This window comes from Heterodontus francisci, chromosome 14 (genome assembly GCF_036365525.1).
Source record: "Heterodontus francisci isolate sHetFra1 chromosome 14, sHetFra1.hap1, whole genome shotgun sequence".
Lineage (NCBI taxonomy): Eukaryota > Metazoa > Chordata > Chondrichthyes > Heterodontiformes > Heterodontidae > Heterodontus > Heterodontus francisci.
In genome coordinates, this window is record NC_090384.1 from 71,320,359 (window position 1) to 71,464,537 (window position 144,179).

Below are 144,179 nucleotides of genomic sequence, written 5' to 3' on the forward strand. Positions count from 1 at the left end.
ATCACGTCTTTTCAGTTTCGTGATTCCATTGCCTTCATGCATAGTTGCAAAGCCTCAACTTGTTTTGTTGCTGCTTTGATGCCAGCTAGTTTTAGTAACTTTGGCACTGCGTTTATGCTTATGTAGTTAAGATATTGTTCAGCAACCTTTTCCTCACGACTAGTAGGACTGACTGTCAGCAACAGATGTTGCGAAAGGTAGTTTGCAGGGTTGAGCTTGCCTGTCTGATACTCAACATAGAGTCATAGAGTTATACAACACAGAAACAGGCTATTCGACCCATCATGTCTGTGCCGGCCATCAAGCACCTATCTATTCTAATCCCAGCACTTGGCCTGTAGCCCTGCTGGGAGTATGGTTCCTATACCTTCCAGCAATGGGACTCAAACTCTTGTAATTTGAGCATCCAACGTTCTATTCGAGTGGATGGTTTGCTATCTGGATTGTTGAGCAAGCTCGCTAGTGGTCTATGATCGGTTATTACTTTAAATTTGCTTCCATGTGAGTAGAGATGAAAGTGTAAGATAACCCATGTGATTGAGAGCGCTTCTCTCACCGTTTGCGAATTACTTTGCTCTGCAGACGTTAATGATCTGCTTGCCATCGCAACGATTGGTGGGTTACCTGTCTTGTCTTTCTGTACAAGAACTGCATCTAAGCCAGTTGGGCTTGCATCCATGACTAGCTGGGTGGTTTTCTCAGGGTTGAAATAGACAATTGTGCAACATGCTGATAAATGTCATTTGATCTGGTGTACTGCTTGTTTGTGTGATTTAGTCCATTCCTACTTGGTGGTTTCTTTTGTCAGGGGGGCAGATAGCGTAGAGAGGTCAGGAATGAAGCGACTACAGTACATGATGAGTCCAAGCAGACTCCGGACATCTTGCACATTGTAGATAATTGAGAGTAGACTGCTGTGGCGGTAATTGGCTGGGTTGGATTTGTCCTGCTTTTTGTGTAAGGACATACCTGGGCAATTTTCAACATTGTTGGGTAGATGCCAGTATTGTAGCTGTACTGGAGCAGCTTGACTAGGGGCGCAGCTAATTCTGGAGCACAGGTCTTCAGTACTATTGCCGGAATGTTGTCAGGGCCCATAGCCTTTGCAGTATCCAGTGCCTTCAGCTGTTTCTTGATATCACTTGGAGTGAATCGGATTGGCTGAAGACTGGCATCTGTGATGCTGGGGACCTCAGGAGGAGGCCGAGATGGATCATCCATTCGGCACTTCTGGCTGAAGATGGATGCAAATGCTTCAGCCTTATCTTTTGCACTGATGTGCTGGTCTCCCCCATCATTGAGGATGGGATATTTGTGGAGCCTCCTCGTCCTGTCAGTTGTATAATTGTCCACCACCATTCACGACTGGATGTGGCAGGACTGCAGAGGTTGGATTTGATCCGTTGGTTGTGGGAATGCTTAGCTCTGTCTATCGCATGCTGCCTGCGCTGTTTGGCAAGCAAGTAGTCCTGGGTGGTAGCCCCATTAGGTTGACATCTCATTCTGAGGTTTGCCTGGTATTGCTCCTGGCATGCCCTCCTGCACTCTTCATTGAACGAGGGTTGATTCCCCTGGCTTGATGGTAATGGTAGAGTGGGGGATAAGTCGGGCCATGAGGTCACAGATTGTATTTTTTTTTTAAACAAAGAACAGTACAGCACAGGAACAGGCCATTCGGCCCTCCAAGCCTGCGCCGATCTTGATGCCTGTCTAAACTAAAACCTTCTGCACTTCCGGGGACCGTATCCCTCTATTTCCATCCTATTCATGTATTTGTCAAGATGCCTCTTAAAGGTCATTATCGTACCTGCTTCCACCATCTCCCCCAGCAGCAAGTTCCAGGCACTCACCACCCTCTGTGTAAAGAGCTTGCCTCGCACATCCCCTCTAAACTTTGCCCCTCTCACCTTAAACCTATGTCCCCCAGTAACTGACTCTTCCACCCTGGGAAAAAGCTTCTGACTATCCACTCTGTCCATGCTGCTCATAACTTTGTAAACCTCTATCATGTCGCCCCTCCACCTCCGTCGTTCCAGTGAAAACAATCCGAGTTTATCCAACCTCTCCTCATAGCTAATGCCCTCCAGACCAGGCAACATCCTGGTAAACCTCTTCTGTACCCTCTCCAAAGCCTCCATGTCCTTCTGGTAGTGTGGCGACCAGAATTGCACGCAATATTCTAAGTGTGGCCTAACGAAAGTTCTGTGCAGCTGCAGCATGACTTGCCAATGTTTATACTCTATGCCCCAACCGATGAAGGCAAGCATACCGTATGCCTTCTTGACTACCTTATCCACCTGCGTTGCCACATTCAGTGACCTGTGGACCTGTACGCCCAGATCTCTCTGCCTGTCAATACTCCTAAGGGTTCTGCCATTTACTGTAGACTTCCCAACTGCATTAGATCTTCCAAAATGCATTACCTCACATTTGTCCGGATTAAACTCCAGCTGCCATTTCTCCGCCCAAGTCTCCAACCGACCTATATCCTGCTGTATCCTCTGACAATCCTCATCACTATCCGCAACTCCACCAACCTTTGTATCGTCCGCAAACCTACTAATCAGACCAGCTACATTTTCCTCCAAATCATTTATATATACCACAAAGAGCAAAGGTCCCAGCACTGATCCCTGCGGAACACCACTAGTCACATCCCTCCATTCAGAAAAGCACCCTTCCACTGTTACCCTCTGTCTTCTATGACTGAGCCAGTTCTGTATCCATCTTGTCAGCTCACCTCTGATCCCGTGTGACTTCACCTTTTGTACCAGTCTGCCATGAGGGACCTTGTCAAAGGCTTTACTGAAGTCCATATAGATAACATCCACTGCCCTTCCTTCATCAGTCATCTTTGTCACTTCCTCAAAAAACTCAATCAAATTAGTGAGACATGACCTCCCCTTCACAAAACCATGCTGTCTCTCACTAATAAGTTTGTTTGTTTCCAAATGGGAGTAAATCCTGTCCCGAAGAACCCTCTCTAATAGTTTCCCTACCACTGATGTAAGGCTCGCCAGCCTATAATTTCCTGGATTATCCTTGCCACCCTTCTTAAACAAAGGAACAACATTGGCTATTCTCCAGTCCTCTGGGACCTCACCTGTAGCCAATGAGGATGCAAAGATTTCTGTCAAGGCCCCAGCAATTTCTTCCCTTGTCTCCCTTAATATTCTGGGGTAGATCCCATCAGGCCCTGGGGACTTATCTACCTTAATGCTTTGCAAGACACCCAACACCTCCTCCTTTTTGATAATGAGATGACTGAGACTATCTACACTCCCTTCCCTAGGCTCATCATCCACCAAATCCTTCTCTTTGGTGAATAGTGATGCAAAGTACTCATTTAGTACCTCACCCATTTCCTCTAGCTCCACACATAGATTCCCTTCTCTGTCCTTGAGCGGGCCAACCCTTTCCCTAGTTACTCTTTTGCTCTTTATATATGTATAAAAAGCCTTGGGATTATCCTTAATCCTGTTTGCCAATGACTTTTCATGACCCCTTTTAGCCCTCCTGACTCCTTGCTTAACTTCCTTTCCACTGTCTTTATATTCCTCAAGGGATTCGTCTGTTCCTAGCCTTCCAGCCCTTACGAATGCTTCCTTTTTCTTTTTGACTAGGCTCACAATATCCCGCATTATCCAAGGTTCCTGAAACTTGCCAAACGTCCTTCTTCCTCACAGGAACATGCTGGTCCTGGATTCTAATCAACTGACATTTGAAAGACTCCCACATGTCAGATGTTGATTTACCCTCAAACAGCCGCCCCCAATCTAAATTCTTTAGTTCCTGCCTAATATTGTTATAATTAGCCTTCCCCCAATTTAGCACCTTCACCCGAGGACTGCTCTTATCCTTATCCACAAGTACCTTAAAACTTATGGAATTATGGTCACTGTTCCCGAAATGCTCCCCTACTGAAACTTCGACCACCTGGCCGGGCTCATTCCCCAATACCAGGTCCAGTACGGCCCCATCCCTAGTTGGACTATCTACATATTGTTTCAAGAAGCCCTCCTGGATGCTCCTTACAAATTCTGCCCCATCCAAGCCCCTAGCACTAAATGAGTCCCAGTCAATATAAGGGAAGTTAAAATCACCCACCACTACAACCCTGTTACCTTTACATCTTTCCAAAATCTGTCTACATATCTGCTCCTCTACTTCCCGCTGGCTGTTGGGAGGCCTGTAGTAAACCCCCAACATCGTGACTGCACCCTTCCTATTCCTGAGCTCCACCTATATTGCCTCGCTGCACGACCCCTCCGAGGTGTCCTCCCACAGTACAGCTGTGATATTCTCCTTAACAAGTAATGCAACTCCCCCACCCCTTTTACATCCCCCTCTATCCCGCCTGAAGCTTCTAAATCCTGGAACATTTAGCTGCCAATCCTGTCCTTCCCTCAACCAAGTCTCTGTAATAGCAACAACATCATAGTTCCAAGTGCTAATCCAAGCTCTAAGCTCATCTGCCTTACCTGTTATACTTCTCGCATTGAAACAAATGCACTTCAGACCACCAGTCCCGCTGTGCTCCGCAACATCTCCCTGCCTGCTCTTCCTCTTCGTCTTACTGGCCTTATTTACTAGTTCCTCCTCATTTATTTCACTTGCTGTCCTACTGCTCTGGTTCCCACCCCCCTACCACACTAGTTTAAACCCTCCCGAGTGACACTAGCAAACCTCGCAGCCAGGATATTTGTGCCCCTCCAGTTTCGATGCAAGCCGTCCTTCTTGCACAGGTCCCATTTGTCCCTGAAGAGATCCCAATGGTCCAGATATCTGAAACCCTCCCTTCTACACCAGCTGTTCAGCCACGTGTTTAGCTGCACTATCTTCCTATTTCTAGCCTCACTGGCACGTGGCACAGGGAGTAATCCCGAGATTACAACCCTAGAGGTCCTGTCTTTTAACGTTCTACCTAACTCCCTAAACTCCCCCTGCAGGACCTCGTCACTCTTCCTGCCTATGTCATTGGTACCGATGTGTACCACAACATCTGGCTGTTCACCCTCCCCCTTCAGAATGCCCCCTGTCCATTCAGAGACATCCTTGACCCTGGCACCAGGGAGGCAACATACCATCCTGGAGTCTCTTTCACGTCCACAGAAGCGCCTATCTGTGCCCCTGACTATAGAGTCCCCTATAACTATTGCTCTTCTGCGCTTTGTCCCTCCCTGCTGAACAACAGTGCCAGCCGTGGTGCCACTGCTCTGGCTGCTGCTGTTTTCCCCTGATAGGCCATCCCCCACCAACAGTATCCAAAACAGTATACTTGTTAGAGAGGGGGATAGCCACTGGGGATTCCTGCACTGACTGCCTGCCCCTTCTAGCGGTCACCCATCTATCTGCCTGCACCTTGGGTGTATCCACTTCTCTAAAACTCCTGTCTATGACGCTCTCTGCCATCTGCATGCTCCTAAGTGCATCCAGTTGCCGCTCCAACTGATCCATGCGGTCTGTGAGGAGCTGCAACTGGGTACACTTCCTGCAGATGTAGTCGTCCGGAACGCTGGAAGCGTCACGGACCTCCCACATCTCACAGGTGAAGCACTTCACCCCTCTAACTGACATTTCTAGCACTAATTAATAAATTAATTTAAAATAAATAAATACCTTTTAAATCTTTACTAAATTGTTATAACTATACGGTCCCTAGTGCTAGATTCCTACTATAAATATTAAATGCTAACTAAATACAGTAATCTCCTCCCTCTGGTTTAGTAACTCTACTTATTAATTAGTTAATTAGGGTTTTAATCAATTTTTATCAATGTTTTATTTTCAAATTCAGTAAAAAAAAATCCCTACCAGCCAATCAGGTCACAGCTTTCCTGTGACGTCACTTTCAGTTTTTTTTACCAAAGGTAGGTTTTTTATACTTACCGGTCCGGAACTCTGCCCTCCGAGTCTTCTCCCAGTCAGCTGTGCTCTTTGGAAGCTCTGGGCTCCCCTCACTCTGAGGACAGGTTGGAAATGAAAGGAGCTCCTTGCTCCCTCCTTACCGAACTTCCTCACCTCCCAAACTTCCACTGTAGCACTCTATTGCAAACAAAGTCAGCACTGTAAGATGGCTCACTTTTATACTGACTCACTCTAGCCCCGTGAACACTGGTTTAAACCAATTCTCTAATTAACAAGGTGCAGCTGCAAGCAGAGCCTGAGTGAACCCTGTTTAAAGCTGGTCTAAAACTCACCTTCCTCAATTGAATACAATTCTGCTGCTGCTCATGGTCCATAGCACCTCATGGATGCCCAGTTTTGCATTGCTAGATCTGTTCTAAATCTATGCCATTTAGCATGGTGGTAGTGCCACACAACACAATGGAGGGCATCCTCAATGTGAAGACGGGACTTTGTCTCCACAAGGACTGTGCGGTAAAGGCCTGCTCAGGTTGGAAAAAGAACCCGAACCGAACCGAACCTGACCGATCCACAGCACACCCAAGTGCAACCCGGCCCGACTCCCTCCAATTTTGCCACGAGCCTGACTCGACCCGGGCCTGGCCCCGACCCGACCATCCCTTTACTTGCCTTCCGACTCGGAACCTCCAGGAAGCTGCAGTGCATGCGTGATGACATCATAATGACGTCACTCACTCACTGCGCACACTCAGTCTCATCCCGGACTCCCAGCTCAGGTAAGTTTTTTAATTTCAATACTTAACTGCAGAGCACTTAGCGTGCGTGTCCGTCCCGACCCGAGCCCGAAAGCTGGACCCGGATGAGGGCCCGACCCGACCCGAACCCACCACATGTTGTCGGGTCCCGTCAGGTTTGGGTTGGGTAGTGGGCCTTTACAGTGTGGTGGTCACTCCTACCAATACTATCATGGACAGATGCATCAGCGGCAGGCAGATTGGTGAGGACGAGTTCAAGTATGTTTTTCCCTCGTGTTGGTTCTCTCACCACCTGCCGCATACCCAGTCTAGCAGCTATGTCCTTTAGGACTCAGCCAGCTCGGTCAGTAGTGGTGCTACTGAGCCACTCTTGGTGATGAACATTGAAGTCCCGCACCCAGAGTACATCCTGCACCCTTCCCATCCTCGGTGTTTCTTCCAGGTTTGTGTGCAACATGGAGAAGCACTGATTCATCAGCTGAGGGGAGGCGGTAGGTGGTAATCAGCAGGAGGTTTCCTTGCCCATGTTTGACCTGATGCCATGAGACTTCATGAGGTCTGGAATTGATGTTGAGGACTCCCAGGGCAACTCCCTCCTGACTGTATTCTATTGTGCCGCCACCTCTGCTGGGTCTGTCCTGCCGGTGGGACAGTACATACCTGGAGATGGTGATGGTGGTGTCTGGGACATTGTCTGTAAGATATGATCCCGTGAGTATGACTACGTCAGGCTGTTGCTTGACTAGTCTGTGGGACAGTTCTCCCAACTTTGGCACAAGCCCCCAGATGTTAGTAAGGAGGATTTTGCAGGGTCGACAGGGCTGCGTTGTCATTTCCAGTGCCTAGGTCAATGCCGGGTGATCTGTCCGGTTTCATTCCTAATTTACTTTGTAGCGGTTTGATACAACTGAGTGGTTTGCTAGGCCATTTCAGAGGGTATTAAGAGTCAACCACATTTCTGTGGGTCTGGAGTCACATGTAGGCCATACTCGGGAAGTACGGCAGATTTCCTTCTTTAAAGGACATTAGTGAACCAGATGGGTTTTTACGACAATCGACAATGGTTTCATGGCTATCATTAGACTTGCTATTAATTCCAGATTTATTAATTGAATTGACTTCAAATTCCACCTTCTGCCGTGGTGGGATTTGAACCCATGCCCCCAGAGCAGTACCCTGTATCTCTGGATTACTAGACCAGTGACAAAACCACTACTCCACCATCTCCCCCTCTGTGGGGTGTGTCTTCCTCCTCCTCCTCTTCTACCTCCTATTCCACATCCTGATCCTCCTCTTCCCCTGATGAACTGTGCCCATCCAGGTCTTCACCATCTTCAAGGTGCACACCTCTCTGAAGGGACACGTTATGGAGAGTGCAGTAGACCACCACAATGAGTGTACTGCAGGATGCCACCCAGCTGGTCCAGGCACTGGAACTACATCTTCAGATGCCCGATGACCTGCTCAATTGGTGTTGTAGTGAGCAGCTGGCCTTGGTTGTAGCACCTCTGTGCCTTTGTCGCGGTCTTATGTAATGGGATGAGCAGCCATGTCTTCAAGTGGTTGCCCTTTTCCCAGAATCCATCCAGGTAGTTTGGGGAGTGGAATGAAGAGCTACAGATGAAGGAGTCATGACAGTTGCCAGGAAAGTGAGTGCACAATACAGGAAGCTCTTGTTGTGGTTGCAGACCATTGGAATGTTGAGGGATTGGGAGCCTTTCCTGTTGATGAATCTCACTGGCCTTGCTAGCCACATTGTTACAATCAATGATGTCTGCACCTGGGGGAATCCAGCAATTGAGGCAAATCCCACTTGTCTTTTTGCCTTTGAGACTGTCTGTCTGGAATTGTATGCACTGTCCAGCTTTCTCAAAGAGGGCATCAGTAACCTGCAAGGTGTGGTGTGCAGCCGCTTGTGAGATGCCAAAGTCCATAGCTAATCCTTGGAAGGAGTCAGAGGCAAAGAAGTTCAAGGTCACAGTGACTTTTATGGCTACTGACAGCGCATGGCGAGCAGTGCTGTGAAGTGTGACGTCTTCTGCGATGAGGGCACGAGAGTGCATTCTCCTCTGGCACTGGTTTTTGGTCATCTCAAGGTAGCTCTGTCTTCAGTGGTAGATCCGAAGCTGAGGGTATGACCTCGTTTCCTTCAGGCCCTTCATCCTTATTCTCTGCCCTCTTGATGCTTGGAGCTCTGCCCCTCCTGTGGAGGATGCTGTTCCTCATCACCACTGGACCCAACATTTGAGAGTTGTGCCTTCCTTATGCTCAGGTGGAATCCCAGTTGTTTCTGGAAGGCTTGCCCCCTTCTCTTATGTCCCCGTGATGCCAGGAAGGAGATGACCCTCTGAGCTGCACCTAATTTATTGGGGCAGCCAGGATTGGTTTCTCACTGTGTTGCCGCCTGCATGCACCTGGTCTGCCCCAAACACCTCGTGCAGCCCATGCGTCCCTGCCAAAATCTGAACATGTCCCTCAATGAGCTCACAATGAGCTCTTTAAGTACTTTAATTGATATCATTACCAGATTGGGTGGGCTCTTGGGGCCGCTCTCCCCCGCCCTAGTGAAAGTCACTGGTGATGGGAAACTGGCACGCCAGCCGGTGCCTGTATTTTCATCCCCGACCTGCCACCGTTCCTGCCCCTGCCGGGACCTCAAAATTCAGCCCATGTGTAAGGAGCGGGTTCTCAACTATAACAACTTGCATTTATATAGCACCTTTAATCTAATTAAAGGTCTAACGTGCTTCCTAGGAGCACTTTCAAATAAAATTTGACACCAAGCCACATAAACAGAACTCAAGACAGGCAATTAAAAGTCCAGCAGAGTAGTTCAGGGAAAGAATTCCTGTGAACAGGGCCTAGGCAACTGAAAGCACGGTTGCCAATAGTGGAGTTATTAAAATCAGGAATGCGCAAAAGGCCAGAACTGGAGGAGCACAGAGATCTTGGGATTGTAGGGCTGGAGAGGGTTACAGAAATAGGGAAGTGCAAGGTGCTGGAGGGATTTAAAAACAACGATGATAAATTTAAGATTGAGGCATTGCTGGACTGGGAGTCAATATAGATCAGCAAGCACATGGGTGATGGGCGAACAGGATTTGGTGCAAGTTAGCATGTGAGCAGCAGGGATTGTTACAATGCCTGTGTGACTTGAGATTGTAGGGATATGAAGTCTCCTTGCAGCTGTGACTAGCAATGCTGAACAGAGATTATCTCATGCAAAAAACCCCAGAAAAATGTAAACAACAATTGTATATGGAAATTTATTAAATAATCTACTTTTTAGGGTGTATTTTCAGAATGTATCAAGCACTAAGTGGAGCATGGGCATGGATCCAACTTTTGGGATTGGTCACTTAGGCTCAATTTCTACAGCCCACTGCTTCTTTGAGCGTTATGTTACATGATAGTCCCCATAGAATTGTGTGTATCAGAGTTTGTGTTGATAGTTATTGCACTGGACCCTAAGAAAACCTTCAAGATTGAAATTATTATTTTTATTTCTTTACAAAATTAGCACCACAGGAGTAAAATTAATGATGGTTGTTTTAACAAGCATAGCACCAAAAGTAAATTTGCAATTAGATTCTTTAAAACGTGTTTGTGCATCAAATGTTACGTTTAAGGCAAAATTACAAAATTGCAAAAGATCAAGCAACAAACATCCTATGTTTCTGCACAGCATTGTTTAAATATTGGTTCTGGTTTACACACTACTGTTTACTGCATTTTAAATGTGTCCTACTCCGGCCGAATGTATGCTGAGAATCTTGTGCAATTTGTAACATAGTTAAAATGAAAACAGAATACTGAAAAAAACCTGGCAGGTCAGGCAGCTTCTTTGGAGAGAGAAACTGAGTTAACGTTCCAGGGCAATGACCTATTGTCAGAACACTTAGTTCCTATTTCTCTGAACTTTTGTTCTGACGAAGGATCACCGAGCTGAAATATTAACTCTTTTTCTCTCTCTACAGATGCTGCCTGACCTACTGAGCTTTTCCAGCTTTATTTCAGATTTCCAGCATCCGCAGCACTTTGATTTTGTACAGTATAGTAATATCATTGGATCACATGGCAATTCTACAACAATTTTTGTTAAATAAGAAAATGTACATCGTTTCACTTAACAAGAAAGATTTCACACCTTGGTACACGTAGACTATACAATGCTAATGCAGAGTTAGCTTTTGGCTCACTATTTGTTGCATGCTGCATATAGAGTTCATACAATTATGTCTGATATTTTTGTACTGTAGTAAGTCAGATGTCAGAGTTCACAAATATTGCTATGACCCCAAATGCTAAATTCTAAATTATTGCATTGTCGATCATTTCCAAGTCTAGAATTACACTACTAAAAGTCTTGTAGTTTCAATCGAACAGTCTCTTCAGAAAGCTCTTTTTCATTGGTGTCCTTTTCAGTGTTGCTGGTGATTTCTTACGTGGGGATTTTATTGGCGTTCGCTTTATCTGTTTTTTCTTCTGTGGTGTTTGAATTCCTCTGTCAATATGATGCTCATTGCAAAAATACTTTGTGTTTTCCTGAGAAAACTGAATCAGCTGTGATTCTGCGAGATCCATGCATTGGGCATGTACCCAGTGCCCATCATCTCCTCCACTGGAGCAGAAGATCATAGCAGGTTTATTGAGTTCTGTGGAGTAATAAGGCACCCAGATGTTGGTATTCACATTACAGGTGGCACTGCATTTAATCCAGTAACCTTCCTCATCGCCATTATCCCAGTTCTCTGCATCATCAGAGCCATCAGCTTCCACTTCAAAGTTAAATTCTTCTGAATCTTCAAGTGTGCTGCATTCCTCTGGATCAGTAAAGGATTCCTGGCTGGCAGAAATTTGGCTTTCTTCCTCTAACTGTCCAAAATTTGCAATATAGAAGTAGTTTGCCTCAGTATCTTGTTTGGTTTCTCCAGGAATGCCAATTAACACTGCACTACTCCCCATATTGCTACCAAACCAGGTTTTGCTGGCTTTAATATCATTCGTCCATGCTGGGGGCTCCTTTTCCAAAATCTGAATGTTGTCATTCTCCAAAATGATGGTGTTACAAATCATTCGCTTCTGGCTCTCAGATTCATAGCCACCAACAATTATGAATTCATCTTTGCCAGCCTGGGTCACTATTGCACTTGATACAGAGATACCACCATGCAGTATTGTACACTTTACACTTGGATAGATCCCTAACTGATCAACTTTTAAACTAAACAATCTTGCAGGACGATGATTGGTTTCAATGGAATGACCACCTAATATGTAGACAGTGTCAATTTTTGCAATAGAGACATGGAATGAAAACCCATCTTCTATTTCTGGAAGCATGTGGGATGTGCAATGGCCAGTATTTAAATCAATCAGAAAAACCTGTGGCAAACAATCGACTACACTGTTCCAGTTTTCTGTGGTTCTTTGCCCTGGAGGCCGGTAACATCTACCCCCAAACAAGACACACATGGTTTGTCCCTTGCTCTGAATCACATTGATGGTGTGACCATATCTTCCGAGGGGGACATCTCCTTTCAGATTTTTTTCAATGCAACGAAGAGATGTTCTCTTGTTACCAGTATTGCTGTAAACCATCATGAAGTAAAGCAAATTCGGCAGTTCATTATTTGGATCTCTTCCACCATGAATGACATATAAAGGGTTCTTTGATTCTGAGGGATCTGAGTAATGAGTTATTGCAGGACAACGCAGTGGGGGAAGATAGCATGAGTCAGGCGAAAATGAAACAGCTTTCAGTTTGAGAATCTGGCCTTTGAGATGAAGAAGAAAAACACCTGTGCTGCAGGATCTTTTTGGCCACCCTTTCTGGCCAAAAAGAAAGACTTCGCCATGAAAATTCAATAAGGAGAATCCTGGATATATAAGAGAAGTATTACTGCTATCTAAGACCATTTGCAGGGACATTGCTGCGGTGGAAAGCAGACAGTACCTTTGAAAGAAAAAAAAATATTGGAAATGAAAGATTTACCATGAAATTGATTATCACAGATTGTGATGATGCAGAACTAACCACTCTACAGCTTTTTATAGGTGCACAAATGCTAGTTTTTAGCTATAATTTGTCTGATAAATCAACAATTAAAAATGACCTTCATTTTATATTTCAAAATTAAATTACTTCATGTTGCTAAACGATGAAAACATTGCACTACATTGATTTTTAAAAAATCAATATTTGTAAAGCACAAGCTATAATTGCTTCCAACATTGCTAAAGCAGTTCAGTTTCAATAAATCTTCATTCAGCCCACTTTGCTTCTTTTCAATATCAACTCAGGATATGCTTCTGATTTAGAGTATTGTTCTATCTTTGGAACATTAGTGAGAGGGGGGTAGGGAGGTTATGGGGGGTGTGGGCAGTCGTGTTCAATGGAATTCTCAAATAGTAGAGTCAAGTTATGAAAAATCCTGAACAGGTTGATTGTACAGCAGCTGGAAATGGGTTTGTGGCAGCATGTCAGTGGGAAATGGGTGCAAGAAAAAATCCCTGCAGGTAGATAAGGCTGGGGAGCTGCAGATCCCTGCTGGGCATCCCCAGGCTTGTCGACAAAGAGGAACTAAATTTCAGGCTGATGCATTGTAGTGAGTGGCCCTCAGGTAGGTCCTCGGAGAGGGGTCAATAGGGAGTGATCAGGAGAGGGGGCAATGGATGGGGAGGTGAGGCTGGTGATCGGGAGAGGAGAGAAATGTTTTGGGGTGGCTGGAGGTGTCAACAGGAAAAGGGGGATGCAGTGATTGGGAAAGGGAAAGAGTTAATCAGGAGAAGGGGCCCAGAGGCAGCCTGTGGTTCTGATGTGGAGCTGGGAGGAGCCTATTATATGAGGTTTAGTTGCCCATTTTGAGCTTGAAAAGCACATGGAATCATTGAATTTCTAGGCCTCTTTGCGAACTGCTAATTTGATTTGTCTAAAAGCAGTAGTCCTAGAAAACTTGTAGATTTCGATTGATTTTGCTGTAAAGATATGCAGCGACAACGGTCCCATCTCCAATCTCCATTTCCTCTCCAAAATCTTTGAATGGGTTGTTGCCTCCCCAATGTATACACGTATTTCCTGCAACTTTATTTTTATATCTCTCCAATCAGGTTTCTGCCTTGATACAGCTACATGACATCTTGTGTGACTGTGACCATGGAACACATGCTCCTCATCTTTCTCAACCTCTCTGTAGCCTCTGACACGGTTGACTACATTATCCTCCTCCAACATCTTTCCTTCATTTCGCAACTGACTGGAATTATCTACCTTGGTTTCACTCTTAACTAGAATACTAGAATCACAGAATGGCTACAGCACAGAAGGAAGGCATTAGGACCTTCATATCCGTGCTGGCTCTCTGCAAGAGAAACTCCCCTAGTCCCAGTCCCCCCACCCTCATTTCCCCCTAGCCCTGAAAATCTTTTCTCTTCAGATAATTATTGAAATTGCTTTTGAAAGCCATGATTGAATCTGCCTCCATCACATTCTTAGGTAGTGCATTCCAGATCTTAGCCACAGGCTGCGTGAAACAACATTTTTCCTCTTGTCACCTTTCGTTCTTTTGCCATTCACCTTAAATCGGTGACCTCTGGTTTTCGACCACACTGTCAATGGGAACAGTTTCTCTGTATTTACCCTGTCCAGACCCCTGTTGATTCTGAACACCTCTATCAAATCTCCACTTAATCTTCTCTAAGGAGAACAGTCCCAGCTTCTCCAAACTATTTACGTAATTGAAGTTCCTCATCACTGAAAGCATTCTCATAAACTTTTCTGCACCCAATTCCCTAGCTGAGGCCGAAGCAGTGTTTTATAAAGGTTCACTATAATTTTCTTGCTTTTGTACACTATGCCTTTATTTATAAAGCCCAGGATCTTGTACGCCTGATTAACCCCTTCCTGAACCAGGCCTGTCACCTTCAAAGATTTGTGCACACATACCCCCAGGTCCTTCTACTCCTGCGCCTCTTTGAAAATTGTATCCCTTATTTTATATTGCCTCTCTTCATTCTTGTATCACTTCACATTCCTATGTATTAAATTTCATCTGTCATGTGTCCGCCTATTCCACCGGCCTGTTTATGTCCTCTCGAAGTTTATCACTACCCTCCGCGCAGTTCGCAATACTTCCAAGGTTTGTGTCATCTGCAAATTTTGAAATTGTGTCCTGCACATCCAGGTCTAAGTCATTAATATAGATCAACAAATGCTCGGTCCTAGTATCGACTCCTGGGGAACCCCACTGTACACCTTCCTCCAGTCGGAAAACAACTAATTCTCTGTTTCCTGTCACTCAGCCAACTTCGTATCCATGCTGCCATGGTCCCTTTTATTCCATGTGCTTTAACTTTGCTGACAAGCATGCCATATGGCACTTTATCAACTGCCTTTTGGAAGTCCATGTACACCATATCAACTGCATTACCTTCAGCAACCCTGTCTGTTACCTCATCGAAAAACTCAAAGTTAGTTAAACACAATTTGCCTTTAACAAATCCATGCTGGCTTTCCTTAATGAATCTATACTTGTCCAAGTGACAGTTAATTTTGTCCTGGATTATTGGTTCTAAAAGCTTTCTCACCACTGAGGTTAAACTGACTGGCCTGTAGTTGTTGGGTTTATCCCTATCCAATCTCCTGCAATTCACTTTCTGCTCTCACACCATTGCCTCTGAAGTCCCCCAAGCATTTGGCCCCCTCCTCTTCCTGATCGGCGCACTGCCCCTTAGTAGCATCGTCCGAGGAGATAGCATCAGGTTCCACATTTTTGCTGACAATATCCAGCTCTATATCTCCACTACCTGTTTCAAGCCCTGCTCTGCCTCTGTGTTGTCAGCCTTCTTGTCTGACATTCAGTCCTGGATGAGCTGTAATCTTCTCTAGTTAAACATTCGGAATAAGAAAGCCATTATCGTCAGCCCTCTGCTATAGAGTTCATTCCCTAGCCTCTGATTCCAGCCCCCTCCCTAGCTACTGCCTTTGATAGAATCAGACTGATTGCAACCTCACCATTCTATTTGACGATGTGCTGAACTTCTGGTCCCATATTCTCTCTCTCACCAAGACCACCTACTTCCACCTCTTTAATATCACCTGTATCTGTTCTAGCCTCAGCCCATCACCTTCTGAAACTCTCATCCATGCTTTGTTATCTCCAGATTCAACTATGCTCTCCTGGCCAGTCTTCAATCTTCTACTGTCTATAAACTTGAGCTCGTGCAAAACTCTACTGTTGATATCCTAACTCGCACCAAGTCCATTTAACCCATTACCCTGTGATCGCTGACCTGTATTGGCTTCTAGTCCAACAACTCCTGAAATTTATAATCCTCATTCATGTGCTCAAATCCCATCATGAACTAGTTTCTCCCTATCTCTGTAACCTTCTCCAGACCTACAACTCTCTGAAATCAATGCATCTCTCCAATTCTGGCCTCTTGTGCAGTACCAATTGCCTTCATCCCACTATTGGCAGCTGTGCCTTCATCAGTTCAGGCTTTAAGTTCTGGAATTCCCCCCTAAACTTCTCTGCAGCTCTATCTTTCTCTCCTCTCTTAAGAAAGAAAGACTTGCATTTCTGTATTGCTTCTCATGATTCAGGACATCCTGGAGTGCTTCATGTGGGAGATGGTGGCATAGTGGCAATGTCATTAGACTAGTAACACAGAGCCCCAGACTAATGCTCTGGGGAAAGGTGTTCGAATCCCACCAGATGGTGGAATCTGAATTCGATTAGTAAATCTGTAATTAAATAGATAGTCTAGTGGTGATGATGAAAGCACTGTCGATTGTTGTAAACACCCATCTGGTTCACAAATGTCCTTGAGGGAAGGAAATCTGCTGTCCTTACCTGATCTGGCCTACATCTGACTCCAGACCCACAGCACTATGGTTCTTAAATGCCCTCTGAAATGGCCTAGAAAGTCACTCAGTTGTATCAAACCATTACAAAGTCTAAGAAAAGGAATGAAACCAGACAGGCCACCCAACATTGGCCCAGGCACCAGAAACGCCATTGGAAAACCCAACCCTGTTGACCCTGCAAAGTCCTCCTTACTAACATCTGGGGACTTGTGCCAAAATTAGGAGACCTGTCCCACAGACTCGTCAAGCAACAGCCTGAAAAAGTCATACTCACAAAATCATACCTTAAAGACAATGGTCCTGACATCACCATTCCCAGGTATGTCCTGTCCTGAAGCAGGACAGACCCACCAGAGGCGGCAGCACAGTGTGTACAGTGAGGAGGCAGTTTCCCTGAGAGTCCTCAACATTGACTCTGGACCCCATGAAGTCTCATGGCATCAGGTCAAACGTGGGCAAGGAAACCATCCAGCTGATTATCACCTACAGCACCCACTTGGCTGCTGAATCAGTGCTTTACCATGTTGAACACCAATTGGAGGAAGCACTGAGGGCAGCAACGGTACAAAACATACTCTGCGTGGGGGACTTCAATGCTCATCATCAAGAGTGGCTTAGTAACACCACTACTGACTGAGCTGGCTGAGTCCTAAAGGACAGAGCAGGTGGCGATGGAACCAACAATAAGGAAAAACCTACTTGACCTCGTCTTCACGAATCTACCTGTCACAGATGCATCTGCCCATGACAGTTTTGGTAGGAGTGACCACCGCACTGTGGAAATGAAGTCCCATCTTCACACTGAGGGTACCCACCATCGTGTTGTGTGGCACTACCAGCGTGCTAAATGGGATAGATTTCAAGCAGATCTATCAACTTAAAAATGGGCATCCATGAGGCACTGTGGGCCATCAGCAGCAGCAGAATTGTATTCAACCACAATCTGTAACCTCATGGCCCGGCATATCCCCCACTCTACCATTACCATCAAGCCAGGGCACCAAGCCTGGTTCAATGAAGTGTGCAGGAGGGCATGCCGGGAGCAGCACCAAGCATACCTCAAAATGAGATGTCAGCCTAGTGAAGCTACAACACAGGACTACTTGCATGCCAAACAGTGGAAGCAGCATGCAATAGACAGGGCTAAGTGATGCTACAACCAACGGATCAGGTCTAAGCTCTGCAGCCCTGCCACATCCAGTCGTGAATGGTGGTGGACAATTACACAACTGATAGGAAGAGGAGGGTTCACAAACATCCCAATCATGAATGATGGGGGAGCCCAGCACATCAGTGTAAAAGACAAGGCTGAAGCATTTGCAACCATCTTCAGCCAGAAGTGCCGAGTAGATGATCCATCACGGCCTCCTCCTGAGGTCCCCAGCATCACAGATGCCAAACTTCAGCCAATCCGATTCACTCCACGTGATATCAAGAAATGGCTGTAGGCACTGGATACTGTAAAGGCTACGGGCTCTAACAACATTCCGGCAATAGTACTGAAAACTTGTGCTCCAGAACAAGCCGCGCCTCTATTCTAGTACAGCTACAACACTGGCATCTACCCAGCAATGTGGAAAATTGCCCAGGTATGTTCCATCCACAAAAAGCAGGACAAATCCGACCCGGCCAATTACCGCCTTATTAGTCTTCTCTCAATCATCAGCAAAATGATGGAAGAGGTCATCGACAGTGCTATCAAGCGGCACTTGCTCAGCAATAACTTTCTCACTGACACTCAGTTTGGGTTGTTCCAGGGCCACTCACCTCCTGACTTCATTACAGCCTTGGTCCAAACATGGACAAAAGAGCTGAACTCCAGAGGTGAGGTGGCAGTGGCTGCCCTTGACATCAAGGCAGCATTTGACTGAGTATGACATCAAGGAGCCCGAGCAAAACTGGAGTCAATGGGAATCAGGGGGAAAACTCTCCACTGGTTGAAATCATAACTGGCACAAAGGAAGATGATTGTGGTTGTAACAGCGTCACTCATCTCAGTCCCAGGACATTACTGCAGGGGTTCCTCAGTGTCCTAGGCCCAACCATCTTCAGCTACTTCATCAATGACCTTCCTTCAATCATAAGGTCAGAAGCGGGGTATGTTCACTGATGATTGCATAATGTTCAGCAACATTCGCGACAACTCAGATACTGAAGCAGTCCATGAAGAAATGCAGCAAGACCTGGACAATATCCAAGCTTGGGCTGATAAGTGGCAAGTAACATTCGCACCACAAAAGTGGCAGGCAATGACCATCTCAAACGAGAGAGAATCTAACCATCTCCCCTTGACGTCCAATGGCATTACCATTGCTGAATCCTCCACTATCAACATCCTGGGGGGGTCACCATTGACCAGAAACTGAACTGGACCAGCCACATAAATGCTGTGTTTACAAGAGGAGGTCAGAGGCTGGGAATTCTGCGGTGAATAACTCACCTTCTAACTCTCCAATGCCTGTCCACCATCTATGAGGCACAAGTCAGGAGTGTGATGTAATACTTTCCACTTGCCTGGATGGATGCAGCTCCAACAACACTCAAGAAGCTCAACACCATCCAGGACAAAGCAGCCCCACTTGATTGGCACCTCATCCATAATCTTCCAACATTCACTCCCTTCACCACTGATGCACAGTGGCAGCAGTGTGTACCATCTACAAGATTCCCTGCAGTAACTCACCAATGCTCCTTTGACAGCACCTTCCAAACCCACGACCTCTACCACCAAGAAGGTCAAGGGCAGCAGATGCATGGGTACATCTGCAAGTTCTCCTCCAAGCCACACAGCATCCTGACTTGGAACTATATCGTCGTGGCTTCACTGTTGCTGGGTCAAAAACCTGGAACTCTCTTCCTAACAGCACTATTTGTGTACCTAGACCCCAAGGATTGCAGTGGTTCAAAAAGGCAGCTCAACACCACCTTCTCAAGGGCATTAGGGAAGGGCAATAAATGCTGACATAGCCAGCAACATGCACATCCCCTGAACGAATTAAAAAAATAACCAATCAAGTACAGTAATTCCTTCAAATCTACTTCTTACCTGGAAGAGCGGAGCGGAGTGGACCTGGGAGGAATCGGCATCAGAGAGGGAGAGGATAAATCCAGCCTGAAGCTCGAGGCCTGCAATTTCCTGGATGAGCGCAGCGGAGCAGACCTGGGAGGAATCGGCATCGGACAGGGGGAGGATAAATCCAGCCTGAGGCTCGAGGCCCGCACTTACCTGGAAGAGCGGAGTGGACCTGGGAGGAATTGGCATCGGAGAGGGGGAGGATAAATCCAGCCTGAAGCTCGAGGCCCGCACCTATCTGGAAGAGCGGAGCGGAGCGGACCTGGGAGGAATTGGCATCGGAGAGTGAGAGGATAAATCCAGCCTGAGGCTTGAGGCCCGCACTTAGCTGGAAGAGCAGAGCGGAGTGGAGTGGAGCGGAGCTGACCTGGGAGGAATCGGCATCGGAGAGGGAGAGAATAAATTCAGCCTGAGGCTCGAGGCCTGCAATTACTTGGAAGAGCGGAGCGGAGCTGACCTGGGAGGAATCGGCATCGGAGAGGGGGAGGATAAATCCAGCCTGAGGCTCGAGGCCCGCACTTACCTGGAAGAGCGGAGTGGACCTGGGAGGAATTGGCATCGGAGAGGGGGAGGATAAATCCAGCCTGAAGCTCGAGGCCCACACCTATCTGGAAGAGCGGAGCGGACCTGGGAGGAATTGGCATCGGAGAGTGAGAGGATAAATCCAGCCTGAGGCTTGAGGCCCGCACTTAGCTGGAAGAGCAGAGTGGAGCTGACCTGGGAGGAATCGGCATCGGAGAGGGAGAGAATAAATTCAGCCTGAGGCTCGAGGCCCGCAATTACTTGGAAGAGCGGTGCGGAGCTGACCTGGGAGGAATCGGCATTGGAGAGGGAGAGGATAATTCCAGCCTTAGGCTCGAGGCCCGCACTTAGCTGGAAGAGCAGAGCGGAGCTGGGAGGATAAATACAGACACAGTCCGGAGTGTTTGAAAAAAACATTAACAGTGACGTCACAGGAAAGCTGCAAGGTGTTTGGTTGGTGAGTAACTGCTGTTAGGGAATAGCTCTAAATAGCAGGCTTAGTAACTAAGGTAAGAAAGGTCTAAGGTTTATTTTCATACATAGTAAATACTGTTTTTTAGGGAGTTCTGTACTAACGAGCACCAGGGAAGAAGGGCCCTAGAGTAATTGATATTATTTGATATTCAGCATCTTCCAAAAGGTTTAATTTAAAGGGTTGCGTCATGGCAGGAGAGCTCAAAGCCGTGGCGTGCTCCTTGTGCTCTACGTGGGAAGTCGGGAACAATTCCAGTGCCCGGGACCAGTACGTGTGCAGGAAGTGTTTCCAGCTCGAGCTCGTGGAAGCCCATGTTTTACAGTTGGAGCGGCAGCTGGGGACACTGTGGAGCATCCGCGAGGCAGATAACATTGTGAATAGCACTTACAGTGAGGTGGTCACACCGCAGGCTCAGACTCCACAGGCAGGAAGGGAATGGGTGACCACCAGGCAGAGTAAGAGGACTAGGCAAGCAGTGCAGGAATCTCCAGTGGCTATTCCCCTGCAAAACAGATATACTGCTTTGGATACTGTTGGGGGGAATGGCCTCTCAGGGGTAAGCAGCAAAAGCCCAATTCATTGCACCACAGTTGGCTCTGCTGCACAGGGGAGGAGTAACAAGTGTGGGAATGCAATAGTTATAGGGGATTCAATTGTAAGGGGAATAGATAGGCGTTTCTGTGGCCACAAACGAGACTCCAGGATGGTATGTTGCCTCCCTGGTGCCAGGGTCAAGGATGTCTCAGAGTGGTTATAGGATATTCTGAAGGGGGAGGGTGAACAGCCAGTAGTCGTGGTACACATTGGTACAAACAACGTTGGTCAAAAAAAAAGGATGAGGTCCTAAAAGCAGAATATAGGGAGTTAGGAAGTAAGTTGAAAAGTAGGACCTCAAAAATAGTGATCTCAGGATTACTACCAGTGCCACATGCTAGTCAGAGTAGAAATAGCAAGATATGTCAGATGAATACGTGGCAGAAGAGATGGTGTGAGGGGGAGGGTCTTAGATTCCTGGGACATTAGGACCGGTTCTGGAGGAGGTGGGATGAGTTCAAACTGGACGGGTTACACCAGGGCAGGACTGGGACTAGAGTGGTTGGGGAAGGTTTAAACTAAAATGGCAGGGGGATGGGTACCTTTGCAAGGAGTCAGAGGAGGGGGGATCAAAGACAAGAACAAAAGACAGTAAGGGGAATAAGAAAAGTGATAGGCATAGAAATCAAGGGCCAGAATCAAACAGGGCCACAGTGAAAAATAGTGGGAAGGGGACGAGTAATGTTAAAAAGACAAGCCTTAAGGCTTTGTGCCTTAACGCACGGAGCATTCGCAATAAAGTGGATGAATTAATCACGCAAATAGATGTAAACGGGTATGATATAGTCGGGATTACAGAGACATGGCTGCAGGATGACCAGGGATGGGAAATGAACATCCAGGGGTATTCAGTATTTAGGAAGGACAGACAAAAAGTAAAAGGCAGTGGAGTGGCATTGCTGGTTAAAGAGGAAATTAACACAATAGTGAGGAAGGATATTAGCTCTGACGATGTGGAATCTGTATGGGTTTAGCTGAGAAACACTAAAGGGCAAAAAACGTTAGTGGGGGTTGTATATAGACCCCCAAACTGTAGTGGTGATGTTGGGAATGGCATTAAACAGGAAATTAGAGATGCATGCGATAAAGGAACATCTGTAATTATAGGTGACCGTAATCTGCATATAGATTGGGCAAATCAAATTAGTCACAATACCGTAGAGGAGGAATTCACGGAGGGTATATCGGATGGTTTTCTGGACCAATATGTTGAGGAACCAACTAGAGAACAGGCCATCCTAGACTGGGTATTGTGTAATGAGAGAGGAATAATTGAAAATCTAGTGGTGTGAGACCCCTTGGGGATGAGCGACCATAATATGATAGAATTCTTCATCAAGCTGGAGAGTGATGTAGTTGATTCTGAGACGAGGGTTCTGTATCTTAATAAAGGAAACTACGAAGATATGAGGTGCGGGTTGGCTATGATGGATTGGAAAACGTTACTTAAAGGATTGGGAGCAGTTTAGAATTTAGCAAAGGAGCACCAAGGGATTGATTAAGGGGAAAATAGAGTATGAGAGTAAGCTTGCGGGAAACATAAAAACTGACTGCAAAAGTTTCTATAGGTATGCGAAGAGAAAAAGATTGGTGAAGACAAATGTAGGTCCCTTACAGTCAGAAACAGGGGAATTTATTATGCGGAACAAAGAAATGGCTGACCAACTAAATGCATACTTTGGTTCTGTCTTCACGAAGGAGGATACAAATATCATACCAGAAATGTTGGGGAACACGGGGTTTAGCGAGAGGGAGGAACTGAAGGAAATCAGTATTAGTAGAGAAATGGTGTTGGGGAAATTGATGGGATGGAAGGCTGATAAATCCCCAGGGCCAGATAATCTACATCCCAGAGTGGCCCTAGAAATAGTGGATACATTGGTGGTCATCTTCCAAGATTCTATAGACTCTGGAACAGTTCCTACGGATTGAAGGGTAGCTAATGTAACCCCACTATTTAAAAAGGAGGTCGAGAGAAAACAGGGAATTATAGACCAGTCAACCGGTAGTGGGGAAAATTCCAGAGTCCATTATAAAAGATTTTATAGCAGAGCACTTGGAGAACAGTGGTAGAATTGGACAGAGTCAGCATGGATTTACAAAAGGGAAATCATGCTTGACAAATCTACTAGAATTCTTCGAGGATGTACCGAGTAGAGTTGATAAGGGGGAGCCAGTGGATGTGGTTTATTTGGACTTTCAGAAGGCTTTCAACAAAGTCCCACATAAGAGATTAGCGTATAAAATGAAAGTGCATGGGATTGGGGGTAGTGTATTGCGATGGATATAAAATTAGTTGGCAGACGGGAAACAAAGAGTAGGTATAAACGGGTCTTTTTCCAAATGGCAGGCAGTGACTATTGGGGTACCGCAGGGATCGGTGCTAGGACCCCAGCTATTCACAATATATATTAATGATTTACATGAGGGAACTAAATGTAATGGCTCCAAACTTGCAGATGACACAAAACTGGGGTGGGAGGGTGAGTTGTGAGGAGGATGCAGAGAGGCTTCTGGGTGATTTGGACAAGTTAAGTGAGTGGGCTAATGCATGACAGATGCAGTATAATGTGGATAAATGTGAGGTTATCCACTTTGGTAGCAAAAACAGGAAGGCAGATTATTATCTGAACGGCTATAAACTGAGCGAGGGGAATATGCAATGAGACCTGGGTGTTCTCGTACACCAGTCGCTGAAGGTAAGCATGCAAGTCCAACAGGCGGTAAAAAAGGCAAATGGTGTGTTGGCCTTCATAGCAAGAGGATTCGAGTACAGGAGCAGGGATGTCTTGCTGCAATTATACAGGGCCTTGGTGAGGCCACACCTGGAATATTGTGTGCAGTTTTGGTCTCCTTATCTGAGGAAGGATGTTCTTGCTATAGAGAGAGTGCAGCGAAGGTTTACCAGACTGATTCCTGGGATGGCGGGACTGACCTATGAGGAGAGATTGAGTCGGTTAGGATTATATTTGCTGGAGTTCAGAAGAGTGAGGGGGGGATCTCATAGAAACCTATAAAATTCTAACAGCACTTGACAGGGTAGATGCAGGAAGGATGTTCCCGATGGTGGGGGAATCCAGAACCAGGGGTCATAGTCTAAGGATACGGGGTAAATCTTTCAGGACTGAGGTGAGGAGAAATTACTTCACCCAGAAAGTGGTGAGCCTGTGGAATTCGCTACCACAGAAAGCAGTTGAGGCCAAAGGATTGTATGTTTTCAAGAAGGAGTTAGATATAGCTCTTGGGGTGAAAGGGATCAAAGGATATGGGGAGAAAGCGGGAACAGGTTACTGAGTTGGATGATCAGCCATGATCATAATGAATGGCAGAGCAGGCTCAAAGGGCCGAATGGCCTACGCCTGCTTCTATTTTCTATGTTTCTAAGTTTCTTCTATCAAGCTTGTTGTCACCTGTTCTCTAATAACATTCCTTTGAAGAACTTTTGGATGTTCTACTACATTAAATAAAGACTTGCATGTATATAGCACCTTTTATGACCACTGGATGTCTAAAAGTGCTTTACAGCCAATTAAGTACTTTTGCATTGTAATTACTGTTGTAAAAAACATGACAGCCAATTTGCACTCAACAAGTTCCCACAAACAGCAATGTGATACTGACCAGATAATCTTTTTTTATTGTGCTGTTGATCAAGGGATAAATATTGGTCAGGACACTGGTGATAATTTCTCTCTTCTTCTTCAAAGTAATACCATTGGATCTTTTATGTCCATCTGACATGGCAGACAGGGCCTCGGTTTAACATCTCAGCCAAAATACAGCAGCTCCAACAGTGCATCACTCGCTCAGTCCGCACTGGAGTATCAGCCTTAATAACAGTGCTAAAGTTGTGGAGTGGGATCTCTCAACCTTCTGACTCAGAGGCAAGAGTGCTTCTGACTGAGCCACAACTGACACATATTTTCTACCATGCCTACCCACTGTTCGTTTTTAAAAATTTTTTTTAAATTGTGTGCTTGGAGTGCTTTGTGCTTTAGTCAAATCACACCCTCTCTGTACTAACACTTTCAGCATACCATTAACATACCGTTTGCCTTTGTTCCATGACCTTCTGGTCAGTTATTCTTTTAGTTTAGTTTAGAGATACAGCACTGAAACAGGCCCTTCGGCCCACTGAGTCTGTGCCGACCATCAACCACCCATTTATACTAATCCTACATTCCTACCACATCCCCACCTTCCCTATATTTCCCTACCACCTACCTATACTAGGGGCAATTTATAATGGCCAATTAACCTATCAACCAGCAAGTCTTTGTCATGTGGGAGGAAACTGGTTCTCCTTTATTAGACCATCCTTGTCCAAAGTGGCTGTTAATTTTCTCATGGGTTTTGTTTCTAAAAGCTTCCCTACCACCGACATTAAACTGACCGGCCTATAGTTGCTAGGCTTATCCTCCTCCCCTTTTTTGAAGAAAAGTATAATACTTACAATCCTCCTGTCTTTTAACACCACCCTTGTATTTAAGGAGGATTGGAAGATTATGGTCAGTACCTCTGCAATTTCTACCCTTACTTCCCTCAGCAACTTAGAATTGGGTGGCTTATCCACTTTAAGTACCTCCTCCATTTTTATCTCATCCAGTATCCCAGCAACCTCTTTGTGTGTACATGTTTAGTTTAGTTCAGAGATACAGCACTGAAACAGGCCTTTCGGCCCACCGAGTCTGTGCCGACCATCAACCACCCATTTTATACTAATCCCATATTCCTACCACATCCCCAATTCTCCCTATATTTCCCTACCATCTACCTATACTAGGGGCAATTTATAATGGCCAATTTACCTACCAACCTGCAAGTCTTTTGGCTGTGGGAGGAAACCAGAGCACCCAGAGAAAACCCACGCAGACACAGGGAGAACTTGCAAACTTCACACAGGCAGTACCCAGAATCGAACCCGGGTTGCTGGAGCTGTGAGACTGCAGTGCTAGCCACTGTGCCGCCCCATGTCTACAAAGAACAGGGTCCTGTGTATTAATGTATGTAACATATATATATATACACATTGCACCTTTTTCAACTGAACAAAATAACTGACAGCCATTCGCTGGTTCATTCCTCAGGGCAATGCCTTGACCAGAGTCAAGCTGCCTGGTTTCAATTTCAAACAAAGCTTGGCAGTTAACTGTCGGGTCACCATAAACTGGTGCATTCTCCATGACAACGCCTCTTCTATCAGAGTTCACTTGCCAACCAATCAGCACTCTCTTCTCATGCAAAATAAGTTGTTGTTTTCCCTTAAGTTGGTTATTCTTGCATATTATCCTGATGAGTGCAAGATGAAAAGCTTCGACAACATATCTCTATTTTCAGCAATTCTCAAACTTGGAAATATTACATTTGGTCCTCACATCCAAATCATTGATATATAGATTGTGAATAGCTGGGGCCCAAGCACTGATCCTTGCAGTACCCCGCTAGTGACAATCTGCCAGCTGAGAATGACCCATTTTTTCCTACTCTGTTTTCTGTCCATTAACAAATTCTCAATCTATGCCAGTATATTACCCTCAATCCCACATGCTCAACTTTGCTTACTCACCTCCTGTGCGGACTTTATCGAAAGCCTTCTGAAAATCCAAATACACCACATCCACTGGCTCCCCCTTATCTATTCTGCTGGTTACATCCTCAAAAAACTCCAACAGGTTTGTCAAACATGATTTCCCTTTCATAAATCCACTTTGACTCTGCCCAAACAAACCATTAAATTAAGTGTCCAGTTATCAAATCCTTTATAATAGATTCTAGCATATTCACTACTACTGATGTCAAGCTAACAAGTCTACAGTTACTCATTTTCTCTCTCCCTGCTTTCTTAAATAATGGAGTTACATTTGCTACCTTCCAATCTGCAGGAACCGTTCCAGAATCTAGAATTTTGGAAAATGACCATCAACGCATCCAGTATCTCTACATCTCATCAGAAAAGTCTGCTGCCCCCAATTGCTCCCTCAAGGTTCTGGAACCAAGAGTAATAGGGTATTCTTCCTCCGGCCCCCAATTCCAGTGGGAGGAAAGTGCCGCCTGGCCTTGTGGGAGTTGTAGTTCCGGAGCCCCGTCTGGAGGTGTGAGGCAGCGGACGACAGCTCCCACCCTGCACCGCGCCGGACGCACGGCGTTGCTAGGGGCCAGGAGGAGGAAGATGATTGTAGAGTCAGTCCAGTAAGTACAACCTGTTCAACGTACCAGCGCTGAAATGATTTTAAATTCTAGCAACGGGTCATTAACAACACGCTGCAACTTAGTTCCATCCATTTCTTGTCTAGGAATACTTGCTTTTAAACTCCCCGCCTGTAATAATACTTGCAGGAATATAGCCACCTATGGATGTCGGTGGTCGGTATGATCAGACTGCCCCAGGATCTCCTCCACATTTCAAACACAGCCCCAATCTCTTCCCCGACATTCAGAAAGGCACCTGGTGATCGTAAAACCAAACCCTAATTAGGAGTCGTTGCCTACAGTAAAGTGGATGGTTAAAGGATATGATGCAGCTGAGATCCCGTTATTATTTTTTCAAAAAAATTCCCATGGGTTCTAGTGAGTTCCAAGTGCCACTTTACTGTACAGAAGGAGGCCATATGCATTCTGAAAGAGTTATTCACTCAGTTTTAGTCTTCTGCTCGTCCCTGTATCTTCTTCAAATATTGATTTACTTCCGTTTTACCATTTAATATATATTCTTCCTTTACTCTTCCTACCAATGTGTGTCACCCTATATCTCTATTAAATTTCATCTGAAATCGAACCATTTGGTTTATTAATCTTTGTCATCCTGAAGTCATTCAGATCATTCTATTTTAATGTCTGTAAATTGATATTATGGCTCTATATAATGTATATGTGCCTGAATGCAGTATATGTAATACAGACCAATCCACACCACTGTTACATCCTCATACATTAACATGACTTTGATTTCTGCCCCAAGCTGCCACATTCCCTTTAATACCATGTGCCTTAATCTTATCCTGAAGTCTCTTATGTAATAGGTTATCAAATTCCTTTTGGGAGTCCCCATCTCTTATTTCCTCTAATGTACTCCATGATTTCCTCTATCCAGGTTAGTATTAATTCTGTCTTTTTTTAAGGCTGTTGGAAGCCTACCCCATCTGATGTTAGACTGGGTTATCGTTTAATGTGTATTACATTAGGAATACTCCTGTCCTTTGGCAGAACCAAACATCCTTGGATGTTTGAAAGACTATTCAGAGCCTCTGCTGTTTCCTCTCTGACTTCTTTACACATTCAAGGATGCTTGCCATCAGCACCCAACCAGTTTTCCACTTTTGAATCACAGTTTAGAATCACAGAATTGTTACAGTGCTGAAGGAGGCCATTCGGCCCATCGTGTCCGCACCGGCTCTCCAAAAGTGTAATTCACTCAGTTCTATTCCCCTGTCTTCTCCCTGTAAAACTGCACATTCTTCCTTTTCATACAACAGTCTAATTCTTTTTGAATGCTCCAATTGAACCTGCTTCCACCACACTCTCAGGCAATGCATTCCAGACCTTAACCACACACTGCGTGAAAAAGTATTTCCTCATGTCACTTTTACTTCTCTTACCAAATACTTTACGTCTGAGCCCTCTTCTTCTCAATCCTTTCACAAGTGGGAACAGTTTCTCTTTATCTGTTCTGTTCAGACCCCTCATGTTTTTGAATATCTCGATCAAATCACCTCTCATCCTTCCCTTCTCCAAGCAAAACAGTCTTAACTTCTCCAATCTATCTTCATAACATATGTTCTTCATCCCTGGAACAATTCTCGTGAATCTTTTCTGTACTCTCTCCGATGCCCTCGCGTCTTTCCTAAAGTGCGGCACCTGGAACTGGATGAAGTACTCCAGCTGAGACCGAACTAGTGTCGAATACAAGTTCAACATAACTTCCCTACTCTTATACTCTATGCCCCTATTGATAAAGCCCAGGATACTGTATGCTTTATTAACTGCTTTGTCAACCTGTCCTGCAACCATTAATGACTTATGCACACATATACCCAGGTCCCTCTGCTCCTGCATCCCCTTTAGAATTATACCCTTTATTTTATATTGTCTTTCCATATTCTTCCGATCAAAATGAATCACTTCACATTTCTCTGCATTGAACATCATCTGCCATCTATCTGCCCATTCCACCAACTTGTCTATGTCCTTTTGGAGTTCTACACCGGCCTCACAGTTCACAATTCTTTCAAGTTTCGTATCATTTTAATTATCCAAACATAGACCTGTAAAGGGCAATGAGGGGCAAGAGTTCCTAGAATGTGTTAAGGAAAATTTCAAACAGCAGTATGTGGCTAGTCCAATGAGAAAGAAGGCACTGCTTGACCTGGTTCTTGGGAATGAGGTGGGCCAAGTGGATCAAGTATCAGTCGGAGAACATTTAGGGGATAGTGATCATTGTACCATAAGGTTTAGGCTGACTATGGAAAAGGACAAAGAACAATCCAGAGTAAGAATAATTAACTGGGGGAAAGCCAAGTTCAATTGGGTAAAAATGGAGGTGCTGGGGTGAATAAATTGGAGTTGGCAGGAAAACCGGTAGCTGAATAATGGGCTACCTTCAAAGAGATAGTTCGGGCACAGTCAAGGTATGTTCTCTCAAAGGGGAAACAAATCCAGAGCTCCCTGGATGACAAAAGAGGTAGAGATTAAGATAAAGAAGAAAAAGTCTGCTTATGACATATACCAGGTAGAAAATACTATTGAGAACCAGGCTGAATATAGAAGGTCCAGAGGGGAAGTAGAAAAGCAAAGAGAGAGCATGAAAAGAGACTGGCAGCTAGCATTAAAGGAAATCCCAAAGTTTTCGGTAGAGATATAAATAGTAAGAAGCTGGCTAAAGGAGGAATAGGGCCGATTAAGGACCATAAAGGGGATCTACACATGGATGCAGAGGGCATAGCTGAGGTACTAAATGAATACTTTGCATCTGTCTTTACCAAAGAAGAAGATGCAACCCAGGCAATGGTGAACGAGAAGGTAATTCAGACACTAGAGGGGATTAAAATTGATAATGAAGACGTATTAGATAGGCTGTCTGTACTTAAAGTGGCTAAGGCATCAGGACCAGATGAGATGCATCCAAGGATACTGTGGGAAGTGACGGTGGAAATCGTGGAGGCAGTGGCCATAATTTTCCAGTCTTCCTTAGACTCGGGGGTAGTGCCAGAGGACTGGAGAATGGGAAACGTTACACTCTTGTTCAAAAAAGGGTGTAAAGATAAGCCCAACAACTACAGGCCAGTCAGTTTAACTTCGGTGGTGGGGAAACTCAGAATTATTTGGGACAAAATTAATAGTCACATGGAAAATGTGGGTTAATTAAAGAAAACCAGCATGGATTTCTTGAATTATGCTACTTTTTCAACACTACTTCCTTTTCTATCTTCTTGTACCTTTTCATCTCTACTGCCACATTCCTCTGTGAAAACAGAGCAAAGTATTCATTAAGTTTCTCTGCCATAAGATTTTCCTTTCTAATTGCCCTAGCCTACTGTGCTAATGTAATTTGTACATTTCAGCATTTTGCAAATACATTTTTGATATGGGCATTTCATTTTCCCTTCTGTATTCTAATATTGATGCATTTGCCCTTAGACTTGGTGTGTGTGCAGGCCTTAGAAAGTAGTATTTTGCAAAAACAAGTTTCTTGAGAAGTGAGTTTAAGTGTTCTCCTATAATACAGTTCATTGAAACATGGCCCTAGAGGTACTTGTTGCACAAAGAAATGATGTTAACCACAGGGCCACCTGTACTGTTGAGTAATTCAGTTTTCAGGTTTTGGTTGTAAGAATCCTGTTTGCTTTAAGAACCATTATTGCAGCACCTGTTCTTATAGTTAGTTCAGTAAAATTGACGAGGCCATGTCTCTATCATTTCTAGAATTGTACATTCCTGTTTCTAGAATTTATTTTTAACATGGAATTTAGAAGGAAATTCTCCAATTTTAAAGCAAATATTCCACATGAACATAGTCAGCCTATTAAATAATGGGCATTTGGTCCTCCACAATAACCACTGAATAGGAGAAATTGAGACCATGCTAAATCCTTAATGTTCTGAAGGTGTTTATGAAAATGCAAATTCCTCTTTTAGATGAGTAATGTATAATGAGAGGATTTTGGCTGCTTTTTAAAGTAATTAGCCTTATTCCAGGAGCACAGTGCTTTAACCATCTTTTTAGTTCTATCTGCAAGGTTTAAAACAACAATAGTATAGTTCCAAAACCTGAAATGCTGACGATTTTAATTGAGCATCTGTTCTTTAACATTTGTGTGCAAAAACAAATGATGAGGAAACCTACAGGATTTATTTAATGACATTGGTGAATTGGGTAGTTTGGCATTTATTTCAATGTGTAATTTCTTTATTAGGCCTAACTGAGCCTTGGCTCAGTTGTAGCACTCTAACCAGAGCCTTTTGGATGAGATTTTAAACCAAAGCTCCTCTCAACTGGATATAAAAGATCAACGGTACTATTCGCAGAGGAGTAGGAGTGTTCTTCTGGTGTCCTGGCCTAAAGACCTGCTACCCAACCCGAACCCGATGGGACCCGACGACGTGTCGGGTTCGGGTCAGGTCGCTCTTCCAGGTTGGGTCGGGCGGGGTCCGGGTCAGGCCGGGTCTGGGTCGGACACACACACAGTAAGTATTGGATTTTGATCTGCTGGTAAGTCGCAAAAGTTGAAAAGCCTACCTGAGCTGGGAGTCCGGATCGTCAAGGAGGGAAACTCTGAGTCTGCACAGTGCGCGAGTGAGCATCTCTATGATGTCATCATGCTAATGCTGCAGCTTCCTGCAGATTCAGTGTGGGAAGGTAGGTAAAGTGAACATTCTGGTGGCCGGGTCGGGCTCGGGAAAAAATGGAGGGACTCGGGCTGGGTTGGGTTCGGGTCCAATGTGGTTCTGTCGGGTTCGGGTGGGTTTTTTTTTCCGTGCCCTTAGCAGGCCTTTATCTTGGCCAGCATTTATTCCCCCCAACCAATTCCTCCAAGGGCTATAGGATGATACTTTCCCTGCTCAGTGCTGCTGTTGCAATTTTAATATTTGGATTTGTAGCATCCAGCTGTCCAAATAATCAGTTATGCTTTAAGTTTTGACTTTTATTAACCTCCAACTCAATTTTGATATTAGCTGTTTACCATTATTAAATCCTTCAGTAGTTTAAAGTGGGGACAGCAAACAGTTGATCTTAATGTTTTTCTTTTTGTAATTATATACAGTAAATCATGTAGTCTCCCATTCCTTCTGTCAGTCTATGTTTACTGGTTTAGGAGAAAAAGCACTCAGTGTTGCTCCTTGTTATTGGCACTTCATCAACATGATACAAGATAGTAGTAATCTCTGTAGCAGACGTAAATACTTCAATGTTGTTCAGACACTATTGCATTGTGATGTGTAAGCATGCTTTTAATACTCAAGTAGACCTTTTGCTGTCAGATAACGTTATGGTGAGTTACAGTGGGCTTGGCAATATAATCCATTTATGTTGGCTTTAAGTGAAGATGACAGTAATTGTATGAATGACACCTGATACTAATGTTATTCCAAAGCTGAATCAACAAGAAGAGGAAGTACTGCAGTTGATTTGATCTAAGATTTCTTTTTAAATTTCAGTACTTGATGTTCTGTCCAGTGGTTTAGCTGGGGCTTTTAGTGCTAATTACATCCATTGTCAGTTTTGAATGCCCATGACTGTAGAGATTTGAACATAGAGACTGTGTGCCGAGAAATATAGATTTGTTTTTTGTTTTCATGGTTAAAGATAATCAAGGTAGATTTGGCAATTAAAAATATTTCCCTTTAGCCTAAGTATTAGCTAAAATTTAATATTTAAGCAATATTTATGCTTACAGCAGTCTTTTCCCAAATTTATGACTGGTTTGGCTTTTGCATGTGGAGAGTTTGGAACCTTTGGTTACTTTATGCATGGAAACCTTTCAGATTTTTGCTATTTTAAAAAAAAGAAAACTGGCATATCTAGTTTGTTAACTGTATTAATATAAACAGAAGTTAGTTTGTGGGCTCTTCCTCCCAGATTCTCCTCCAGTTTTCTTCTTTGTTTTCCCCCCTCCTCAGAGATTCAGATTGGAGTACAGTTCCACGTTGGCCAGCTGCCTCCTGGTACTTTACCTACATGACCATTCTTCATGTATGAGCTCAGGCTTGACTATGGATAGGCATCATATATATCCTCTAATAGGCTAACATGTCCTGGTGAAAACAACTACAGCTATCATTTTAATGGGATTTGGATTGAATTCTGAGATAGCCACAATAGGAAACTAATTGATCTATTTTGAGAGTTTAAGTTCAAAATATTAGTTCCCTGACTGTGACCTAAGCAGGTTATAGGGCAACGAGATGACAGTATCTTATTGCATGGTTTTAAAAACTGGACAGTATAGATCAACTTGTACCAGAGGATATAACATAATCAAATTTAAATAAAAAAATCAAACTCATGTTCTCACAATCTAGGTTAAAAAAATGGTTGGTTGCCACTGTACATGGTTCATATTAAATCTATTTCAGTTCATCTTTTCTCTCTACCCTCTGCACTAAATGTATTTCAAGTTACCTTCGCTTTCCTCCAATAAAATGACAGCTGTGAAATATTATAGGTTTTTAATCAATATCTTTTCTGATTCCAGTTTTCCTTCGAATAAAACTTGAGTAGATTAGCTACCAGGTTATAGTATCTCTGATCCATTTTGCTGATTGCCTTATCATGCTTTGAACACAGAATTTGCACTTGATTGGTATTATGAATAAGACATTTGTATATTAGTAGAGCGTGGAGATCTTCACAGTATTTTTAGATGTAGAGATATAGGAAATATATCACTAATATGATCATTAGCTGTGATCACCTGTATAATATGATATTTCTGCCCCAGTCAATTTTCTGGACTGTGCCTATGTTTAAAATATGGTGATACTTTAGTGTTCTGACTTTCTTGTTCCTTCTCAATGCATAACATGATGTCATTAACAAAGTTTATTTTCTGTTTAACCAAAATATTACTGGATAAAATTTTATCAATCAAAGCATATTTAATTTTTTAGACTGTAGTAAATTATCTATGCAGAGGCTGGCTCTGATTATAATAACCCCTCGACCCACTCAGCAACTTTTCAATACTTCAAAAGTCTGTGATAAATCAGTCGACGATAAGAACCTTATTTAAAAACAGTAAATACTATAAATATCTACCCACATAATTGCTATTAGCTGGATTAATCACTGCATCCTTACCTACAATATGAATGTAGTTCTCAATTCTAATCAGTTTCTTAAAACTTTATTACCTGCACAGTACAACGCACTTCAGGAGACTGAACTTGCTTGTAGAATTAGAAGGTGCCAAACATTTGGTAAATATGTAGCATTCAGGCAACGTAGGAGATTTTTGAGAGTTTACAGCTGGGTGCAGATGGTACCAAGCACCACCCTGAAATGTGTAACTGCTGGTGCACAACAGATGCAACGATGACGTGGTATGTTTTAAATGTGCAAGATAATACATCTATGCATACACTGTTATATCTCTGCAATGTCTAATCTTAAATCCTTTATAAATATTCACATCCTCCCAAAATGTTATAAAATCCTCCAAAGTAAATTCTCTTGGTTAGTTTTCTTACTGTTAATTTCATTTTAAATTAAAACTGGGGCTTAAATATTAGGGTTAGAGTTTCTGTTCGTTTACGGTAGTAATATCAGGGCAATCCAGGCAAAATTGGACAAAATACTTGGGGAATTTTAAACGTGAGTTACACCCGAAACCACTTATGTTTTTGTTATCTGCGATCCTTTACTCTGGTTCGATATTCAATTTGTCTGGATCAGGCCCCACCCACAAAACTGGCCATGCCACAAGCTCAAACTTGCGAGATTCAACTGATTGTGCTGTTTGGGAATGCCCTTCAAATTGTGCTCATTTTCTTAGATGCACAGTCACTCGTAGTCACATTTTAAGTTTTTCATATCAAGAAACTGATGTGCACATCAATTAAACTAGTAAATGGTTCAGTATAGTCTTTTAGAGTCACTTTTAGTGATTTAAAATCAGGTTACTTACAGGTGAAGTACTGGACACCCTTATTGCAAGTGCTTATTTTGATGATAAACTCATTTTTAGTTCTATTATTAATACTGCAACAGGTTACCACTCTTAAATATATCAATGAATACTTTTTAATGGAAAGAAAAGAAACAATTACATTCTATTTTGCTGCCAGATTGTGTTAGTTCATTGATGTTTTTACATTTGTGATTAGGCAAATTCATTTTAGCAGAAACCTGAACTATAACCTAACCAGAGCAATTCAGAGTGCATTGTGGCCACAATTTCCTGATTACGCCCAAAGTGGAAATTCTACTCCAATTTAATATGATTTCTAGTAAAACATTTTTAAAAAGAAAATTACCCAATATTGCTGTATGCTGTGGGAGTTGTTTGTATTATAATGCAAGTTCATATTAATGTTTATTCAGTAACCAGACATAAACAGATGTTCAATTGATAACTCAGCATAGAGGTAAATAGATAATACATGGGGCTCAGGATTAGTCCTGAAAAGCATTGTGCTCTTATATAATCATAGAATAGTTACAGTGCAGAAGGAGGCTATTCAGCCCATTGTGTCTGTGCTGGCCCTCTGAAGGAGCAATTCACCTAGTTCCACTCCCCATCTTCTCCTGGTAGCCCTGCACATTCTGCCTTTTCAGATAATAATCCAATTCCCTCTTGAATGCCTTGATTGAACCTGCCTCCATGACACTCTCAGGCAGTGCATTTCAGATCTTAACCATTTGCTGCGTGAAAATTTTTTTCCTCATGTCACCATTACTTCTTTTGCCAATTACCTCAAATCCATGCCCTCTGATTCTTGATCCTTCCACCAATGGGAACTGTTTCTCCCTATCTACTTTGTTCAGACCCATCATTTTTTTGAATACCTCTATCAAATCTCCTCTCGACCTTCTCTTCTCTAAGGAAAACAATCTCAACTTCTCCAATCTATCTACATAACTGAAGTTCCTCATCCCTGGAACCATTCTCGTGAATCTTTTCTGCATCCTTTCTAACGCCTTCACATCCTTCTTAAAGTGTGGTGTCCAGAACAGGATGCAGTACTCCAGCTGAGGCTTAACTCGTGTTTTATTTAAGTTTAACATAACTTCCTTGCTTTTGTATTCTCTGCTCCTATTGGTAAAGCCTAGGATGCTCTATGTTTATTAACCATGCTCTCAACTTGTCATGACACCTTCAATGATTATGCACATATACACCCAGGTTCCTCTGCTCCTGCACCCCCTTTATAATTGTACCCTTTATTTTATATTGTCTCTTTGCATTCTTTCTACCAAAATGAATCACTTCACACTTCTCTGCATTAAATTTCATCTGCCACTTGTCCGTCCATTCCACCAACCTGTCTATGTCTTTTTGGAGTTCCACACTATCCTCCTCACATTTCACAATACTTTCAAGTTTAGTATCATCTGCAAGTTTTGAAATTGTTCCCTGTACACCAAGGTCTAGGTCATTAATATATATTGAGAAGAGTAGGGGTCCTAACACTGACCGCTGGGGAACTCCTATATAAACCTTCCTCCAGTCCAAAAAACAACTATTAACCACTAACTTACTGATGAAAGGTCACAGACCTGAAACGTTAACTTTTCTTCTCTGTCCACAGATGCTGCCAGACCTGCTGAGAATTTCCAGCACTTTTTGTTTTTATTTCAGATTTCCAGCATCTGCAGTATTTTGCTTTTATTATATTAACGACTACTCTCTGTTTCCTGTCACTCAGCCAATTTTGTATCCATGTTGCTACTGTCCCTTTTATTCCATGGGCTCTAACTTTGCTGACAAGCCTATTATGTGGCATTTTATTAAATGCCTTTTGGAAGTCCATGTATACCACATCAACAGCATTACTCTCATCAACCCTCTCAGTTATCTCATCTTGATTATTAATTGTATAGAATTCATAGAATGACTGTAAATATAATTTGGGGCTTCTGATGGCAACATTCTTGATTTGTTTTCCACAGAAATAGTCACAATGTTTTATTAGACAAATTTGCTAATACTTAACCATTCAATAATTGGGCGGCACGGTGGTTAGCACCACAGCCTCACAGCTCCAGTGACCTGGGTTCGGTTCTGGGTGCTGCCTGTGCGGAGTTTGCAAGTTCTCCCTGTGACCGCGTGGGTTTCCGCCGGGTGCTCTGGTTTCCTCCCACAGCCAAAGACTTGCAGATTGATAGGTAAATTGGCCATTGTAAATTGCCCCTAGTGTCGTGTAGGTAGGTAGGTGGTAGGAGAATGTTGGGATGTGGTAAGGAATATGGGATTAATGTAGGATTAGTATAAATGGGTGGTTGTTGGTTGGCACAGACTCGGTGGGCCAAAGGGCCTGTTTCAGTGCTGTATCTCTCCATGATCTATGATCTAATAATTGCAAATTGGCTAGTTGAGTGAAAATAGGCTGTATTTAGTGGCATCAGTATTCCTGACCAGAATGGAGATTGACAGGGAAATTACCCTTCATCACGTGTGGAGACCACACTCCTGGAAGTGACTGGGATTGATTTTTATGCAAATAATTTATATTATATAACTATTCTATTTTCCTATTTCTTATGTTCTTGGCAGATTTTTGGGTATTAAGGGAAATGGGGATAATGCAGGAAGGTGGAGCCATGAACATGTTGAATTGCGGAGCAGGTTTGATGGCCAAATGGCCTTCTGCTCCTATATTTTAAGTTCCTATGTATTCACCGCCCACAGCATTTTGCTGGAGAAATCACTTTTCTTTTATCTGGAGAAGTTGCTGTAGTTTCAGACTGTTCCAGAGTTCTGTTTCCTGCAGTTTGCAGAGACTCTTTTTAAATAGACTCTGTAAATGGACTTTGTTTGCATTGCTGTTTGTTGAATAAATATAATTTGTTTGCTGTAAAATATATTTGCGTTGAGTCCTGCCATAAGTCTGGCCCTGCCTCCAACTCATTGGCTGATATAGTGGTGTCAGTAGACATGCTGGTGCAAAAGTCTATAAAACTCAAATAAGGGAATAAAGGCACACTTAAGCTTATTTAATTATTTCAAAAGTGACAATAACAACGGTTGGAATTTTACGGGTGTTCCCCGCCCGCTCGTTTGGGGCCCGTAAAATTCGCTGCAATTTTACGTGGGGCAGTGGCAAGAAAGGGCCAGCCAAATCAAGGCCCATAAGTGGGATTAACTGGCCTTTAAGGGCCTCCTCCCTGTACCCTCGGTGGCCGGATGGCAAAGGCCTCAAGAATTCCTCCTGGTAAAACCAGGCGGCCTTCTTGCGGGCTGGGTAGGTTGGGGGGGAGGGGGTGGGGCGCCCTCCTGATCGGGTACCCTGTGCCCGACGGTGGGCCAACCCTGAAGCCCAAACCACCCCCAATGTACAACACTTCCACCCCCAACCAATACCCCCCCTTGCCTCGCCTGGGCCTGGCCGATTATCCCTGGCAAGGTTCTAAAAACGTACCTTTTTTCCAGGGCAGTCCTTCCTATTGCCTCCGATGGCTGGGTGTAGTCCCAGCAGTGGCCACCATTCCCTATGGTGCTGCTGGGACGAAGAGCTGCCAGCCACTGATTGGCTGGCAGCTCCAATAGGTGTGACCTCCTGCCTCAAGGAGGTGGAAGTCCCACCCAAGACCAATTGAGGGCCTGGGAGATGCAAAACCCTGGCCTGGCTCGCCACCGACTTTTCGGCTGGTGGGCGGGGCCTCCTGCCAAAAGTCTTTCACCACTGTTTAATGCAACAAGTGTTCAAGAGTGCTGTGACAGGAGCAGAGCTCTGTCGTCCCTCAAATGTAACATTGCTGTATGATATCTTCATACAAAGTTATAGATAAGCCAAAATGTTTTGAATTTAAAATGTATTTCTTATAGCTGTACTGTAAAGAGTTCCTTTGTTGTTGTGGAGAAGAGACAGTGGCCAAATTCAGTCTAGGAACATCTGCCTTTCTATGGGAAACTGTCTGATCTAATCTATGGAAAAGGACAACTATGTCAGCCTGACTTGGAACTATATTGCTGTTCCTTCACTGTCAGTGGGTCAAACTTTGTAACTCTGTTCCTAACAGCACTGTGGGTGTACCTACACCACCTGGACTGCAGCAGTTCAGGAAGGCGTCCCATCACCACCTTCTCAAGGACAATTAGGGATGGGCCATGAATGCTGACCTTCCCAGTGATGCTCATCCCATGAACGAATAAAGAAAAAAGCCTGATCTAGTGAAGGGAAACTTGCTCATCACAAACCCAGAGCTGGTCAGGGGGCGGCACAGTGGTTAGCACTGCAACCTCACAGCTCCAGGGACCCAGGTTCGGTTCTGGGTACTGCCTGTGTGGAGTTTGCAAGTTCTCCCTGTGTCTGCGTGGGTTTTCTCCGGGTGCTCCGGTTTCCTCCCACAAGCCAAAAGACTTGCAGGTTGGTAGGTAAATTGGCCATTATAAAATTGTCACTAGTATAGGTAGGTGGTAGGGAAATATAGGGACAGGTGGGGATGTTTGGTAGGAATATGGGATTAGTGTAGGATTAGTATAAATGTGTGGTTGATGGTCGGCACAGACTCGGTGGGCCGAAGGGCCTGTTTCAGTGCTGTATGTCTAATCTAATCTAATGGGCTAACCAAGAAAATTACTACGGTGATTATGAATTTTAAAATTATTTTTCTTCTTGTGGTTTAGTTGTATCAATGTGAGATTTGATTATATTTGTTGCTCTGAATGTTCATTTGTATATATATATATAAAACAAAGCAGCTTAATGATTCATATCTGGCCTTGTTTTACCAAATTATTTTAGTTTACCTTTTGTAAGAATTGGAGAAGCGCACATGGGAGCATGTGCCAAAGATACAATATCTAGTTCTTATGGGGATTCCATTGTTTCATCCCCTTGGTAGAGATTTTTAAAATTATGAAGGACTTTGATAAAGTGAAAAGGGAAAGATTATGAGGTGGCACTTCCTGTTTACCTGGGAATTCATCATTCTCCAGTTACAGTAAAGTGACAAAAGAGGGTAGAAAACTGTTGTCAGGTCTCCACTCCCTCCTTCCATACCTTATATTTCGCCAGGATTTTCCAAGTGTCCTGAAAGAATGTCAGTAGATCTGCACTTGGAGTAGGTGCAGGCCCAGTGATGCCATGTTAATGAGGTGGGAGGGAACATTTTGGCTTCTGTTTCTTCTGCCTACGATCATTAGTCACACCAGCGGAGAGGTGAAGCCTGGCACAAGGGCCTGTTTCAAAACTCCTCTGGACTGGAAGGTTTATGAGGTTCATGGGTGTCTTGAGAACAATCCTAAGATGTTGCAAGCAGAAAAGAAATATCCTTCAAGCCTTCTCCACCAGACATCTCAGGTCTGCAGCTTCACTCCTGTTTAGTGCTCAGTTTTCAGGCACAGGGTTCAACCATGGTTTGGGCTTGTGCTGAGAATACATCTAGGGCAGGAAAATTGCATCCTTTTTTATAATGACATGTGTTGAGCCTGTTGTGCTACCGGTGGGCTCTCCTAGAGAAAGTTAGCCCCTATTTCCTCTGATTGGAGAGTCAGTGATGAAGAGTCATCAGTTTGAAACTGTTAAAGTGAGGAGAGAGGTTAGAAGAATTTGTTTTATGCATAAAGTTGTTGGAGCATGGAATGCTTTGCCACAGGGAGCAGTTGTGACATATGCTTTAAAGTAAGAGTTGATAAATGTTTGACGCAGAGGAAGAGACAGAGCTGTGGAGAGAGAGCAGGGCAATGGTTTTCTGCAGCAAAGAGCTGGTCCAAACTATCTCACCCAATACTTCAGAGGTAAAATAAGAAACAAAGATAAAGATTCTTTAAATTGCTTACCTGTTTTCCTTTCTTGAGGATGTCTTATTGTAATTCAGAACAGGCGATGTTCAAATTTTGAAATGAAAGTTGTATCTTTGATTCACTTAGAATGAACATGCCTTAATTCTTGCCCAAAATTGGCATGATCTGATGGCTGTAATCCAGTCCTTAATGGGTGTTGTTTCTAGTCCAGTCTGGTTTTATACAAAGTATGTTCAGAGTTCCATACTGCTGTAGTGCAAATGTATGACTTGGCACTTTGGTGAGCTTGCTCCAATGAATTATCACAAACAAACTTAATGTAAAGAAATGCACTGTTTGTAATCTGGTTTTTAAAATGTACAGTATTTAGTGAACTGATCACTTTTAAAAATTAGTTTGAGGAAAAGAATTCTCATTATTCTGTAATGTTACGGCTATAAAGGTTGCACACTGCCTCTGCCTGGTGGGTTCACATTCTTTATATTGTACTTTGCCAAATATTACATTTCTTTTGTGGTTGTTATTGTATGAACAGCTCTTCCAAGAAAGGGAGCTGACAGATGCCTACATTTCATCAGTTCAAACCACAGAAAGAAAAGAAGCTCTCTGTCCTGTTTAATTCATCACAATTGAACTCTTCTCCAGAGATTTAGATTAGTATGTTTACAGCTTGTCTTTGTTTTTATTAAATATTTGGATGCCGTTCTCATTATGGGACAGAAAATTGAGTCCTGATATAGCAATGCTCGGATCATTCAGGTGAGGAGTAATGTGAGCTTAGCTCATTATAAGAAATATTGGGTCCTCTTAGTGTTCAATGGGATTATCACTGTATAAGAGACAGTTTGTCTATGACAGTCTTAAGGGACTGATGGTCACTTTAAAGCTGCCCTGCCACTGAGGGTAAAAATGGAAGTAGGTAAGGTTGAGAACTGCCCTATTCAATGATATAGTATTGGAGGTCTTGCAGAGAAGGGTGGCTTATTTTTGCAGGTGAGAACCTTCCTGCAATAAACAGCAATGTCAAAATAGCATGGATGAAGGTGATAGAGTATGTTAATGTTGTCTCACCTGAGGCCAAAACCTAGGATCACGTGAGGAAGAAATTTGCTGGGCTATGCAATGCTGCTTAGATAAGTGTACTAATATGTGGCTTCATTTTACAATGTTGGCTTCCAACGCATCTTAGTTCTTTGTTGAAGGCAAGTTGTGTTTAACGAACTTAATCACATTTGTGAAGAGATAACTGTATTGGTAAAGGAAATGTAGTATATGCGAGTTCAATAAGGTGTCTAAAAACGTTTGTCACAAAAATTCAGGTGTATGGTATAAGAAAATGTAACAATGAATATTAAGTTGGCTGACAGACAGGAAAGAAAGGGTTAGCATTAGTAGTTGCTGAGATTGAAGAAGGGCTGGAAGTGGTATACCTCAGTGGTCAAGGCTGGGTTCTCTTTATATTATCTGTACCTGAGCATGTGGAGCATGATATTGAAATTTGCTGATGACACAAAAGTAGGGACTTTGACAAACAACACGGAAAATTTAAAGAATTTCAGAAGACAGAGACATGGCAGGTGCAATTTGATATGGAGAAGTGTGAGGTAATTTATTTTGAAAGAAAAATTAGGAATTAAAGTATAAACACTAGAAAGATGCTGAAGTGAGCAAAAGAGCAGAGAGACAATGGGGTGCTAGTTTAAGTAGATAAAGCCACAAAGGCATTTTGGGTCATGGAATACAAAAACAAAGAACTGATGACAAATGTCTACAAGGCAATGTGTAGCACTGGGCATCCTATTAGAGAAAAAAGTCAAAGCCATAAAATATTGTCATGCGTACAAGAAGTGCAACGATGAAAAAATACAGACTAAAACTGAAGCGTTATAAAAATTGACTTTACCTTTATATAAAAAAGGACAGTGCTGCTAAAAATGGCTGCTGCAGGTAAATGGCCTGGCCTTTGTATATTCAATCTGTCTGACAGGGACAAAGGAATACCTTTTGAGCTGGGAGGGGTCAATTTCACCCATCCTGAAATATTCCTGAATTGAATGGATTCTTCTGAAACAAAGAAGGTATAAAATGGAAACATCATAATCAGATTATTCTCATCCTGATCTCATCAAGAGACACTTTTGAATTGAATGGGTTCTTCTGAAGCACAGAAGATGTGAAATAGCCACATCCTAGGCCATTGTTGGTCACCACAGGGAGGGAGATCCACATCTGCCAACAAAGTGTGAAACCATTTTTGAGCTTAAAGGTAGCTCCCTGAGGAGAGACAGAGAGCAAGACACCCAGAAAGTAGCATCATTAAGAAGTTTGTTTCCAGAAGGCCAGTGAGTCTAACATCAGTGGTAGGGAAACCATTGGAAAAGATTCTGAGGGACAGGATTAATCTCCACTTGGAGAGGCCCAGGGATTAATCAGGGATAGTCAGCATGGCTTTGTCAGGGGGAGATTGTGTCTAACTTGAATTTTTCAAGGAGGTGACTAAATGTGTTGATAAGGGTAAGACAGTTGATGTAGTCTACGTGGCTTTCAATAAGGTCCCACATGGGAGATTGGTGAAGAAGGTAAGAGCCCATGGGATCCAGGGCAATTTGGTAAATTGGATTCAAAATTGGCTTAGTGGTAGGAGGCAGAGGTGATGGTTGAGGGTTGTTTTTGCAAGTGGAAGTCTGTGACCAGTGGTGTACCACAGGGATCTGTGTTGGGACCCTTTCTGTTTGTAGTGTACATTAATGATTTAGACGTGAATATAGGAGGTATGATCAGTAAGTTCGCAGATGACACGAAAATTGGTGGTGTCGTAAATAGAGGAGGAAAGCCTTAGATTACAGGAAGATATAGATGGGCTGGTAAGATGGGCGGAGCAGTGGCAAATGGAATTTAAACCTGAGAGGTGTGAGGTGATGCATTTTGAGAGAACTGACAAGGCAAGGGAATATACAATGGATGGCAGGACTCTAGGAAGTACAGAGAGTCAGAGGGACCTGGGTGTACTTGTCCATAGATCACTGAAGGCAGCAGCACAGGTAGATAAGGTGGTTAGGCAGGCATATGGGATACTTGCCTTTATTAGCCGAGGCACAGAATATAAGAGCAGGGAGGTTATGATGGAGCTGTATAAAATGCTAGTTAGGCCACAGCTGGAGTACTGTGTACAGTTCTGGTCACTGCACTATAGGAAGGATGTGATGGCACTGGAGAGGGTGCAGAGGAGATTCACCAGGATGTTGCCTGGGCTGGAGCATTTCAGCTGTGAAGAGAGACTGGATAGGCTAGGGTTGTTTTCCTTAGAGCAGAGAAGGCTGAGGGGGACCTGATTGAGGTATACAAAATTATGAGGGGCATTGATAGGATAGATAGGAAGAAACTTTTTCCCTTAGTGGAGGTGTCAATAACCGGGGGCACAGATTTAGGGTAAGGGGCAGGAGGTTTAGAGGGGATTTGAGGAAAAGTTTTTTCACCCAGAAGATGGTTGGAATCTGGAACACACTACCTGAAGAAGTGGTAGAGGCAGGAACCCTCACAACATTTAAGATGTGTTTCGATGTGCACTTGAAACCCCATAGCATACAAGGCAATGGGCCAAGTGCTGGAAAATGGGATGAGAAAAGATAGGCGCTTGATGGCCTGCACAGACACGATGGGCCTGTTTCTGTGCTGTATAACGCTGTGACTCTAAGGGGCTGGGAGAAATTCAGGAAGCCAGAAGGGAAGTGCCCTGGTGTAGAATTCTACATCTTTACTGATGCAGCAGTGAATTAGAAGTGGTCCACTGTCTTCAACCGAGAGAGAAAACTGCAAACACCTTGGGCCTGCAACCAATGACTTCAGAGAGAATTCACCAGGTTTATTGTGACTCCCGAAACCTATCACACTTAAAACCACTTACCCCTTTTCTTGTCTGTCTGTCGTGTGTGTGTGTGTGTGCACACATGCGCCTGAATGCGTTGAGTGGATGCAGTTGCTGCAATTTTGGGATAAGGCATATTGCTCAATAAATAATTAATCTTCTGTTTTAAACCTACAAGAAAACCTGTTGCTGTCTATTTATTTGACAAATAAAATACAAGGGGTTAAACCCTGATAACAAAAAACACTTGCTGCAATCAGGTGGGAGTTGAACAGTCGGAACCACCCACACCTGTCACCATGTGGTTGTAACAAAATGCACAACATCGGCTCACTGGATAATACCAGGGATGCAAAACTCGAAATATGAGATTTGAGGTACTGTTACTATTAAACCATAGAACAATTACGGCACAGAAGGAGGTCATTCAGCCCATTTTGTCTGCGCCAACTGAAAAAACTAGCCACCCAGTCTAATCCCACCTTCCAGCACCTGGTCTGTAGCCTTGCAGGTTACAGCACTTCAGGTGCATGTCCAGGTACCTTTTGAAAGAGTTGAGCGTTTCTGCCTCCACCACCGATCCGAGCACTGAATTACAGACACCCACTACCCTCTGGGTGAAAAAGTTTTTCCTCATGTCCCCTGTAATCCTTCTACCGATCACCCTAAATCTGTGCCCCCTAATAATTGACCTCTCTGCTAGGTCCTTCCTGTCTACTCTATCTAGGCCCCTCATAATTTTGTACACCTCAATTAAGTCACCCCTCAGCCTCCTCTATTCTAAGGAAAACAACCTTAGCCGATCCAATCTTTCCTCATAGCTGCAACTTTCAAGCCCTGGCAACATTCTTGTAAATCTCCTCTGTACTCTCTCCAGAACAATTATGTCCTTCCTGTAATGTGACCAGAACTGTACGCCTTCACTTGTGGCCTAACCAGTATTTTATACAGTTCCAGCATTACATCCCTGCTTTTGTATTCTATTCCTTGGCCAATAAAGGGAAGCATCCCATATGCCTTCTTCACTACTCTATCCACCTGTCTGGCACCCTCAGGGACCTGTGGACATGCACTCCAGGGTCTCTCACTTCTTCTGCTCCTCTCAATATCCTCCCATTTATTGTGCTTTCTCTTGCTTTGTTTGCCCTCCCCATATGCATTACTTCACACTTCTCTGGATTGAATTCCATTTGCCACTTTTCTGTTCACTCAACCAAACCATTGATATCATTCTGGAGAATACAGCTAACCTCTTCACTATAAAGTATGTGGCCAATTTTTGTGTCATCTGCAAATTTCCCAATCATGCCTCCCACATTTAAGTCCAAATCATTAATATATACCACAAACAGCAAGGGACCCAACACTGAGTCCTGTGGAACGCCACTGGAAACCACTTTCCATTCGCAAAAACATCCGTCGACCACTACCCTTTGTTTCCTGTCATTGAGCCAATTTTAGATCCAACTTGCCATATTCTCCTGTATCCAATGGGTTTTCCTATGGACTTTCATTTTTCTGACCAGTCTGCCATGTGGGATCTTGTCAGATGCCTTACTAAAATCCATGTAGACCACAACCACTGCACTACCCTCATCAATCCTCCTTGTTACTTCCTCAGAAAATTCAATCAAGTTAGGAAGACACGAGCTTCCCTTAACAAATCCATGCTGACTATCTTTGATTAATCCATGCCTTTCTAAGTGACAGTTTATCCTGTCTCTCAGAATTGATTCTAATAATTTACCCACCACGAGGTCAGACTGACTGGCCTATAATTATTTGGCCTATCCCTCGGACTCTTTTTAAAGAATGGTACAATGTTCGCAGAATACCAGTCCTCTGGTACCTCACCTGAATCTGGTGAGGATTTGAAGATGATCCTCAGTGCATCTACTATTTCCTCCCTGGCTTCCTTTAACAACCTGGGATACAATCTATCCGCCCTTGGTGATTTATCCACTTTGCATGATGTCAGACCTTCTAGTACTTCCCCTCTCATTATGCTTATCATATCTAATATTTCACACTCCTTTTACTACAATGTCTGCATCATCCCGCTCCTTTTTGAAGACAGAGGAAAAAAAAACTAATTAAGAACCCAGCCCAAATCTTCTGCATCCACGCATATGTTCCCTTGTACATCTCTGATCGGCCCCACCCTTTCCTTAGTTATCCTCTTGCTCTTAATGTACTGATAAAACATCTTTGGGTTTTCCTTGATGTCCTGATAAAACATCTTTGGGTTTTCCTTGATTTTACCTGCCAGTAATTTTTCATGTCCCCTCTTTGCTTTCCTAATTTCCTTTTTTATTTCACCCCTGCACTTTCTGTACTCCTCTAGGCTTTCTAAAGTATTACGTTATTTGTGACTTCTTTTTCTGCTTTATCTTGCCCAGTATGCTTCAAGACAACCAGGGGGCTCTAGATTTGGCCATACCACCCTTTATCTTTGTGGGGACATGTACACTGTGCTTGTAGAATCTTGCTTTTGAATGCCTCCCACTGGTTTCCCATTGATTTTCCTTCAAGCAGCTATATCTAGTTCACTTTCGCCAGATCACCTCTTAACTTCATAAAATTTGCCTTCCCCCAATTTATAACTTTTACTCCTGTTTTATCTTTGTCCTTTTCCATGATTATGCTAAAACTAACTGTATTATGGGTCACTATCTCCAAAATGGTCACCCACTGCTACTTCATCCACTTGCCCAGCTTCATTACCGAATACTAAATCTAGAATTGTGCCCTCTCTCATTGGGCTTGTTATGTGCTAGCTAAAAAAGTTCTCTTGAATGCAGTTCAAGAATTTTGTGCCCTCTTTACCCTTCACACTGTTCGTATCCCAGTTGATATTAGGGTAGTTGAAATCCCCAACTATTGTTACCCTATAATTTTTGCACTCAGAAATATGCCTACATATTTGTTCTTATATCTCCCTCTCACCATTTGGGGGTCTATTGTACACTTCTTGTAGTGTGACTGCTTTTTTTAAATTTCTGAACTCAACCCAAATGGCCTCATTTGATGATTCCTTTAGCATATTGTCCCTCCTCACAGCTGTTATCGATTCCTTAACTACACCTTTTTTATCCCCCTCTCTATCCTGCCTGAAAACTCCATATCCAGGGATGTTGAGCTGCCATTCTTGCCCCTCTTTAAGCCATGTTACCGTTATAAGAATGATATTGTGTTGCCATGTGTCTATCTGTGCCCTCAGCTCATCGGATTTATTTGCTATACTCCTTGCATTTAAATAAATACCTTTTAACACTACCGAATTCCTGTACTGCACACTTTTTAACCTTTTTCTGTCTTTTAGAGTCACTCGCTAATTTTCTACGTCCCGTTCCCTGCCCTGAAATTGTCCTGTCTGAAACTGCCCTCAGGTTCCCATCCCCCTGCCAAACTAGTTTAAACCATCCCCAAAAGCATTAGCAAACCTTCCTGTAAGAATATTCATCTCAGTCCTGTTCTGGTGTATGTCTGTCCAGGTCCCACCTTCCCCAGAGCTGGTCCTAATGTCCCAGAAATCTGAAGCCCTCTCTCCTGCACCATCTTTCCAGCCACACATTCATCTGGTGTATTCTCCTATTCCTATACTCACTAGCATGTGGCCTTGGGAATAATCCAGAGATTACTGCCTTTGAGGTCCTTGCTAATCTCTTTCCTAACTCCCAAAACTCAGCCTGCAGGACCTCATTCCTCTTTCATTCTATATCGTTGGTACCAATGTGGACCATGACCTCTGGCTGGGCACCCTCGCCCTCCAGGATCCATTACTCTTGCACCAGGGAGGCAACATACCATCCTGGAATCACATCTGCGACCCCAGAAACGCTTGTCTGTTCCCTTAACTATAGAATCCCCTGCCACTATTGCTCTCCTGACTTTTCTTCCTCCCAGCACAGCTGAGCCACCCATGGTGCTCAGGTCATGACTCTCACTGCACTTTCCAGAGGAACCCTCTCTCCCATCAGTACTCCGAACTGAATACCAGTTAGAAAGTGGGATGTTCTCTGGGGACTCCTGCACTACCTGCCTTGACCACCTTGTCTGTCTGGGAACCACCCAGTCTCTCTCTGCCTGTGCTCTCTTAAGCTCCGGGGTGACTATCTCCTGAAACGTGCTATCCACGTAGTTCTCTGCCTCGTGGATGCGCCACAGTGAATCCAGCCGCTGCTCGAGTTTTGAAACCCGGAGCTCAAGCTTCTGCAGCCGGTGACACTTCCTGCAGATGTGTTTGTCAAGGATACATGCTGTGTCCACAACTTACCACATACCACAGGAGGCACATTCCACTTGGCCGAGCTGCCCTGCATACCTTAGCTTTGCAAACTAATTATTGCTAGTGTAGTAAGTAGAATAACTTGCCAGAGACTCGCCAAAGAGCTTCTTCCCCTATACCGTGGAGGCGGAAAAGGCAGAAAAGAAAAGAATAAGACCAAAGAGCACCACTTTCCCTTTGTCAGTGAAGTCCCTCACACACCAATTCACAGTCTCACAATCTGTCCAAACAGCACTTTCTAATTAGTAATTACTAATAAATTACACCAACTAAAACCTTAGTAGTACTAACCTTACCACTTCTAAGGTTGCTATTTGAAGGTTTTAAAAAAATAACTTTGATTTTTCAACTATTTACAGGCACCAACTAACAGTTGTTACTCACCAACCAGTCAACTTACGGATTTCCTGTGATGTCACTGTTAGGTTTTCTTACACTTTTCAAAACCAGCGCACGCCGACTTCCAGCCGCTGACACAGGTCTGCTGACTGCTTGTCCGGTCTCCCAAGTGAGTAAAGGCCTCGAGCCCTGTTCTTTATTTACAGCTCCTGCTCAGGTTCCGCCTCCTCCCAGGTCCGCCGATTGCCTCTCCTGTCTCCCAGGTGAGAGAAGGCCAAGCTGAGATTTGAGTTTTTAAAAAAAAATCTTTGGAAGATTTTGATAGGATGTATGAGGAAATTGTCACTGAGAATAAGGAGAGAGACTAGGAAAAAGTACTTTACCCAGAGGGAATGAACATTTCAAGTAGGGAAGATACAAGACCATGGGAGGAGAGTGGGTCGGATAGTTTGAGATTCATCGGGCCTGAATTTGCTGAGAAAAATAACAGTGTGCAAACAGCGCACGGTGTTATTAATGTGCAAATCTGCCGGCAACTTGTGGCAAGGAAGAGATGACCCATGAATTGTGAATCGCCACAAGTTGTTGGACGATGTGCACTGCTCCACCATTGGCTTTGTGAGAATGATACCTCACTCTTAACCTCCCCGTGTGTTTCATGAGTAGCTGCATTTGCACATTAATTGCCTGTTAAACTTGCCACAGATAGTAAGGTCTCATAATTAATTGTAGAAGTACCCTTTAACAACATGATAATGGTTAATGACTGCCAATCAACCACTGGACCAGAAAGTGAACAGTTGAAAGCGTGGAGTTTCATTCCTTCAGATCGTGAATTATTATTGGAGAGTTGAAAAATGTTACATTTAAAATTTTCTTTTCCTTTTGTGTTTCTTTCTCTCTCTCATAATCTAATCCTCCTTTCTTTTACTATACCATGTAATACTTAGAAGTGCCGCATTGTTGAAGGTGATGCTTGGTTGAGATGTTTTACCAAGGACCCATTTGCCAGTGAACCTAAAAGATCACATGCCACTATTTGATGAAGAGCAGAGTTCTCCCGGTGTCCTGCCTAATATTTGTCCCTCAACCAACATCATTAGAGCAGATTATCTGTTGCTGTTTGTGGAACCTAGCTGTGCACAATTTGGTTGCCACCTTTTCATAAATTACGATAGTAACTGCTAATTCAAGAGTACTTAATTGGCTGTGATGCACTTCGGAATATCCTGAGGTTGTGAGAGGTACTATATAAATGCAAGTTCTTTTAAATACACACACACTAGCGCTCATGTTGTTCTATGCCATGTAATGGAGACCACATGGCCCATTAAATATGACAATCAAGAAGCACCAAGTATACTGTCAGAAAAGGGACCCTCAAATCTCATGTTCACAAGGTGACTGGTGGCATAGGTAATAGGATGCACACATCTGTTTTCCCCTCTTTCTGACATATCTCCCTTTTATATTTGATGATGTGACAACTCTACAGAATTGTAAAAGAGAGAAGGAATAAAAAAAGTGGATACCAACCATGTGAGCTTGGGAGTGACCGTCTACCTGCCCTATCCCAGTGTCTCTTTGCCACCAACCCCAGAATCTCCATGGCTTTCTCCTCATAAAGACTCAAGGGTCACACAGCTTTGGTGATTTTTTCCCCTTCCCCATCTGCATTTTCTGCCTTTAGTTGTATTTTATCTCTGAATGAAGGTGAATATGTCCACTTATGAGAGCCTGGCCCTGTGTTTAAGGGTTGCAGATAAAGGCAAGGAGCATGGTGGGACGTGTAGTCGGCTGCAGGGCCTTGATGCGGAAAGAGTATTAACACTTTCTTAACTTAGTTTTCATGATCTATGACTCCTGATGTTGGGAACTAAGGGGAGTTAAGTGTCAGCTAAAGTCCTGTTTGCTTGCTCAGGTGGACTAAAGATCACATGGCTTTTTTTTTTAAGAAAAGCAGCAAGTTCTCCTAGTGTCCAGCATTCGTTCCTTAACTGATAGCACCAAAATAGATTAACTCGACATGCATCTCAATTGTTGTTCTGGATTCTATAATTGTTGGCTGTGGCACAACTTGGAACATCATGAGAATGTGAAAGGCATGATATAATTGCAAGTTCTTCATTCTTTTTATAGGAAAATTGCTCTGGTACTTGCACAAAAATAAACAGCACAACGAGATACCACCAAACAGCATAAATTAGTTCAATTTGCATTCTTGCAGAATTATTTGCACAACACAAGAAAAGTTGTCTGATCACTTACTTGATAACACTTGTGTGCTCCAGGATATCATTTGCCAATCCAGGGTGTCAGTTGTCAAATATATAAATTATGTAATTGATTAAAGGTATTAAAACTGCTTTTTAAGCTAAGTTAAAAAAAATTCTGCAGCAGTTTGTGTGTATTCTAACTCAGTTGTCAGTGGTAGAAGTCAAAACAATAGATAACAAGAATGTTTCCTGGTACAAAACCACTGAGTTTTGCATAAACCATTCAGACTGCCTTGTGTAAACATTTTGTGCTGGTTCATTAGAGATTCCCCAGAGAACAGATTTGCAGAAGTTGGGGTTTTGCTCTGTTACAAATTTTAACTGTTATGTTTTAAAATGCTAGACAGCATGTTTTGTGATGCATCATCCTGGTTTCATTGTTAAAAAGCATTTTAAATTTCAGAAATGTGTCAGTTATAGTATTGTACTTTCCATTCATATTCACATTTGTGTTTTGCTTTGGAAGTTTTTCAGTTAAAATGCTAGAAATTTGTTTTTTTGAGCAATTTGATTTTATCAATGATAAAACACAATTACATCAGTAGACAACAAACAATGGCAAATCTTTTGTTCTCAATAACAATCCTATAGGAATCAATTTCAACAAGGTCAGTGTTTCTGTCCTTGGGATTCAACTTAGCTTTATTAGCTACATTGATGCAACAGTTTTTACTGTGGTATTTTTTAAAAAGTCATAGATCTCCTTGCTTTGCATAAAATTGCAAACCAAAGAAAATGGCCAAGAAATTTGATAGCATCGTGCCTGTATTTCAGACGCAAGTGAGGTGCCTCAGCATCCAATATGGCTTATAGGGAGTGGCACTCATTATGTGTTGACATAGTGGGTTAGTTAGACAGCCCTGTCCTGGGTACCTGCCAGAACTACTTAAGAAAATGAATAAAATATTCAAAATAGGGTCCTACACTTGTTGTTTTAGCACCAGTTTTGTTAGGTGTTTAAAAAATCTGCTTGTCATGGTATGCAGTGTTTAGGATATGGGGTATGGGGAAGTGAGGGTTGCAATAGTGGTGTGTATGTGTGAATATGAGGAGAAGGAAGTGGAGTGAAATTTGTGCAGTGAATGTAGAAGAGTGAAGGGAATCTGGGTTGGGGAGTATTGTGAGTAGTGAGGCTGGAGGTGTGAGCAGAGAATTAGATAGCAGTATTCTTACCTTGACAAGCCTGCTAATGTCATTGAATTTTTCCAGCATTACAGTTAGGGCTCTATCAAATTCACAGTCAAATTTTACAAATTTCACGGTCACGGCATTTTAAGAAATGTGAATTTCATGATTTCGCATGTTTAAATCGTATCTTTCACAATGTTGCAAAAAGTCATGAAAAGTATCTATTTAAAACAAAAAAAGACAAAGCAGATTTCTGGTTTCAAATGGTATTTATTGTATATACAAAAGCTATTGTAAAAAGCTGACTATAAACAGGTCACATTCTTGACTCACTGAAGTCAGTAGTTGAATGTGAGTACGGAGCAACTTGAAACTGTCTCATTCTTCATTCACTGTCTCTGCACTGTGAACACCTGTCTGTATTTATACACAGCTCTCTCTTTGTCCACAGAGTTTGTTGGAACGTTCCTCACCATGGGTAGCAAAAACCTTCAGTAGGTAGTCCTGTTGTAGTTTATTTACACTTGGCAAGCAACCAGCATTTTGCACAATATGTTGAATGAATACAGAGAGCTTTGGGTGATTAAGTTTTTCCAATTGTATGTTGACACTTGCAAAAGCATCCAGAAGTTCCATTGTAACCAACTGATGATTTTCTGAGCTTTCTGTTAACCTCCCAAAAAGAGTTAAAATTGTTGCACTTTTTTTTAATGTTTGTTTTCCATTAGCGTAATGTCGGATGCTCTCTTTTTGCTGCAACGACTTTCGTACTGTTAAGTGGCGCTGAGCCATTGCCCACCATGTGTGATCCAACAAAATTTTATTAAATGCCTTTTGGGAGTCCATGTATACGACATCAACAGCATTACTCTCATCAACCCTCTCAGTTATCTCATCTTGATTATGAATTGTATAGAATTCATAGAATGATTGTAAATATAATTTGGGGCTTCTGATGGCAACATTCTTGACTTGTTTTCCACAGAAATAGTCACAATGTTTTATTAGACAAATTTGCTAATACTTAACCATTCAATAATTGGGCGGCACAGTGGTTAGCACCACAGCCTCACAGCTCCAGTGACCTGGGTTCGGTTCTGGGTGCTGCCTGTGCGGAGTTTGCAAGTTCTCCCTGTGACCGCGTGGGTTTCCGCCGGGTGCTCCGGTTTCCTCCCACAGCCAAAGACTTGCAGGTTGATAGGTAAACTGGCCATTGTAAGTTGCCCCTAGTGTAGGTAGGTGGTAGGAGAATGGTGGGTTTGTGGTAAGGAATATGGGATTAATGTAGGATTAGTATAAATGGGTGGTTGTTGGTTGGCACAGACGCGGTGGGCCAAAGGGCCTGTTTCAGTGCTGTATCTCTATGAAAACATTGCTGCTTCAACAAAACAGTATTCCACCATCGGCAAGTAGAATTTGGCATCCAAATTTTTTCACTCGATGTGCCGCAGTAATGGTTGTGGCTGTTTTTGGTTTGCTCATTCTGGCATCCTCACTTATCTGATAACACTTGTGACGGCTAATCTCAAAACTTCACTGGAAGCCCTCCCTTATCTACCAATCAGTGAGTTGAGACTACTGTCAGTCAGTAAAACATGCAAATTTCACAACATGCCCAGCAATCAGCGAGTTCAGCCTTGTGTCAATTGCTAAAACACACGAAGGTTGCAAAATGACCAACTTCATGGAGGACCTGAGATTTCACGGAGGACCCAAGACTTCATGGTCTGTGATGTATTTTTCATGGCCATGAATTTGGTAGGGTGCGAATTATAGTCGTGTCCTGAAAGTTAAGCTCCTGGCATTGGCCTCATCAGTGTCCTGTTTCTACTGCTGGTGGAGGTGTTGTCTGGAGGGCTTCCTGCCCCAAGTGGGGAACAGGATCTCCTTTGTTCTGTCCACTGTCTGCACCAGGGTCTCCAATGTGGCAGCAGAGAACTTGGGTGCCCTGTCTGGACCTCTTGCAGCCATTTTAGTCATTTGAGAATGATTGTTCCTGTCTGCAGCCGAAGTGCACCTATCCTTTGATAGATGCTGGCTCCCTTTAAGTAGAGTTGGAAATGCCCCATTTCCTGACCTCCCCCCAAATAAATGAATAAATGAATGCCAGAATCATTTTACTGAGGTCCAGCATGAATTTACCATGCTGCCTGGGACTACAGTTGTGTGCCACACGCAACCTTTTTCTTTATTCATTCATGGGATGTGGGAGTCGCTGGCTATTTCAGCATTTATTGCCCATCCCTAATTGCCTGCTCCCTGTGTGTCTGCTTTTGAATGAAATCGAATTTGTAGGCCAATTTCAGTCAGAAGGTAGATTTTTTTTCGATAATGGTGCAGTTTCTTAGCTTGGTTAGAAACGGGTGCCAAGCTCACCTGAATGTGCTGTCTGCAGGCAGTTTTCTGCAGTCAGGTCATTTATCAGTTATACATATACCCAGATGCAGACTTGGACATGTGCAGGGATCATTCTTGGAGTGTACAATTACGGTGTAGTTGAAATCTAAAGGGATGTAAGCTATTAAAGGGAAGCATCAGAATATGGCGACAAAAACCCATATCAGCCTTCTAAAAGGCCAAAGGTATTTCATGCCTTTGACGAGATGAAGGGGGAAAAAACTGATTGGGTTTCATTTCACTACAGTTTTGTCAATATATAGGCAAGAGCCTGCGAGCAAGCAACAGGATTGCTCAGCACCCTACCCCTTGATTACTGACTGCTGAAGTGGAGGTGGCTAAATCTCTGTGGGCAGCTTTCTTCAAATTTAGCAGTGAGCATTGACACTTCACCACAGACGGCAAAATCTGGGTCCCTATGTTGTATCCTTCAAGTAACTAGTCCAATGCCTCTTTTTTGTATTCTAGAATTAATATCTACTATTAGATATGCCGGTTGTGTTGGGATCACAAACTATGGAGGAAGGAGGAATAACCTTTGATGCTTTGGAAAGATTTTGCAGCAGTCATGAGCAAACATATGCTGAATTCCTAGAATCGTTTATGTACCTTAGAAAAGGTAAGCAGCTTTGTCAGATGATGATTGTTACGTAGTGGATGAAGACTGCGAAAGCATGGGTGGGGTGGAGTTTCCACTTTGGGTACAATTGGTGATTCCAGTGCAAATTGCATCCAAAATTACACCCATTTTGAAAAGTGCTTCCCTCCCCGTGTTTCTGCTCAAATCATTTGCATATCGCCCATGTAAACTGCAACGAACTAGCATAATTAAACAGTACATTAAAATATAACTTTAAAAATTAATCCTGAATATATTATAAGAGTGGTAATTTGATAAAGTTTGATACAGCTGAAAATGGGCTTATAATAAAAAAATTAAGAATTTTAAATCATCGTGTCAATTCACCACCTGACACTAACCTGATTTGAAATGACTAAAATTACTTTTAAAATATATGCAAAACTATTTTCTACTTAGATTGGGATACACTAGTCAGTTCCTTTGCAAATTAGGAAAAAAAATCATTCAAAACCTTTCAGAGTGTACCTATTAGTGTCCTTGCACCCAAAACATCCAGCTTACTTTTTGGAGCTCTCTTGAAGGCCCACAAACGAGCACTATTAGCAGTAAATCCCAATGGTGATTAATTCACCCTGGGGGCATGGAATGTTTTGTGGGTGGGGCTCTCCTCTAGAATGATGTATAAAAACTAGTGCAAAAGAAAGCAGAAGCACTTAAAATGACACAATCTTTTGCGCTGGTGACGCCGAAGAACCAGCACAATGGAGCGGAAACTCCAGGAGTATGCCTCTCTGCAGGTGAGGAAAATCTCAATTTATGGGTGAAAAGCTCATCAGTATCTAAAGAAAACTGGTAATTCCATCCTCAAGAAGCATAAAGAATTTTTTTCAAAACACTAGCCAACTTTCTGTTGTGATACACACGTGGAGTCTTGCCATCGTCTTCAGGTGGAGTGTAGTTAGAGTGCAGGGGATAATTGGACTAGAATTGGAATAAATAAAAATAGAAAATGCTGGAAATACTCAGCAGGTTTGGCATCATCAGTGAAGAGAGAAACAGAGTTAATGTTTCAGGTCAATGATCTTTCATCAGAATGGTGTTTTTATTTCAGATTTCCAGCATTTGCAGTATTTTGCTCTTGTAATTGGACTAGAGTTTGTAGACATAATTCCGTTCCTATTTTTAAAGTCATAAGATCGGTCCCTATTTTTATTTATTTATTTAATTTATTTAGAGATACAGCACTGAAACAGGCCCTTCGGCCCACCGAGTCTGTGCCGACCAACAACCTCCCATTTATACTAATCCTACTTTAATCCCATGTTCCCTACCACATCCCCACCATTCTCCTACCTACACTAGGGGCAGTTTACAATGGCCAATTTACCTATTAACCTGCAAGTCTTTGGCTGTGGGAGGAAACCGGAGCACCCAGCGGAAACCCACGCGGTCACTGGGAGAACTTGCAAACTCCGCACAGGCAGTACCCAGAACTGAACCTGGGTCGCTGGAGCTGTGAGGTTGCGGTGCTAACCACTGCACCACTGTGCTGCCCTTAATAAGATATTGATGAAATGATGATGATGGCAGATGAAGGCTTGTCTCTGATAGTTGGCATGATCGTTAGTGAGTAAAGAGGCCAATTCTTGATCTGCAGGCTGTTGAGCAGTTGGGGCACTGGAACTCTTGGTTTGGAGGGGGCTCTGGTATAAGCATTGTCTGTTCTTCAGCAGCCTTGCGTCTGTTTGTTTCAAACATGTAGGCTGCTTTGTGCGCCAGCTGTCTCTGTCAGCAGCCTCCTGCTCCTGCACCCGTTGGACAATGTCAGCCAGAGCGAGCGTCTTTTTCAGCTGGTCTTTAAACCGTTCGTGAGGTACACCTCGCTCTTGCTTACCGGAGCATAGTTCACCATAAAGCACTGCTTTTGGAATTCTGGAATCCTGCATGGCTGACAATTGTCCTACCCTGCACAATTGGCATTCAATCCTGGGCATATTGGCTCTGTTGAGGACTTCATTGTTTGCAATGTAGACCTGCCATCTGATGTTCATGATGGATCAAAGACAGCTTTGATGAAAGTGTTCCAGCAGTTGCGTTTATTTTCTGTACAGAACCCACGATTCCAACCCATTCAAGAGAGTGGAGATGACAACTGCTCTGTATACTTGAATTTTGGTAGAGATGCGTAGTGAATGGTTTCACCAGACATGCTTCGAGAGGCGGCCAGAGGAGCTGCTGGCCTTGGGCAGTCGATTATCTATGTCCTTGTTGACAGGGGCATCATTTGAGATAACTTTTCTCAGAAGACCTGAAGGAACAGTATTTGAGATAATACTACCTAAACTGTTCTACTGCATTGAAGTTGCTACTGTCAATGCTAATCTGTGGTGCATTGTACTTTCCTTGGGGCTGTGTTGGTACAGCACTTCTAATTTCTTTAGGCTAATAGTACGGCCAACGGCATTTGCTGCATCAGAAAAACTGTTCACAATGAGCTGAATTGCCTCCTCTGTGTGTGCCAGAAGGGCATAGTCGTCAGCAAACAGAAGCTTCATGATAAGTTACTCTGTGATTTTGATATGTGCCAGTAGTTGTCGCAGATTGAAGAGACTGCCGGAAGTCTGTTCGGAAGTGGATGTATATGTCCTCTGTCAAGCCTGCCTTTGCCTCTTGAAGGAGCATACTGAAAAAAATAGAGAAAAGTGTCGGTGCCAGAACATGCCCTTGCTTAACACCATTCGAGGTAGGGAAGCAGTCTGAGAGGGCTCCATTCTGCTTGACCTGACCTTTCTGGCCTTTGTGCAATTGACGGCGAATGAGGAAGAACATTGGAGGGCGCCCAATCTAGATAGTATTTTCCAAAGTCCATCCGACTGACTGTATCGAATGCCTTGATGAGATCTACATAAGGTAACATACAGGCCCAAACTTAGTTCTCTACACTTCTCCTGGATCTGTTTCAGCACAAAAATCATGTCTATAGTTCCCCATTGGATCTGAATCAGCATTGACTTTCAAGGAGGCTTTCTTCATGTATTGTCGGAACAAATCTATTTAGAAGCACTCTGGCAAGATTTTGCGTGCATTGGAAAGTAAGGCAATGACTCTGTAGTTTGAACAGCCAGACTTCTCTCCCTTGTTTTTTTAAGAGGGAGATGGTCACTGCATCTTAAAGGTTCTGAGGCACTCCCTTTCTCCCAATACACCATAAACAGATCTGTAAGCCTATCAAGGATCACATCTCCTCCCTGTTTATAGACCTCAGCTGGAATCCCATCTGTTCTGGGGCTGTGTGTGATTTTAATTGTGCTATAATGGTCTTGATCTCTTTATGGATTGGTGGCTCATTCAGTCAGACTTCATTTCCCTTTGGGAGATCTTTATGGTGAATGTATTCAAATATTATTCATAGTAAAAGCAAGACTGACTGTAACTTGGGAAGCAGTTGGTTGGAACATAGGAATCTTTCTGCAGCACAAAGTTGAGGAACTGGAAAGCTCAAAACTGAAGCTCTAAAGTGTAATTATAGCATGACACATTTATATAGGCAGTTTCCATTATAAATGGGATTTATAGTGGAATCCGTTGACACAAATGTGTGCCAAAAATGATACAACAGGAAGGAAGGTTCTGTGGAGAGGAAATGAACATAGATGTAAGATTTTTAAATTATAGATTACATTGATAGTGATGAGCTTCAGTGTGAAAATTGTTAGTTGAACTCCTTTATTATTTGGATCACACCAAAGACCACACAGTCATATATTCTTAGAAAGTTTGCATTTTGAGAGCCTGTTATAAAGCAGAAGTTCTGGAAGTGGTTATTTGTGTGCACTTTGTGCTGCTGTGACTAGCAAGTAGACAGCCTTTGGCAAAAATCAAAGGACATGCTATTTGTAGTTACCTCTTGGGTCTACTTCAAAAAGGTTACAGTACTTGAGACATATTACATGATGAATGGTGAAAGTACTAATGCATTTTCTAAAAGTTACTCTTTGAATTTGAAAGCAAAAGTGTGTCCTTCATATTGGATCAGATTGCTAATTTGGAAGTATGCCCATTTTTTCTTCAAATGCGTTATTCAGTATAAGATACTTTCCATGCTTCTTAGTGCAAAATAGTACCCAGCTTTGTGGAGTTAACTTGTATCAAGAGTAATATTAAAGTTTTCCTATGTAAACTTAGTGAGCTTTCACATTTTTCAGAAGACCTGAAGGAACAAAAGGCATCGGTTCCTAAAGTTGGCAGCATAGCAGAAGATAATGAATACACTCTAGCCCAGAGTGAAGTGTCGGTAAATTCTGTACAGAAAGGAGGGGAGCTGCTGAAGGATGACGAGCAGGCAAGTTTTGAATTGGAAGCACATGGGATTTATAAGTTAGCAATCAATATAATTTCAATGTGATTTTTAACGCAGAGAGGCAATTCTTTGGCATACACGAGGAATGCATGAGGAGGCTCTTTCAAGGGTATTTTCCATTCTATATTAAAATTTATAGTTGAATTATGTTTACCAAAAAGTTGTGCAGTTTCTGGTTATTCAAGATACTTTGAAATACGAAAGACTATCATCATGTCAAGAAATTTGAAAGATTTACGAAGTGCCACCATTTTGTGTTATTCACATTTTGTTCTTCTGTCAAGCAAAGTTGCACAAGGTCATTTGGAAATTACGGAGAGCGAGTTAAAAATGTTTGAATAGGACCATGCTATTAGTATTGGTTAAACATTCAGTGCTGATGAGCTCATTTAAAGACTGATTTCGGAGGATTACATACAACCTAATAGCAGAATTAACTTGCACATTTAAAATGGAATTATTTTGAAGTTACATGGTTTAATGACTGCATCTCGACTGACAATTCAACTTCGTCATATTATCTGCATCTGTAATTACTTAAAAATAGCATACATGATGTGTTTAAATATAACTCAAAGAAACAACAGCAAAAGGCAAGGAAAAAATGTTAAAGTTAATCATAATTAATTAACAATAAATATATTTTATTAAAAAGAGGCTGATAGTGAGCCACCCTTTGAAATTGTGCTTGTATTTTTTTTATGAACAGTTTGTACAGCAATGCCGACATAGTTTTCTTTACTGAGCAGTTGAGTCGAAAGCTCCATCTTGTAGCATAGTTTAAGATGATAACCCTTCCAAGATTAAAATTCATATCACTACATGTATGTGCCACCAAGTATCAGCATCTTCCACTGATTTATTTTCATTGTAGTTTGTTTTTGCTGAAGAATTTACTGTTGACAGATGTTAGAAATGGGGCTTGATGATGGCTGGAAGAGCTGAAGTAACCATTCCAAATGTAATTATTTACTTTTTTGTGTTCGGCAGTTTAATAGTTCAATGCAAAAGGAAGGATCCCGATTGGTTATTCCTATAATATCTAGACATTGATACCAGGAGACGCATGCTAACCAAGAGACTGCAACTATATTCTGTCCTGTTTTGGTCTAGCATGTATTTATTTAAATTTGGTGAGAAAAGCCACTTATCTACTTCTGTTTTTAGCGAAGGATCTCAAGATTATAGGCAGCTAGTATGCCTGCTTCAAAAATGTTTCACTAAAATGGCCTTTGACGTATGTTTGAGATATGAATTGTATGTTTCTGTTAAAAGCTTGTAGCAAATTGGAAAGAAGTCCATTCTAAAAGAGAGCTTAAGGCTAGCCTTAAGCTTGAAATACTGTTTCAGCACAGTTATAACTTTGTCTCCTACCCTACTAGAAAATTGCCCATGTCCTCTCCACAAAAGCAGGACAAATCCAGTCTGACCAATTACCACCCATCAGCCTACTCTCAATCATCAGCAAAGTGATGGAAGATGTTGTCGACAGTGCTATCAAGGGTACTTACTCACCAGTATGCTGCTCACTGATGCTCATTTTGGGCTCCACCAGGACCACATGGCTCCAGACCTCATTACAGCCTTGGTCCAAACATGGACAAAAGAGTTGAATTCCAGAGGTGAGGTTAGAGTGACTCCACTTGACATCATGGCAGCATTTGACTGAGTGTGGCATCAGCAAGCCCTAGTAAAATTGAAATCAATAGGAATTATGGGGAAAAACTCGTCACTGGCTGGAGTCACACCTAGCACAAAAATGGTTGTGGTTGTTGGAGGCCTATCATCTCAGCCTCAGGGCATCACTGCAGGAGTTCCTCAGGGCAGTATCCTAGGCCTAGCCATCTTCAGCTGCTTCATCAATGACCTTCCCTCCATAAGGTCAGAAGTGGGGATGTTTGCTGATTGCACAGTGTTCAGTATCATTCACAACTCCTGAAGCATTCCATGCCTGCATGCAGTAAGATCAGTATTCAGGGCTGGGCTAGTAAGTGGCATGTGTCATGCAGACTCCCACCTGCCAAGATTGAGACACATATTTTGCTACAGGAACATTAAACCTTAACATTGTTGCTTGGAGGAAAAGAGGGCCGATCACAAGGAATTGCCAGGCCCCTTGCCAGAAAGACCTTTTTTGCATACTAGCAGACAGTGTTGGAACAAAGGAACCAGTCCCTGCTCCCCCAATACACAGATGACTTGGTCAGAACAGTTTAGTCACATGACATGGCTTTTGGAGATTTTTGAATTTGAACTTGCCACCGTGTTTTATAACGCAGAAAGCTATTTGCTCCTGGACTGGAAAAGACCTCTCTCCTGTCTGCTCATCTCTTTCTCACCAGCTTTGGAATCCATTGAAGACACAGGAATCCCAAGAGAGAAATGTCTCCTACAGTGAACAAGGTTTAAGAAGAATACTGGGCCCCAACGAAAAGCAAGAACTACCTACAAAAGGTCTACAGTGAGCTTGAAGCACGGTAACAAGAAACTCTCCTGATATTGCCTCAAACCTCTCTATTTTTTCTTCTCTTTTCTGTCTCTATTTGCATAAGCATATCGCGTATGCATGCTGGCATGCAGGGCGGCGTGTATCAGTAGGCGTTAACCAAATTAGAGTTTAAGTTTTAATAAATTCCACTTTTCTTCTTTAAACCTAAGAAGGCCTGTTTGTGCTCATTTCTTTGCCTTATAATTGGAAAGCAGTGAACAAGGATTCACCATGGGGGAGCTCAAAACGCAGTGTGTTTAAAATTAAATCCTGTTACAATAAAACCAGGTGAAGGCTGACAGAGACCCCTAGACACCTTTCTCACCTGGTCGTAACACATGTAACATTCATGCCACACATGTGCCAGGCAATGACCATCAAGAGAGAATCTAACCACCTCCCCTTGACATTCAACAGCATTACAATCATTAAATCCCCCACCATCAACATACTTTAAAAAAAATTATTTCACGGATGTGGGCATCATTTGCTAGGCCAGCATTTCTTGCCCATTCCTAATTGCCCTTGAGAAGGTGAGCTGCCTTCTTGAACCGCTGCAGTCCATGTGCGGTAGGTACACCCACAATGCTGTTAGGAAGGGAGTTCCAGGATTTTGACCCAGCGTCAGTGAAGGAACGGCGATATAGTTCCAAAACAGGATAGTGTGTGACTTGGAGGGGAACCTGGTGGCGGTGTTCTCATGCATCTGCTGCCCTTGTCCTTCTAGATGGTAGAGGTCGCGGGTTTGGAAGGTGCTGTCGAAGGAGCTTTGGTGAGTTGCTGCTGTGCATTTTGTATATGGTACACACTGCTGCTACTGTTGGTGATGGAGGGAGTGATTGTTGAAGGTGGTGGATGGGGTGCCAGTCAAGCGGGCTGCTTTGCTCTGGATGGTCTCAAGCTTATTGAGTGTTGTTGGAGCTGCATTCATCCAGGCAAGTGGAGAGTATTCCATCACACTCCTGACTTGTGCCTTGTAGATGGTGGACAGGCTTTGGGGAGTCAGGAGAAGAATTCCCAGCCTCTGATCTGCTTATGTAGCCACAGTATTTGTATGGCTGGTCCAGTTCAGTTTCTGGTCAATGGTAACCCCCAGGATGTTGATAGTGGGGGATTCAGCGATGGTAATGCCATTGAATGTCATGGGGAAATGGTTAGACTCTCTCTTGTTGGAAGTGGTCCTTGCCTGGCATTTGTGTGGCACGAATGTAGCTTGTGACTTATTAGCCCAAGCCTGAATACTATCCAGGTCTTGCTGCATATGGACATGGACTGCTTCAGTATTTGAGGAGTTGCGAATGGTGTTAAACATTGTACAATCATCAACGGATATCCCCACCTCTGACCATCATTGTTCAGAGTCATCATTGATCAGAAACTTAACTGGAACAGCTGCATAAATTCTGTAGCTACAAAGCAGGTCAGAGTTTCCCTCCTCCCCAAAACCTTTCCACCATCTACAATGCATGAGTCAGGAGTGTGATGAAATACCTTCCACTTGCTTAGATGCATGCAGCTCCACTCAAGGAGCTCAACACCATCCAGGACAAAGCAACCCGCTTGACTCGCATCCCATCCACCATGATAAGCCTTTGCTTCCTCCACTACTGTTGCACTGTGGTTCCATCTACAAAACTGCAGCAACTCACCAGTGCTTCTTTGGCAGCACCTCCCAAACCTGGGGACCCTTACCACCTAAAAGGACAAGGGCAGCAGGCACATGGGAACACCTTCTAGTTACACACCATCCTGACTTGGAAATATATTGCCGTTACTTCATCATCGCTTGGTCAAAATCCTGGAACGCCCTCCTTAACAGTACTGTGGGACTCTAGGTATACCTACACCATATGGGCTGCAGTGGTTTAAGAAGGCAGCTCACCGCCACCTTCCCGAGGGCAATTAGTGATGGGCCTTGCAAGAGATGACAACATCCTGTGAATGAATTAAAAAAAGGTAACCCTTTGTTGACCAGTTCATATGAGTTGCTGATATTTTTGCAACATTGTCGAATGGTATGCTACCAGCTACTTATTGAATAATAGTAATAGGTTGACCAGAACTATTTTTTCCCTCTTTCTTCTCCCTCTGTCCCCAACAACAAAGAAAACGAAAGTCAGACTTACATTTATGTAGTTCCTTTCATGACCTCATGATGTTTCAAAGTGCTTTACAGCCTATGAACAGCAAGGTCCCACAAACATCAGTGTGATAATTACAGTATACACACATCCAAGTGGCTCTTCAGCCGATATATATATTAAAAAATTGCCTAAGCAGGGATTTGTTGCTCTATGACAGAATGGTAACTCATGTTTTTTTAAGTCATGCTGCACCCTGTCAAGGTTGATGTTTTGAAAGTGATTAACTAAACTACATGTAGTTACATGCTCGTTTTTATCTGATGCCTCAGCAACATTTGGTACAGCTGCAGTCCTATTAACATTCCCTGGCATATGCTTATTCTCTGACCTGAGGATCAGATACAGGAGATGCGACCAAACATTTATAAAAAGAGCATATTGGTTTAAAAAAATGTGGATGAACACATTCAACAAAAAAGCCCCATAAGATTTTGAGAGACTTGAGACATTGGCACCAGTTCCACTGATGCAGAGAAGGCTAAGTGGAGACATAATAGAGATTTTAAAAATTATGAAAGGATTTGATAGTGTGAATGATAAATATTATTTTCTGTAGCTGGGGAGTCAATAAGAGAGTAATATTTTAAAATGGACGATCACTATTGGAGAGAGGGTAAAATAAATATTTATGCAGAGAGTTGTTAGAAGTTGGAATGCTTTGCTATAGGGGATTAATTGTAGCAGAGACCTTTGCATGTCTTCAGGGAAGAGGAGGCATACATTTGATCAGAGGAATATTCAGGGCATTTTGATTAGTTTTGGACTGCTCAAGCATGGAACTGGCGTAGATGTGATGGCCAAATGGCTTCCTCCTTTGCTGTAAACTTCTGTGGTTCTACAAAAGATGGCATTCCTTTAATTGTGGCACTTTTTAAAGGTTTCGTAATAATTACTGATATTTTTGAGATTTACTGCCCCTCCTATATTTTGAGCTATTAATACATTAAAGACATTGTTGGTTTTACACAAACTGGATTTCAAAATGGTAAAATGCATGAATTTTTTTCAGACTATAGTTAAAGGCTAAGAAATAGTATTTGCAGTAGACATCTACTATGCAGCCCAGTTGCTATGGAGTGAAACTCAAGTTTTAACAGAAAATTCAAGTATACTGTAATGAGTAACCTCAGAAATGTCAGATTTCAAATGTTGATCTTCCTGTTATTTTGTTAACAACTTCTTAGATCTAGGTAAAAACAGGCATGCTGTTATTTTCACTGCCTAGAAACGACAGTAACAAGATTGTTTATCCATCATTTTTAACATTCTGCTAAAATATTTTTCAAGTGCCTAATAGTTGCGATATGAAAATAAAGGACTAAAGTATATTATAATGTGTTGAGCAATTGTTACGGACAGGTGGGAAGTGGTGTGGGTGACTTCCACTTTTCACCTCTCAACTGACCACAGATAGTGTTTTAAAAAGTATTTTAGTTCCTGAGTGTTTTAAGGGTCAAATAAATAAACAAATGACACCTTTTCTCATAGGTTAAAAAAGATAAATATTTATTTTTACACAATGACCGAAAAATGTTTGTAACTTCACCCACTCATGCATTCACACAAATGCACACACATACAAGAAAATATAGAGTAGAGTAGTAGCGTGCAATTAGAGTCCAATTGTTGTGAAAGAATTCGTAGTTTTAAAAAACCTTTAGAAGTTTTCCAGAAGGAAATCTTTCAACCGTGCAGGCCTTAATATTTGTTTTCTTGAAAAGGATGAAGTGTCGCAGGCTCCTTGTGGTTAAGCCTCAATCTAAAGTCGATGGTGGACATCCAGGTTCACTTTCGCAGATGGGGAGTTCCAAAGTCACTTTGCAGTTTCTCTGCTGCAGTAGTTAAAAGATGTTATCAGCAAGGCTCTTGCTTAGCTGGAACTGTCTCACAGCTGTTCTGACTGTAGAAGGCTTTTTCTTGCTGTTTTGCCTTTCTGTCTCTCCAGAGAGATACCTTTTAAGGTAGAAACTTGTCAGGTTGAGGTGTCGGTCAGGTGACTAAGGGCTCTCCTGACCTCTACTCCATCTTGCCTGTAACACACATGTACCCTTTTTTTGTAGTTTAGTTCAAGCATTGACTTTTATTCATAATTCATCCAGTTCATTTCATATTTCTTCGCTGTTCCCTCCATGAGCGTGACACAATGCTGAAGCATTATCAATATATACACTCTATGCATTGATTTTCTTTAAATACAGCCTGGACATTGTAGAGAACAAAACTGGCCTGGCTATTTAAGTTGGCTGTAATATGTGTTGTGTAGAGTCTTTAAATGAAGTTAAGCTTTGTAAGTGACTGAAATGTAAACTAATGTGCCTTTTAAAAAAAAAAATGACATTTTAGTAATTGATTGCATCCCTAACTAATTTACTTCGGGAACATGGATATTTTCACTTCTGTATTGAGGCTCTCCTTTCGTGACACTTTGATTTCTGTTGCATACTAGATTGTGTTACTTGTAACAAATGTTTCCTGTTTGTGCTAACCATATGGAGCAGTTGTGACCATGTTTATGGTAGAGTGAACAGAATGTATTTGTTTTGTCTTTTTCACACAATATATTCCTTATTATAGTTTATCATAGTCTTCAGACTGTATTGTAGTTATAAAATGAAATAACATTTTGAATACTTTATGGAGACTCAAGAAAAAAGTGCTTTTCTATATTTGCCTTTATGATTGTTTTTTGTCTTATAATATAATAATTAACATTGTAAACCTGAACCAATCAAATACATTGCTGTAAAGTGCTAACGTTTTGCTACTGCAAGTTGCAAAGGATGCTGAATGCTAGCATTCAACCTTTTTGCCAAATGGGCTATTTCATTAGTTTTTTGTCTATTTCAGTTTTTCTACTGCTTTACCCCAGGACAAATTGGCCTCTAAGGCAGCTTGTTCAGGTTTAGTGATGAAAATTTGCCTATAGCTTTGCTAATGCAGGCATGCCTCCTACAGGCAGATCTGTTACCTGCCAACTGTCTGTATATCACAGAGTAGACTGTTCTGGTAAATTTAGCGGTACAGTGTAATTCCTTCACCCTGAGCTTTAAAAAGACTAGTTTTGAGTGAGCAAATCTTCTAGCAGCAAGATGTTAGTTAGCTTCCCTGTAATGTATTAGATTGCTTCAAGATTACAATATGAGTAATAGTCTCAAAGAAAACAATCACAGAAAATTGGACAGAAAATCACATTTTAGTATTCATGTTAATTCTCATTAAATATTTTATAAATATTTTATACCAGGATGAAGACATTTTAAGAAAAAGTTAGCATAGTGGTTATGTTACTGGACCAGTAATCCAGAAGACTGGATTAATGATCTGGAGACATGAGTTCAAATCCCACCACAGCAGCTGGGGAATTTAAATTCAGTTCATTAAACAAACCTGTAATAAAAAGTACCAGTAATGGTGACCATGAAAATGATCAGATTGTCGTAAAAACTCATCAGGTTCACTAATGTCCTTTAGGGAAGGAAATCTGCTGTCCTTACCCAGTCTGGCCAGTATGTGACTCTCGGCACTCAGCAGTGTAGTTGACTCTTAATAGCCCTATGAAATGGCCTAGCAAGCCATTCAGTTATATCAAACTTCTACAGAAAACTATGAAAAGAATAAAATGCGACAGACCACCCGGCATCCACCTAAGCACCAGACATGATAAAAGCAAACCCAGCCCTGTCAACCCTGCAAAGTCCTCCTTACTAACATCTGGGGGCTTGTGCCAAAATTGGGGGAGCTGTCCCACAGACTAGTCAAACAACAGCTTGACATAGACATGCTCACTGAATCATACCTTACAGCCAATGTCCCAGACTCCTCCATCACCATCTACCAGAAGTGACTGCACAGTTATATACATTTGGAAGGGAGTGGTCGTGGAAGTCCTCAACATTGACCCCGGACCCCATGAAGGCTCATGGTATCAGGTCAAACGTGGGCAAGAAAACCTGCTGCCGATTAACACTTACTACCGTCCCTCAGCTGATGAATCAGTATTCCTCCATGTAAGAACACCACTTGGAAGAAGCACTCAAGGTAGGAAGAATGTAGTCTGAGTGGGGGACTTCAATGCCCGTTAAGAATGGCTCCGTAGCACCACTACTGACCAAGCTGGCTGAGTCTTGAAGGACATAACTGCCTGCAGCAGGTAGTGAGAGAACCAATATGAGGGAAAAACTGACTTGATCAGATCCTCGCCAATCTACCTGTCACAGATGCATCTATCCAGGTAGAAGAGACCATCACACAGTCCTTTTTTTAATTTGTTCTTGAAAAGTGAGCATTGCTGGCAAGACCAGCATTTATTGCCCATCCTGAAATGCCGTTGAGAAGATGATGGTGAGTCGCCTTCCCGAACCACTGCAGTCCATGTGATGTAGGTACACCTACAGTGCTGTTAGGAAGGAAGTTCCAAGATTTTGACCCAGAGATAGTGAAAGAATGATGATATATTTCCAAGACAGGATGGTGTCTGACTGCAGAATTCCCAACCTCTGATCTGCTCTTTTAGCCACAATATTTTTATGGATGGTCCAGTTAAGTTTCTGGTCAATGATAACCCTCCAGGATGTTGATAGTGGGGGAATTCAACGATGGTAATGCTGTTGAACGTCAAGGGAAGATGGTTAGATTTTGTCTTGCTGGAGATGACCATTGCCTAGCACTCTGTGGCTCAAATATTACTTGCTACTTATCAGCCCAAGCCTGAATTTAGTCTAGATTTTGCTGCATGCAGGCACAGACTGCTTCTGTATCTGAGGAGTTGCAAATGGTATTGGACACTGCAATCTGTCCTTCAGACCTTATGATGGAGGGAAGGTAATTGATGAAGCAGCTGAAGACGGTTGGACCTAGGTCACTACCCCGAGGACCTCCTGCAGCAATGTCCTGGAGCTGAGATTATTGGCCTCTAACAATCAAAGCCATCTTCCTTTGTGCTAGGTATGACTCCAACCAGTGGCGAGTTTTCCCCTTGATTCCCATTGACTTCAATTTTACTAGGTGGTCTTGATACCACACTCGGTCAAATTATGTATTGATGCCAAGGGCAGTCACTCTCACCTTATCTCTGAAATTCAGCGCTTTTGTCGATGTTTGGACCAAGGCTGTAATGAGGTGTGGTGCTGAGTAGCCCTGACAGAATCCAAACTGAGATTATTGCTGGGAAAGTGCTGCTTAATAGCACTGTCAACTACACCTTTAATTACTTTGCTGATGAATATGAGTGGACTGATGGAGTGGTAATTGACTGGGTTGGATTTGTCTTGCTTTTTTTGGAGAGGACATACCTGGGAAAATTTCCACATTTTCGGGTAGATGCCAGTGTTGTAGTTGTACTGGAACAGCTTGGCTAGGGACGTGGCTAGTTCTGGAGCACAAGACTTTAGTACTACAGCTGGGATGTTGTTAAGGCCCATAGCCTTTGCAGTATCCAGGGCCTTCAGCCCTTTCTTGAGGAGGAGGCTGTAATGGATTATCCACTCAGCACTTCTGGCTGAAGATGGTTGCAAACGTTGGGTATTCTGCAACGAGTAACTCACTTCCCGATTCCCTAAAGCCTCTCCGCCATCTACAAGGCACAAGTTAGGAGTGTGAAAGAATTCTCTCTACTTGCTTAGATGAATGCAGTTCTAACAACACTCAAGAAGCTCAACACTATGCAGGACAAAGCAGCTGGCTTGATTGGTGCCCCATCCACCAGATTAAACATTCACTCCTTCCACCGCCGGTGCACCATGTCTGTAGTATGTACCATCTACAAGATGCACTGCAGCAATTTGCCAAGGCTTTTTTGACAGGGCCTTCCAAACCCATGACCTCTACTACTTCGAAGATCAGACGCAACAGAGGTTCATGGGACCAGCACCACCTGCAAGTTCCCCTCCGTCACACACCGTCCTGACTTGGAAATACGTCGCCATTCATTCATTGCTGTGAGGTCAAAATCCTGGAACTCCCTACTTAACAACACTGTGAGTGTACCGACAGCATACGTACTGCAGTGGTTTAAGAAGGCATCTCACTACCATCTTCTCAAAGGCAAATAGGGTTGGGCAATGAAGGATGGCCTTGCCAGTGAAGCCCACATCCAATGGACGAATAAAAATTAAGTTGTCTTTGTAACAGTAACTAGATATTTGTTTCTGGTGCAGTTTGTTAGTTCAAACAGTTTCTACCAGAAGTGACTTTTTCCTATTCCACCACTCATTTTTTGTGTATTGGTGGACCCAAAACAGCAATATTGAAGTGGAATTTGACCGGTCTGCACTCAGAACCTTGTGTGACATTAATACTGTAATAATTATGAATGTGGTGCAAAATGCTGAATGTAACAGTAAAGTGAGGTGAAACAGCTCAAAGCTGATTTCTTTAGAAATGTTTGCATGTGAGTCAGCGGATTCATTTCTAATCCAGAACAGGTGCTTTACAGCAGTATGAGAATGATAAGCCTGCTCTTAATAGTAGTTGTGACCGCTTTAGAAATCATCTCCTTTATGTGTAGACTTTGGGGTTGAGCCCAAGACTGACTGATAAGATGCATTGTTTACACGTGGACTGAACAAGTTTATATTACATCCCTGTGCACTATTTAATGCTTGCATAATGGTGTGCATACAAGCATGCTAAACGTTAATATGCGATCATTTGTTTATATGTTATCAATTAGGAGGTTCTTTGCTCTCATTTCTATTTTGTTGAGAGATCTATGTGTTCATGTTTAGTTGACACAGAGGGGAATTTATTTTAACATTTCCCCCACACGACGGATGGACAGGTGTTAAATTGGTCAAAATGTGGAACCTGACCTTAACCCGTTGCAAATGCACCAACTTCCAATTTAACCACGACACATTGGAGGCGTCCAATAACCTGCTCTGGAGACGCAGGCCAGTGATTAGAATATTTAAATGAGGCTCTGTTCCACGTTTTAAGAACCATTTAAATTTAACAGCTGCAGGCTGAGTTTCCCAGTGTCTGGGAACCCAGAAACTGAAGGGAGGTGAATTCGAACATTTGTGGTATTTCCTGGTTTTCTGGACACAGACATGCATCTCCGCTTTCTCACCACCTCCCAGTAAGTATCGTGGCCAGAGTTTCAGTGAATAATTCCATTTTGACATTGTTTAAAAGGCTCTGTTTAAACCTTCAATTACGTGAGCAATTAGAAATGATTTTTTTTCCTTTGCTCCTATTCTTCCCTGAGAATAAATGTACCATGGAACATTGTAGTGAAACTGCCAGTTCCAGCAGATAAATGCGAAGTGCTTTTCCAGCACTACATGTAGGCCAGGAGGAGCAGGAATGCTTCTCATTGGCCCCTCAAACAAACCTTCAGCCATAATGTCTCCCTCCCCACCATCAGCAGACTCCCCTGTGATGTCTCCCTCCCTCCTCGCTTTTACGCTCAGAGCTCCACAATACTAACCTTAGATCTTCTCCGATTGCCAGAGACCATTCACAGGGGCCCTGGCAGCATTCTTCCATGGAGACTATCTAGCAGGACAGCCGGCAGCATGTCAATCTGGATGGCTGCTGAGAGGGAAATGGAGTAAAAAAAAATTAATGTGGTCCTGCTGTTAAATTCTGCGGGACCTCCACTTTCCCTGTGTTTCTGGCTGCAGACATGAGTCTCCACTCTCTCCACTTCCCTGTAAATAGCAGGGCCAGAGTTTCAGTAAATGATCCCATTTTGACATTGTTTAAAAGGCTCTGTTTAAATCTTAAGTTACAGGAGAAATTGGAAAGAGTGATTTTTTTTTTTTCTTTGCATCTCACCTTTTGCTCCTATTTTTCCCTAAGAATATATGTACTGTGGGACATTGTAGTGTAAGCAGTGGTTACTTTATTAGATAATAATGTCTCCTTGTCGGACTTGCTCTCAGCTTTTCAAGCTTTCCTCTCTATAGGTCTAATATATGGTACTAGGCACCCAGAACAGATATCTATAGAAAACAAATTTAACAAGTTTACTGTTTGGTTTTGAAGATGTTAATCATTGAATAATTTTTATTAACACTTTGCTTGTCTTTTAACTTATTTAAGGTAGACAATTGCGTTGATATTGAGGACATGGAAAGTGAGAAAGAAACTAAACAACAAAACGACACTGGTAGGTATTCAGTATTTTATATAGCTGTTTATGCTATGCTGCAGTCATTTAAACTGAATAAGCGGATTTATCAAGTTCTGTCATCACTTGTCCAGAAACTTTTCATTTCAAGAATGAAGATGTTTCTGTCAAAAGAAGTTGGTATTTCTATTTTACTTGATTCTCGGTGTATTCCCATGTCAAGAAAAGTGCTTAGCATATCTTTCCAGGTGATATCTCAGACTCACATTCGCTAAAATAGTTTCTAATCACTATGGAACAATTTGTCTAGGATAAACCACTCAGTTTCAAATCCAGTCAAAATTAGGCACTCTCCAGTAATTTCAATCTTTACATTTCAATTATGTTATAAACTATTGTAAGCTATCACTCATTAATGAGAATTTAACTAACGAGAACACTCTGTTAACATGAACTCAATTCACTAGTTAAAATCATAGAATCATAAAATGATACAGCACAGCCATTTGGCCCAGAGTGCCTGTACCGACTCTTTGGTAGAGCTATCCAACTAATCTCACTCCACTTCTCTTTCTCCATAGTCCGGTATTTTTCTTTCCCTTCAAGCATTTAGCCAATACTCTTTTGAATGTTAATTTGAAGGAGGTGCATTCAGATGACAACTTGCTGTGTCAAAAAAAAAGTTTCCTCTTGTTGCCTCAGATTCTTTTGCCATTCACCATAAATCCATGTCCTCTAATTACTGACTGTTCTGCCACTGGAAACAGTTTCTCCTTACTTACTTTATCAAAACACTTTACGATTTTGGACACTGCTATCAAAACTCCTCTTAACCTTCTCTGTTCTAAGGAGAACAACCACAGCTTTTCTAGTCTCTCCACATAACAAGTTCCTCATCCCTGGTACCATTCTAGTAAATCTCTTCAACACCTCCTCCAAGGCCTTGACAGTTTTCCTAAAGTGTGGTGCCCAGATAGGAACACAATTCCATCTGAGGCCTAACCTCTGTAAAGCTTTCGCATTATCTCCTTGCTTTTCTACTCTATTCCTCTATTAATAAAGCCAAGGATCCCATAAACCTTTTTAGTAGCCTTCTGGGCTTGTCCAACCAGCTTTAAAGATTTATGTACATACACCACCAGGTCTCTCTCTTCCTGCATCTCTTTAAAATTAGTTCATATTGCTTCTTCTCATTCTTCCTACCACAATGTATAACCACACTTATCTGTTAAATTTCATCTGCCATGTGCCTGCCCATTTTATCAGTCTATGTCCTTCTAGAGTCTTACTATCCTTATTATTTACTACATTTCAGGTATCATCTGTAAGCTTTGAAATTATACCCTGTATACCCAAGTCCAGGTCAATATATATCAAAAAGAGCAGTGGTCCTAATACTGACCCCTGGGGGAACACCACTGCATACTTCCCTCCTGACTGGGAAAAAAAGCGTTCACAGCTACTCTCTGCTTTCTGTCTCTTGGCCAATTTTGTATCTATGCTACAACTGTCCCTTTAATCTCATGAGCTTTAAACCTGACAATAAGTCTGTTATGTGGTACTTGTCAAACACCTTTTTCAAGACCATATAAACAAATATCAACCACACTACCCTCAACAATCCTCTCCATCACTTCAAAGAACTTGATCAGGTTAGTCAAACACAATTGTCTTTAACAAACCTGTGCTGATTTTCATTTATTAGCCTATACTTTTCTAATGTGCCAATTAATTCTGTCTTGGATAAATGTCTCTGAAATCTTCCCCAATGCCAACATTAGGCTGACTGGCCTGTGTTGCCGGGTTTATCTGAAGGTTATGTTGAATTTATATAAGACACTAGTTTGGAGTATTGCGTCCAGTTCTGGGTGCCGCACTTTAGGAATGATGTGAAGGTATTGGAGAGAGTGCAGCAAGAATTCACGACAGTGGTTCCAGGGATGAGGAACTTCAGTTATGAAGATTGGAGAATTTAGGATGGTTTTCCTCGGAGAAAAGAAGGCTGAGAGGAGATTTGATAGAGGTAGTCACAATCATCAGGGGTATGGACAGAGTAGATGGGGAGAAACTGTTCCCACTTGTGAAAGGTTTGAGAACGAGAGGACACAGATTTTTTAAAGTAATTGGTTAAAGAAGCGTAAGCGACATAAGGAAAAACTTTTTCATGCAGCGAGTGGTTAAGGATTAAGTGGTTAATGCACTACCTGAAAGCGTGGGGGAGGCAGGTTCAACTGAAGCATTCAAAAGGGAATTGGACTGTTTTCTGAAAAGGAAGAATGTGCAGGGTTACGGGGAGAAGGTGGGAGAATGGCATTAGGTGAATTGCTCATTCAGAGAGCTGGTGCAGACTTGATGGGCCGAATGGCCTCCACTGCATTGTAACAATTCTGTGATCCCTCTCGTCTTTTTTAAACAGGGGTGAAATGTTTGCAATCTTACAGTCTTCTGTTTTGACAAGAATACCCAATATATTATTAAATGATTTTGGTTTAACTTTGAATTATGGCTAGTATGATTAGTAAGAGCATTCTGGAACCAGTTCAAAATAATTTGGTTACTGATTATTTTATGAACCTGCATGCAAGTTCTTCCCCTTTAATTGCATCACGTTGGTAGGAGGCTTCTCAGTTGCAATTATGAATATTCAGACCATGAATGCATTGATTTTAATTGTTGTCTACAAACTCTATATATTTACTGAGCTGAATATGGTTTTGTTTTTTTTAAAAGTTGAATTGCTGAAAGTATTTAGCGCCCTCTATATTTAAATGCATGTTATTAGTGATGAAACCAATTATGATTAAAGCAACTGCTGCCCAGGGGCTGTCCCTGCTGTGCCACAGTTACCTCCGTCTGGGTTGTTCTGCACCGTTGCAGCTCATCAAAACACAGCTGGGCGGATGAGCAACAAAACAGCAGCCATCACTAATGAATTCACTTATTGGTTAAGGAATTGAGCCAATGCTGTAGTTGGGACATGATAAAACCATTGTTTGACGTACTGATGCTGTATTTTCTCAAATAGAAGCAGGAAACAAAAACTGTTACCTTGCATTGGATTTGTTGAGACATCTGTAGTTTTGCTGGTCAGTCCTTGCATACCTGCAGCCTATTCCTATTAATACAAAGGCAATTAGGTAATTTATTGGATGCATTTAGATTTAAAAAAGTTCTTAAGACATGGGCATCGAAGACAAGGCCAGCATTTATTGCATTTCCAAGTTGCCTGTAGAAGGTGGTGATGGACCTTCATCTTGAACTGCGACAGTCCGTCGGGCGAAGGTGCTCCTACAACACTGTTAGGTGGGTAGTTCCAGGATTTTGACACAGCGATGATGAAGGGAATGATGATATATCTCCGTGTCAGGATGATGTGTGACTTGGAGGGGAAACTTGGAAATGATAGTATTCCCATGCTGCTGCTGTCCTTGACCACCTAGTTGGTGGATGGCATGGATTTGAGAGGTGCTGCCAAAGAAGCCTGGGCAAATTGTTGCAGAGCATTCTATAGATAGTACCCACTGCTGCCCAGATAAGCTGGTGCTGGAGAGGGTGGCTGTTCAGGTTAGTGCATAAAGTGCCAGTCATGTGAACTGCTTTGTCCTGGAAGGTAATGAGATTCTTGACTGTAGTATTCCATCACACTCCAGATTTGAGCCTTGTATGTGGTGGAGTGGCTCTGAGGAGTCAAACTGTGAGTCACTCACCACAGAATACCCATGACCTGATCTGGTAGCCATGTCATTTATGTGGCTGGTCCAGTTGAATTACTATATCCCCGGGATGTTGATGATGGCGGGCTCAGCAATAGTGTGTCAAGGGGAGCTGGTAAGGATCTCCCTTATCAGTTGGCCATTGCTTGGTACTTGTGAGACGTAAGTGTTACTTGCCACTTATCAGCACAAGTCTGGCTGATGTCCAGATCTTGTTGCACGTGGGCAAGGACTGCTTCATTATCTGAAAAATTGCGAATGGAGCTGAACACTGTGCAGCCGGCAGCAAACAGCTTCACTTCTGACCTCATGATAGAAGGAAGGTCATTGAAGAAGCAACTGAAGATAGTTGGGCTTTGGAAGCTGCCCTAAGGAACTCCTGCAGCAATGTCCTTGGGCTGAGATGATTGGCTTCCAACATGTACCATCTTCTTTTGTGCAAGGTATGACTCCACCTCACCCCTAAAGTTTAAGCTCTTGTATCCATGTTTGAACAAAGGCTGTAATGAGGTCTGTAATGAGGCCCTGGCAGAACCCAAACTGAGAATTGTTCAGATTATGGTAAGTGATACTTAATAGCACTGCTGGCAACTCCTTCCATCACTTTACTGATGAGTAAGTATAGGGTGAAAGAGCGCTAATTGGCTGGGTTGGATATGTTCCCCCCCACCCCCCAAAAAAAAATTGTAGTGTAACGATATACTGTAAGTGTAATCATAGAATTATATAAGCCTCGATTTTAATTTAGGATGGGGAATGAAGTGGATGGTGATTTGTGCATTAACTTTCCCAGAACATGAGGCACGGAAGATTTTAACTCACTGGCTTCATTTGAGTGTCCCTGCCCTGACTCCTGTCTGCAGCCTGTGAGGGTGATATCACTGGTGGTGGGTGGGAGTCCAAATTCATGGGGTTAGGCCACTAACGGGGGAACTAATGGAAATGGTTCCTGTAAGGTTTGTGAGGAACGGAAGGGGTTTCGGTAAGATTTGCGATGGAGGGAGTTGGGCGGGGGGAGAAACCCTTAACACTCAGGAGGTGGGTCACTCATTTAAATATTTTAATGAGGCTGCGTGTCCAGGATTTTGATCCCAATATTTATTGGGCAGGATTTCCAAGCCGGGAGTGAGGGGTGGAATTCTGATTGGGAACGCTGTGGTGGGGAATCCAACCTGATTGGCAAGTTTTCTGCTACTCAGGGTAGAGGTTGTGAAGGGTGGTTGGGTGGCTACAACATGCTATGGTAGGTCGGGTAGATCAGAGGCAAGGATGGGTGGGTGGGTGGGCAGAGATGGAGTGGTTGTGGGAGCTAGGGCTCGGTGATCGTGGGGGACTAATTGCATGCAGTGCAAAGTGGGTTTGCTTGGGGGACTGGGTTCAGCACTTCATGACTGCGATGTATTTATTCCCCCTGTAGCTAACCAGTGTGCGACCCGAAAGCTGATTATAGGCAGGCTTATGTTCGAGCCCTATTCTATCCTAAGCTGACATCTATACTTAAGTACTTCTAGCACAGGTTGCTGTTTAGGGATCAGGAATAGGAATCCTGGACAATTTTTTCCTCCTTCAGAATTGTTTCCCTGAATAACGTTAGCTAACTCAGCACAGCCTGGGATCCTATAAAGCTGGCCAATTATAGTTATAATAACTGAGGACCTGTACAACTAGCAATAGTTGATTTAACTTAATGAACTTAAAACATACTAAGGAAAAACTAGCGAGGAAAAGAGGCTGAGGGAAGATTTGATGAAGGTGTATAAGATTACGACAGGTTTAAATAAGGTAGACAAAGAAAATCTGTTCCCATTAACTGATGGTACAAGGACTGGGGGACATAGATTTAAGGTTTTGGGCAAGAGATACAGGGGGGATGTGAGAAATAACTTTTGTACGCAGCGAGTGGTAATGAGTTGGAATTCGCTGCTTATGAGCATGGTGGAAGCAGAGATGATGAATGATTTCATAAGGAATTGAATGGGTACTTGAGGAAAATAAACTTGCAGGGCCATGGGGATAGAGCGGAGGAATGGAACTGTGAATTACTCTACAGATAGCTAGCATGGACTCGGGATGAATGGCCTCATGCGCCATAATGACTCTATGATTCTTTGGGCTGGATTTTACCAGTCATCTGGGGACTGGCTGGGAGGCAGGGGTCCTGTAAAATGGCGGGGGTGGGGTAGCGTGCCTGTTGTCTTCCCACTGCCATGCATTCTTGCCAGTGGCAGGAAAGGTGGCAGATGGCCCTTCCCCACCAAATGGCCAATTTAGCCAACACTCCCAGTGGCATGCTAAGCTGCAGGCTCTCTGATTGGACAGCAGCTCTGGGGGATGGGTGACTGTCTTTAATCGGGAATGGCTGCCCGGGTGGCAGCCAATTAATTGCTATGTGGCCCTGGGTGCCCCGACCGCTGAAGCGGGGTGTTCCCCTCTCCCCGCTTTCGGGCCTGTTGGCTGGACCCCCTCCACCAAAAGTAAATTCAGCTCTGTAAAGAATCAAAATGTTGTTGTTGTTTCCCCGAATTCAGAAAAGCAACCATAAAACATATTTGAGAGAATCAGCCTCAGGCCATCTTTTAAAAACCTGGTACAAAGAGTAATCAAATTTTCCCATTCTGTTGCTTTTTAAGATACATTTACATGGGTTAGCAATGTCCTTTCTATATATTTGACTTAATTAGGGGTCTTGATTAGAAAGGTTACTGAGACTAATGACACAACAGGGCAGACTCGATGTGAATGGTTTCTGCCAACTCATTACTAGGGTTTTGACGAATGTTAATGCAGCTCTGTCACAGCTATTAATAATTTCTTCAAGCTAGTACTCCTAAGATGTTATCAGCACTGATTGTTTATAGAAATCAAGTTTAAAAAAAAAACAGACAAGTCAGAAGAAAACAAATAACTTTTTGTAGTTTTTGTTAAAAGGGGTCCTGAACTTTTCTGTTTGACCTTTAAGTTTGAACTTTAATTGAACCAGTAACTATTTTGTATATTACAAATGCCATTCAGCCTATTTTGTAATGCTGTACTATCTTCTTTGTGATCCGTAAGTGCTATATGCCAGTTCCAGCACTCCCCTGATTTCAACACTGAGCTGTGTGACAAAATATTTTGACAGTACTGTATTGCCCTCTCCATGCACTGTCCTTTTATACTTGTCTCAGAGTAATGATTGACTATCCCGATCAGCCAAGGTACAAAAGGAATTGAAGTGTCTAATAGAATGTTGCTCTTTATCTCAAGAGGTCGGAATACAAAAGTGAGGAAGAGATGCAAAAGCAAAATACTGTGGATTCTGGAAATCTGAAACAAAACAGAAAATGCTGGAAATACTCAGCAGGTCAGGCAGCATTTGTGGAGAGAAAAGCAGAGTTAACGTTTCAGGTCGTGATCTTTCATCAGAACAGCGGAAGCGATGACTCGGTTGCAAATGCCTTGGCCAGACCCCATCTGGAGTATTACGTTCAATTTTGGGTACTTTTCTCAGGAAGGATATGTTGGCTTGAATGGGGTGGGGTACAACACAGATGCACCAGAATCATATCAAAGCTTAAAGGGTTAAATTATGAGGACAGGTTGCATAAATCTCACTTGTATTCCCATGAATTTAGAAGGATGAGGGGTGATCTGATTGATACCTTTAAAATAATAGATTCAAAGGGTAGTTATAGAAAAACTAGTTCCACTGGTAGGGGAATCCAGAACATGAGGGCATTGTCTTAAAATTAGTGTTAGACCATTTGGAAATGAAATTGAGAAGTGCATTTCCATACAAAGTGTTGTAGAAATCTGGAACTCCTTCCCAAAATAATGTAGATGCTGGGTCAAATGAAATTTTCAAGACTGAAATCAATAAATTTTGTCATTGAAGAGTATCAAGGCATATGAAACAAGATGGATAAATGGATTTGAGGTACAGATTAGCCACCGTCTAAATAAATGGTGGAACTGGCTTGACGGGCTCAATAGTCTACTTTTTACATTTTTTACAATCTTTTTTTGCATTTATTTCATTTCATTTCATCTTAGTTTGTTCAGTTTGCTTACCCACTGTTTTTTTCAGGTTGTTTTTCTTCAGGTTTGCACTTGCTGCTGTACAATATTCAGTATATTCACACCTAATCTGTACTAATGCTTTGTCTTTCAACACACCATTAACATATTGTTTGCCTTTGCTCCGTGACCTTTTGGTCAGCTATGTGGCCTGGTCCAATCTGCACCTTCTCCTTTGTTATCTCTTGCCCAACCCCCACCTCACTTGTTTATAATCTGTGACTTTTCTAATATTTGTCAGTTCCGAAGAAGGGTCACTGACCCGAAACATTAACTCTGGTTCTCTTTCCACAGATGCTGCCAGACCTGCTGAGTGATTCCAGCATTTCTTGTTTTTGTTTCAATAATCTACTCCTGTTCCTACCATCTTATGCCCCTATGTTACTATGGTGGAAGAAATATAAGCTTTTTTGACACTGAGATTTAGAGAGAATGTTATGTTAATTGGAATTTAAATCTGTAGCAGTAAGAGTAATGGAAAATTACCAAGATTAATTTTTAACAGCAGTGTGCCTGTTAGTCATTTGTATTTGTGGATGATCCTTATTAATAATGTGATGCTGCCTATAACCAAGGCAATCTTGTGGATAATTAAGAAGGAACAGCATTATTCAAGCATTTATCAACTAGCATGATAGCTAATTCTTTCTTTTCCAGTTAATGGATTTTTACAGCCGAGATTGGAGGAGTGCACTGTCTCCCTCTAATCCCACTACTCCACTGGTCACAACATGTATATAAAATATTTTTTAACCAGTTATGGATATGGCCAATTATATACTTTTATCTATCTGTTTCAGAATACACATCCACCAACCAGGTTTCTTTCATAAACAAAATTATTAATTTATTATAAAATAAGACTTATTCAATAAAGATGCCAAGCTTATTAACACGCAGGTTGAAATATGGAAGTATAAATATATTCCCTTCTAAATAACCCAACATACGCACGCACGCACACACACAACAGTTAAAGAAAAAATAAAGAAGCTTTCAGTGCAGCGATCAACTTTACAAAAACAAAAATACTTTGGCTAAATAATTGTTAATTCTTGAAGAAAAAAAGGATATAATATGAAATGTTCCAGACGACTTACAGTTTGGTGTCCTGGTACACGTAGACGGGTGTGACTAGACACATGCGGTTGTCACTGGAATCTGTTCAGAAGCAGTTCATTCAGGAGATGTCGAGGAGTAGTCTTGCAGACTTTTTCGGAGAATTACTGCATCAGTGGGTTTAGCTATCAGATTGGATTCTCAGAAGATTTTTCAATACAGGTGGCAAAGGAAGAGTTGGGTGGCTTCTCTCTTAGGATACACACCAAATGATCCATAAACCCAGACATGTGACTTCTCTAAGTCTAAACTGTTCCATTGTCCATAAGGCTCTGGCTGTTTACTTAGCTTAAGACATGTGACATCCAATAAGTGTTTGTTTTTAAACAAAGTCCCAAATGTCCTTCCAGTGATCCTTTAAAAAAAAAAGTCCAGCATCTCCTCAGGTATTTTCCAGTCTTTTAAACAAGCCCTCAAAAATATTAATAATGGAAGCACCTTCATGACAGGAAACAGAGATCAATATTGTTATGGATAAATAATTGGAAGTTGCAGAAAACAGAATTTACATTGTGATCCTGCTTAATCATTTTATCTAATAGTATCTGGTCCTAAATACAGTAAGTAGGACAGGCCATTCTCCTATTTGTACCGACTCATTTTAATAATAAAAAGTTTAACACTTGCAGTCAGAATGATTGTGTAGAAGTAGGAGATCATCTATCTTGTCCATATGCAGCTGTACTCGATTGACGATATAAAAGCCAAGACATTATCAGTAAAATAAACCATAAGAACTTAGAAGTCTATAATAATGCAACATTTTAATTTTAGGTTTGTATCCGCTCATTCCTTTTGTTTTTTTATTCCCATTCTTTCTTCCTTCTATTCTCTCTCTCTAATATTTTACTTCATGCATTTGCACTAATGAACATTACACCTGTGTTGATATTTGATTTCCACCACATTTGAACTTCTTGTTCCTTTTCTCTGCTCTTATGTATAGAATAGACTTTTACTTTGTATGAAACCATGCTAAACCTGACATGGAATCACAGAATCATTACAGCACAGAAAGAGGCCACTCTGCCCATTGTGTCTGCACTGGCTGTCCGAATGAGCAGTTCACCTAATGCCATTCCCCTGCCTTCTTCCCATAACCCTGCATATTCTTTGTTTATAGATAACAGTATAATTCCCTTCTGGATGCCTCGATTGAACCTGTCTCCACCACGCTCTCAAGCAGTGCATTCCAGATCCTAACCACTTGCTGCATGAAGAAGTTTTTCCACAAGTTGCTTTTGCTTCTTTTGCCAATCACTTTAAATTTGTGCCCTCTCGTTCTCAATCCTTTCACAAATGGGAACAGTTTTTCGAGATCCACTCTGCCCAGACCCCTCATGATTTTGAATACTACTATCAAATCTCCTCTCAGCCTTCTTTTCTCCAAGGAAAACAGTCCCAACTTCTCCAATGTGTTTTCATACCTGAAGTTCCTCATCCCTGGAACTATTCTTGTGAATCTTTTCTGTACTCCAATGCCTTCACATCTTTCCTAAAGTGCCTGATGCAAGTGGAAAAAGTTCTTCCCCAACATTAACATTCCTCAACTCGATGTCCACAAAATTCACAAAAATAAAGGAATGCTGAGAACCACGTGAATTCATCTGTTTTACCAGTTCAATAATTAGAAATGGTTTTATAAGTTGTCAGACAAACATTATAAATGCCATCCTTCTGCTAGACAGTGTTCTTTTTGTAAATGTGATTATGGTGGAAACAATTTCAGTAGCTTCTCTGATGGTTCGCTGGCAACTGCATTGCTCAGTGTAGAAGTGGACTATCCTACAGGAAGTTCCAAAGTTGATTGTTGGCTTCTGCTTAATTTATCTCAACTGCGATGGTAGTAGGGCTTATACAATTGACCTCAACAACTCTCGGCTAGAGAGGGGAAACGATCAGTTACAGCTCCTGATCTTTGATTGCATGTTCAATGTATTTGCATGAATGTTGGGTGAGTACAGAATTGGACTTGGTTGAGATGCCATGAAGTTTAAATAGTTTGCTACCACTCATTTCCCCAGCTCACACCTGAAGAATGTCAACTTGGGATAATGTACCAGAATATGTCCATCAACCTTGGAACTGTACACCTATCATTTATCATTGCCTTAAGCTTCACTCAGTTTATAGCACTGAGACCTCTTGGTTCGAATGAAGTGACTTCAAGACCCACTGCAGCACTTGAGCTCATAATCTTAGTGAGCCTTGGCTGATACCTTCATGAATGGTGTTGAAGGGCACGGCTGTATCTCTAAATAAACAAATAAATAAATAAATAGCTAAAGAAGAGGTTGAAAGAAATCTAGGAGTCTGAGTAGACTAAATGCTCTATATGTCCAACCAATGCAAAGCAGCAATCAGAATAAAATGTTGAACTGCATAGCCAAAATGGTAGAATACAAGTGAGAGGAAGTAGTGATCAAAGAATACAGTGCTCCAGTGAGACTACACCTTGAGTACAAGGTCCCATTTTAATTGCAGAGAAACAAGGGAGATATATTAGCAGTGGAGGCAGTACAGAGAAGAGCCACGAGACTGCTTGGAAAGGAAGCAGCTGAATAGTGATCTTATAGAGATAAATGAAATAGTAAATGATATGGAAAATCTGGAATACTGCTTTAAAGTAAACTGAGATTAGGAAAAGGGGAATAAAACAGAGAATGCTAGAAATGACCCTTCATCAGAATCCTGTTCAGTTCTTCAGTTGTGATGAAGTGTCATCAACCTGGCATATTAACTCTGTCTCCCTCCACAGATGCTGCCAGACCTGCAGAATACTTCCAGCATTTTCTGTTTTTATTTCAGATTTCTAACATTTGCTGTATTTTGCATTTGCATTAAGAAAAGGGAAAACAGGTTCAAATGAGTAAAGTTTAACTTTATCAGAAGGGGCTTCTTCACACAGAGATTGATCAATATTTGGAGTGGGTGTCTAGGCATAGTGGAGACAAAAGCCCTGGAATCATTTAAGAAACAATAGGTGGATTGAGAATGGCCTTCCTCACCTAAAACAACTCAGAACAGTTTTGAAACTTTCATTAACTAAATTAGTGCGAAGATCACTGATCTGTTATTTGTGTGGAAATTGTCAACGTGTGTTGTGTCATGACTGGGTTAGAAAAAGCACTACATCACCAGAGATTTGATAACCTAGTCAGCTGTGTGACCTGTGTTTTTTATTGACGTGTGGAGGCCAGCATCCTGTGGATGAAAGCACAGACCGATGAAAAGGGCACTGGAGGAGATTAAGGGCAGCCATGTCAGATGCAGGGGAATTTACTTCCAATACTGTCAGCTTTTTCAAAGCAGTTTTTGTGCTTTGTTTTAACTGAAACAGAAATACGAATCAGAAATAAAGTACAAATCTCACTAACAATCAGATATGTCACCCATCATGTCACACCTTAGCATAAAATATGATGAAGACTAAATATACTTTTTGCTTGGTTGGTTTGCAACTTTATATATGAATGGTGCTGTTGTCATGTGGTTGGTAACTGCTGTGCCATGCTGGATTGGCTTGTGGGTCGTGTGTGAAAAGGAATCATGGCTCATAGGCAGACTTGTTCTCTGTGTGGTTGTGCATAGGCACTGACTTAGGGGTCTGAAGAATCATAAAATTATAAAATGATACAGCACAAAAGGAGGCAATTCTGTCCATCGTCCCTGTGCTAGCTCTTTGACAGAGCTATCCAATTAGTCCCACTGCTTTGCCTTTGCCCATAGCCCTGAAAACTTTTCACCTACAAGTATTTATCCAATTCCCCATTATTATTGTTGAAAGTTGGTATTGAATACCATTTCAGGCTGTACATTCCAACTTAGAAAAACTGTTTACTGGCTCAAGGCCTTTTCAAAGAACTGGCATAGGGGTGATGGGAAGAATTGCCTCCTGTATTGGCAGGCCTCTTGTCATGTGAAGAGATTTGCACGCCTCACAGGAGGAGTTTTTATGCATTTGTATAGCAGTCACATGATGGAGAAATGCGACTAAGGAAGGTGCATGAGGAGACAGTTGCAGGGCAGGGATCCTCACCTCTGTAGTGGAGTAATAGCATTAACTCCGGCTTGCTGCTGATGTGGAAAATTTGAGAGATATTAATTGCCAGGGCAGTGGGTCTGATACTGTACATACACAGCTCCTTTGTACTGTTCTCCCACTGTTGCATACAAATTGACACCTATGGTTAACAAAAATTACACCTTTACTGTACAATCAAGAAGCCATTTCAGCAAATCACACTGTAGAAAAGTCTTATCGCAGCTGAAGTGTTCTGTGAGGGCATGTTTTCATTGCTGTTTTTTTAAAATAATATTTATTTGAACTACTCCTTACCCAGTATATTCAACTGCATTTTGTGAATAATGATCTTTGATCAAAATGCCCTGCTGCTTTGCCATGCTTTCTGACACTATCTCTTAAGTGCTGCTCAGTAAGAAAATCTATCACTTTGTGTGCAATATATAAAATGTAGAGAACCCATATACCATAAGATTTTCCAACTTTTCTGCACTAATTGACACTTGCATGAAAGATTTGATTTTTTGTCATGATATAGCTTTTGCGATGAGGCCAATTTATTGTTTCCCAAAGCTTTGTTGTTCAATTATGATTAAGTATCTCATTACAGAAATCCGATGTACACCATAAAGCCAACATCAGACATAGATTTATCGGCCACTGAAAATTTTCCAAATAAGTTTATTTTCTTCAGTAAGAGTAATCAATTATATAAATTTGAGCCTGGAGTTCTTGTCTGCTATGTGAAGAAATAAGGTTAAACCTAACCCCACACTATAACTAAGATCAAAATGTATAGGAGAGTGTTGTACACAGGGATGAAAAATATGTACTATGTCTATATGTATTTTCTAAGGAATTAATTTTCAGAATGTTTTGTTGCAAAAAACTTTAAGGAATTTTTCTGTTGGCTTCATGGATAAATGCATCACCAGGGTGACTCCAGATATAATCCCCACATTATACTGATTTTCCTGATCTCAACTGGGCAAGCAACTGAGGCACTAGTGTTGGCCTCCGAATCAATAGGAAGACTAGGCAGGGATGAGAGGGGTGGAAAGGAGAGAATCAACCAGTGTTGCACCTGATTATTATTCAGTAACCTTTTCTGGAAAATGCATTGCTATGGTCAAGTGAGGAGGGGTTGAAGAGCTTCCCTCTTTTCCCTCTCCTTGTTAGACCACAACAGGTTTAATTCCTTCATATAGTGGATGTACTGGCCAATTCATTAGGTACTTGATTACTTACTTGCTATGATCATAACAAGAACCAATTGGACAGGTTTTCTTGAGTTAAAAAAGAAAGAGGTTAACTTTATTGTACCTAAACCGAACTAATAAAATAATAAACAATGTGTCAACTTTCACACTCACACACACACGAGAGGTTTACATACACACAAATAGGTTACAGATCGGGGAAAAGTCGATTGGTTGAGTTAGAACCCATAAAAAAAGGTATGCTGTCTGTGGAGTTTGGTGATTTGGCTTGGTTCTAGCTGAATTCAATGGTCCTGAGGATTTTAGTTTGAAGAAGTAGATGACTGGTTCAGTGAGTCTCTTGGAGATACTGTTGCGAATGATTTCCTTCAGCGGAGTTTCTGATTGTAGCCGGAATATGCAAAGGTGGTCAATCAACAGGCAGGATTTGAAAACTTTCAAACTGGAAGAGAGAGAGGGACCCCACTTAGGGTCTGCTCATGTCAGAATCCTGTTGCTTCTCCTTTGCTGCAGAGAATAACACCAGCTTAAAACCACAGATGGGGTGGGGCTTGTCATATGACAGTAAGGGATTCAAACATAGCAGTTTGCAGTATTTCTTCTTCTTGCTGAAAGAACAGGTAGTTCCTTTAAAGGTCCTGGCCTTCGTTCTTGCTGGGGACTTAGCAGACATTTTGTCTCGCTCCTCACAAGCATTGCAGTGTAGGATACAGTGTTGCAAATTAGATGATCATCTTAACCTGAAAAAGTGGTGGTGGGCCTTCTCCTTGAACCCCTGCAGTTCTTTGGTAAAGGTGCTCCCACGATGGAGTTGGGTGCAAATTCATAGGGTTTTTAAAATAGGTAATCATTTATGTTGGTAGTAATTGTCTTTTATAAGAGAAGGTAATGTTCAAAATATGAAGAAAATTTAACTGCTATAGTGTACTGATTTCCTAATTGGATTTGTTTAGATGTTCTCATTTCTATGTTACATATTAGCCAAATTTTGACCCTGCTTAAACATTTATAAACATTTCTAGTTTGGGTTATTATCTGCCACTGTCCTTTGAATCTAGAACTAGAGGTACTTCCGGGTGAAATAGAAGAGGAGACTGCTGCAGATTATTCTCGTTTTGAATGTAAGCACACATCACTTGACTTCAAAGTGAATTCGGATGTTGAAGAGCTTAATAGTAAAACACATGAACGGGTATGTCAATTACTTAAGACCTTTTGAAAAATATTTTAGAGGCTTTATACTGCTCTAGAGTAGCTTGTCACTTTGCTGCATTGCTGTTGCCCACAGATCGTATTTTCTGTGACCTATTGATATACTCTGACTGAATGCTAAATTTGCTATTGCTCAAATCCAAACTGCATTTGTTTCTGCCTGCTTGCCTGAACACTTCAAATCCAAAATACTTTATAGATGAACTGTTTATCCTGCGCTCTGAACAGATGTGATAGTTATCATCTTTTGAATTAAGCTACATTTGAAGTATCATATTTCCTGCTTTCTAGCCAACAGTTTTCAAAAGGAATATAATGAGAGTGGGGAAAAAAGTGTGAGAATAATGCGGGTTTTGTCAATGGAAGTTTTTGTTTGCATTCTTATATTCTAATATAAATATAAAAGTTCTTGAGAGGCAAAAATATATTCTCTAGACATTAGCTCGGATTTTGCGATGGTAATAACTGCGTAACTGTCAGCATCCAGTCATTACTCGACTGAAACTGACAGCAACTTTGAGAGTTCATATATTCATAGTATAACTTGGAAATCCAGAAGTTACTGTCAGTGATTCAACGCTTCTCCAGAGGGTGTGGTGTTCAGATCCCCCCAGACTGCAATCTCTAAGCAATCAGGGAATTAATGATAGCTTCCACTTTTACGCTGTTAGTTTCCCTGTAAAATCCCTTGAAAAAGTTGCATTGTTGAATGAGGTATAACTGGGTTTTTTAACAGCTTACTAAGTTCATAATTACCTCTAAACAAGCTCACTGCACTTGAGAAGCTAATTTTATATTTGTGGAATGTCAGATTTACTTCATTATGATAAAGAAAACCACATTTTTAAAAATAGATTTTTAAGTTTATATTTTAGCTTCTATCTTAATCCATCATAATTATTTATCTCACTGTCTAAAAATCCAAATGGAAAGTGGTGATAATCAGTGCTTTTAACTACCTGGTTTTCTGTCTGTGGGAATGCTTCATTGTATTTGGCTGCTTACCCTGCATGCTGACATCATTGCTGCTGGATGCCTGGAGATCTCCTTGACTTGCCAGTAGGTTTTAAATGCCATCAGGAAAAGGGAAATACACACCACACAGATCACTAAATCTTTGTGGGCAGGTTTCTTCAAGGTCAGAGGCAAGTGATGTTGCTTCACTGCTGATTGCAAAATCCATCTTATTAGTTTTATTCCTACCAAGTTTGTGATCAGTGTAAACATGGGAGTGCACAGAGGTTTTTTTAACAGCTTGCAGTTTTAAAAAATGTAAATTTTGTTCCCTGTAAGCAGTCAGCACTATTTTATGTTTATTCAGGGCAGAGCAGGTATTAGTTCTGACATCCATATTTTGACATCTTGTCATATAACACAAAATCCTGTGACATGTGGCATTAAACGGTCATGTTCCCCATCATAAGCTGCCAGCAATGAAATGTGTTTCTCCTTACTTTTCATTAGGTATTGATAGATGAAGTCCAGCCTTTCACATTGGATGAAGATTTTGACTATGACTGCGTCCATCTCAAGCCCAAATATACTGAGGCTGAACTTAAAACTATCTCTGCCTTGACAAAACAACAGAGAGAAAATAGAGAATTCAATGCAGAAAAGCTAACAATTCTGCCGTTTCCTGGTGCTGTCAACCAGACTGCATGATGTTTTGTTGAAAAGCAATGTTATACTTGAAGCAGAATCTGGAAGTGAGACATTTTCAACCCCAAGAAGAACTGTTGTGGGTTGAAATCATCTATGCAATATTAACAAATTTCATGATTTATTAATGGCATTAATTCTTAAAAACATTAAAATAGACGGAAGGCTTTCATATGAACATGTGATGCATTTGTTATTAGTATCTGTACTATAAAGCATAAATTCATCCTATTATATATGCATTGGTATTTACAACAAAAAGTGTCTATACGTTTCTTTCCTTCCCACTTCTACTCAGAAACTGATTCTGTTTTATGAAAAAGCATAGGAATAAATTGCATAGAAGAGAAATAGCACGACTTTCTGATGGGTAAATCAGATCAGCTTTTTGAGATGCATATAAATTAAATGGAAACATTCATTTAATCTTTCAGTGTAACAAGTGAAGCTCAATGGCATGTACCTAGCTGGTCTACAAAGACAAAAAGCTGACACTGCTGTTCTCAATTATATATAGGGTAAAATCATTTGTATGTGGATTTCTATTTCTGTTACTTTTTGTAGTAATATCAACTTACTATGAATATGCTAGATGTTTTCTGTTACTCCAGTTTTCTTGATACCACACTGATGTTGACTAAAGAATATTAATACCTTGTGATCTCATTATACAATCTCATGGAGAAATAATAATCTAATTATCTGCCTAGTATATCCAACACAGGGAGTGAAATTCCTCCGGTCAGTAATTTTAATAAAACGCAACTGTATATTTTTTGAAAAGGAACTTCCCATGGCAGTTAATTGACGCCCAAGAAGTATTCTCATTTAGAAATTCAGACAATGATACAACCTCAAACAGTTTATAATTGTTCTTTGAGCCCTGAGTCAAAATTGTAACTTTCAAATCACCCTCATGCATCTGAGATTATTTGAAGTACCATACAGTGGAGGCTAATGAGGTAACTTTATTTCTTTCTCTTGGCTTTGTGTTTTGTTACTGATAGATGATACCATGCTAGTCACAGCTAATGTGCTTTATCATCAGTGAAATGTGATGATGTCTTCGCATTAGTACTAATGACTATGATGTAGTTAACCCCATGAATTGATAAGCCACATTTGGTTTCTTGGAATTCGTGCATATATATTTTAAACGGAGTTAGAAAATTTATGGAACTTTGCCTGGAATGTATTAATATGATTTATTTTACATTATATATTTCAGAATGTTACTTCCTTATTTGGTCTTCAGCAAATGGCTTATGTGCTGCATGAAGATTAGCCTGTTTTTGTTGTTCACCATTACTTTTGTATATTCCTAATCTCTGCCAAGTTTCATTGCAATTACTCCAATGTGCTAATCCGCATTACCCAACCTTAAGAGGAAATAATCTGCTCTGCTCACCTTTACTCGCCAGTGGCAGTTTGGTAAATAGAGGACTAGAACAGAGAAAATAAGGCTTTATTTTCTATCATATATTTGTATTTCAGCACAAAAAAGCATTCAAGAATAACAACATTTACAACTATTTTAAAACGTGACATAGAAACTCTGCTTATGAAATCCATACAGTATTTGGCAATGTTCAACTCAGAACAAACAAAATGTTGTTTGGATGCTGGATGAGAATTTATTTCAGCAGTTCCTGACTAAATTGAAGATGCAGGATTTGTATCCTAGAGCTTTAGACAAGCCCAATAACATAACCTACGTCTTAAATCGTATTTATTTGCTTAAGGTAGGACAGCAAAGAAAGGCATCATCATGTCGATACAGATGTTGGTTTTTACCATTACTTGCCAAGCACTGAAGAAATGTCTGGTAGCTCATAGTATTTGCTTACAAAGGTGTAAATGGAACAGATCACAAATAATAGGAAGGTTTAAGCTTACCATCAATATGTAGCCTATTTGTGCCACCCCCCCCCCCCCCCCCCACCCCCACTGGCTCAACAATTTGTAAAACAGAGAAGTCATGTCTATACTCAGCTTTCTGATTTTTTTTGATCTTTTTGAAAGAATATTACAGATCATTTTACCATATACAGTTACAGGAACCAACAAATGGATTCCGGCATGATTGGTTCAGTAAAGAAAATTGATAGCGTTATTTGGGGAAATGCTGTTCGTTTCAGGAAAGATGGACAGTTAACTAATGTAGAAGCAGACCTGACTCATCAGTCCCATTTTGCAAAATTCCTGGAATTGCTTTGTGAAGCCTTTTGACAGATTTTCAGGTTTTAAGTACTGCTGCCTGTCATTAACTCTCCCATTGATCCATTCCAGACTGGCTCAGATCTCATGAGTTACATCCTTATCAAAGGGCTAAGGTTTTGGAGGTGGAAATCAGTGAAGGTGCTGAGAATGTAGAAGTGAATAATATTTGAAATTATGTGATTCATTGGTTTCCAAAAATAAATAGTTTTGTGCAAGCAAATTTTTTTGTGCTTCCCTCTGTGAGATTGTTTTCAGTGATGAAAGTAGTAAATGAGGTTCAGTAGCATAGTGATTATGTTACTGGACTAGTAATCCAGAGGCTTGGACTAATGATTTGGAGATATGAGCTCAAATCCCACCATGGCAGCTGGGGAAATTAAATACAATTAAATACAATTGATGAAATAAATCTGAAATTAAAAGCTAGTATCAGTAATGGTGACCATGAAACTACCGTATTGTCATAAAAACCCATCTGGTTCACTTAATGGTCTTTCAGGAAGTAAATCTGCCATCCTTATCCAGTCTGGCCAATATGTGACTCCAGACTCTCAACAATGTGGTTTACTCTTAACATCCCTCTGAATTGGCCTAGCAAACTACACTTAGTTGCATTCAAGAAGGCAGCTCAGCAACACCTTCTCAAGGACAATCAGAGATAGGCAAGAAATGCTAGCCTCGCTTCAAATGCCAAGGGTTCCACTATCCATTACAATGGCTGTTTACTATTCATGGGCTGCGATTGTTGAAGTTCTGATCTTGCTTTTGTCATCAATTTTATAATTTTCACATAGGTAACCTGAGAAGTTCTAGATATTAAACATTTCAGTTCCATTTATATAAAACTGCAAGAGCCTTTTGCGAATTTGTTGGAATTGTTTTAGAACTTGCAACATTTGTCCAATCTCTCAAGGTACTGCATATAGAATTGACAATTTGGGAACATTTGCAGGCAGTAGAATTTCTCATTAATTAATTGTAAATCATGAATGAATTTGATGTATGAGGGAGCAGTGCTAATCCTGCTGTATTGCTGTCATCTTGTGAATGGTACTGAATAGCCTGACAGCTTGCATTTATACTGACAGCCAAAACTGACACAAAAATGGACCACAAACAGGGGGAAGGCTGCAACAGTAATTACGCTTGCATGTGCAGGGATGTTTATGAAACAGAAAATTGAAGAGTTACAAGGAGACCTTGATCAAATATGCTAGGAAAGGGGTAATTCAGTTACAAATTGTATAACTAAATTCAATTTTCTCAGTAATTTGTGACAAACATCAGTATATGTATTATACTGGAGTTTAAGCTTTGGTAGCCAGATTTAAAATGTGAAATATTTTTCTGTTATCTTTATTTTATCTTGCTACAACCCACTTTTATGAACAACTGCTACATTGCATAACTGACGTCATATACTTTAATTGCAAAGCAATATTTTACATTGCAAGCCAGTACCAGATAGAAATGAATTTACAGCTAAATTTAATCATTTGTATCAGTAAAGTTTGTTGTATTTCTTTAAACCAATGCACAATGAGTAATGTAATTGCAGATGGTTCAAGCTTGCATTTGAAACGAAGAAGCCTCAAGCCAAAGAGAAGACCACATGATTTTCAGTTATGCACACCACAAAGATGTGTGTGTGAGATTATGGGCTTTCCCAGTGCATGCAGTTTAGATGTGGGTTCAAATGACAGTTGCCACAGGTGGGCGAGGGTATAGCACATGTGGTAAGAATTACCTCAAGTTGAGGGAACTCTAATGTGATTGGATCTTTTCTAGGCCATTAGAAGAAACTGCATCGAACAATCTGTCAGGTGCTTAATGCTTCAAGGGTTTAAGTGCAGTATTGTTATTTTTTCATAATGGTATTTGTTGAGTCAAACAAAGCTATCCAAAATATTATCGCAGTCCCATGTCATCAGTAAAATTTGAGTATCCGTGGATCTAACACTGTGATAGAACTTTGTTACCAGCTGAACTGACCATACAAGGTGATATGCAGCTGAAATATCTGTTTTAGTATAAGGTACAATACTGTAACTGGTTTCATTTTAACTGGTCCAGAAGTAATCAAATAACATTCAGTTATACGTGTAAAATTCTATTTGCCGATTAGGACTCAAGAAATATTCTTATATCCAAATGAAAATAGTGTGTTGATGATGTTGCATATTAAAGAAAATATTACTTGATTCCATAACTTCATTAAAGGAACATGGTTTATATTGTCCTTCACCTGTGGACCCCAACGCAGAAGTAGTTCAGGTTTGTAGATTTGTGAAGAAGCAGGGATTTATTGCCTTTGCAAATTTATAACTTCAGGCCTTTTGTAGCCCCACAATGGAACGCACTTGTTCTCAGCAGCTAGATAGAAGAGAGGTACAACAGGTGTAATTTCTGGGGTATCATGGAACATGTCTAGACATGCTCCCAATCGATTTTTAAAATTCGTTCATGGGATGTGGGCATCGCTGGCTAGGCAAGCATTTACTGCCCATTCCTAATTGCCCTTGAGAAGGTGGTGGTGAGCTGCCTTCTTGAACCGCTGCAGTCCATGTGAGGTAGGTACACCCACAGTGCTGTTAGGAAGGAAGTTCCAGGATTTTGACCCAGCGACAGTGAAAGAACGGCGATATAGTTCCAAGTCAGGATGGTGTGTGACTTGGAGGGAAACTTGCAGGTGGTGGTGTTCCCATGTATTTACTGCCCTTGTCCTTCTAGTTGCTAGAGGTCATGGGTTTGCAAGGTGCTGTCTAAGGAGCCTTGGTGCATTGCTGCAGTGCATCTTGTAGATGGTACACACTGCTGCCACTGCATCGGTGGTGGAGAGAGTGAATGTTTGCGTATGGGGTGCCAATCAAGTGGGCTGCTTTGTCCTGGATGGTGTCGATCTTCTTGAGTGTTGTTGGAGCTGTACCTATCCAGGTAAGTGGGGAGTGTTCCCTCACATTCCTGACTTGTGCCTTGTAGATGGTGGACAGGCCTGACCTCCGAGTGCATGGTACATGGTGCAAAAATTGTTAAATATTGTCAGGTGTCCAGAGTTCGTTCGCTGGTTCCACAAGTATGAAGCTGGATCAGTTGTGATCCATGGGTAAATGCTGGGAGCAGGTAGCAATCGCAAAGGGCACAATAGGGAAGGGCATGATCAGGCAGGAGAGTCGAGTGGAGTGATTGGAGGGGACTGAGCGGGGGCCAGCAATGGTCTTAGGGACTGCTGTTTGCTCTGTAGCTGTCCTGAATCTTTGCACCCTTCCCAAGACCAGTATATCCTTCCTGATGTTTGATACCCAAAACTGAATGCCAGCATTCCAGATGGGGTCTGAGCAAGACGAATGCAGAAGCTAGTGGGATGATAGGTGAGGATGGGGTGAAGACAGGGATCAGTCTGTATTTGGTAGCAACAGGACAGTCTCCCAAAAGATTTAAACATTAAATAATGACTTTTTTGAATTTACTAGTTTCTAACCTTTAGATAATACGGTATAAAGTTTAGATAATATATAAAATTAAATGGAGCAAGATTACATTAGACACTTTTAAAAATACATTTGTGCTATGTGGGCATTGCTAGTTAGGCCAGCATTTATTGCCCATCCCTAATAGCCCTTGGGAAGGTGGTGGTGAGCTGCCTTCTTGAACTGCTGCAGTCCTCGGGGTGTAGGTACACCAACAGTGCTGTAAGGAAGGGAGTTCCAGGATTTTGACCCAGTGACAGTGAAGGAATGGCGATATAGTTCCAAGTCAGGATGGTGTGTGGTTTGGAGGGGAACTTGCAGGGGGTGGTGTTCTCATGCATCTGCAGCCCTTGTCCTTCAAGGTGGTAGAGGTTGTGGGTTTGGAAGGTGCCGTCGAAGGAGCCTTGGTGAGTTGCTGCAGTGTATCTTGCAGATGGTACACACTGCTATTACTGTGAAATTTGCGATCTTTGTCAAAGAATATCCAACCTTATAATGAGAGGTATCATAATTGTCAACATTCCTCATGGCTAATTTTTCAAAAAGTCAAAGATAGTATCACCAGTCTATTATATTCAGCAGTTAGATGTCAGCTGAATGCATTATGGGCATCTGCAATTATGTCTTCTTTGCCAGATGGTACTATTTTGGTCGTCATTAGGCATTTGGCAATTTCCTTTTAAGTGTGCATGTTTTCATCTGTCATTAAAATTACTGATGTTTTTAACAAGCTACATTTTATTTTACTTGGTCGAGCCAAGTTTTGCAAAAACTGATGCAAATCTGTTTTGAAAGGACCCTAAGTGGTTTATGATTAAGGATTGCTGTATTGCTTTTCCAATTTTTTTTTATATGAATTTCAATTTAGTTTCAGAAATTCAAATTAAACTTGACAATGATTTTTGTGTCACTAAGGTTGCTTCTACATGACACTGGGCTGCCTGTATTGATTATTGTGATAGCATTTCTTAAAATTGAAAAAAGGTTTTGCAATTATTTAGCTTCAACAAAAGTGAATAATCATCTTTTGTTACATGTATATTTTCAGATGAGTTTTGTTCCCTGCACCCCCAAAAAATCCAATGTTTCTCTCAATACAGGCTGCTTACTAATGATTGCCAGCAGGAACCGCAAATTGAGTATGATAAACTAAACTCTCAGTTTCCAATCAGATGTGCTCCATCCAGTGGCTTAGATGAGAACTGACGAAACTTGCAAGTATCAATGGGAAATGCTGAAAATATTCAGTAGGTCCGGCAGCATCTGTGCAACGAGAAACAGAGTTAATGGTGGAATTTTACGTCAGGACAGAGGTCCTGCTCACTGGCCAAAAAGTTGGGGGTGAGCCTGCTTCTGCTAGGCCTGGAAGCCACATCATAATTTTACGTGGCCCAGGCCCTTAATGGGCCTCGGGCGGGACTTCCACCCCTCTGAGGCAGGAGGTCCTGCCTCTAAGAGCTGCCGGCCAATCAGCAGGCTGGCAGCTCTCAGTCCCAGCAGCGTCACTGAGAGCGGTGGCCACTGCTGGGACAACACCCAGTGAGACGAACAGCAATGGAGGAGGCCCCAGAATTAAGAAAAGTGTATGGGGCCTCGTCGGGTACAATTGCATGGGCCCCGGCGGGGGGGTGGGGGTCGGTTGAGGGGGGGAGAATATGCTGCAGTGGGGACAGCTTGCGCAATTGGGGGGCACTCTGTGGGGTACAGGATGCCTGATCAGGAGGGCCCCCACCCCCAGCCTGCAAGGAGGTGTCAGGTTTTACTGGGCGGCCTCCTGAGGTGCTGAGCTGCCTGTCTGCTGCTGATAATATCCCAGCGGCGGAAGGAGGAGGCTCTTAAGAGCCTTAATTGGCCTGGGGCGGGCAGGCTGTTTGTCCCTCCCCTGCCACTTGTAAAATTGCAGCCTGGGCAAGAAGACAATGGGAACAGCACACCCTGCCTCCCACTCAATTTTATGCCCCCTTTGCCTCCAGCCCACTCCCACAAGGCGTGCAAAATTCCGACAAATGTTTCAGGTTCATGCTCTTTCATCAGAACTGGGCAAAGTTAAAGCAAGTGAAAAGGGGGAGGGTGAGCAAGAGAACAAAAGGGATGGTCTGTGATCGGGTGGAAGGCAGGAGAAATCAAATGGCCAAAGGGTGTTCATGGTACAAGGCCAATGGAAGTGGTAATGGTACAAGTAAAGAAACAAGAGATGTGGGGCTGAATTTTACACCACCCTAGCGGGTCGGATGGTGGTGGCGTAAAATTGAGTGAGTGGCTCCAGGAGGCCTTCCCACCCTGCTCCTGCCAACTTTATGGCGGTCGGGGGTGGGGGGAACGGCCTTCCCGCCCAAGGCCAATCAAGGCCCTTAAGTGGCCACTTAAGAGCCCTCGCCCACCTCCACAGGTATTTTACCCATGGCAAGCGGGTGTGCTGGGGACGTGAAAGGCCACCCAGCGACAGCTACCGGCCTTTCTGTGCATTGGGGGTGGGGGGGTGGTGTCATGTCAGTCCGGCACAGGGCGCCCGATTGAGGTCCGCCCCCGCCTCCCAACCCACCCCTGGGACCCAAGACGGCCCCCTCCCCTCAAACGACCACCCTAGTTCACCAGGGCACGACCAATCCTCCTGATGAGGCATGCCCAACTTATCTTCGCTCCTGGCTCCATGTTTTTGGCTGGGCTGCAGTCCCAGCAGTAGCCACCGCTCCCGGTGGCGCTGCTGGAACTAAGAGCTGCCGGCCCGCTGATTGGCCGGCTGCTCACTGAGGCGGGGCTTCCTCCCTCAAGCGGGTGAAAGTCCCACCTCAGGACAATTAAAGCCTGGAGACCCGTAAAATACGTGATGGAGGCGAATTCCCGTCCGCCTAAGGTAAAAATCTAGGCTGTGTACTTTACAGCCTTCCAGATGCAACGTTGAGTTCAACAATTTCAGATTGTAACCTCTGCCCCCATATTTCCTTTTTCTCAGCTGGCTTTGTTTTTTCTCTCTTGCTTTCTCCCTTTTTTTGGTTCTTGGGGGTAGTTATTCATGATTCTGTCATTCACACCAGTAATGGACACACCTTTTTGTTTCTTTGTGCATTTTATCATGTCAACCTAACTCTGTTTAACCCTTTTATGTTCTGTCCATTTCTGCTGCTTAATACAAAGTGCTTTGAGATATCTTCCTGTCCGCATGGAACACTGTAGAAATGCAAGCTGTAAGCTCCTGACTGGAATGTATGGCAGCATTGCTTCTCTTCTCAATCCTGCACCATTATTTCTGGTGACCCTCAAGGATCTATCCTTGACCCTTTTTTGTCATCTTCATGCTGCCTCTCAATGTCATCATCCAAAATCATGGCGTCAGTTTCTACATGTAAGCTGATGATACCCAGTTCTACCTCTCTTCCACCTCACTTCACCCTTCCTCTGTCTCTAAATTGTCTGACTCCTTGTTCGATGTCCAGTAGCAGATGAGCAGAAATTTCTTCCAATTAAATTAGGAACAGAGAAACTACTGTCTCAAGTCATCCTCACAAATTCTGTTCCCTTGCCATTGGTTCCATCCCTCTTCCTGGCAACTGTTTGAGGCTCAACCAGACTGTTTTCAACCTTGATGTTATTATCTAACCCTGAGATAAGCTCCCTAAGACACATTCTCACCATCAATAAGACCACCTACTTCCTTGTCCGTGACAGTGCCCAACTCTGCCCTTGCCTCAGCTTATCTGCTGCTGAAACCCTCATCCATGTTGTTAAGATGAAGTGAGGAAAGGTCAAATGGTTCCCTTTTTTTCCCGTTCCTTGTTTGACTGCAACAGATTTGCCCCTTTTTTGAAAAGGATATACTTGCCAATTCAATGAATGGTTAACCGTTTACTCCTGTCATCAAAAGAACCAAATCAGACAGGTTTAGCAAAGCAAGAGTTAGCTTTGTTTTACTTAAAGTGATCTAAGTAAAACAATAAAATACACCAACTTCACACACACTCGAAGTTCACACACACACACATAGACAAATAGGGTACAGAGTGGGGAAGGATGGATTGATCTGATTAGAGTCCAGGGAAATAAAAGGGGTATACAATCTGCGGAGCTTGGTGACTCGGCTGGCTTCAGGCTGAATTCGGTGGTTGTACGACTTTCCCTTGGTGGTCCCGATGCTTCCAGTTTGAAGATGTAAATGGCTGATTTGGCTGTTCTCCTGGATACAACAGTGCAGGGTTGATTTCCTTCAAGGAGTCTCCGCCTGCAGCAGCGGTGTCCCTGGGTGGTCATGGTCAGCAAACGGTTCGAAGCTAGCACATGGGGTGGAGAGAGCAGGGGAAGGAAGGACTCCACTCGGGTCTTCTCTCATCAGCGTCTACTTGCTTGTCTCCTTACTGCAGAGAAACTGGAAGCTTAAGCACATGGAGGGGGGCCTGTTACATGCCATCCTGCCTTGAAGACATTCTGCATGTGATCTGCCACCATTCCTGTGTACAGTATCTGAGCTCGGACTACTGCACTGCCTTGCCCAATGTCCTCACACGCCACAAGCTTTGCACTGGTCCTGGTATGCTGGACAAGTGTCAATTGGGTGAGTCAGACCACATTTGCCATTTGATTTAGCAGACTTCTGAGCCTTGATTACCATGCCAATCGTCGGAGCTGCCCCAAACACATGTAACTTTTGGCACCTAGCCACGATGGCTTTAAATTTCCTTCCATCATTAAGTATGACACTTGTGGTGTGTCCTTTTCTAGCAGGCCTCTTTGAAAGGCCTAGAGTGGGGTAGATGCAATTACTAGCTCTATAACTCATTCCGACAATTTGACATCTGCAAAATCACATTTTTGTCTTGGCACCTTGTAACAAACTGGTCAATTGACTCATCTTGCCATTGCTGGTAGGTCATAAGCTAAAGTCTATGTACTTAGAAATTTACCTTCACCTTGAGATGCTGCTCCAAGAACGTCCATAGCTTGCTAGGATCCTTCTGATCCTCAGCTAACAATCTTGATGTATTGATCTGTTGCAGGCCCTCGTTTCCCAGTACCATCTTAATCTTGATAGCTTGTTTCTCTGGTTCGCATACATCTTGATCCAGGAAACACAATTCCATTCGCTGTCAAAACAGTTTAAGTTCAGACTCTGTGTCAAACGCCTTCCAATCTATAATTGGATATCTGAAAGCCATTGTCTTGATGATCCTGCTTTATTTATAAATATGATTTTTTTCTTTCTTTTTACAGGCTTTTATTTGCACAGGCACACTTTGTTTTTGCATCGACAGATTAGTTTTCTGCAGGCCTGCCCCTTTAAGAGTGAGACATCACAGCTGCTTTCTCTTTACACAGCTTGTTTATTTTAACTGTGAGACAGCATTGTTTACACAGGTTGGCTCTTTTTTTTCTAACTGTGAGCTCGTGTCTTTACATTGAGAGAGTTTTTTTTCTACAGCCAGCTGCAACTTGCAGTACTGGCATCTGCCACATCCAGGCTTTCTCACTGTGCTGTGGACTTCCAGTGGTGCTGTTCGTTCTTCCCTTTCTTTTTGGCTTAGGCCCTGCCCATAAAGCAAAAATAAAACTGGGAAAACTAAAACAGTAATGGCATCAGCTACTGCTTTTCAAAATTTTCGATCCACTGCCAGATTAGTTGAAAGCTCTGATCCCCTGGCAAATTGCCTGCTGTGCTCAAGAGTTTCAACATCTCCCAGGGTCCTGTCTGTGGTCCTAGGTCACTACACTGTTGTGGGGTCTCCTGCCAGCTGCTCTTCAGGATCTTCAGCCACTCTAGGTAAGCAACCTGCTCTTCCTTGTTCTCCTTTAGCATGTTCTTCAGAAATAATCAAACGTTGCCACAATGTATTATTTCGTGGTCTTCAGAAAAAATAGTTCCCAAATGTTGCCATAATGTAATATTACTTGTTCCTTTGATAAGTGAACTAGCATAAGACTCACAGGACTGCAAGTAATATCCAAACGAGCCACATCTAAACACATCTCACTCTTTCGGGCTACACCCACAACTCCCTGATCATATGTAGGGTGACATCACTTCCTCCGGTGACCTTAACTTACAGCATCTTAAGGTGGTTCACTCTTAAGGTCATTCCACAAGAAGTAGTCATTATTTCATTGTAAATCCCCAGCTGGGATCAGAAGGCATTATCAGTAAATGACTGACTTTCTATTTTTCATACTTGTATTTTTGAGTATGATACAGAAACCTACATATATGACACCTAGATTGTGGCATATACAACTCAAAACATTATATATACCAGCAGATTTGCCATGCTATTGCTCATGCTGATTGACAAGTTATGCTGTTCTGAGAGGACAACATTGGTTGTCAGAGTGGAAGATGGGGAAAGTTGCATACCCTGACTGTGTAAGAGGACTCCCCAGAAATAGTAAAGTAAATATTTTATGATTATTCCTGGAAAATATTATTTTCCTTACCAAATGCCAGTAAATAAATAATTTTGTTTCCCTTACATGCCATATTTCTACAAAAACAAATTCCCTGCACATAGTGCAGCTGTTTATTACATTTTACTGTCTCTCTCTTTAGGGCGAGTTGTTATAGCAGAGGCTAAGAAATATATAAAACTTAGATTAAATTTTCCTTCTGTGACACATTTAGCAACATGTTATACTTAAATATGTTTAAATTCTGCACTTTTACTCAGAATCTCCCTCTTAGTTTGAATAATACAATTCTTCCAAAGCTTGCCACTGTTAATTTTGCTTTCATGGATTGTTTAGAGTCTTGAGATTTACAACAACAACTTATATTTCTATAACACCTTTAATGTAATAAAACATCCCAAGGCGCTTCACAGGAGCATGATATAACAAAATACGAGACCAAATCATATAAGGAGATATTAGGGCAGATGACCAAAAGATTGGTCAAAGAGGTTGTTTTTAAGGAGTGTCTTAAAGGAGGAAAGTGAGGTAGAGGTGTGTAGGGAGGTAATTCCAGATTTTAGAGTCTAGGCAACTGAATGCACAGCCACCAATGGTGGAAGGATTAAAATTAGGGATGCTCAAGATTCCAGAATTAGATATCTCGAAGCGTTGTGGGACTGGAGGAAATTAAAGAGATAGGGAGGGGTGAGGCCATAGAGGGATTTGAAAACAAGGTTGAGAATTTTAAAATCGATGTGTTGCTTAAATGGGGGCCAATATTGGTCAGCAAGCACAGGGGTGATGTGTGAATGGGACTTGGTGCGAGTCAAGACATGGGTAGCAGAATTTTGGATGAGCTTATGTTTATGGAGGCTGGAAGAAGGGAGGCTGGCCAGGAGAGCATTGGAATAGTCAAGTTTAGAGGTAACAAAGGCATGGATAAGGATTTCAGCAGCAGATGAGCTGAGACAGGGGCAGAATCTGACAATGTTACAGTGCTGGAAATAGGCGATCTGAGTGATGGTGCGAATATGTGGTTGGTAGCTCGTCTCAGTATCAGCTAGGACAACAAGATTATGAACAATCTAATTCTGCTTTGGATTGCTGCCAGGGAGAGGGATGGAGTCGGTGGCTAGGGAACAATAATTTGTGGTGGCGTTAGTTGGAGGAAATATTTGCTCATCCAGTACTGGATGTCAGACTAGCTGTCTGATAAGAGAGACAGTGGAATAGTCGCGAGAAGTGGTGGTGATGTGTAGAGTTGGGTTTAACCTCCACCAGTGATTGAGTAAGACTGGGGAAGAAATATACATCTGATCTTTGGTGACCTCATGGCAACAGATATTTATTCTAAAGTATCCTGTGTGTTGTGTGGTCTCAGTTTTGAGATTTAGGTCTCAACAAACTCAAACAGCCATGCCATAGTGCTGGCACTTGCCAATGTGGTCTATGTTTATGGCATGTACTTTGTCACAATGATAATATGAAAAGCAAATGGTTGTCTAACAAAAAGTGTGAGGGATTTGAGTGATAGCCAGGCACAAACATCACTCATATAACTGCTTAGGAATGTCAGAGTTACACATCCTAATATCAAATTATAGTGCAGACATCCCATTAAAAAACCCTTAGAAACAAAAGCCTTCCTTCCCTTCCTGAAAAACTAATTCCTTCATTGGTGTATCATCTAATCTACACTTCTCTGGCTTCACTACTGGCAGAATTGCATCAAACAATTACAGCCCCAATGATTTCAATCTACCACTCAATTTGTCTCTGTAATGGATTAGATGTAACAGAGTAAAGATTGCAAAAATGCATAGTATCATTAACATGATATTTTTGCATTGAAAATAAAACCTGATAATGCCACATGCTGCAGTGTAGCTCAGTTAATTCTGGGGTAATCATCACTTGCTTTTTGCATCAATCCCAGGCTCAGAAATACTGATTTTTTTTTTAGGTTACACCACATGGTGGCAATCTTGTATTATGTAGCGAGATGATGGGTTTATTAACCCATCATAGCTTCATGAGGCTCTGAACTAAATTCTAAGCTTGCTTACAAGTCAAATGCCCTTCACTTAAAATTTATCTAGAGAAATCACAACCTTACCATCCCAAAATACAATAAGGTTACAATGTAGCATATTTAAAATCTGTTCACAAATAGGTAGAATTAATGATGGTGAAATTGGACTCTAACACCTGTCTCATGGATAATACAAGGCCCCTTAAGATTGATAAATGATGTCTGTGATGCACATACACACTTCTGATGCTAAGTGCACTGGGTGCCATATTGGTAAAGGGATTAGCATGTGCACACCTAACATTCACCAGTATGCAAAGTAGGCAGATCATGACTTTAATCAGTGTGCAATGCTGATTTGTCGCCGGCATTGCTCTAGCTCGGCTTTCTCTTAACTTCCAACAGCTAATGGCATGAAAGCCCCCAACCAACATTATTTAAAGGGATCATCAACTACATAAAGGTTAGATGCTGGATTATTTCTTCTGGCTGTTCATAGAATGGTTACTGCACAGAAGGAGACCATTCAGCCCATTGAGTCTGTGACAGCTCTCTGCAAGAGCAACACAGTTAGTCCCACTCCCCTGCTCTTTCCTTGTAGCCCTGCAAATTATTTCCCTTCTGAAAGCCATGATTAAATCTGCTTCCTACACGCTCTAAGGCAGTGCATTCCAAATCCTAACCACTCTTTCTGTAAAAATGTTTTTCCTCATGTCACCATTCACCTTCTATTGATGTCCTTTGGTTCTTGATCCTTCCACCAATGGGAACAGCTTCTCTCTATCTACTCTATCTCGACCTTCATGATTTAAAACACCTCCATCAAATCTCCTTTCAACCTTCTCTTTTCTAAGGAGAACAACTCCGGCTTCTCCAAACTATCCACATAACTGAAATCCCTCTCTTAAATCTCGTAAATCATTTCTGTGTCCTCTCTAAAGCCTTCACATCCTTCCTAAAGTGTGGTGCCCAGAATTGTACACTACTCCAGTTGAGGCTGAACCAGTGTTTTATAAAGGTTCATAATAACTTCCTTGCTTTTTTAAGCTATGCCTCTATTTATAAAACCCAGGATCCCATATATTTTCAATGACTTTCTCAACCTGCCTTGCCACCTTCAACGATTTGTGCACATATATCCCCCCGGGTCTCTCTCTTCTTGCAACCCCTTCATAATTGAACCCTTTGTTTTATAATGCCTCTCCTCATCCTTCCCACCAAAAGGTATCACTCCACACTTCTCTGCACTAAATTTCATTTGCCACCTGTCAGCGCATTCCTCCGGCCTTTATATGCCCTCTTGAAGTCAATCACTATCCTCCTCATAGTTCACAATACTTCCTAGTTTTGTGTCATCTGCAAATTTTTAAAATGTGCCCTATACACCCAAGTCTAGGTCATTAATATATATCAAGAAAAGCTGTGGTCCTAGTAACAACCCCTGAGGAACCCACTGTGTACCTTCCTCCAGTCCAAAAAAAAACTGTTCACCACTACTCTCTGTTTCCTGTCACTCAGCCAACCTCGTATCCATGTTACCACTGTCCCTTTTACTACATGGGGTTCAGCTTTGCTGGCAAGCCTATTATGTGGCACTTTATCAAATGCCTTTTGGAAGTCCATGTACCCCACATCAACCACAGTGCACTCATCAACCTTCTCTATTGCCTCATGAAAAAGCTCAGTCAAGTTGGTTAAATATAATTTGCCTTAACAAATCAATGCTGGCTTTCCTTAATCCACAGTCTCTAGTGACTGTTAATTTTGTCCTGGATTATAATTTCTAAAAGCTTTCCCACCACCAAGGTTGAACTGACTGGCCTGTAGTTGCTGGATTTATCCTTATACTCTTTTTTTGAAAGAGAGTGTAGCATTTGCAATTCTCCAGTCCTTGAGCACCATCCTTTGTATCTAAGGAGGATTGAAAGATTATGGCCAGTGCCTTTGCAACTTCCTCCCATATTTTCCTCAGTATCCTCTGATGCATCCCGTTTGGTCCTGGTGACTTATCTACTTTAAATGCAGCCAGCCATTGAAATACGTCCTCCTTATCAATTTTTTAGCCCATCCAGTGTCTCAACTACCTCCTCTTTCACGATGATTTTGGCAGCATGTTGCCTTGGTTACGATGATGTAAAGTATTCATTTAATGCCTCAGCCATGCCCTCTCCCTCCATGCTTAGATCCCCTTTTTGGTCCCTAATTGGCCCACCCTTCCTTTTCCAACCCTTTCACTATTTATATGCAGATAGAAGACTTTTGGATCCCCTTTTATGTCATAAAGGCAAAGAGTCATTTACAGCAGAGAAGGTGGCCATTCAGTCCATCGAGCCCATGACCTCTCTCTGCGGAGCAATCAAGTCAGTCTCACTACCCTGCTCAATTGCCTTAGCATTGCAAGTTTATTTCCTTCAAGTGCTGATCCAATTTCCTTTTGAAATCGTTGATTGTCTCCACTTCCACCACCCTCGTGGGCAGCAAGTTCCAGGTCATCATCACTTGCTGTGTAAAAAAAAAAGTTCTTCCTCACATTCCCCCGCATCTCTTGCCCAAAAACTTCAATCTGTGTCTCCTAGTCCTAGTACCATCAGTTAATGGGAACAGTTTTTCCTTGTCTAACTTATCTAAGCTGTCATAATCTTGAACACCTCCATCAAATCTTCCCTCGATCTCCTTTGCTCCAGGGAACACAACCCCAGCTTTTCCAACCTAACCTTGTAACTAAAATTCCCTATCCCTGGAACCATTCTGGTAAATCTCTTCTGCACCTTTTCAAGGGACTTCACATTCTTCCTGAAGTGTGGTGACCAGAACTGGATACAATACTCTAGTTGGGGCCTAACCAGACCTTTATAAATGTTCAGCATAACTTCCCTGCTTTTGTACTCCATGCTGCTATTTATGAAGCCCAAGATCCCATATGCTTTGCTGACCACTCTTTCAATATGTCCTGCCATCTTCAAAGATCGATGCCCCTCACCTTCAGATCCCTTTGTTTCTGCACACTCTTTAGAACTGTACCATTAAGAATATGTTGCCTCACCCTATCCATTATTTCAAAATGCAACACCTCACACTTGTCTGTATTAAATTCCATTTGCCACTTGTCTGCCCATTCTGCTAGCCTAACTATGTCCTGTTGCAGGCAGTTTGTATCATCCTCACTGTTTGTCACTCTTCCAAGTTTTGTATCATCGGCAAGTTTTGAAATTCTATTGTATTCCAAGTTATTTATATATAACAAAAAAGCACTGACCCTTGGGGGAACACCCATGTCTACCGTTGTCCAGTCTGAAAAACAACTATTTACCCAACTCGCTGTTTTCTGTCCTTAAGTCAATGTTTTTATCCAATTGGACACTGTCCTGCCTATTTCATGAGACTCAATTTTGTTAAAGTACCATTAAAAGGCTGGTTAACAAACATTTTCTTAAAATCTATATAGACACCATCCACTGCATTCCCTTCATCAACCTTCTCTGTTACTTCATCAAAAAGTTCAATTAGATTACTTAAAACGTGATCTGCCTTTGAACAAATCTATGCTGGCTATCCTTAATTAAGTCAAACTTCTCCAAGTGCCTGTTGATTGTTTTTCCTGATCATTGTTTCTAAAACCTTACCCACAACTGATGTTAAACTAAAATAAAAGCAAAATACTGAAGATGCTGAAAATCTGAAATAAAAACAGAAAGTGCTGGAATTACTCAGCAGGCCTGGCAGCATCTGTGGAGATGGAAAGAGAGTTAATGTTTCAGGTCTGTGACCTTTCATCAGAACTGGCAAAAGTTAGAAATGTAACAGTCTTTGAGCAAGTGCAAGCGGGGAGAGGAGGGAAGAAGACCAAAAGGAAAGGTCTGTGATCGGGCAGAGAGCAGGAGAGATTAAATGACAGAGATGTCATGGGATAAAAGACAAAGAGAGTGCTAATAGCTGTCATAAAAGACAAAGCATTAGTCTGGAGAGAGTTATAGGGAGAATAATGAACAGCTCTGTCTGAAAGCAAAAACATGAAAAATAATTTTAAGACAGGTACATGGTTGAAAAGTAAAATAAATTAAAAATAAAAAAAAACTTGGAAGTCATGCTCTGAAATTGTTGAACCCAATGTTGAGTTTGGAAGGCTGTTGAGTGCCTAATTGGAAGATGAGGTGCTGTTCCTTGAGCTTGCGTTGAGCTTCACTGGAACACTGCAGCAGGCAAGGACAGAAATGTGGGTGTGAGAGCAGGGTGGTGAATTAAAATGGAAAGTAACCAGAAGCTCGGGCTCATGCCTGCGAACTGAATGGAGGCGTTCCGCAAAGTGGTCACCCAGTCTGCGTTTGGTCTCCCCAGTGTAGAGGATGCTGCATTGTAAGCAGCGAATACAGTATACTAAATTGAAATAAGTACAAATAAATTGCTGTTTCACCTGGAAAGAGTGTTTGGGGCCTTGAATGGTGAGGAGAGAGGAGGTAAAGGGGCAGGTATTACCCCTCCTGTGATTGCATGATAAACTAACTGGCCTGTAGTTGCTAGGACTGTCCTTACGCACTTTCTTGAATAAGGATGAAACATTTGACAATGCCCAATCCTCTGGTACCTCCCCTGTATCAAGGGAAGATTGAAAAATTATGGCAAGCCCTTCATACTTTCTTTAGAAACCTGGGATGCAAGCCATCTGGACCAAGCGACTTATCTACCCTCAGCGTAGCCAGCCCTTCCAGTACATCCTCTGTCTCAATTTTTAGCCTGTCCGTTGCCTCTATTCTTTCTTCTTGTACTGATATTTTGTCAGATTCCTCGTCCATAGTAAACACTGATACAAAGTACTCATTAAGTATTCTAGCTTTGCCATGTGCCTCTAACCTGGTAGAAGATATTTAGATTCCCTTTTATGTTGACTGCCATTCTATTCTCATATTCTCTCTATGCCAGTCTTATTTTCCTCTTCACCTCCCCTCTCAGCTTATTGTATTTGGTCTGGTTCTCACTTGAAGAATTCACCTGACATACATCATACACCCTGTTTTTTTGTTTCATCATAATCTTTATCTCCATCGTCATCCAAAGAGTCCTGTTTCTGGTTCCTCTACCTTTCTCCCTTATACCTAGCCTATACCTGAAGCATTTCTTCCTTAAAGATAATCCATTGTTACATGCTGAGGTAGTGGCCACCACAGGGTGTGAGGATACCCTCACCTTCAATGGCATACTGAGAAAGGAGATGCCAACCTGGTGAAGTTACAACACAGGATAAGCAGCATGGTAAACAGTGGAAGCTGCATGCTATAGACAGAGCTAAGCAATCCCACAGCCAGCAGGTCATGTGAAAACTCGACAATCCTGCCACATCCAGTCGTGAATGGTGGTGGACAATTAAACAACTAATGGGAGGAAGAGGCTGCATGGACATCCCCATCCTCAATGATGGGGGAAGTCCAGCAAATCCATGCAAAAGACAAAGCTGAAGTGTTTGCAACTGTCTTCTGCTTGAAGTGCAGAGTGGATGATCCAGCTCAAGTTCCACCTGAGGTCCCCACCATCACAGCTGCCAGTCTTCAGCTAATTTGATTCACTCCATGGGATATCAAGAAGTAGCTGAGTGCACTGGATATAGCAAAGGTTATGAGCCCTGACGATATCTCAGCTGTAGTGGTGAAGAGTTGTGCTCCAGAACTAGCCTCTAACCAAAAGCTACAGCTACAACACTGACATTTACCTGACAAAGTGGAAAATTGCCTAGGTGTGTCCTGTCCACAAAAAGCAGGACAAATATAATTCAGCCAGTTGACATGCTATCAAGTGGCATTTGCTCAGTATTAAATTGCTCAGTGATGCTCAGTTTAGATATGTCAGGGCCACTCAGCTCTAAACCTCATTAGAACCTTGGTCCAAACATGGAAAAAAGAGCTGAATTCCAGAAGTAATCTGAAGAATGACCACCCTTAACATCAAGGCACAGTGTATCATCAAGGAGCCATAGTAAAATTGAAATCAATAGCACAAAGGAAAAGCATTGTGGCTGTTGGAAGTCAATCATCTCAGTCCCATGACATTGCTGCAGGAGGTCCACAGGGCAGCTCCTAGGTGCAATGATTTTCAGCTGTTTCATCAATGTCCTTCCCTCTATAATAAAGTGAGAAGTGGGAATGTTTGTTGTTAATTGCACAGTGTCAGTCATTTTGCAATTCCTCTGTTAAAGAAGTAGTCTGTGCCCACATGCAGCAAGACTTGGACAATATCCAGGCTTAGGCTGATAAGTGGAAAGTAATATTTGCACCACACAAGTGCCAGGCAATTATCACCTTCAACAACAGTGAGTTTAACCACCTCCCCTTGACATTTAATGGCATTACCATTGTCGAAACCCCCACATTAACATTCTTGGGGGGTGATGTTGGGGGTGGGTGGGGGGTGGCCACCATTGACCAGTACTTAACTTGGTCAACTACATAAATACTGTGGCTACAAGAGTGACTCACCTTCTGATTCCTTAAAGTCTTCCCAGATTTACAAGGCACAAGTCAGGAGTGTGAAGGAATACTTTCCACTTGCCTGAAACAGTGCAGCTTCAGCAACACCCACAAAACTCAACACCATCCAGGACAAAGCAGCCAGCTTGATTGGCATCCCATCTGCCACATTAAGCATTCACTCCCTCCAGCACAGCTGCACAGTGGCTGCAGTGTGTACCATCCACACGGTACACTACATCAACACGCTAAAGTTTTCTCGAAATAACCTCCCAAACCAGTGATCTTTACCAGCTAGAAGGAAAAGGGCAACAGGTCTATAGGAACAACACCATCTGCTGGTTCCCCTCCGAGTCACTTACCATCCTGACTTGGAAATATATTGTGGTTCCTTCATTGTCACTGGGTCAAAATCCTGGAACGCTCTACTGAACAACACTGTGGGAGTATCTTCAATACACAGACTACAGCAGTTCAAGAAGCTTGCTCATCACCACCTTTGCAATGGTAGTTAGAGGTGGGCAATATATGCTGGCCTTGCCAGTGACCCCCACATCGCATGAATGAATGAATGAATGAATAAAACAAAAACCTATGTTGCATCCCATCTGGACCATGTGACTTTTCTACTTTGTATACTACTAACCTTTTTAGTAGCTCCTCTTTATCTAATTTTATCCTATCCAATATTGCTATTGCCTCCTCCTTTACTGCTATGTTGCCAGCATCCTATTCTCTACTGAAGACAGGTACAAAATATACTCCATTTAGAACCTCATCCACGGTCTCTGTCTCCAGAAGAGGATCTTTTTTGGTTCTTCATCAGTCTCACCCTTCCTTTGACCAACTTTTTACTATTTATATGTCTATAAGAGACATTTGGGTTCCCTTTTAGTCATTATTCTCATACGCTCTTTTTGCCTCTCATTCCTTTTATAGATCTTCTTTGTAATTTCTGTATTCAGCTTGGTTCTTTATTGTACCATGAACTGTATGTTTTTCATAAGCTTCCTTTTTCTGTTTCATTTTGATCTCGATGTCTTTAGTCATCCAGAAAGCTCGAGCTTTTGATGCTCTTCCTTTCCCGTCATGGGATTGTGTCTATTCTGTACCCGAACTATCTACTCTTTGAAGGCTTCTCATTGGCCTACATTTTCACCCTGATGTGGGGTTGAGAACAGAGATTGGCGGGTGCGTAATTTCATGCCACTGGCTGGTGTGCCATTTGCTGGCACCACCCCGCCCCCAGGCCATTTTCCTGGAGATGGGATTGGGATAGTGAGTGGGGGGTGGAGGGGAAGGATTGCAAGGCTTACAAGTGAAATTAGAGATTACATTAAATCCAAGGAAGAGGCATATAAATTTGCCAGGAAAAACAACAGACCTGAGGATTGGGAGCAGTTTAGAATTCAGCAAAGGAGGACCCAGGGATTGATTAAGAAGGGGAAAATAGAGTACTAGAGCAAGCTTGCAGGGAACATAAAAACTGACTGTAAAAGTTTCTCTCGGTATGTGAAGAGAAAAAGATTGGTGAAGACAAATGTAGGTCCCTTACAGTCAGAAACAGGGGAATTTATTATGGAGAACAAAGAAATGGCTGACCAACTAAATGCATACTTTGGTTCTGTCTTCACAAAGGAGGACACAAATATCACACCAGAAATGTTGGGGAACACAGGGCTTAGTGAGAGAGAGGAACTGAAAGAAATCAGTATTAATAGAAAAATGGTGTTGGGGAAATTGATGGGATTGAAGGCCGATAAATCCCCAGGGCCTGATGGTATGCATCCCAGAGTACTTAAGGAAGTAGCCCTAGAAATAGTGGATGCATTGGTGGCCATCTTCCAAGATTCTATAGACTCTGGAACAGTTCCTACAGATTGGAGGGTAGCTAATGTAAGCCCACTATTTAAAATGGAGGTAGAGAGAAAGCAGGGAATTATAGACCAGTCAGCCTGAGGTCGGTAGTAGGGAAAATTCTAGAGTCCATTATCAAAGATTTTATAGCAGAGCACTTGGAGAACAGTGGTAGAATCGGACAGTCAGCATGGATTTACGAAAGGGAAATCATGCTTGACAAATCTACTAGAATTCTTCGAGGATGTAACTAGTAGAGTTGATGAGGGGGAGCCAGTGGATGTGGTTTATTTGAACTTTCAGAAGGCTTTCAACAAAGTCCCACGTAAGAAATTAGCATGTAACATTAAAGTGCAGGGGACTGGGGGTAGTGTATTGCAATGGATAGAAAATTGGTTGGCGGACAGGAATCAAAGAGTAGGGATAAATGGGTCTTTTTCCGAATGGCAGGCAGTGACTAGTGGGGTACCGCAGGGATTGGTGCTAGGACCCCAGCTATTCACAATATACATTAATGATTTAGATGAGGAAACTAAATGTAATATCTCCAAATTTGCAGATGACATAAAATTGGGTGAGAGGGTGAGTTGTGAGGAGGATGCAGAGAGGCTTCAGGGTGATTTGGACAAGTTGAGTGAGTGGGCTAATGCATGGCAGATGCAGTATAATGTGGATAAATGTGAGGTTATCCACTTTGGTAGCAAAAACAGGAAGGCAGATTATTATCTGAACGGCTATAAACTGAGAGAGGGGAATATGCAGCGAGACTTGGGTGTTCTCGTACACCAGTCGCTGAAGGTAAGCATGCAGGTGCAACAGGCGGTAAAAAAGGCAAATGGTATGTTGGCCTTCATAGCGAGGGGATTCGAGTACAGAAGCAGGGATGTCTTGCTGCAATTATACAGGGCCTTGGTGAGGCCACACCTGGAATACTGTGTGCAGTTTTGGTCTCCTTATCTGAGGAAGGATGTTCTTGCTATAGAGGGAGTGCAGCGAAGGTTTACCAGACTGATTCCTGGGATGGCGGGACTGACGTATGAGGAGAGATTGAGTCGGTTAGGATTATATTCGCTGGAGTTCAGAAGAGTGAGGGGGGATCTCATAGAGACCTGTAAAATTCGAACAGGACTTGACAGGGTAGATGCAGGAAGGATGTTCCCGATGGTGGGGGAGTCCAGAACCAGGGGTCATAGTCTAAGGATACGGGGTAAACCATTTAGGACTGAGATGAGGAGAAATTTCTTCACCCAGAGAGTGGTGAGCCTGTGGAATTCGCTGCCACAGAAAGCAGTTGAGGCCAAAGGATTGTATGTTTTCAAGAAGGAGTTAGATATAGCTCTTGGGTCGAAAGGGATCAAAGGGTATGGGGCGAAAGCGGGAACAGGTTACTGAGTTGGATAATCAGCCATGATCATAATGAATGGCGGAGCAGGCTCGAAGGGCCAAATGGCCTACTCCTGCTATTTTCTATGTTTCTATTACCTACTCGCAAACAGTGGGTAGGCAATTAAGGTAAGTGAAAGGGCAATTATCACAGGCTGATTGGAATTTTCCAGTCAGCCTGAGGACACCTGAGGCGCCAGGAACAGGCCAGCTGCTGGAAGGTGGCTGCCCGGCAGCAGACCGGGGGGGTCTGCACTCCAGAGAGGCTTTGAGGCCTTCCCCGCCTACCTGGCTGAAGCTGTGGCCACAGGGCTGCCCTGTGGAGTGGATCCCCTCCACATTGGTGGTTTGGTAACTGTGGCCATTTTTTAATTGTAAAGTTTTAAAAGTTGCTGAGAGGGCTCCTCAAAATGGAGGAACCCTCTCTCTCCCTTACTTGCAATGGCAGGCTGCAGTTCCTTCTGTGCTAGAGAGTCTTCTATTGGCCCTCCTGCTTCGAGAGCCCGCCCACCATCCTTAATTGAATGGTGGATGTGCCCTCTGGCCACTAATTGTCCAGTTCAGGGAAAATCACTGCCGGGTGACTGTTTCCCACACAGTGTGGCATGGGGGGCCCCTATTTGACTCTGATGTCAGGGTTCTGACCCAAAAGGTAAAATTCTGCCCATGGTTTAATTACTGTTTTGCTACCAAGTTTTTATTCTAATTAACCAAGACCAGATCCCTTTTTAACTCGCTGAAATTAGCCCTCCTCCAGTTAAATATTTTTATGCCTGATTGTTCCTTGCCCTTTTCCTGAACTGTTCTAAACCTGATGATTTTATGATCAGAATTCCCTAGAAGCTCCCCACTGAAACATGGCCACCTCATTCCACAGAACAAGATCCAGCATTCCTTCCTTCCTTGTTCAGCTAGAAACATGCTGCTTAAGAAAGTTCTCTTGTACTCATTTCAAGAATTCCTCCCCCTCTTTTCCCCTTACATGGTTACTATCCCAGGCTCTATTAGGATTTTTTTAATATTGATTCGTGATATTTGAGTGTCTCTGTCAAGGCCAACATTTATGGCCCATACATAATTGCCCTTGAGAAGGTGGTGATAAGTTGTCTTCTTGAACTGCTACTCTAAGTGTGGTGTAGGAACACCCAGAGTGCTATTAAGCATCGAGTTCCAGGATTTTGACGCACCTATTATCCTGCTATTCCTATACTCAGTAGTGTGTGACTGTGATGGAATCTGTAGTTACAAAGCTTGTTTTACTTTTAAACCCTAACTGAGGGAAGCTAGAATTGAAACATAAACTGGAACTGAAACAGAAACGGAAACCAAGATTGAAGCAGAAGCTGAAAAAGCAATTTCAGGTTTCCAGGGAAGATGACACTGGTTAGAACCAGATAAAAGGGGACAGAGTCCTCTCCAGATCAGGTAGGAGTGGAGCACTGGCAAGCAGATGAAAGTGAAGGCTGAATCCAAGAGCTGTTTCTGTTACTTAAAGTAGCCGACTAACCAGACCCGGCCATACAGTACACAAGTTGTTGCTGAAGGACTCGGATAAAGGGAAGACTGCTAAAACCACACCGTCAAGACCGTCATGAGCAGAGCTGAGGAAGTTCTGGAGAAGTATGCCTTGTGGTAAAGACCGCACCTGTGGAGTTCGGATTGAGAGGGAACTGCTGTCAGAAGAAGAACAGCGGTTAAATCCTTTAAGAAAGGAGCTGAAAATCTACCTGAGGAACTTCAGAGTTGTGAAGAACTGTGTGACTGTAATAGTTACCATGTGTGCTGGGGGGACTGCCCAGTGAAACAGTGAGACCCATCTCTGTTGTATCTGATAGTTAAGGTGTAATTTGTAATATATGTATTGACCGTGATCTGTCTATTGCTTCATGTTTAGTTTATGTTGGCTTTGGTTTGACTATTAAAGTAAAATTTCTAAAAGTGAAATCTTGTTCATTTGGTTTAGTTTCCTAAATTGGGGATACTCAGTGGATTCAATTCTTTTCAATTCTTGGTAGTCACCACAGGATTCTAACAGTGAAACTGAGAGTAATTGAGAGATTACTTCCCCCCTAGCTCCTGAAACTTTGACTGTGGGACCTTTATCCTTTTCCTTTCTATGTCATTGGTTCCCACATGGACCATGACGTCTGGATGTTCCCATCCCCACTAACCTCCCCCTACACAAAATGTTCTATACTCTCAATGATGTCCATTATCCTGGCACCAGGGAGGCAGTTGGATAAGAAGGGTCACTGATCTGAAACGTTAACTCTGCTTCTCTCTCCACAAATGCCGCCAGACCTGCTGAGTATTTCCAGCATTTCTTGATTTTATTTCAGATTTCCAGCATCCGCAGTATTTTGCATTTATTTATACAGGCAGTTGGATAGTTGTTTCTCTCTAAAATCTAAGGGGTTGACTTTTGTCTTCTTCACCTGGTGGGTAATCCGACAGAGCAGATTGCCCACCCTTTATAGATCCTGTCTGATTTTCATTCCATAAATTTCAGTGAGGTGGATTTTATAGACAGCAAGCAATTTGCCCTGCCAGATTAACACTCAGGTAGTGAACAGGAAAATATACCCCTCAATGACTTCCCTTGTTTCTGTTTAGTTAAACTTCTGGCACTAAATTGGTAGTTTTAGATCATGGAGACATTAAAAAGTGTGTATATGTATAGCAAAGGGAAATGTCATTCTGGTTGAGAGCCTCCAGTTGAAAGCCTTGGTTGAGGATTAAGTCTTATTGGTGGGACAAAGTAAAGTGAGCTTTACTTCACTCATGCTACATGTGCCCTAGCAGTGCTTGATGCAAGCAATGGAGGCCCAAATTTCCAAATATGCACTTGCAGCAGGGAGCCTCGTCTGTCAGAAGCACCAATTGGAAAGTGTTGTGTAGCGTGTGGAAAGGCACGTCATTCTGACATCCTTTATTTTGATGAATACGAAGAAAGTTACAAATAAAATAATAAATCAATACTGCAGATGAAAATGCTGTACGGTTTTGGAGGAGCTCTGCCCAAAAAAGCAACATGACTTTCTCTATTCTCCTATATTGATGGTATCATTCATCATGTGCCTCGATGCTTGACTTGAATATTTTAATTGAAAAAGGAATAAGTCTTTAAGTAAATTCATGCTGCAGATTCAAAGGTTACAACATTGAAATGCTCCAAAATTTTATATTTATAGCTTTCTACTGTATTGTCAATATTATTGAGAGATCACACACATCCTCTCCCTCAATTAAATTACCATTTACAATGCATTCACACTCTATGTTTAATGTCAGTTTTGGCTTTGCACCAATGTTGAACTTGTGCTTAATGGTTGTGTCTCCCTGTCAGCAGCACAAACTTTCATGTCAGATTAATCAACTCACTAAAAGCAAATTGTCTGCCTGGAAAAATTTGTTGTGGTTTACTGTAAACATTTTCTTGGGTTAATGCTAATGTCTATCTCACAAACCGATCTGTGTCTCTGGTACACAAAATTACTTTTCTGACCCAATACTTAGACTTTTATTGTGTAACCTGAAGGTGCAACAATGAAACCACCTCGTTCCATGAACCGGATATTGTGATCCTCACACATGCTCTTCCAATCTTCCAAAATGTGGACCAATTAACACTTTAGTGCAAAAGGCCTGATATGACTTGTTTGTTTTATTTTATTGTTAGTAAATGAACATACAGATTAAAAGTTATGGCACATTTTATCTTAATACAAATTGACATCAGTCCCTCTTCAAAATGATAAAAGTACTGATTGTTTTAACGGGCTGAAAAAATTCACATTTTTGTCCAATTTTTTTGTCTTTATGCATTTTAGGAAACTTGTTTCTTCTCCACCTCACTCAGCAGTCTTGGCTGGAACTGACCCTGAACATCAGAAAAAAAATACTGGGTATGGGGAAAGAGCAGGTGACTGAGATTAAGTAGTTAGCTCTCATAGAAGAGCTGCCACAAGCACAATGGGTCAAATGGCCTCCTTCTGAGCTGTATTGTTCTATGAATCTTCAACCTTTTATTCCCTGGGCTTTGAGGAAAGCACACCCTGACCCTTGCCATCTCATTTAATGTGTGCATGGCTTCAATTCCTCACAACCTCAAGTGTAAATGCCTGCTGGAAGCAGTTGAAATGAGAAAATGAAACCCCTGCTCCCCTGGATCATTATGGGTAAAAGCTTCAATGGCTGCTCATTGCCTCTAATGTAAGCTTATTAACATACCAATCCTCTCTTGGTCCCAGCAGCTCCGGCATGTGTCTGTGAAGTTGATTTTAAACCTTTGGGAAATCAATTCATTTAAAGAAACACTCCATTATTAATCAAATCCAAATTCTTTCCACGGAAAAATGATCCAAAGTCCCTGTCTGCAGTGTTTGCCAAAAACTGCTGAAAGGTCAAGATAATATATGCCTTCAGTCACAGAACAAACTGGATGATTGGTGTTACATCTGGTATCATAATCATCTCAATATTCAGACATGGAACCATATTCCTAAACATATCCTCATTATGTTTATTTGGAAAAATTTAATGTGTAATTGATTGAACTCACCAAATATAGATAACTTTCCAGTTGATGACAGTGACGTTTGACCCGCTGCTCTTATTTCACTGAGATAGAAAAATGTCCAGAGCAGAGCATCCGTCACCTGAGATAAACAATGTGAGGCAGATGCTTGTATGATGCCAGTTAAGTTGCTCTGCTGCTGACTGACATTAACTTGAGGCAAAGCAGGTTAATGTTCGGGTGACCTTTACATTGAAAGAAACAGCATGACTTTCAGTAGTGTTGACTTTAAGATTCCCCTTTGAACACACAGCAGAGATCTAACACGGCATTACTGTATTCCTGCTGTATTTATTCCTTTTCCTAACTTGGGCAAAAACTAACAAAAGTTGCAGTTGGGGAATGTTGACCATGTCTCCCAGCAAAGGGTATGGGTGAGGAACATGTTTACTGTATCTTCCATCTTGCTGTTAATTGAACATGAAGGATAGAAAAGCCATGCTATAGGAAAATGAATCAATCTCAATGCTGTGTGGTACTCATAGTATTGGTCAGTTAATATCAGAAGCTTGTAGCCTCTGTAATTCAGTTGCCAGCAAAGTGGCAATTTGAAGATCAGCAGTTTACTGACTTGTATGTGGATGCTAATTTATAAGTTCATGGCTCCAGCAGAATGCTTACCAGCAGTATTCAGCAACAACTCTGCTTTCAAGCACCATTTCTAGAATCCATATTTTGTAAATAACCCACAGCAACAAGAAATCCACAAAAATAGCAATTTAAAAAAAAATTCATTCATGGGATGTGGGCGTCACTGGCTATGCCAGCATTTATTGCCCATCCCTAATTGCCTTTGAGAAGGTGGTGGTGAGCTGCCTTCTTGAACCGCTACAGTCCATGTGAGGTAGGTACACCCACAGTGCTGTTAGGAAGGGAGTTCCAGGATTTTGACCCAGTGACAGTGAAGGAACGGCGATATAGTTCCAAGTCAGGATGGTGTGTGACTTGGACGGGAACTTGCAGGTGGTGATGTTCCCATGCATCTGCTGCTCTTGTCCTTCGAGGTGGTAGAGGTCGCGGGGTTGGAAGGTGCTGTCTAAGGAGCCTTGGTGCGTTGCTGCAATGCATCTTGTAGATGGTACACACTGCTGCCACTGTGCGTCGGTGGTGGATGGAGTGAATGTTTGTGGATGGTGTGCCAATCAAGCAGGCTGCTTTGTTCTGGATGGTGTCGAGCTTCTTGAGTATTGTTGGAGCTGCACCCATCCAGGCAAGTGGAGAGTATTCCATCACACTCCTAACTTGTGCCTTGTAGATGGTGGATAGGCTTTGGGAAGTCAAGAGGTGAGTTACTCGACGCAGGATTCCTAGCCTCTGACCTGTTCTTGTAGCCACGGTATTTTTATGGCTACTCCAGTTCAGTTTCTGGTCAATGGTAATCCCCAGGATGTTGATAGTGGGGGATTCAGCGATGGTAATGCCATTGAATGTCAAGGGGAGATGGTTAGATTCTCTCTTGTTGGAGATGGTCATTGCCTGGCACTTGTGTGGCGCAAATGTTACTTGCCACTTATCAGCCCAAGCCTGGATATTGTCCAGGTCTTGCTGCATTTCTACATGGACTGCTTCAGTATTTGAGGAGTCGCGAATGGTGCTGAACATTGTGCAATCATCAGCGAACATCCCCACTTCTGACCTTATCATTTGAAGGAAGGTCATTGATGAAGCAGCTGAAGATGGTTGGGCCTAGGACACTACCCTGAAGAACTCCTGCAGTGATGTCCTGGAGCTGAGATGATTGACCTCCAACAACCACAACCATCTTCCTTTGCGCTAGGTATGACTCCAACCAGCAGAGAATTTTCCCCCTGATTCCCATTGACTCCAGTTTTGCGAGGGCTCCTTGATGCCATACTCGGTGAAATGCTGCCTTGGTGTCAAGGGCAGTCACTCTCACCTCACCTCTTGAGTTCAGCTCTTTTGTCCATGTTTGAACCAAGGCTGTAATGAGGTCAGGAGCTGAGTGGCCCTGGCGAAACCGAAACTGAGCATCACTGAGCAGGTTATTGCTAAGCATGTGCTGCTTGATGGCACTGTTGATGACACCTTCCATCACTTTACTGATGATGGGGAGTAGACTGATGGGGCAGTAATTGGCCGGGTTGGACTTGTCCTGCTTTTTGTGTACAGGACATGCCTGGGCAATTTTCCACATTGTAAGGTGTTGTAGCTATACTGGAACAGCTTGGCTAGGGGTGCAGCAAGTTCTGGAGCACAGGTCTTCAGTACTATTCCCGGAATATTGTCAGGACCCATAGCCTTTGCAGTATCCAGTGCCTTCAGTCATTTCTTGATTTCACGCAGAGTGAATTGAATTGGCTGAAGTCTGGCATCTGTAATGCTGGGGACTTCAGGAGGCGGCCGAGATGGATTATCAACTTGGCGCTTCTGGCTGAAGATTGTTGCAAATGCTTCAGCCATATCTTTCGCACTGATGTGCTGGGCTCCCCCATCATTGAGAATGGGGATATTTGTGGAGCCACCTCCTCCAGTTAGTTGTTTAATTGTACACCACCATTCATGACTGGATGTGGCAGGACTGCAGAGCTTAGATCTGATCCATCGGTTATGGGATCACTTAGCTCTGTCTATCGCATGCTGCTTATGCAGTTTGGCATGCAAGTAGTCCTGGGTTGTAATTTCACCAGGTTGACACCTCATTTTGAGGTATGCCTGGTGCTGCTCCTGGCATGCCCTCCTGCACTCTTCATTGAACCAGGGTTGATCTCCTGGCTTGATGGTAATGGTAGAGTGGGGGATATGCCGGGCCATGAGGTTACAGATTGTGCTTGAGTACAATTCTGCTGCTGCTGATGGCCCACGGCGCCTCATGGATGCCCAGTTTTGCATTGCTAGATCTGTTCGAAATCTATCCCATTTAGCACGGTGATAGTGCCACACAACACAATGGACGGTATCCTCAATGTGAAGGCGGGACTTTGTCTCCACAAGGACTGTGCGGTGGCCACTCCTACCAATACAGTCATGGACAGAAGCATCTGCGGCAGGCAGATTGATGAGGACAAGGTCAAGTATGTTTTTCCCTCTTGGTTCCCCCACCACCTGCCGCAGACCCCGTCTAGCAGCTATGTCCTTTCAGACTCGGCCAGCTCGGTCAGTAATGCTACTGAGCCACTCTTGGTGATGGACATTGAAATCCCCCACCCAGAGTACATTTTGTGCCCTTTGCCACCCTCAGTGCTTCCTCCAAGTGGTGTTCAACATGGAGGAGTACTGAGTCCTCAGCCGAGGGAGGGTGGTAGGTGGTAATCAGTAGGATTGATTGCCCATGTTTGACCTGATGCCATGAGACATCATGGGGTCCGGAGTCGATATTGAGAACTCTCAGGGCAACTCCCTCCCTACTGTCGGCCACTGTCCCGCCACCTCTGCTGGGTCTGCCGTGCCGGTGGGACAGGACATACCCAGGGATAGTGATTGCAGTGTCTGGGACATTGTCTGTAAGGTATGATTCCATGAGTATGACTATGTCAGGCTGTTGCTTGACTAGTCTGTGGGACAGCTCTCCCAACTTTGGCACAAGCCCCCAGATGTTAGTAAGGTGGACTTTACAGGGTCGACAGGGCTGGGTTTGCCGTTGTCGTTTCCGGTGCCTAGGTCAATGTCCGGTGGTCCGTCCGGTTTCATTCCTTTTTATTGACTTTGTCGCGGTTAGGTACGACTGAGTGACTTGCTAGGCCATTTCAGACAGCAGTTAAGTGTCAACCACATTGCTGTGGGTCTGAAGTCACATGTAGGCCAGACCAGGTAAGGACAGCAGATTTCCTTCCCTAAAGGATATTAGTGAACCAGATGGGTTTTTACAACAATTGACAATGGTTTTATGGCCATCATTAGACTAGCTTTTAATTCCACATTTATTAATTAAATTCAAATTCCACCTTCTGCTGTGATGGGATTCGAACCCATGTCTCCAGATCAATACCCTGGGTCTCTGGGTTACTAGTCCAGTGATAATACCACTACGCCACCGCCTACCCAGTAGAAAAGAAAAGAATAAAAAAAAGAATAAGAAAATCTTTGTAACCTCCCTTATACAAAATTAGAAGGCAAACTGCAAGATGTCACCTGCTCCAGTCTGACATGATGAAGCTCAAGGCCACAATAACCTTCATAGCCATTGGCAATACTGTTCTCGCACTGCTCTGAGGCTGCAGGTCTGCCTGCAATGGGTGGTAGGCTTCAGTGAACATTTCCTTAGTGGAACAAAGACATCGCACCCAATGTTCCTCACTGAGGTTGAGAGAGGAGAGCCTAAAGAACCTGGATGGCTATGCCTTCCTCCTGAGAGATATTCATCCCCCCCTCCCCCTCCTCCTGCTCCTCCCACTTCAAGCAGCTTGTTCTCCTCTCTGTCAGCTTTTCTCTTAGAAAGGACAGCACTCATTACTAGGAGCAAGTTGTCTGAGCAGAACACTTGAAGTGAGAACCAAGACCTTCATGTGCCACACCACTGTCGACATCACCAACTTTAAAGTAGCAGTAGTAACCTCTAAACACCTCTAATAACTCAGCAACAGACAGTAGGAATCAATCTGCATCTAACCTGAAAGTGCTTGATGATCCCTTTCAATAGCACGGGTGGGGTGGGGGAAAGGCGGGTGGTGCTAATCACATGTTTAGCTGTGCAAGGTTAAGAGGGCGTAAACTGGAATGGTGAGGTTGAAAATGGCAGCTATGGCATGCAGCGGAAGTGTGTAGAATCAGTAGATTATGTCATCAATCAGCAACACTGATTTTATATCATAGCTGCCATTTTTGACCTCACCATTCCAGTGCATATTCTCTTAACCTCACACGCTCCCAGCATCTGTGCTAACGACCTACCCAAAATAGCGTCCGACATGGTCTGCACCAAAAGTATGCATATGTGTTGCAGATGCCATTTTGGACCTGAAACAGCACTTGTAGCACCAAAGATACAGGCACTACGCAACTGAATTTTACAGCTTATTGCTCTTTTCCTTTTTAAAGCTGATAAACATGTAGCTTATCAATTTGAACCACTCCACTGCTATGAAGTGTTAGAAGAACTGCTGCTCTACATTAAGTAAAATCTGTGCAAATACAGAAAGAAATTACTGCCAATATAACTGTTCAGATACTATGGTTAGATTTTTACTGTTTGCTGTTTATTGTGCCTGGACTTTAAAACCAAGTGTAGCAACATTACGCTTTGTCATTTAGAGAATGCTGGAGTTATATATTTTTCTTAGCATTCAACACAAATGTACTTAGAATAATAGTTTTGGTGATTTTCAGGCAATTAAAAAGGATGTTACATGTTTTAGTAGTTTTGGGGGAAATTTAGCATTCAAGGAATTTAATATATGGTATCCCAATAGAACAGTCCTGCTTCCAGACCAGATGTTGAGAGGCTTGAGTCCTACAGCTCTCTGTCACTTGAACTCATCCAACGATGTAAAGATTTCTAGCTAGCTGTTGACTGCCTTTGGAAGATTTAGTGCATTGGTATGACAGGACCCTCCATCAGGTGAAGATTAAGTAAATGTACAACTTCAGCTCTATTGACTGTTGTCAGGCAAGACCCCCACCTGCCAAGAGTGAGGAAAGTTAATTTCGCCACATGAACATTGATTTTAAACTATTGTTGGTGAAGAAAGAACTTGCTTTAAAAAACAATTGAAGACTTTGGCTGGAGAGAGACATCAACATATCAACAGACAAGTACTTCAAAGGACAAAGGAGCTATTCCCTGTTCTAATTTAATCCACAATGGACTTTTGATTACCAGACGTTGAAGGTGGAATTCCAGGTTAACTGCTAAGATGGCCGAATACACAAACAGACGTGGTCAGACCAGTTTGGTCACATGACTGGCTGACTGTTGGAGTTTTTTTCAATTTGAACTTCCAACAGGGATTTTGAACTCAGAAAGCTGTTTTCTCCTGGACTGAGAACACCTCTCTCCTGTCTGCTCTCATCTCACTCTCACCAGTTTCGGAAACCATTCAAGACATATGAACACCAAGAGAGAAAAGTCTCCTGCAATGAACAAGTTTAAGAAGAAATAAAAACAAGAAATGCTGGAACCACTCAGCAGGTCTGGCAGCATCTGTGAAAAGAGAAGCAGAGTTAACGTTTCGGGTCAGTGACCCTTCTTCGATACTGGGCCCCAACGAATGTAAGAGCTGTCTGCAATCAAGGACTCTATGGTGAGCTGGAAACACAGAAACCTCTCCATCTTATTTTTCTTCTCTTTTCTGTCCCTATTTGCATGTGTGTATCACGTGTGCATGCCAGCGTGGGCGCGTCGTATATCCATAGGCGTTAACCGTGTTAGAGTTTAAGGTTTAATAAATTTCACTTTTCTTCTTTAAACCTAAGAAAGCCTGTTTATGCTCATTTCTTTACCTTATAATTGGAAAGCTGTGAACTAGGATTCACAAAGGGGGAGCTCAAAAAACAGTGTGTTTAAAAATAAAACCCTATTACAATAAGACCATGTGAAGACAGTAAAAGGTCCCTAGATACCTTTCTCAACTGCTCATAACACTAATCATAGATTGGCATTGGGATCAATGATAAAGCAATTTGACCTACCTCACCTGCCTGCCTGGGTAAAAGAAAGGCATATGATGTCAAATGGCTGTTGGAGGAAAGAGATGAAACCAATAACAGGGGCAGATGGGAACGGAGCGGGACAAAGGCAGAGCTCTGCACCCTTGCCAGCAATAGGGGAGGGGCAGATGTGGAAGTGGCAACCACTAGTGGTCTGGGGGCAGTTCAGGGATGGCTGAAGGAAACATGAGGTTGTTGGTATCTACCTCGCCAACTCATTTTCTTTCTACTTTTGGTATCTTATCCAATTAATAATGGAGGAAAGTTCTGCTCCTCATTTCAAAAGATTGAAATGGTCATTCCAATGACACAATTAGGTCACTAGTTAATGTTTGGAGCATTGAGTGTCTGAAAAAGAGCTTTTGGAGTCAGTTTTCAGCCAATCAAAGACTAGTCCATTGTCCACGGAAACAATTTCTAATAAAATATTATCTGAGACTTGCAGCACCTTAAGCACTTAACAGTCAGCATTTTAAAAACAGATCATTTGGAGAATTTTTCGTGTCCTAATCCAACGCATACCCATGATGTTTGAATTCTTAACTAGCAGTGGGTCAGATACCTTACCACAGGTGTGCTTTTGGAAAATTCTCAATCCCACTCCCACTCCGACATCTCTTGGCCTCCTAGACTGTTCTAATGAAGCTCAATGGAAGCTCAAGAAATGGCACTTCATCATTTGGTTAGGCACTTAACAACCTTCCAGACTCAACATTGAGTTCAACAATTTCAGATCATAACCAGTCCCAATTTTTCAGACAGCAGATATTGGTAATGATTCTGCTATTGCCATTTACACTTCCTCCAGGCAATCTTTTGTTTCTTCACTCATCCCATTACCATTCCCTTTGGCTTTGTACCATCATCCCTTTGTTATTTATTCTCTCCTGCCTTCCATTCTATTATAGACCTTCTTTTTTGTTCTTTCCTCCATGTACCCTTTCCCGGCCTCTGTACTTGGTTAAAAACTGTTACATCTTTAACTTTTCTTAGTTCTGATGAAAGGTCATTGACTTGAAACATTAACTTTGTCTCTCTCTCCACAGATGCTGCCTGACTTGCTGAGTATTTGCAGCATCTGCTGTATTTTTCTTTTAGAAAATTGGCCCTCTGGACTCCTTTCAATCTTTGAGTCTTTATAACTTCAAGCCTTAAGTCCAGAAATCATTCTTGTCAGTAATTTATGAATTGTTCCTAAAGTAAGAAGCTCCTTACGAAGTACGGTGTCCAAATCTGTACACAATAGTTCAAATTTGGGCTTAAAATAATCTATACGAGGTTACAAGAACTTGTTTTCACTTGAGATGCTTGCTAAAGGTGCTCCAACTGTGAGCGGTGCAAAATGAGTGTTATCAGATTGGTCACCCATTATATGCAGCACTTGATGTCAATGCAGCCAATGGAATTAAATATCAGGTGCAGTGTATAATGGGCAGTTGATCTGATTTCCAAATGTCTTGTACCACCGCCAGAAGCCAATTTCTACCCCTGTCTCCTTTAACAAGAGGGAGCATTACCACTTGCTAAATGTGCTAATTGTCTGTGAGGCCCAACAGAAAGTTTTGGATGTAAATATACAGCATCATGGAAGCACTCCCAATTGGAATGTGGAGACACTCGAAGTTACTTCTGCAACATTTGAAAAAGTTTGTTTTTTCAATAGTAATTCATTTGAAAAAGTTGATTTAGGCTGATTTCAGAAGTTGCAGATCACTCATTTCCCTGTGCCACACCGGAATCTGACTTATAGCATTCGTTCTCAGCTACTTATACCATCATCTGTGAGGTAAGACCTTGGCTGGTGCTATCCACGAGGTCCCTGATTCACCACTGATCTCACCAGACTGTAGATGGGTGGACATTCTAGGAAATGATTCCATAAATATAGATTGAAGGAAGAGCATGTTTGGTGCTGAGACAGTTACGTGAAAAGGAGAAAAAAACAGAAGTTTAGTAATCCCAGTGCAAAAATGTTCACTACTGTCGGTAAATTAAATGTATCTTGGGAAAGTTGAAAATAGATATATTTTAGTCAGAACTTTCATATTAGACATTTCTTTAAATGCTTTCTGGAAATTATGGGATGCACCACCATTTTATGTAGTTTTATTAATATGTTTAAAGCTAGTATCTGTTTAATAGCCTCATTAACCATGGGCTGGATCTTGTTCTCCTCCCGGCGACGGGTTTCGTGGTTGGGTGGGGGGGAGAGGGGGTGCGGAGAATCGGAGTGGCAGTGGTCGCCACAGAACCCGACGTCGGAATTGCTGGTTCTGATTTTCCTGGGGGTGGGATAGGCCGATGGTGGCCTTCCCGCCCAGAGGACAAATAAAGGCCTCTTCCTGCCACCTGTGGGATCTTACCAGTGGCCGAGGTGCATCCGCCATGCAGGGAGGATGCCTTGGAAAATGAGGTGCCCTCCCTGCAAGGTTGGGGAGCCCTTCTTTGCAGACAATTTGGCCCATGGAGGACTCACACCAGGAACAAATGTACCCCCTTGGGACTCCCCTCCCCCTAGGTCGAACCCCCACCACATCATTCCCCCCTCGCTGGGGCCTTCGGACTGGGGCTGGCGTCCCTGCCTCACTTTCCTAAAGGTCCAGGGTTCCAGTGCTGGATTTCAGGGATTCAGTTCTGATGAAGCGTCACTGACCTGAAACGTTAACTCTGCTTCTCTCTCCACAGATGCTGCCAGACCTGCTGAGTATTTCCAGCATTTATTGTTTTTATTTCAGATTTCCAGCATCTGCAGTATTTTGCTTTTATTCCAGTGCTGGGCCTGGGTCCAAGGCCACTGCAGCACCGGCAGTGCTGCTGCTGCAGCTGAGCTGCCAGCCCAGTGATTGGCTGGCAGCTCTTGGGGGCAGGATCCCCATCCCTATTAAGTGTTTAAAAGGACAGGGACCCCACCTCCTTAAACTTTGACCCCAAAAGACTCTAGGATCGCTCTGGGGGTCAGAAAAATGCAGAGGCGGGGATCCCCCTGACTTTTCAGCCCCGCCTCCTGGATAAAATCCATCCCATGTGTGTTTATATTTGAACCTCTTTTCAAACAATTTACAGGTACCTTATATGAAATGCCGGAATTGGTTCGATTTTTCTCTTTCAAATACAGTTCAGATAGAATAACATAGTGTGGGTGTCCTTTTATTGAGAATATGAATATGAGTATCTTGCTCTTCAGTTGCAGAACCAAATGTGAGCGTCTTATGTCTATAGGTTATTAAAGAACATTGATTTTAATAAGAACAGAAAATGTTGGAATTACTCAGCAGGTCAGGTAGCATCTGTGGAAAAAGAAACAGTTGGTGTTTCAGTTCGATGACCTTTCATCAGAACTGGAAAATGTTGGAGATGAGACAGGTTTCAAACAAGTACAGAGGCAGGGAAAGGGAGAAAAAAACAAAAGGCAAGAGAAATTAAATGACATTTAGTAGTGGTGATTTTGATAATGGGTATACAAGATAGAGTCTATGAACATTAAAAATTCCCAAATATCAGCTACATCTGTTACATCCTAAAAAAATCGTAGTTCTTTCCTTCATATTTTCTTTGACTGGACCCAGAATGCGACTACAGTCTGATTACAGCAGAATGTTCATAGCTTCCTTCTATGCTGCTTTGTGGCGAGCCAGTGAGGTGAAACCTCTGCTAAATTTCCACACCCTTTTGCCTGCAGTTTCTGCTGATGGTTCCTCTGAACCTAGTAATTTGCTAGGTAGAAGAATCAGATTGTGAAGGCCAGCTGAGGCTGATAGTTAAGTCCATGTTCTGCACTTCATGGTATCACCCTGATGCACAATTGGCTCGCACACCAACACCATCAAGAGAAACCTCATCATCTCTTAGAAATAGCTACTTTAATGTTCCAAATGAAAAATTTTCAGTGTAGTTTCTTTGTGTGCTGTAACATAAAGCAAATAATTACCAATCGTTAATATCAAATGAAGTTACCAGATCACTTAAATTTACCTGCTTCATGGCAATATAAACTTGAAATTGCTGTGCCAAATAAGATACTGTGAGCTGGATCTTGTGCTGGAGGTGGGGCTCCCGGTACTGGGCCGAAAAGGTGGGGGGAACCCCACCTCTGCCTTTTCGTGCGCCCTGGAGCAATCCTCTGGTCTTTTGAATCAAAGTATTAGGAGGCAGATCCCTGTCCCTTTAAAGAATTTAAAGGGATGGGATCCCACCTCCAAGAGCTGCTGGCCAATCAGAGGGCCGGAAGCGGCAGCTGTGAGCAGTGGCCACTGCTGGTACTGCAGAGGCCTGGAACCCAGGCCCAGCTGTGGTACCCGGGACCAGAGGTAGGTGAGGCAGGATCGCTGGGGCCAGTCCGAAAGGCACCGGTGAGAAGAGGTGGGGGCATAGTTGTGCAGTCCAGGGGAGTGGAGTCCCGGCTGTAAAGTTGTTCCTGGTGGGTGTCCTCCATGGCAACAAATTGCCCATGGAAGAGGACTGCTCACCCCTCTCCCCCAGCCCACAGGGAGGCCACCTCATTTTACAAGGCATACTTCCTGTGTGGCGGAAGCCTCCGGCCACTGGTAAGATCCCAGCGGTGGCGGGAAGAGGCCCTTAAGTGGCCATAAATAGGCCACTTAAGTGTCTCAGTTGGCCTCTGGGCTAGCCCGCCGTCGGCCTATCCTGCCCTCGGGAAGATCGCTGGGCAACGGGGAGGCGATGGGCCCTCCACCCTGCTGTCTCCCCCGCCACCCGCCACGGTTCTCCATGCCTCCCACCTCCTTCCCTGCCTCAGGGGGCCTCACAAAATCCTGTCCTGTATGTGACTGCAGAAATACTGACTTGGGAAACTGTCTTATGGCTATTCCTGCCTGTTATGAATGGAAATATTTTGCTTTCTTTAAAAAGATTGTAAGATTAGGATTCAGGGAAATCTTTAATGAAGACATTTGGTTTGGACTTAATGATGTCTCCTTTGTGCAATATTCTACTACAGGTCAAACAATCAGCATTTAGGTTTTTGTAAAATGCAATTCTTTATTTTACAATGTTCTGTCTTAGGATACTGTGCTATGAGATGCTACTTTATTATAGTAACCACAGTAATAGCATGCTAAAAGCATGACAATCCAATCTTTCTTTGTAATTAATAATGATGAAAACCCAACAGAATCAAAAGTTGCTGCAGTTTTAATATTTTATACAGATATATAGATGGTGTATAATGAAGACCCATGGCATATTAATCATATCTCATGAATGGGTTGACTGAAACTGATACCTGTGTGTGACTTATAGTGCCACAGTCAGGATATAAATCTTATCAAATGGGTATCTGACAGGCTGTTCAAATAAACATATGATAAAGATAGACAGAAAAAGACCAATTGGCCAGTCAGGTTTGTCTCAATCAGCCACGTTGCAAGTAAGAAACACAATGCCCAGTTTCCTTAGCAACCAGCAGCCATGTAAACAGTTGGGAATGGCAAAAGCACAGATTTATTTCTTAAATGAGATAATTCAGGAAGAGCTGACAATTTCCTCTCTAACCTCCAAAGGTGATCAAAAATGAGTTTCAGGAGCTAACGAACAATCATTTCCATGTTTGAAATATGATATAAATATTTAATGGAAAGTGCATGATATATGACATCAACAACTATACATTAATCATATAGATTTTAAAAATTCCCAGTATGGAAAAGAAACTAGCCTATAATGTGGTTTGTATAATCATACAGAGCTGCAGGTTTCAAAAATACTGCCAACCGCCCATTGTTTAAACAATAATACGTTCAATTTTGTGCATTAAGTTTAAGATGTCTGGAAATGGGAAATTAAACAGTACATTGCCTTAGCAGACGAGCAACAGCAGTTGCACTGATTAACTGTCTATGTCATTGTTTGGAGCCTTTATTGCTATCTGATATTGGTATAAGCTTTTTAATAAAATTGTTATACTATTTAAATCCATGGTAACAAAGCCATTTAGAATTTTTTGTGATAGAACATACTTGTCTTTGGTGCAAATTCTATGTTATTACATACAACAGGAAAGGAAATGATGCAGTATTAATTATTAAAGGCAATAATGTTACAAGAAAATTGTATTTATTTATAAAAAGAATTCTGATATTAGCAAACATTAGAAAATACTCTCATCTAAAAAAATGTCACCTTGACCCAGTTTTTCTGTATAGTTAGGCCTATTATATGCAGTTTATTTTGTCCTATTGCATTTAAAGGTGTTAACTGGAATTACAGCTGTTGTTATTTAGCATATATATGGTTGTGATTAATATTTTGTGCTTCCTCAATATTAGGAAGATACTAACTTCCAGTGCATTCCACAAACAAAACTTTAAAATGTAAAATTACACTTAAAAAAAGAAGTTAGTAAATATTCAAGATAGTAACAGTAGATCAGGGTTGAACTTAAAGTAAATTGTTTTTTCTTCAGTCATCATTCCTTTGCTGTGTGGCGCTTTCCTTTAACAGTACTTGTATTCTAGGTGATTATATTTGCAAGTTTTTCACATAGAAAAACAGAAATAAGGATGTGAGAATCAAAGTTCCTGCTCCAAAGTGGCAAACGTGTAGTGGAAATTGGAACTCTTGCCCTAAGAATTATTGAGGCAAAGTCAATTCACAATTTTAAAATTGAGATGGATAGTTTTTTTTCGGTAGGGGTATTAAGTGAAATGGAATGCAAGCAGGTAAATGGAGTTAAGATACAGATCAGCCATGATCTAATTGAATGGTGGAATAAGCTTGAGGGGCTGAATGACCTGTTCTTTAAAAAATGAATTTGAACTGTGGCATAGGTGAACTTTAGTCATAAATCTAGCAATTGACAGACCTAACCTAAAAGTTAAATTCAACTTTGAGTGATTGGTATTTGAACTCGTCTTGCCTTGTTGGGTGGGCTTTGTTATTACTAAGAGTATTGAGTGCTGGAGCACAGTGAGTAATGACAGTCAGAATTTGAGTGTACCTGAGTGAGCCAAGAAATACTCAAGCCAATCTCAGTCTAAGATTAGAAACAAACTAAACTAAATCAAGCTTTGCCCCACATCCAAACATCAACTTGTCCACAATTATGCACTATAACAGATGCTCTAATCCTATCCAGGAAATGGCTCATTTTTTAAGCATCCGGGACAAGAGTTACCACTTATATTGTGCACAAAATCATACTAGTTTTAGGAAGTGTTTTGGTTTTGCTCAGGTTTCTGCTCAAACTCGTCTGCCAACAGTAAAATCTTCCATGAACCAGTGCAATTGGGCAATGTTTTAGAACATAACGTTTTGAACTGCTTGTTGCTTGATCATATTTGAGAGTGGTAACCTGGTGCAGTTTTACTGCAGCTGAAAATGGATTTATTGCAATAAAAGCATTTTTGATCAGTGTTGAGTCCATCACCTGTCAGTAACCTGATTTTAAATAACTGAAAATGACTTTAAAAATCTATACAGAACGATTTACTAGTTAATTGCTAAATAAAGCAGGTTTTTAAGAACCTCCTGGAAGGCTTGTAAATTATGGGGAACACCACCTGGGCCATGTAAGGTAAGCAGCCCACAGCACTGTCTGTCCCCAGGGAATCGGTGTCAGAATGTGTAGTGCCACTTGATGTGGTGCTAAGTGAACAAATTCTACTCTCGCAATCTGCCTCCTCAGAAGAAACATGTTTGTTTATTTTGTGTCTTTTTGTTTTCAGATATTGTCACAGATTGACCACGAACCAGCTCATTTACACATTTCTATCTCAAAGGCAGTGAAGGTAATAAAAGGCACAGAACGGAAACTCCTGTCTACAAGTCATGAAACATGATGGATATAGTAATGTGAAATCTATGGCTCACATCCCTTCACATTCCCAGCTTGAGGACAGAATGTGACAGACGATTTGTTTTCTAGGACAGGACCAGAGAGGCAGTAGTGGCGGTAACATAAATTACAAGTGCAATGATGTAAAGATGTGAATTTTCCAATCTATAGAGGTTGCTAAGTAACTGCAGTTTTTGGCTCCGACTGACAAAATTATCATATTTTTTATAGCTGTATTGGTTTGAGGTTCACTTAAATTAATTGATCTTATTTTGTGTACTACAAGCCCAATAGTTGAATAGAAAAAGTTGGACTCTCAATTGTAAGAAAAATAAAACAACATTTGTGGATATAAATACAAATAAACTGTGAAAGCTACTCAATCTTGTCATTACAACTCCTGGGAAAAAGTACAATCTTCTTGTTTTTGGGATAATTATGCTGTCTGCTAACATTTTATTTTCCATTATATTCAGCTCTGACAGTTTGTGATAATAAATTTGATTTTATGCACAAAGACTTTACAGTCACAGCCATGATAAATTATATATATATACCAGTCAATGGTACTTATTTAGAAGAGTGAGTATAAAAACTGGAAAAAGTTCTTTCATAATTAAAATTTGAAATATATTATTACAACAGAGCCAAAAGTCAGCACTTTACTCGAACAGTGTTGCACAACTCTCCCCAATAAAAGTACTTGATAATAAAATACTATGGGGCGGATTTTCACCTCACTGCCTAGTTGTAAAATTAGCATTGTGCATCAGCCACCTTATTGTTAATCCTCATTTAAATCACTAGCAATGAAATCTGATGGGTTCAACAACAGGCAACCAATCCAGAGCACCAGTTATACACCAGGCGGCAAGTTCAATATATACCTCTTTGTTGCAAACCCAGTACAGAAATGTTGCACTACAAACTCTTTTCATGATGTAAAATCGGTACAAAGAAATAAAATGCCAGATGTGCGCCTTAAAGGAGTTAATTCATTTATAAGGAAATCAATCTAAAAATTTGTATACTTTTCTTCCTTGAATAGCTTCCAAGCTTGAGCTTAATCTCCAAAGGTTACCATCAAATAGTTTAATATTCAACAATATTTTATATATCCACACAACATAATACATAAAAATCTCATGTTCTGCTTAAGCAAAACTCTACCATTTTGTAGATGTGAGGCTGAGTGGCAGTTAGAACAATGTTGTGTATCCTAGGCGATTGATGTATTCTAAAATTCATATCCGAGGTCACGTTACTTTTTTATGCTTCGAGGTTCCAATTCCAAATGGAATTACAGCTACTTAAAGCGAAAAATTCATAAAATCTCACAGCACCAAAGGAGGCCAGTCAGCCCTTTTAGCCTGTGACGTCTCTTTGAAGGAGCTATCTAATTAGTCCTACTATCCCATTCTTTCCCCACAGACCTGCAAATTTTCCTTTGCAAGCATATATCCAATTCCCTTTTGAATTCTGCTATTCGCCTGCAACAAGATGAAGCACTAATTCCGTTCATGGACAAGAGACCTCTGTAGACAGTCGGGCTACATTCTGTACTCCAAACAGCTCTTTATATGTGTGATGCACAGCATGTATTTGATCATTTAAATATCTTAGCAAGGTTTGAACAATAGAGACTGCTCTGTTAGAGTTTTAAATTCGCTTGATTAGTGTTACATCTTAAATTGAGGTAATAAGCAAGATAGGAAAATACTCAACCAGGTAAAGTATTATGTCTTATAGATTTCTAAATCATACCCTTCTCACTTGACCTTAAAGACCAAAAGCCTGAATTAATTTGCCCTTCCACTGGGCTAATCAGCAGAAGATTCATAACAAGACTCTTCTCCCTGAGGGGAACCTGATATTTTCAGAATAATACAACTGCAAAGGAGGCAATTTAATTAGAATAAGTTGGATCTGTTTGAAATGCATCAGGTTTGAACCTGAATTAGCCGGTGCTTGGTCATGCAAAGTAATTAAAATAAATATATTTTATAAGCAATTAATCTTTTAGAATTAACTGTATGAATGCTCAAACCAGCTGTTAAGCTGCAGAATTACTCAAAACATAAGCTTTTTTGCCTGTTTTTATGTTTTTCGTAGGATCTAGACCTCATTCATCCCCATTTAATTGCAGTTTCAATTGATTAATGGTTTTCAACAATGTACAGGATGTTTGAAAATGCTAAATCAATATAAGCATCGCATTAGTTAACCATTATCTGGAAGAGTTCAACTCAAATGGTGTGTTTGTGTCAGGCAAATCCCCCACCTGCCACGACTGAGGCACACATGATTTTGCCACATGAACATTAAAACTTAAAATTGCAAGCCCCTAGCTGGAAGGACATTTGCATAGTACCAGACAGTGTTGAAACAAAGGAACCAGTCCCCACCCCAATACACAGAAGAGACCAGGTCAAATCAGTCGGTCACATGACCATCTGCTGGCCAACTAGGGGAGTTTTAAATTGGAAAAACAGAATTTGAATTCAGAATGACGTGTGGTCCTGGAACTAAATCAAGAATTACCTCCTCTCCTGTCTGCCTCCTCCCATTTCCTTCCCACGGAACTGAATCTTGTGAAAACACGTGAAACTCAAAGAGAGAAAAGTCTCCTACGTGAGCAAGGTTTAAGAAGAACACTGGGCCCCGATGAAAGCTAGACTATTTACAAAAGGACTAAACTGTGAGCTTGAAGCACCGTAACAAAATATTGCCTCAAACTGTTCCACTTTATCTTTTCTTCTCTTTTCTATCTGCATGTGTATATTGTGTGCGCATGCTAGCATGGGCACGTCGTACATCTGTTGGCATGACTATATGAGAGTTTAAGTTTTAATAACATTTCATCTTTCTTCTTTAAACCTCAGAAAACCTATGTGAATTGGTTTCTTTGTCTTATAATTGGAAAGTTGTGAACAAGGATTCACAAAGCGGGAGCTCAAAACACAGTGTATTTAAAATTAAACCCTGTTACGGAAAGACCAGGAGAAGACAGTAACAGACCCTTAGACACCTTTCTCACCTGGTCGTAACAGAAATTTGGCTACTAACGTCTGGAATTCTACCCACAGATGAATGAGTGAATTTGGAAATGGGAAGCCAAATTGTTCCCAATCAAAAAGAGCAAAATTTTAATACAGGTTTTCTTGTGGTTGTGTGTGATTGAATACTAACATGTCTGCAACTGAAGCGAGTAGCTCTCCAAGCCAGGGTGAAGTAACTTGGGATAAGTTAAAAGCACGGTCTATGGAGGAGTTGAGAAAAATGGCTGAGTAGTGTGGATCACTGTACGTGGCAAGGCTAGGAAGTCTGAACTCCTAAGGCTAGTGGCCAACCATTTTTCCCTTGAATCTGAAGAAGCAGAAGCATGGTTAGAAGTAGACTAAGAGAGGGTATTGCTAGCAAAGATATAATTGGAACAAAGGAAGCTTGAATTAGAAGAGAGGGAGAAAGAGAGAGCCTTCCAAAGGTAACATGAAGAAAATGAAAGGCAGGAGAAGGAAAGAGAGAGAGAGAGGAGAGAGAGAGAGAGAAAGAATATTCTGGAAAGAATCCGAAGAGAGAGAGAGCTGAAGTGACTTGAGTTAACTAGGGGGTGACAGAGTAACCCTAGTGAAAGCCTGGCCAATATGGGAGAGCACAATTCAGGGCTGGGTACAAGGTTGCTGAAACTCGCTCAATTAATTCCAAAATTCAATGAGGAAGATGTGGAAATTTTTTTTGTGTCTTTTGAGAAACTGGCAAGGCAGCTAAAATGGCCAGCTGACACCTGGTCTCTTTTACTGCAATGTAAACTAACCAGAAAAACCTATGAGGTTTATTCCTTGTTGCCAAATGAGAGTTCATCAAATTATGAACTGACCAAAAATGCTATCCTCGGGACATATGAATTAGTGCTGGAAGCCTATTGCCAAAAGTTTAGAAACCTCAAAAAGCAAGCTAATAAAACTTATCTGGAGTTTGAAAGAAGCTGACTTTTGACCAGTGGCTGAGGGCTTTAAAAATACAACTCAGCTATGAGACTCTCAGAGAAGTATTCCTGTTAGAGAAATTTAAAAACTCTCTCCCATTCTCAATAAAAACCTATGTCGAGGAGCAGCGGGTTCAGGGAGCCCGGCCAGCGGTTATTCTGGCCGATGAGTTTGCTTTAATTTATCAGTTGGTTTCCCAGGGGAGAACCTTTCCTAATCACCCCCACAAATCCAAAAAGGACAAAGGGTGGGAAGGTGATATCTGCCCAGGCAGTCCTGGAAGAGAAAGGAAAGCAGGAGACACAAAGGGCGCCCTCCTTCAAGTATCAGACCCGGAGACCTGTGTGCTTCCATTGTAATAAAGCAGGGCATTTAAAAGCTGACTGCTGGAAACTAAAGGGGAAACCGGTAGGGTTAATCAGGACACACCCACTCAGTGGAGACGAGACCCTGATGGAAAACACTGAACAAGCTGTGGCTTTAACTGCAGTAAGAGTACAACCCAGGAAGCCTACGACGGCCAGTGCAGGAAAAGCTAATAGAATTCCTGAATGTTATCAGGGTTTTGTATTTGAAGGGAAAGTAACCTCAGATCCCTCGAGTGGGGCAAGCAGGCCCATAGTGATTCTCTGGGACACAGAGTCCACCAGATCCCTTTTACTGGGAAAAGGCCTGACCTTTCCCCCAGAGAGTGCAGTGAACACCAAAATGGTGGTGAATGGTATTGGAGGACAGTGTCTGCCTGTACCTGTACACTGGGTGCACCTGGAGTGCGATCTAGTTTTGGGGCCGGTGACCGTAGGGATTGTCCCTAGTTTGCTTGTGGACAGGATTGACCTGCTCTGGCGGTGTTGAAGGTGGTAGACCCCCAAGTAGTGAAAGAACGACCGCAGGAGGTCAGAGAGACAGGGCAGTGGCAGTAGACGGTCCCCTGCAGAGCCCCTGAATGTGGAGTGGATCAGGCCATGATCAAATCAGCTCCCCCAGAGGAGACTGCTTTGGCACTGCAGGCAGATGACCATGAAGTCTGCCTGTCCGAGACATTCTTTGGAAAGTTAGGAGACCCAGGGAATTAATTAAATGGATTTTCCCTAGCGGAGACTCAGCGAGCTGGCCCAGTATTGCAAGAGTTAGCACAGGCTGCCCAGTCTGAAAGTGAAGCAGAGGGAATCCCTGATTGCTACTATTAAAGAATGAGGTACTGATGAGGAAATAAAGTTCTCCTCACAGACCTGATTTCAAAGAGTGGACAGCACATCACCAGTTAGTGGTGTTACAGAGGTACCAGGGAGAAATATTAAGAAGGGCCCATGCGACTACAGTGGCTGTACATGCCAGTGTACGAAAGACCAAAGCCCACATGAGACAGCAGTTTGATTGGCCAAAACTCCACAAAGATGTAGTAGAGTACTGCAGGAGTTGTCACATGTGCCAAATTGAGGGAAACCCCAACCTACAGTGGAACCTGCACCCCGAGTCCTGTATCAGTGTTAGGAGGACCCTCCAGCAGAGGGCTGGTGAACTGTAAGGGACCCCTGTCAAGAACAAAAGGGGACAGGCAGGCACCCGGCTGGCAAAAGTTTAGAAAGAGAAAGGGAAAAAGTGACCAAGAGGGCAGGTTAAAGGAAGTCCGGGAAGAATCCCGGTTGAAGACCCCTACCACCTTGTCAGCCAACCCAGAAAAATGTGAGAAGTTAGACCTTACATCCTCCTATGTAAATGCAGACACTAGAAGCACCCCATCAGAGTTGCTAACAGCATTTACAGGAACCTACAGAGACAAAGAGAGACCTCTAGGGGGCAGAGAAACCATGAGGGTGATGCCTCACCTAGTCGATGTGTCACAGGAGAATGCAGTTAAGCCTGCACAAATACCTGCAGGTAGGAGTGTCTCAGAGAACGAAGGGAAGAGTAACAAAGAATCGTCCCCCAGAGTCAGAGGAAAAGGGAACCACCCTGAAGTAAAAGGTCTTTGCATGACTCAGAGTTCAGGATAGACCTGTCCCCTGCTAATTCTCCTGAGAAAAAGGGAAATTTAAAGCAACCCTGGAACCCAGAACAGACCAGTTTTAATAAGCTTTAAGATTGGTGAATGAATGGAAATGAATGAGAGAAATGCATGGTTTTCTTTCTGTATCTTATATTTCTCTCAAACTCTGTAATGAAATGCGCCATTTTTCTTCAAATCGCGTTTCATTCCCCTGTGTGTGGAGGTGTCAGGCAAACCCCCCCACCTGCCAAAACTGAGGGACACATGATTTTGCCACATGAACATTAAAACTTAAAATTGCAAGCCCCTGGCTGGAAGGATATTTGCATAGTACCAGATAGTGCTGAAACAAAGGAACTAGTCCCCACCCCAATACACAGAAGAGACCTGGTCAAATCAGTCAGTCACGTGACCATCTGCTGGCCAACTAGGAGTGTTTTAAACTGGAAAAACAGAATTTGAGCTCAGAACGCCATGTGCTCCTGGAACTGAAGCAAGAATTGCCTCCTCTCCTGTCTGTCTGTTCCCATCTCCTTCCCACGGAACTGAATCTTGTGAAAACACATGAAACTCAAAGAGAGAAACGTCTCCTACGTGAACAAAATTTAAGAAGAACACTGGGCCCCGATGAAAGCAAGACTACTTACAAAAAGACTAAACCGTGAGCTCGAAGCACCCGTAACAAGATATTGCTTCAAACTGTTCCACTTTATCTTTTGTTCTCTTTTCTGTCCCCATCTGCATGCGTATATCACGTGTACATGCTAGCATCGTATATCCATAGGCATGATTCGTATTAGAGTTTAAGTTTTAATGAAATGTCATCTTCTTTAAACCTCAGAAAACCTATGTGAATCAGTTTCTTTGTCTTATAATTGGAAAGCTGTGAACAAGGATTCACAAAACCGGAGCTCAAAACACAATGCGTTTAAAATTAAACCCTGTTACAATAAAGTGAAGACAGTTACAGACCCCTAGACACCTTTCTCACCTGGTTGTAACAGTGTGTTACAACAATAACTTAGAGTATAAAAGTAGGGAAGTGTTGCTGCAATTGTACAAGGCATTGGTGAGACCGCACCTGCAGTATTGCGTACAGTTTTGGTCCCCTTACTTGGGAAAGGATGTAGTTGCATTGGAGGCAGTTCAGAGGAGGTTCACTAGATTGATTCCAGAGATGGGGTGCTTGTCTTATGAAGAGAGATTGAGCAGTTTAGGCCTTTACTCTGGAGTTTAGAAGAATGAGAGGCGATCCAATTGAGGTATATAAGATGATTAAGGGGATTGACAACGTAGACATAGGGAGGATGTTTCCTCTTGTGGGGCAATCGAGAACAAGAGGTCATAGTTTTAGGATAAGGGGTAGCAGATATAAAACAGAGATGAGGAGAAATTACTTCTCTCAAAGGGTCGTGAATCTGTGGAATTCACTACCGCAGAGTGCGGTGGATGTCGGGACATTGGGTAAATTTATGGAGGAGATAGACAGATTTTTAATTAGAAATGGATTGAAAGGTTATGGAGAACAGGTAGGAAAGTGGAGTTGAGGCCAAAATGAGATCAGCCATGATCGTATTGAATGGCGGAGCAGGCTCGAGGGGCTGAATTGCCTACTCCTGCTCCTAGTTCTTATGTTCTTATGTATAACAACAACTTATATTTGTACAGCACCTTTAATGTATTAAAACATCCCAAGGCGCTTCACAGGGATGTTATAAAGCAAAATATGACACCAAATCACATAAGGAGATATTAGGTCAGATGACCAACAGCTTTAAGGTGTGTCTTAAAGGAGGAATGTGAGGTAGTGAGGTAGAGAGGTGTAGGGAGGGTATTCCAGAGTTTAGAGCTTAGAGCCTTGGGAACTGAAGTTGTGGCCACTAATGGTGGAATGATTAAAATTGGGGATGCTTAGAAGCCCAGAATTAGAGGAGAGTAGATATTATGGTGGGTTGTGGGTTTGGAGGAGATTAGAGAGATGGGTAGGGGCAAGGCCATGGAGGGATTTGAAAACAAGGATTAGAATTTTAAAATCAAGATGTTGCTTGACCGGGAGACAATGTAGGTCAGTGAGCACAGAGGTGATAGGTGAATGGGACTTGGTGCCAGTTAAGACATGGGCAACAGAGTTTTGGATGAGTTTAAGTTTATGGAGGGTAGAATGTGGGAGACCAGCCAGAAGTGCATTGGAATAGTCAAGTCTAGAGGTAGCAAAGGCATGAATGAGGGTTTCAGCAGCAGATGAGCTGAGACACTGGTGTAGTTGGGTGATGTTGCGAAAGTGGAAATAGGCAGTCTTAGTGATGGCACGAATATGACGTTAGAAGCTCATCTTGGGGTCAAATGTGACACCAAGGTTGCGAACAGACTGGCTTAATCTCAGACTGTTGCCAGGGAAAGGGGTGAAGTCAGTAACTAGGGAACTGAGGTTGGAGCAGCGACCGAGAATGATGGCTTCAGTCTTCCTAATATTTAATTGGAGGAAATTTCTACTCATCCACTACTGGTTGTCGGATAAATGGTCTGATGATTTAGCAACAGTGCAGGAGCTGAGAGAGGTGGTGGTGAGGTAGAGCTGGGTGTCGTCAGCATATATGTGAAAACTAACACTGTGCTTTCGGATGATGTCACCGAGGGGATGCATGTAGATGAGAAATAGAAGGGGGTTGAGAATAGATCCTTGAGGAACACCAGAGGTAATGGTGTAGGAATAGGAAGAGAAGCCAATGCAAGTGATTATCTGGTATGGTTAGATAGATAAGAATGGAAACAGGTGAGAGAAGTTCCACCAAGCTGGACGACAGTGGAAAGGCATTAGAGGAAGTTAGTGTGGTCAGCGTGTCAAGGCTGCAGACAGGTTAAGAAGGAAAAGTTTACCTTTGTCACAGTCACATAGGATGTCATTTGTGACCTTGATAAGAGCTGTTGCAATACTGTGGCAGTGGTGGAAACCTGACTGGAGGAAATCAAACATGGAGTTCGAGAAAGATGGGAATGGATTTGGGAGGTGACAACGTGTTCAGGGACAAATATCAATGAAGTTGAATATTTATGCTCAGGTTTGTCAAAAACAATTAGAATTATCTTAATTTGCACCATTTGTCTGTCTTTTTTTAAAGATGGCAACATCCCCGTGGAAATCATATTCAAAAGGTTAGCACGTGTTACACCTGCTGTCACTCAAATCTCCTTAATGGCCAACATGATGACTTCAAGCAGAATTTCCAAATAGGTTGTCCTATGATCTGAGTTTCCTAAGAACAATAATGGTCCTAGATATTTCCAGGACCATAGCAGCCTAATGAAATCATTAAATTCCTCCTGAGAGAACTATATGCATTCCACAGCTCCAAAACGAACAGTCAGATTAGATCACACAAGGCACTGTGTAGGTAAACTCCCTCTACTTGCCCATTAGCTGAGGTGCTGTTGATATTCCAATACACTGCGCCTCAGGGTTACATCACTTAATGATAAATTCGTACAAGGTTAGACTACAATTAGAATAGTGTGTCAGTTTTTGCTGACCCATTATAGAAAGACTATTAAAACCATAGAGAGTGCACAGCATAGGTTCACCAATATCATTCCAATGCAGATTTGAAATTATGAAGCATTTTGATAGGATAAATATTTCCTCTGGATGGTGAGTCAGTGATGAGCTATCACCAATATATAATTGTTGCAAAGTGAGTGAAAAGGTATTTTTTATGCAGAGAGCTGTTAGAGCTTGGAATGTTTTGCATCTGTTATGATGGGTAATGTGCTGAGCCAGAGGTTTGCCACCAACCATATTGGTATAGACATCAAAAGAGGCATCTAAACCTCTGCCGAACAAGCATTTGGCCCCTTATTTTCATATACAAAGGGATAATGCTTGTTTGAGGGCCTCTTAGCAAATTGGGAGTCAAAATTCCCCGCTTTGCCTTTTACGTTGAGTCATAGGGCCAATTTCGGTCAAGCCTTGTGGAATGGGCTTAGTGGACTGACCATTCTGCACTCAAAAATGGGCCAAAGTCAATGTCTAGTTCTTCATTCAAAATGTATGGTTGACTCCTGATCTACAGATAACAAATTTCCTATCTTTGCTAAGAGGTTTGCAAGCTGAGAGAGTGAGCATTGTTCAAGTGTAGATATAACAAATCAAATATAATTTTAAAGAGCTGATATTTCAAAAAGTTGTTTATTAATTACAGTACAGACAAATCAGTGATTCATTTATTGTTAAAAAGCAAAAGCAAAATAAAATCTTTTAGTGGAGCCATGTAATTGCCTTGACCAATTTGAACTTTCTTAGCATATCATTAAAGTCCAATTAACTGACAACTCGGTTATTTTTGCTTGTGTTGAAGGCCAAAATATTTTACCAGAATCCAAGTACTATCAATCATGAGGTTGTGTTTGTTTCTTCCAGTACACATTCCATATTAATGCTTCAGTGGGACTTGCTGCCAGCTATGTTTAACAGGTGGCTGAACAGATTTCCATGCTAAAAGGAATTTAAATTTTTTTGTAATAATACATGAAGTAAATATGTAATTATAACACTTTTCTGCAGAGATACCTAATCAGTATGTAAATCCACAGATACTGGGGAATTGCTGAATCCAGCATACATCAGCCTTCAAATGACATGTTAAGCAGGCGCATAGCTTTTGAAAAATAGCCCACACAATGTTCCAGATGGATTAATTTATTTAAGTTGTTTTTGTTTTTCCATATAAACTAGGTAGCCCTCACCTCAATATACCTGGTGTGATACTGTAATTTGAAGTACAATAAAACCCAAAAGATTGCAATTGTCACCATTTGCTCTGGCAACCACCGCCAGAAAACAAAAACCTCGCAAAAGAGAATAAAATTACCAGTAAAATTCAAATGTGCATATCATGCATGCTGGTTACTTCAAATGTGTAATTTTAGTATAATGTTTTACATGACATTTTAACTCATTTATATATTTCTGCTATATAATATCATCATATATGCACAGTTAACATTTCTTGATGGAGATATTTGACAGCAAATAATTGTCATGTATTCAAACAATAAAGGTCTTAGAATCCAACTTAATTAAAATCAGGGGTCCTGATTTTAACCCTCACCACCCAGTGGGAACAGGGTGGATGAGCAGTTAAAATTGAGGAAATCCATTTACCACCCGATTTCCTCCCTGAGCTGACACTTCATGATTTTAATTGAGCAGCTGACTCTGTTCCAAAATGCACCCTCCGCAAACTGAATGAATATATTTATGACAGACCCTGACACGATTATAACTGGACGGGGACATAAGTCCAACCCATTGGCCAACCTGCTTAGTAATACCTTGCAAGATTTGTCCCAGAAACTGCTGACACAAGCTGATGGAAAAATTGGAGGGGCACTCCTCCATTTATGTAGATGTATAGAATTTTTGTAATGTTTCAAATTGATGCATTTCAGAGC

General features: G+C 42.2%; 2 protein-coding genes across 5 annotated transcripts; one reads left to right on the forward strand and one right to left on the reverse strand.

Moving 5' to 3' along the window:
* Positions 1-10,146: 10,146 nt before the first annotated feature.
* Positions 10,147-51,954, reverse strand: rag2 (recombination activating gene 2). Of its 4 annotated transcripts, none has more exons than XM_068046442.1 (2): positions 51,817-51,954; positions 10,147-12,579 (listed from the first exon to the last, which is right to left on the reverse strand). In XM_068046442.1, exon 2 carries the CDS (start codon positions 12,552-12,554, stop codon positions 10,998-11,000), a length of 1,557 nt encoding a protein of 518 aa, XP_067902543.1. In that variant the 5' UTR covers positions 12,555-12,579; positions 51,817-51,954; the 3' UTR covers positions 10,147-10,997. The 4 variants fall into 4 exon arrangements, with proteins under 4 accessions (XP_067902543.1, XP_067902544.1, XP_067902545.1 ...); XM_068046443.1 differs by lacking the exon at positions 51,817-51,954 and adding an exon at positions 41,093-41,337; XM_068046444.1 differs by lacking the exon at positions 51,817-51,954 and adding an exon at positions 34,503-34,521.
* On the forward strand, positions 27,299-92,732 carry iftap (intraflagellar transport associated protein). The gene is made up of 14 exons (XM_068045869.1): positions 27,299-27,344; positions 31,565-31,835; positions 53,404-53,446; positions 55,818-55,968; positions 60,138-60,333; positions 60,478-60,624; positions 61,002-61,062; positions 61,675-61,809; positions 64,287-64,496; positions 69,663-69,745; positions 71,924-72,002; positions 72,971-73,037; positions 88,189-88,322; positions 89,807-92,732. Exons 4-14 carry the CDS (start codon positions 55,839-55,841, stop codon positions 90,002-90,004), a joined length of 1,440 nt encoding a protein of 479 aa, XP_067901970.1. The 5' UTR covers positions 27,299-27,344; positions 31,565-31,835; positions 53,404-53,446; positions 55,818-55,838; the 3' UTR covers positions 90,005-92,732.
* The last annotated feature ends 51,447 nt before the right edge of the window (positions 92,733-144,179 follow it).

Coding starts and splice junctions, on each gene's coding strand:
- iftap (XM_068045869.1), top strand. CDS start 55,839: ATGCCGGTTGTGTTGGGATCACAAACTATGGAGGAAGGAGGAATAACC. Junction 73,038..88,188: donor TAAACAACAAAACGACACTG/GTAGGTATTCAG, acceptor CTTTGAATCTAG/AACTAGAGGTACTTCCGGGT. Junction 88,323..89,806: donor ATAGTAAAACACATGAACGG/GTATGTCAATTA, acceptor ACTTTTCATTAG/GTATTGATAGATGAAGTCCA.
- rag2 (XM_068046441.1), bottom strand. CDS start 19,668: ATGCCGATTCCTCCCAGGTCTGCTCCGCTGCGCTCATCCAGGAAATTG. Junction 12,580..19,537: donor ACTCCGCTCCGCTCTTCCAG/GTAAGAAGTAGA, acceptor TTTCTTTCAAAG/GTACTGTCTGCTTTCCACCG.